This window comes from Lathyrus oleraceus, chromosome 4 (genome assembly GCF_024323335.1).
Source record: "Lathyrus oleraceus cultivar Zhongwan6 chromosome 4, CAAS_Psat_ZW6_1.0, whole genome shotgun sequence".
Lineage (NCBI taxonomy): Eukaryota > Viridiplantae > Streptophyta > Magnoliopsida > Fabales > Fabaceae > Lathyrus > Lathyrus oleraceus.
In genome coordinates this window covers 299074866-299219044 of record NC_066582.1, presented here as the reverse complement: position 1 = coordinate 299219044, position 144179 = coordinate 299074866, and the positions used below count along the sequence as shown (strand labels likewise).

General features: G+C 38.7%; 1 non-coding gene across 1 annotated transcript; it reads left to right on the top strand.

Moving 5' to 3' along the window:
- The first annotated feature begins 136191 nt into the window (after positions 1 to 136191).
- Positions 136192 to 136298, top strand: LOC127077959 (small nucleolar RNA R71). The gene has a single exon (XR_007787717.1). It is a non-coding gene; the product is annotated as a small nucleolar RNA R71 (small nucleolar RNA).
- The last annotated feature ends 7881 nt before the right edge of the window (positions 136299 to 144179 follow it).

The following is a 144179-nucleotide window of genomic DNA, read 5'->3' as shown; positions in this document are numbered from 1 at the left end:
GGGCAACTAGGGTTTATCACAAGGGTTTATGCAGCTGGGCATCGTGAACATCATCATCGTGCAATCATCCAACATAAAATTCAACAGCAACAAGCATACAGCATGGCCATGTAACAACATCATCATGCAACATTAATCAACAACAAAACACACATAAACATGGGAATTCTGGGCAGATTTAGAGGCATGAACAAACAGGGTATCACCACCTTCATCAAAATCAACCATGAACAATTTCTCCAGAAAACGATAATAAGCATACCAAAAGCTTCAGCAACACAAATACAAGCATAATATAACATCCATTTTCTCCAATTCAACATGACCAAACCAAATCGAGGGAAAATACATTTGTACACAAAAATGAAAATCGAGATTTATCACAACATAGTTCACCATTTAGCACGATTCAAATTGCAATGGAACAAGCATGGAAAGACCTTTCATAAACATAGCATAGCATGGAGAAAGAAGGTATTCGAAAATTTACTTGGTTTTGAAGCAATTCAAGATGCAGTGATGTTTGGTGCTGTTGTGCTGAAACAGATGCTCACAATGATGTATAATGATGAATGCTTGATGCCTTTTGCTCAGCTATGCATGAACATGTTCAAATCGTGCTTGGCCATTGTTGGAGCTTGGTAAAAACAGAGTGAGAAGAGAAGGTTCCAGCTGTGATTTGATGGTGAAAATGAGCTCAAAATGTTGTTTAGAGCATGAAGGAACCAAGGGTGATTGAGGTTTTGTGGAACTTTTGGGCAGAAATTCAACTCGAGCCAAGTTGCAAGAATGAGAGAGTGAGGAAATCTGGTCGTGGCTGCTTGTGTTTCTAGGGTTTAATTCAGCAGAAAAATGAGTTTATATGTGACTGTTTTTACTCCTTTAATCATGTGCTAACCTTGCTTAGTTAGATGAAACCAAATTGTCATTTGCTAAATGTGAACCAAATGAACATGGAGGGTGCAAATGGTACACGAATTGGGCTTTGGCAAGGCTGCAAATAACAATTGTTTATGCTGTTTTAAGACTGCACAATGAATGGTTAACTTGTTTTTACTCAATGAACCAAAATGCATTTTGCCAAGTTTGTGCATAAGTGGAAATGGAGGGGTATGCTGCCACGAATTGGGCCTTGAAACCAGCTGCAAATGACTTAAACAAATGCTGTTTTACATTGGTTCATGAATTGCTAACCAAATTTACTTATTTGAACCAATTTGCCATATTTGCACATTTTGCACTTTGGTCTAAAATGGTGGCATGATGATGAAATGAACATGAAATTATGCTTGGAGCAAGTTTCAAATACCATATAAAGTGAATCCCAATTGGCCAATTGTGTAAAAAGTCAATGAATCAAAAAGTCAAAGTTTGGTCAAACTTTGATTTTTAATGGAAAAAGTCAAAAAATGCCATTTTGATTGGCAAGGTTTTGGAGGGTGAAATTTATATTTTTGGAAAGAGGATGAAAAATGTGGTTTGTAGGAAAAAACCCCACCAAATTTGGCCTTATGGTTTGAGAGATATGCTCATTTGAAGTTCAAGATTTTGTGAAAATGATTTGATCATATCTTGACAACCATACATGGGATTTGAGAGTTCTTGGACTTTTTGAAAATGGGAGAACAAGATCTTCAACTTTCATGTTGGGCAAAAATTCATTTGAAGCTTGTATCATGATGCAAGTTGAGGATCAAGAAGTTTCCATTTTTGGCAGTTGAAATTACAGGTCCACTTTCTATTTTTGGAAATTTTCTGATTGGCTTCAAATTCTTCAATGAGGTTGATTGCCATGACACATGAGGTCTATTGGGACATGAATAAGCTCTCTCAAACCATTTCCATCCATCAAAACCATAGAATCAAACACAGTTGACCAACTTTGACTTTTCTAGGGTTTTGGACTTGACTGTGCACTTCTGAGGAATTCCAAACCCTAATTCCTTGAGACTTTGACTTCACATGATGACCCAAGTTGTGTGAACTCTTGATTATTGATCATGGTGCCCAAATTCCACAGGAATGGCCACCATCCACTGCTTTGACTGACTGTTGACTGTATAGGGTTTCTGCCTGGCTATGCATTGACTGATGACCTTTGAGCCTTCAACCCTTGACTTGAACACTTCAAATGGACCTCCAAGTCATGTGAACTTGTTGGATAAACCCTAGGGCTTTGATTCCTTGAGAAACACCCTTGCTTGATTGGTTGACTGATCTCCTGATCAGTTTGACCTAATTCTTGCTTGCTTGCTCTTGAGGCAACTGAGGACTATGCCAATGCTATGCAATGGACCATGATATGCTATGACCTAATATGAAATGGTATGTACAATGATAGGTGCAAATTTGAGGTGCTACACATATGACATTATATTGAGCCTATATGAGCTAAGGTTCATTTTTGAAGCAAATTCCCCAAGTGGCAAAGGCCCAAATTCATCAGCCATTTTCAGGTCATCTGAGGACCATACAGTCAACTATACAGTCAAGTGAAGGCTTTGAGGTTGGGGAATTGATCTTAACATCCTCATTCATGTTCAAACAAGGCCTATTCATCATATCATACATCTATCTTGAAGATTTTGAGGTCATATCAAAAGTTTCCCAAAATGGAAAGTGACCTATAATTTCAAGTTTCCAAAAATGGAAAGTTTTCAGTCCAATTTCAACTTGACTTATCAACATCAAAGAAGCTCCAAATGAATTTTTGTTGAACATGAAAGTTGAATATCTTTCTCTCCCATTTCCAAAAAGTCCAAGATCATGAGCATCTGATGAATGGTTGAAGAATTATGATCAAATGATTGCCAAGGGTGCATAGAAGTTCAACATGCCATCACTTTTGATCCAAAACTCCAAATTGAACCACTCTTTTTGCAATATGCTTATCATGACTAATATTTTCCAAATCAAACATTGCATTGTATGAAATTAACTCATATGATCATTTGCCCATGCATGTCCATTTTGGAGGGAAAATGGAGAATTTGAATTCTATTGATCATACATGAAAAATACCATTGCCATTGTGTTTATTGAATAATTTTGAGTAAGTTTTGGTCATGCATGTGCACTGTTCACGTGCAAAATCTCCATGCACCACACACTTTTCCATATTTGGTCATGCACATCATTTTCTCCTAATTTCAATTAACACAAGCTTAATCAAATTTTCAGAGTGATTAGGAGGTGGTATAAAGCCTAAACCATAACAGAATTTTCGGGGTTTTCACATTCTAGATCTAGAAATTTCACTTCCCTCCAAATTTTCTCTCAATTCAAAATAGAAAATTCTTCACATAAACACCAATTTTCTTGGTAGATTCATGATCCTGGTATAGTTTGGAGCAAGAATCAACCATCACTTTGTCCAATTCGTGCCAAAATCATGCATACTCAAAGCTTGAAGATGGAGATGGATCTTGAAGATTGAGCTCGATTGAGGTGGTTTCAGCTGTTGTCTTTCACATCAAGCTTCAATACACAAGTTGAGGAGAAGATCTGGACACTTTTGGAGTTTGAATCCACGAAATCAACTCACTGTTCTTCAAGAAGGTTGGGAATCGAATCTCACTATTTGCTATTTTATTACCATGAACATGTAGAGTTTTTCTCACTGATGATGCTGATGTAAATAGAATTTGATTTGGTGAAGTATTGGATGAGATATGTTGAGTTGAAATTTTGTTGTGCATTATGTTTTGGATCGATCCGTGCTTGTTAGTGAAAATTAGGCTTAATAAATGTTAGATTCGTGCTCCTGGTATCGAGACGGTTCGATAGATGTATACCATGCCAAATTCTGAAAAAAATTATGAAGTTCTTCATTGCTGTTGCCGGCGAATGATCGGAGAAGATGACCGGAAACACTGTTCCGGTCATCTGGTTCAGCGCTAGGGTTCTACTGTTTGAGCGCTATTAACCGCGCTATCCTCGGTTCGAATCCGTGCCAGGCTTCTTTTATTTTTCACTCTTGATTTCCAATTTACCAAAAGCTGCGTTTGATGCTAGCATGCTTTAACCTCCATGTCCTAAGTTCGATACTGTGGCCTTGCATATTTGTTTTAATTTTCCTGAGCGCGCTGGTAGTGACCTCATAGGCCTTGGTTCGATTCCTTCATGATGTTGTTTCCAATTTTCTTTCCAATATCATTTTCCATATGATTTGCAACATTAATTCATTTTATTTTCTTCAAATTGCAAAAATCATAAAAAATAGCATATCAATCCAAATTACTTCCAATTTTTTTTCACTTAATTGTATTGATGTCTTTTATTTTTAGATGTCATTTGTGTGATTTGATTGGTTCTGGATTTTTAATTGAGATTGTATGTTTGAACATGTATGCAAAATTACCATGCTTCATTCAATTGATTGTGAAATGCTCATTGGTTCTCCAATTGCCTTGAAATTTAACATGCTTGATCCTAACATGTTGCTTTATTTTTGAGAATTAGTTTGGCATTTTTACCATTTGTTGTCACTGTTTTGTGTACATGATCATATGTTGTGACATTTGGTGTAACATTTTGAACCATGCTTTTGTGCAATTTTATTCATGCATCAATTAAACTCCTTTGGACTTGATTTCTGGTATGATGCTTGTTCATAACATGTCAAATATGCATAAATATTTTCATGATCATTTGATTCTTTTCTGTTTTGTTTTGATTTTTCTCATGTGAATATCCAATTGTGTGCCTTTTGTTTGCCTCTACATGACTTGAATCATTTGATGTCTTTCCTTCATGAGTTGAACTTGGTCCTTTTTAGGACATCTTCTTGATGGTTTAAATGTGCATTATGCAAGAGATCAATTGCTGTTTTGACTATTCGACTTGCCTTTGACCCTAGTCTTTGTACTAGTGGTTTGTTCTCACCAATTGTGTTTGATGTTTCAGGTGTTTAGCAATAATGATTGGTTTGGCCTCATTACTTGAGATGCCAATTGCTTTGATCACTAACCCTTGCCGTTTTGTAGGTCATTTGATATGATGAAACAATTTGAGTTGCTTGCACTTTGTGCCTTGCTTTGTGTAACACTGTTGATTGGTTTTGTCTGTTTCTGTTTGTTTGTCTAAGGTACTAATTGACTAGCCTTTTGTACAGGTACTTTAGTCGCTTTTAGCTCTTGCTTGAGCTTTGCTTTGGTTTGTGGTTGGTATACCACCTAGGTAACCATTCTTTTCTCCATGTAGTCTGGAAGTCCTGCCATCCTTTTGGCAGGCACCTGTCTGAAGCCCTCCTTAAGAGGCCATGTTCTTGATTGTTTAATTTTGTGCTAAAGACCTCTAAATGAGGCATGGTTACATGTTAAGACCTCCTAAGTGAAGAGGAAATTGGCAGATAGAAGGGATTTGCAATCAATCCCCTGCTATTCAGTTGAGTCTTTCATTATGCTCGCACTACGTGCTGATGCTTTTGAATAAACACCCAAGATCTTGTATAGAGTCAGTCAGGTGGAATAGGGTCCCTCATTCTGGATCCCCACACCTTCTTTATCATAAGCTCACCCAGGCCAGGGTTAAGAGCATGAGGTCTAATCCTCATTTCCCATTTCATCAGCTTCACCCTAACTCTCAATGTTAGTGGTTAAGAGCTTCTGTTTACACCTATACAGCTGGCTTGTTTGTCGAGGTTGATATGACCCCTTGACTAAAGCCCACCCTTTGTGTGAAGCCTCTTGTTTGTGTATAGCGTGTGATTGTTTGTTCATCTGTGCATTGATGTTTTTGTGTGTGCCTCTGTGCATTTGTTTTCATTTTGAGCATTACTTGTATATCATTACCATGATCATTGCTCATACTTTGTGACAGTTACCTTGTCCTTTTGAGGAGTCAATTTAAGTCCAGCTATTGGCATTTGTTTCCTTTGTGTTGTTAGGAGTTGGATGTAAGACTATTGATTGGCATTCTATTTCCTTGGAGTCGAGTGTAAGACCATCTATTGGCATCTTGTTTCCCCTTGCTGTTGTTATCTCTGATACATGCTTTATTTCCTTTTTGCTTGACTATTCCAAAGGAACTTACTTGGATCATTTCTATGATCTTGAGAAAGCAACCCTGTTTGTGGCTTTGTCCCTTAACCCTCACCTTTTGCATGCTTAACTTTGAACTTTTCCATCCTTAACCCAAACCAGAAAACTTTTGTGCAAACATCTGAGTTGTTTTCAAAACTAGAAACCTAGGCCTTATGCCTTTGATTTTCAAACTTCATTTTCACTAATACTCATTGTAATTGAACTTTAATTCATACTTTGACTTCATTTTGTGAAATACTTCTAATTGGTTAATTCAACCCACTCAATTGCTTTTGTGGCCCTTGTCCACTTCTTAATCAAATTTTCATGCATTAGCTATAGATCTGAATTATCTTAGTGGTTGATGTAAATCTCACCGCATCCTTAGTGATCGAATCGTAAGTCTTCTATGCTGATAACAGGGTTAACCCCTCTAGTATGTCGAAGCTATTCTCACATGGTGGATTGTTGGTTCAGGTCGAGTTTTCTCCCTTTGATAATGAAAGACCTTAAGGCTTTTGGACCAATCAATCCACTCACTTTTTAGAAATCTTTTAGCCGAACTACGAGGTTTTGATCCTATCTTTTTTAAGATGCTACGTAGGCAATGGGTTCATCCATCCAAACACAAAATGTAAATAACTTGTATATTCTTCTCTCATCTCTTCAATCATGTTTGCACATAAATAATTTCATAAACAATAACCTTTGCAACAAGTTGTGAAAAGGGCTCCCTAGGAGTACCTAGGATGTTGTGGGTGCCTAACACCTTCCCATGACATAACCAACCCCCTTACCCAGATCTCTGACCCTTCTTTTACTAGTTTTGTTTGTAAAACTTTTAGGTTTTTGTTCGCTTTCTAACCTTTCCTTTGGATAAATAGAAGTGCGGTGGCGACTCGACTTTGTATGATTTACCTCAGATCTAGTTAATATTTCCGATGGTGACGAATACACCGCTACATTACCCTCATACCTTCTTCCTTCATTTATCTTTATATTTGATGTTTGTGGCCAAAAAGGTTTGGGCAAAGCCTTTGAGGAGAATTAATGATAATATTTTCCTTTTGATTATGATGTATGTGATATGTTATTGTTATTGTTGAGTATCGATGGTTGTGCCATAAGGAAAAAAAGTGAAATTTGGATAATTATGTTTGATTTGTTGATTGTGATTTGATAAACATGTTGATGCCTTGGTGTTGATAGATGAAATATGGTGACGCCCTAACGCAAAAATATAAATTTGTAATAGTTGACCCTATTTCTTATGGAGGTTGCCTATGAGTTGTAGATTTGTTCAATATGGTGAATATAATAGTAGTCGAAAATTAAATATGTTGTTGATAATCCTAATTTTTGTGTCCTATCAATGGTGCTTCTTATCTGTGTGTTTTTTAGGGCAGTTAGAAATCAAATAAGCGAAATAGGGGAGTTTCGAATCTTTTCAATAGGGAGAAAAACACAGGTAGACATAGGAGGGGATTGATAGTCTTATTTCAGGCTTAACTTGAGTTTCGTCAGTCTGTTTGAGGTTTTGTCACATGCGCTATAAATTTAATGCAATGATATTTCTTTTGAAGTGGGAAAATTGAGTCTAAGAGCGCAACAACAGTAGAAGTTTATTGGTTTTTATTCCAGAGCCGTTGTAAAATCCAGTCTTATGTTGGTCATCATGTGTCACACATAACTTGAGTTTCGTAAGACAGTTTGGGACGCTGCCAGTTGCATTATAAAGAGAGTTCAGATATATTTTAGAATCGTGAGTTTCATAAATTTATCATTGGTATATAAAATTTTATGCTATTTTGAAGTCAGACAAATTTTTTTGCCCGATGCCAGTACCTGTTCATGTCGTTTGATTAAACTGAACAGATTGGAGTATTAAGTCCAAAAATATAAATTATATTATTAAGATATACATTATAAGCTTTCCATAACATACTCATTTGCTTGATTTTAATTTTGTTTGATATTTTAAATAATTATTCGAATCTGAGGTATGATTAGCAGGAAACATGATTTCGATGCGATTTTGATGTTGTTGATGAGTATTGATGAGAAACTAATATATTTTGATTATTATGCTGAGTTTTGAGGAAAAGTGTTCAGTTATGCTGAGTTTTAGGTTCAGAGAGGAATCAGTGTTGTAGGACTCCGATCCATTGTTGTAGGACTTCGGTCTAGTGTTAAAGGACTTCAGTCTAGTGTTGTGATTGATAATTGATAATGGGAATAAGAGGTTCGGATGGAGATTGTTTGCATTTTTTGTAGCATCATGCATCATGTATATCGGAGATTATATTTGGAATATGGTCCAGTGTTGTAGGAATTCGGTCCAGTGTTGTAGGACTTCGGTCCAATGTTGAGGATCCCTCATTAACATAACTATAATATCCCGTGTTGTAAGATGGTACCACATGCATTGGAGTAGAGGAGATGAGTACATTGCATATATAAATTGAATTTGTGAATAATTGTTGTGGTGAATGTATTGAGTAATTGATTAGTTTTCCTAACTGTTCCATCCTTACTGTTTTTTTGCACCATTAACATATGTGAATGTATTCTCACCCCCTGTTTGTTTCATGTGTTATTTATTACGTCTATGGGGCAGATATTAAGGTAGATACCAATGAGAATTAGATGTTGCTCATGTTGGAGGATGGTGTAGTTGGCCTTCTTTGTTTATTATTTGATGATGTTTTGCGCCAACTGTTGAGTTTATTTAACTTATAATTTTAATAAAGTTGAGTACTATTTCATGATACAATTGAATACGTTTTTAATTATTTATTTCCACATTGATTATATTTTGAGAAAGATGTTATGTTGTGAAAATGTGACACACTTTTTGAGTGTTATTTCCGCATTATGTTTTAAAATCGTATGTTAGGGTTTATGATATTACACAGTATGCACTGATGAAAGAATTTTGAGTTAGCATCCATTTCCTTTAACCATTTATGCCGTGATTTTTGATATGAGATGCTACTATCTAATTTGGAAATATTAAAACAATTACGCAATAGCCACTATTTTACGGGTGACTTCAGGTTCTGAGAGTGATCTGGCTTCTCCCGACCTCTCTAGCTTGTTAAGTTCCTTTTTTAAATCTTCAATTCTTCCTACCAGATTTGAAGTATGCTCCTTATGCCATTCCTTTAGGTGGTGCTTGATCAGTTTTAATTTTTCTTTGAGAACAAAACCGCCCCAATCTTGAATATTGAAGCTTTTCCATTTTTCTTCAATGAACTTATGATATCCTTCCATCTTGTTCCAACATTTGAGAATTCTAAACAGATTTGGACCCTAATTTGCAATCTCATCTCTCAACAAAATAGGACAATGGCCAGAGAGACCCCTATGAAGGCCCCATTGTGAGCAAGCCAACCATTGGAAGCATCATCCTTATGATAATAGGAATCTGTTAATGCGGATCATTGAAGAAACTTCAAGGTTTGACCAAGTGAGCCCTCCTCTATTAGTGGAAGATCTATCAGTTCTAAATCTATGATAAAGGAGTCAAACTCAACCATTTATTATCTTTGTGTGAAAACTCCATGGCCTTTCCCTTTATTTTCCATTATGATAGAGTTAAAATCCCTAACTATACACCATTTCAACCCCTATCTTGAAAGCACTAGTTTGTATAAACTAGTCCAAAGTCAAGGTTTTCACACAGAATCACATGGAGCATGCACATTTACTATAGAGACTGGAGTTTATTCATGGTCCCACAAACCTTCTAGATAAAGGAAATGCTTGCCTCTCGTTTTAGCTTGCAAATTGATTTTTTTTCTGGTTCCAAATTGATAGTAGATCGCCTGACCTTCCTTCAGATGCCTTGTTGGCAAATTTGAAATCATCAGTTCCTCATATAACTTCACATAATCTTCTATCTAGGCCAGTTAATTTGGTTTCTTGAATACACAGGAAGTCAAGATTTATCATCCTTATCAATTGAGATCCTTTTTTCCTTTTAGCTACTCCGCCAAACCCTCTAACATTATAACTGATAATCTTCATTAAGTAATGATTCACCTGATAATCCTCCTCATACCAGACTGAGCCTAATGATCGTATGAACCTCCCCTTGTCATGGTGATGGTGCCATCCACTTTGTCTCTATTTTCATTTGAAATTAACTATTGGACCACTTCACCCTTTTCTTCTACATTTACCAACTCAATATCTTGACCAATGTCCCACACTCCTTGCTAAATTACTTTAACCTCATTATGCAGCAACACCCAGTGGTTCCATTCTATTAAATTTATAAAGTTTTTAGTGGATGTGGCCTTTGTTGCCTTATTGGTTCCTAATGTTGTTGATTTTTGCAGGTTGGTATTTCCTTTATCCCCTTGTTATATTTTAATCTTTGCTTTCCATTTTGATTTTAGGATATAACTTCTTCTCTTTCTTCTTTCTTTATACCCGAACTTTGACGAAACCATTAATAGATCACTTGATAGTTTGGATAAACTGACCGCCTAAAGTTATTGCTCTTGGGATCTTGACATATCAACTAACGTGAAGCCTTCATATCTAGAACCTTGATGTTTTTTGTTAATGCTTAAGTTTAAATTATCTACCTCGTTGACCATTAGATTTCCAATAATGGTTTCTTTGAATGGTATTGAAGAACTTGCATGTTCAGACTTTAAATCGTTGGACGCCCCTTCATTACTTTTCAATCAATCTGTTGGATTATCATTATGATATGGATTCATTATTCTTCCCACTTTTATGGACCCTCTTGGGTTGCTTGATAAGGACTTGTCAATGTTTATGTCCATTTTATTTGGAAATTTCTTTTCCCACCCATATAGGTTCTCCAAAATCCCTGGCGAAAAATAAAAAATGCCCCCAGTTTTCATAAATGCATCTATGAATTCACTGTTTCCTCATTTTTTCAAAATTTATTTCGGAGATGCATCTTCATATTTGGTTTAGGGGTTATCGCATAAGCATCTTCGAAATAACCCTTAATTTCAAATCCAAGGGGAAATTCAGAGATGCACCTCCGAACGTGTTTAATGTATATATATTGCACCAGAACCTCCCTTTTCTCGTTCGTCATTATCTGAACTCTCTCAAACTCAATTTCAAGTAACATTAGAACTCATAGCAACATACTTCCAGTCCATTTTTTAAGCTTCTTACATGATAAGCATTACCTCTACTTCAAGCATTTCAATCCAACTAACTCCACTTATTCATCCTTAAAACTATTTTGAGTAAGTTTCTCATTTAACTTATTTTGATTTTGGTTAATGTATTAGGTTAAATAGCTTGTTATAAATGCATTAGGTACTGGTCAAATTCATAATAGATAGCTGTTAGAGGCATGCACTATGATTTGATTAAATTTTGGATTCGTTAGGGCAAGACTGATATCAGTTTCTTCCATTGATGCAAAAACGAGCTTTTTCAAAAATACATCTTCGAATTTGTGTTTTACTGGTTTTCAGAGATGCATATCTGAAATTGTCCTGGATGCAAACTAATATATTTTCCTCGTATTATTTCAGGAGAAATGGCTGCAAACAACGACGATAGACTGAGACTCGACCGTGAAACCCAACATGTATTTGTTCGATGTGAGAGGGCTAGGCTTCAAAATGAGCAGGCCATAGTTAGGTAGGGAACTATCCCTAGGCCTCATGAGGGGGAAGCATTGACTTCTAGGAGTTGCCTGTCACAAGGGTCCTCATCCTAGGGGCACGCCTCCCCTGATCACGTATACCAAGAGGAAGCTCCTACTAATGCACATGATGGTGTTCCCCACTTGCATACCCTTTTACAGGAGTGCCCTCTAAGACCTCCTTACTTATATATTATAGAGGTCATGTTGCTGGACATGTCTAGGCTGGAGAGGTATTTTTTTAACGATTGTTATTTATATTTTTAAACACTTGCTCTGTGACTACTATTTTGTTTTTTTAACAGAAGCATGATTATTTGAAGTCTATTGACCATAATAGAAAAATTCTGAAGCTTTATCAACCTAAGGATCATTAGTTCAAGAGTGTCCTCTAGTACTCCGATTTTGCAGGCTTGTGTTGCTCTGGGTACAAGTCCATTAGCCATGGCATGCGAGGGGATTTTGCTGAGAGATGGAATAAGGAAACATCATCTTTCCACTTCCCCATTAACGAGAAGATGATCATCCTGTATGATGTTGCTTTCCTTTTACACATTTCCATCAGGTGGAGGTTACTTGATCATTATAGGATTGCACATGATAAAGCCTAGGAGATAATGATCATTTATTCAGAAGTTAACCCAATGGATGCCCTAATGCAGTGTGAGAGCACCAGAGGTGCACATGCCAATTTTCTTACTTGGAGACGCTATATCAAAACAACTTGGAGTTTTTCGAGAATGCCGGTGATGGTGATCTAAAGGTTACCTACCACAAGGAGTGTGCTTTGAGGTGTTTTCTTCTATTCTTGGTTGGCATGTCCATTTTTTTTGGACAAAAGTGCAACATATGTCGATGTGGCATGCCTTAAGAATTTTATCCATTTATCGGCCATTCATGAGTGGTACTAAGGGGCCATCTGTTTGGTATATGTATACTCCAAGCTAAGAGAAGGTTCTCTTTGAACGACAAAGCAAATGGTAAGCTTCTACACCATGATGACGGTAATTTCCATAGCCACTATTAATATTAAAACCGATTTTTTTACACGTGTTACTAATACTTTTTTCTTATTCATTTTCAAGGATGAATCCTCTCTCATTTTCACCGTATACACGGGTTTGATCATGTGCTAGATTACACTGAGGATTGGCCACATGCTTGAAGGAGAAGAGCGATCCAAAACGTAGCGGAATTAAAAAAAACTCCTTTAGTGATCCTTACGAATGGGTATAATCAGTGATAGAATCATCACCTCTTGTGGCGATTGAAACCTTTGATGCAGATCTACAGAGCGATCATGAACGTTGAATGGTGACAATGCCTCTCCTCAGTCCACACGAATGGATTCCTTCAATCTCAATGCTAACTGCTACGAATGAAGGCTTTGAGTGTGTGTGTGTGTGTGTGTGTGTGTGTGTGTGTGTGAGAGAGAGAGAGAGAGAGAGAGAGAGAGAGAGAGAAACGGAATTGCAACTACACAAATGCTTCTGCACAAGGGTTCTATTTATAGAACCACTTGTGTGGGCTGCAAGCTAAAAAGCCCACTTAAGTGTATGTGGCTCATATCTTATAATATGCCAAAATCACTTAAGCGCGTGGTACCTTACCATATTTCGTATTCTACTTAAGTACACCGTACCTTACGATGTTCTACAATTCACTTAAGTGCACCATACCTTACGGTGTTCCTTAGTTACTCTATCTCTCATCAAACCATCCTTTTGTGTGTGACCCTGTAGGTTTTCACGACATTGGCAATTATATTAAATCACGTATTTAACATAATAAACAGTGAGCGGTATCTAGCAACACATCACTGCTACCCAAGACACGAAAATGTCATGTGATCTGACAAATCCTTTTGTGATAATACTTATGTGTACAATTACCCTTTTGCTCTTATGTCTATATTGAACACAAGGCATAGACCGTGTCATCCTTGTCCAGTTCAATATTGGGCCCGTAGACATTTATCCTATTACGCAGGATGGGAAAATTCCATCTAGCTCACTCATGTCCCTCAGCATGCTTCGTGGATCACTCATCAATTGTCTTTATGGTAATCCAGTTACGGATAATGTTTGATCAGCAATAAGGCACTCGACTCTACATATAAGGTACATAGTGGTTTCAGGTCAAAGGGTGGTATACACCATTATCACCATGAGAATAACTTATGACACTTAATATAATATTCTATATAGTATTCTCATAGCGGGTTATTCCAGTATAAATATTACTCTCAATATTCATACTTATGTTTAAGACTTGATAACTCCTTATCCATGATTCATGAGATGTGATCATCAGTCTATATATATAATAGCCTTAATGCTTTAATGTTATCCCACTACACAACAAAGCTCGACTACAAATACTTTAAGAATAATGTCCTTATGTTTAATGGGATTTCATGATTAAGTCACACTTGATACATTAAACGGACTAGCTATTCTAGGGACTTTATTAAACAAACATAATAAAGAAAAAGCCTTTTATTATTAATAAATAATTCGATACAAGTACCAAAAGTATTGGCCTCTAGGGCTTACACCAACAATGCTTGCCTATATTACCCACGGAGAAGGAATGATGTTGTGAGGCCATTCTATGTGCATATTGATTGGACTCAGTATGATGAAATCATTTGGAAACCATACAACACTCACTGATACATTGTCTCCTCGACCCCATTTCATTTCACTCCGGATGGCTGTCATGTGGGACGAATATGATGTGCAGGTATCTACTAGAGCTATGCATGCGTCGGTTTGGATATGTGCAGATCATTTCGAGATCCCTCTTCATGGTTACTCCTAAAAGTAGAGTCTGCAAACATCTTGATGACATACTGGCGGATTATAAGAGTCATCTAGTACCATAGGAGTATTAGAGTATGACGGATGTAACACCCTAAACCATGAAACAATTAAATCATAGAATAAATCAAACATTGATCATAATGCACACGTTTAGGATATTACTCATCATAAAAGAACACATATCCCACAACACCTATCAATTAAGGAAAATATTCAAATACACATGTCATCACATGCTCACATTCACTTAGGGTATCATCGTAGCAGAAATCATCAAATAAGCATGATTCATAATAATTAAGTCGCATTAAAATACTTTATTTGAATTAAAACAATGTGGAAAAAGTCTCCATTATAACATAAGCTCAAACGTCAGACGACTCTTAATTATAAAAAAAATAACTAAATAAAAATAATCAAACATTCCCAACCCCGATGTTACAGGATCAGAGCAATACTTCTAAAATAACGATGAACTAAACGAAGTAACTCTGAGAGCTAACTTACACTTACAACAACAAAGTCTACCCCCGAGTATCTGCAAGATGTCAATGGTGGACAATGTCAAAGAAAAGGGGGTGAGAAATAATAAACTAATATAAACAATGTACCAAATGCTAAAGTAGATAATACACAACAGGCCCACATTCATTACACATCCGTCAACAACATATTCTCACACCCAAATCATGACAACATTTTTGCAATCACATCCAACCATCAACATCATGAACAATATATGCAATCCTATATGAAAATGTAGTCCACAACAGACTCAATATGCATGTCGTACCAGTCATGAACACTCAGGTTCATCTCACTCTCGATCCCCACCATAGGACCAGAGCACACTAATTCATCACCATCATCATAGGTAACGCTCACCAGTTCCCATATGTTCATACATCACCTCAAGAGGTTAAATAATCATATTGAACATCACCAAACAACAACCAATCGACCATGACATCGGAAAACAGACAGAAAAATTGATATGAAACATCAATTCAACATTGTCCCTCCTTGTTGAGCGAAGCCTTTGCTCGCTAAGCAACACATATCTCGCTAAGAGAAAGTCAGAGAAAACTAGAACCCTCATCCTGTCACATTCACTTCATCGAACACAACAGCTCACTGAATGAACTCTCGCTAAGCGAACTCGCCCCCACTAAGCGAACACGTCTAGACCTGTAAAAATGTAGAACACGATTGGCCTCTGTTTAACATGTTCATACTTCTCATGCATTGTTTAATGCTCCATTATTTGATTCTTTGATTTGATTATATACCTGTTTACTTATCTGATTTGATTAATAACTGTTGCCTACTTGTATGATGTATGAGGCATATATTCATATTGTTTGGTTTCCGTGAACCATCCCCATTCATAACAAATGTACCCCTCTCCCATGAAGTGTATAATGTTTATTCTTTCATTCTTCATTCATCTGTTAATATAACAATTAAAACGAACATCCGATAATCATTTCAAAACAAGATCAAAAGCTCGATCCAACGTCGAGTAATCATTTTCAAAACTTAACAGAACCAGCACGTATTCATCCATCCTCTTGTAAGTCGATTGCTTCATGCATCGCCATTCCTTTTGTAAGTCGATTGCTTCAGGCATCGCCATCTACCTGTAAGTCGATTCCCCTAGGCATCGCCATCTACCCTTATCCGTGGCTCCTCTCCTTGCTCCATCCGTCGACTCTTGTTCCGTTTAGGTAGCACCCATTAGGTAGAACCCTTTGTATGATAACATAGGTAGAATTCCCTTATTCTTTGCATGCTAACATTAGGTAGATGTTCCCCTTTGTAAATCCTAACACATAGGTCCACATTGCATGACAACTCTAGGGCAGAGCTTCCCGACTTTTAGACCTTCCGTGTGTCTCCGATCTTGTGGCATGTCAGTCCATTCTATTGCAAAGAGGTAACTGCCTAAGACTCAATTCAGCGAGCTGCGACACCTACTGCTAGGACGTTGAACACATTGCCCACTTTCCTTTGACACAGCTGGTGTCCTCTTTTGTAAGTCCATGTTCAGATGGCAATCCTTAACCCCTAGTTAGTCGAACTACGACAACTCTGATTCTCATATTCAGATGAGATACGTAGGCACGAGATGCGATGTCTTGCCGAGTTTTAACTGACGACTAACAACTAATCCTTGTTTGCTTTCGCCCTTGTCGCGATTCTTTTCTCTCGCCCTCGTTGCGATCGAGACCTTCCCTTTCTCTTGCCCTAGTTGCAATCGAGACCCTTTATTCTCGTAGTTAGCTAAACTACGTTCTGCTCTGATTCTCATTCCAGATGAGATACGTAGGCATAAGACGCGACGTCTTAGCGAGCACACTTCTCTTTCGCCCATAGGTAGCCGAGCTACGAAGACTCTGATTCTCATACTCAGATGAGATACGTAGGCAGTGGATGTGACATCTTTGTGAGTCATTTTCTGTTGACCTTCTTTTAGCAAATAGTACATTAGATATACCTACACCGTTTAGACTAGAACAACAAGAGTGGATCCCGTAGAGTACTACGGATGCGTAGGGGTGCTAATACCTTCCCTTCGCATAATCGACTCCCGAACCCAAGATTTGGTTGCGAGACCTTGTCTTTTCCTTTTTCCTCAGGTTTTCTTCGATCGTTTCCTTTCCCTCCTTTAGGATAAATAATGAACGATGGCGACTCTTCTGTTTCTTTTTTCGCCGGTTGTTTTTTCGCAGTTGCAACAGCTGGCGACTCTACTGGGGAGCCGGTTTCCCTATACGAGTCCCTCCTAGCTTTTGTGAGTTTCATTTACACTCAGGTTCATCTCACTCCCGATCCCCACCATAGGACCAGAGCACAATAATTCATCACCATCATCATAGGTAACACTCACCAGTTCCCATATGTTCATACATCACCTCAAGAGGTTAATTAATCATATTGAACATCACCAGACAACAACCAATCGACCATGACATCGGAAAACAGACAGAAAAATTGATAGAAACATCAATTCAACATTGTCCCTCCTTGTTGAGCGAAGCCTTTGCTCGCTAAGCAACACATATCTCGCTAAGCGAAAGTCAGAGAAAACTAGAACCCTCACAACATCATTCCTTCTCCGTGGGTAATATAGGCAAGCATTGTTGGTGTAAGCCCTAGAGGCTAATACTTTTGGTACTTGTATCGAATTATTTATTAATAATAAAAGGCTTTTTCTTTATTATCTTTGTTTAATAAAGTCCCTAGAATAGCTAGACCGTTTAATGTATCAAGTGTGACTTAATCATGAGATCCCATTAAACATAAGGACACTATTCTTAAAGTATCAGTAGTCGAGCTTTATTGTAAAGTGGGATAACATTAAAGCATTAAGACTATTATGTAGATAGACTGATGATCACATCTCATGGATCATGGATAAGGAGTTATCAAGTCTTAAACATAGGTATGAATATTAAGAGTAATATTTATACTGGATTGACCCACTATGTGAATACTATATAGAATGTTATGAAAAGTGTCATAAGTTATTCTCATGGTGATAGTGGTGTATACCACCCTTCGACCTGAAACCACTATGGACCCTATATGTAGAGTCGAGTGCCTTATTGTTGATCAAACATTGTCTGTAACTGGATGACCATAAAGACAGTTGATGGATACTCCACGAAGCATGCTGAGGGACATGAGTGACCTAGATGGAATTTCCCCATCCTGCATAATAGGATAAATGTATAAGGGCCCAATATTAAACTGGACAAGGATGACACGGTCTATGCCTTGTGTTTAATATAGACATAAGAGCAAAAGGGTAATTATACACATAAGTATTATCACAAAAGGATTGTCAGATCACATGACATTTTCGTGTCTTGGGTAGCAGTGATATGTTGCTAGATACATCTAAGTGTTTATGATGTTAAATACATGATTTAATATAATTGCTAATATCGCGAAAACCTACAGGGTCACACACAAAAGGATGAATTGATGAGAGATAGAGTAAATAAGGAACACCGTAAGGTACGGTGCACTTAAGTGAATTATAGAACATCATAAGGTACGGTGTACTTAAGTAGAATACGAAATATGGTAAGGTATCACACGCTTAAGTGATTTTGGCATATCATAAGATATGGGCCACATACACTTAAGTGGGCTTTTTAGCTTGCAGCCCACACAAGTGGTTCTATAAATAGAAACCTTGTGCAGAAGCATTTGTGCAGTTAAAATTTCGTTTCTCTCTCTCTCTCTCTCTCTCTCTCTCTCTCTCTCTCTCTCTCACTCAAAGCCTTCATTCGTAGCAGATAACACTGAGATTGAAGGAATCCGTTCGTGTGGACTGAGTAGAGGCGTTTTTACCATTCAACGTTCGTGAGCACTCCTTAGATCTGCATCAAAGGTTTCAATTGCCACAAGAGGTAACGATTCTATCACTGATCATGCCCATTCGTAAGGATCACTAAAGGAGAAATTTTTAATTTCTGTTGCGTTTTGGATTGTTATTCTCCTTCATTGGTATCAGAGCCACTTACGAAACCATGCATCTGATAGTTGTTTATTTTCTATATTAATACGATTAAAAGACAAAATGAATCAAAGAATAAACGAGTAAAATAAATTTGGCATCATCTGTGTATGATTTGGATGATTGATGTTGACTATGCTTCAGAATCTGACGTTAGTATGATGAAGCAGCGATACATCGATCGTCCATAGGTTACACAATTAAGATCGATCAAGTTATATATATGATATAAGTAATTCTGGTGCAAAATATGGTATATATGATATACTATTTCTCTTCCATTCTTTCAAACATTTAATGGTTATTTTCCTTTGAGCGGTCAATGGTCATTTGCTTCGGAATCTGAGGAAAGTATGGTGAAGCAATGACGTGTTGATCAATCATACTGAATTAACAATCGAGGTGTGTTTGACAGTATGAAATTGGTGCATTAGGGTTCATGATCGTGCAAGGGTTGTGCTGTCAAAGAGTTATGCGATTAGGGTTGTGATTGCGTAAGAGTTGTGCTTTAAAGTATCAAGTGTTGATGCGAACCCCCACCGTCCGCTGACCGGGCAGCGGAACCCCTGGCTAACTCTACGTAGTGTGATCAGTCGCCGAAATTTAATTTGGTTTATTTAACTAAAAAAATTTAAATTAATAATAATAATGTGTTTATTATTATTATCTTGTAGTGATCGGTTATGGCCTCAGTTTTCCTTTATTTTTTTTTTGGATTTTAAAATACGCCCTGTGTGTCGTGCCTCTCTTTTAATCTCTTAATGTAACTTCTTTTCTCATCTCACTCCCTCGTATGTAAAACGAGTTTCTTTTATGTAATGTAATGTTATGAACAAAGAGAAGAATACAATATCAAAGGAGGACAACCTTGAAGATCTTGCTTGGAGAAGCTTAGATCGTTATTAGGTTAGCTTAGGTTCTCTCATTGGCTTGGGAGAACAATTGTGCTAGGGGCCACAACTGTTTCATTTTGTATGTATGTTGATGCATGTGAATGTATGTTGATGCATGTGAGAGACGATTTATATGATAAATAAGCCAATGAGATTAGAATAATTACAAATTCCCTCAAATTAAATATTAAGTTTATGCTCTCCAAGTTTTAGCACTCATCAAGACTAGTATCAAATAATGTAGGTTTCGCCTACGCGAGGTGCATATTCTATATTAGTAAGGTGTAATGGGATGATTGTAATATCCAATTGCTAAAACAATGGGTCAAACTTAACTAAACAAATTATAATAAGATAAATATGTTTAGAAGTAAGAGTTAGAAATGATCCATGTGATGGATTGTAATAAGGAGTTATTCACCCAACTAAAATATTCGATAGTTGTATCAGATACAATTGGAAAGAGTTCTTACCTAAATAACCTAGTTTTGTACAATGCGCCTACGCAGACTTAAAACAAAGTGAAATGTGGATCTCGACCCACTAGAAAATCTTCCAAGGGGATTTTCCGAATCAAATGGTGAGGGTCATTTGTTTTGAGGGTCATTTTACTATTTATTTATTTTAATTCAAATAAAATACTACTTATTCTAATAATTAATTAAAATTCTAATAACTTCTAGACAACTAACCCAACTCTTACTCTCTATATACCTTTATTCCAAGGATACTTACCCCCACAATCACACAACAATAATTTAAAAAATACAAATTAATCAAATAAATTCTAAATAATTAAATTAAATTAATTAATCGAATTTGGGGTGTTATAACCGCCACAACTCAGTGGTCTTATGTGGAAGGTTACATGATTTGATTTTATACTATGTCACACCCTATCATGACACCAGATACTCATGGACGTCCACTTAGGCCTGCTAATAAGGAGATCCTGGAGAATGAGTAGGCCTGGGGTGACCATGTCATTGATGTGTTGTCGATATGTCAGAATATTATGCAGATTACATGTGAATGCATAAAGTCTGAGTTGTATGAGAGAGGCGGTGATGATGCGGTTGCTCTTCCATGTTCCATTTTTACAGAGGCAAGAAATGCCTTGGGTTAACAACGACAGAAGAGGAGACATGTGTTGTACCCCTAAATTTTCCCTCCCCTTTCTCACTTATGCATCCAATCACTTGATCAGGAGATGACTTGCATACATTCATAATTCATCCACATGCATCATTCCACATGAAACTTGGGCCCATAAAGCTAGGGTTTACATAGACATCAAAGTCCAAGGGCATGGTCTAATCACATCACCAACATAGGGGATGTGAAACCCTAATGATGGTGGTGAAGGTTTAATTTTAACAAAGGTGTGGCCAGACAGTCTAGGGCCTTCAAAGCCCTAATTCCTCAAGGCATGACTTTATGGAGCTTCCCCCAGGCCTTATCTTGGTCTCCAAAGCCCTAATCAGAAGATGGGAATCAGATGAACTTGGTGGCTTCATTGTGCATTCATGACCCTTCAACCTTTACTCTTTGCTTGGCCTAGCCTTTCTTGGAGCATTGGTCTTGGTCCCAAGTCAATGATTCTATCCATATGGTTGGGGATATGCCTTTGGTCCTTATCATCTGAATATCAAAATTCCTTGTGCTTCAAGCCATTTGTTGGTCATGCCATTGGTACTTGGACACTATGTCAAAACCCTAATCTTATGGTCTCACTTGACGACTTTATTCATGTACATTATCAGTCAAGTTATTTTTCAAAAGTCCAAGTCATAAAACAAAACAATTTAGAAACAAACTTCAAACCATTTGGTAATCCAATTCAATCCATTTCATGTCATTTTAAACCATCACATGTGATTCTACATGAGAAAATACAAAAATTGACATTTTTGACCAATTGTTGACTTTGGTCAACAGTTGACTTTTTGGTCAACTTTGACTAAAGTCAACCCAAGACCCTAATACCCCAAGTTTCATCATGATCATCAAGACATTGTCCATTTACAAAGAAAATACCCAAAAAATGAAGTTTTGACCTATTGTTTACTTTGGTCAACAGTTGACTTTTTGGTCAACTTTGACCAAAGTCAACCTCCCCATTTTTTACCACCAAAAACCTAACCTAACCTAATTTGCCTTGATCCTTCACCCAATTTCCATGGTGGGTTGTGTCTTCTTTTGGTTGCTTCACTTCTAAGCAAACGGTCTTGTTTCAACCTCATGCATACCATGCCTTGTTTGACATGTTGGCTCATCAAATCTTGGTATTGGTTTGCCCTGAACTAGGTCCTAATACAGCACAATGCAACACCAATGAATCCATCATTCAATGCTTAATTCAATGCAAGACACAATGGAGAGATTGGGCTCTACCTGCGTTGTTCTCCCTTTGCTTTGCTTGTTGTATCATCAACATCATGCTAAGACAACATACAATAGTCACGCAACATAATATCAAGGCATAACAACATCAAAGGAATTCAAGGGTGGAAAACACTTAACAGGGTTCAGTCATGACAGTCCCCTAACAACTCACAGAACTCCATGTGAGTGGCATCCAAAAGCAACTCAAGTTCATTCCTCTTGCTGCAACAACTACAACCAAGCCTGCAAAACCAGTTGGCAGCATAACTGGTACTTATCCAAGCCAGGAGGAAACTTGCTTGCAGCAGTCCATCAACTGAATCAGCATGCACAACCGAGTCCAACCTATATAAATCCTGTAGGAAAGCCAACTCGCAACCAAAAACTAGCCAAATGATGAAGCAAGTAAAACTATGATTTGCAAGGCAACAAAACCAGGAGTCTGCAGTGGTCCTGCTTGACCTATACCAATCAACAACTCCTAAGCATACTGCCACCTGAGTCATGCTAACTAAACCATAAGAACCTTGCACAAAATCTGCAAAACCATTGTTAAACACCATCCTGCAGCAATACTGCAGACCAAGGCAATGGAAATCATGACCAGCACCTGCAGGATAAAACACCAAAACCTGTCATCAAGTAATGCATAACAATCAACATGATCACAGCTAATTCATTAACCCAGTTTCAGAGCCAATGCTCATTTGTGAAGGTCCACATTTAATGTTTCCAAGCTAACATCAAAACATGAGCCCAAAATGGAGAAAGGCACACCATGATCCTAGATAGACATTACCAGCACTTATCAATACAAGAAGAGAGTTACCTACATGATAACATTCTCCAACATAGCAAGCACATTATATTCCAGTTGGTGGGTGGAAAATACATCTTGTTCCTTGGAAACAACAACTGTTAAGCCTCATGCTCATGATCCATATGACAAAAAGAATAAGCAATAATGCAGACATGACCTGCTACAACATATCTGCAACACGCTTGCTCTAATGCTATGAACCAAATGTAACACAAAACCTGCTACTACTTGAGTGATCCTGTTGGCAAGGCAACTGGAAACCAAGTTCAACCTACAGGCCACAAACAAGATTACCAAATGATCAAGCACCTTGAGGACAAATTCATGAGCACCACCCTGCACAACCAGAACACGACCATACAAAACTTGTTTCCAACTTAATCCTACATGTTTGTTACATTACACCTCAACAAAATAGTAGACATGATAGCTTACCTGGTAGGAGGATTCAACATGGTTCATGCAGGTGCACTCCGAACAACACCCATATGACCAAGTCTGAATCCAAAACAGAGGCATCTCAACAGCAGTGCATCCTCACAACAGTGGGCAACACCCTTGTAAGACCCTAATTTTGACCCAAAGATCCCTCATGGCATCGTGTTATTGCACAAGTGCATTGCCTCAAGGATCATAGCATGTTTGGCTCCTTAACCTTAGGGTTGGGACTTGTTTGAGTGATTTAAGATCACCAAGAATGCTTGTATTGTATGTTATTTATTTTCTTATTTGATTACTAACCAAAATCACAAAAATATGTCACTAACTCTTTTTGTTTTGAAGCTCAAGTAATCATGTGCTCTGCAATGCTCCTATGAGGCTCTTAAGCCCAATGCAATGGCTAGATGAAGATGAGAAAAATCATGACAATGGTCCACAAAGTTCCTAATCATCATATATGTCTCCCAATTATCTCAATTTTCCAATTTGATCAAGATAACCCAAAGGGCTTGAAGATTGTTTCCCAAGGAAACCCTAATTTCATTGTGCTTTGACTGTGCCTTGCCCAAGAAGCAATCTCAACCTCTGATCAAATTTAATCAAGGGAAGTTCTTTCATTTATCATTTTATGCATATATGAGCCTATTTGAGGCCCCTCAATCATTTATTCATCAAGATTGGAAGTTTGACTTTGAAAGGTTGACCAGTCAAGTCATCTGACTAAGCTGAGGTTCCATGAGCTATAACGTTTGATGTGTTTGTCCAATGAAGATGACCCCAAAGGCAACAATGTTCCTAAGAACCACGTGAACAACTTTCGTGTTCATAAAAAATCCATTTGAAGCTTGTAAGGTCATCATTCATTTCAAAATATTATAGGTCATTTTGACTGAAACCCTAATTTTGGGTCAACTTGCCAAGGGAATAACTTTCTCAATTTTTATGATTTTGAGGTGGGACTAAATTAATTGGAAAGCTTGAGATGTCTAATTCAAATTTTATGTTTGACAAAATTTCATAATCCTAAAGGAAATACATGTGCCATTGCAAAACATTATAGGTCATCTTTGACCTAATTCATTGAATTTGAAAAAGTACCCAACTCCAAATGCCCATAACTTTGTCATAGAAAATCCAAATGATGCAAACGTTTAGTCTAAATTGACTATCTTGAAAATATATACAACTTTGTTGTTGGAGATTTATTAATTTGAATCTTGTGTCATGAGGACAGAGGGGCTTAACCAAGCTTACTTTTGGTTGATTTTTTCAAAGTGATTTGAACATGTTTTACACTTGAACTTTCCAAGCCAGTTTTGATCAATTTGCACATGTCAAAAGGTTTTTTTCCCAACATCAATTTTATTCCTTATTTCAAGAACTTTCCAACCATTACTCACAATAGCCATTTGGATCTACCATTTGAGAGATTCAAATTTTTCTTCATTTATGAGCATTTTTGATATTTTATGTTAAAACTTGAGATGCAAGCCTTTTCCATTCCAATGTGCACGACCACATTGTTTCCATATGAAAGCAGCAAGCCCCTTCAGCCATTCATGGGCCTCTCACACGTCCACAAAAGCCCATGTATTCAAAATTGCAATTCCCATGCACATGAGCAAAGTGTGATGATCAGATGCATTTACCTATAAATAAGGGCTTCCTCTCCTTCATTTGATAACCTTTTGGGAGATCCCACATGCTGTTGAACTGAAACCATAACCCTAACCAAAGGAATCACTCACCATTTTCAATATTTTCGAGCTTGAAATTCAGCAACATTAGTTGAGTTTCAAAGCTAGATTCCTTAGCCAATCATCTTCCCTATATTCAGAGATAAAAAAGGAGCAAAAAGCTTGAAGAATTTATGGCCAGAAACTCATCATTTTGAAGGTATAAGCTCAAACTGTTTGGATCTGAAACTCACAATTCAATGTAGTATTCTTGTGTTTTTATGGTTCTCTAAAGTCCTCATACTTGAGGCAAGCTTTTGGTGCATTTAATTTTCCATTTCAAGATCAATTCGTGTGGACACCATGATTTTCTCCTTCATTTTCCTCTCAATATAGGAAGAATGAGAGGAATCTAATGGTACAGTGATGATCTACATCACATGAGCTTCATTTCCATGCCCTAGTTTTTCATTTTTGTTGAGAATCGTTTTCCTGTAATTCTGGCCGGATTCTGTTTGGCTGACCGGAGAAGAGGGTGGTTTCCACCACCACTACCACATGTGCTGATCATAGCCCTTGAATCTCTCCCTCACGATCTAATCCCGTGCATCTATTCTAATTACTTTTTTTAATTCATTATGTTGCGCTGCTGACTTGAGTACATCATGCACCCTCAGATCCAGGCCGTGTAACATGCCACGTCAATTAATGAAATGGATCTGGTGGCTCAATTTTTTTCGCTTTATTTCATTTTCTCTTTATTTTCTTTTAATTCATTCCATTTTCAATAATTCATAAAAAATTCATATGAGGTCAGAAAAACATGAGACCAACTTTAAAATTTTTCTTGAAAAATCTAGTTTCATCATATGATTTTTAGTTATTTTTGTGACCTCATTTGATGTTTTTCATGAATTATTTGGTTTTTAATGATTTTAATTCATTTTAAAATACTTTCTGACTTTATAAAAATACAAAAATATTTTCATAGCATCTATGGATCATGATAAGTCAATGAAAAATAGCCTCAACAATTTCTTGTTTGTTTTGAGATTATTTGAGATTTTATTTCATATTATGCTATTTTTGTTGTTTTTTAATTGATTTTAATTGCTTTCTGGCTTTAAAATTTTGTGAGAAAATTAGTCAAAGTTTGTTTGACTATGTTGAACCTATGAAAATTTGATTGGACTTCTTGAAGTTGTTTTGAATTGAATTTAAGGTTCAACTTTGTTTGTTTATTTTTTATTTGTATTTTCTTTTAATTCAAAAATTACCAAAAAAAATATTATTGACTTCTTGACTTGTTATATTCATTCCTCTTCTGTTTGGTGTTGATCAAAGTCGAATTGATTCAACTTTGATCAAATTCGTTGGATCTTGTGGTTTGAGAGTCCTTAAGGATCATCACCTAGAAAGATGAATGAATTGATCAAGGATGAGTTATCCCTTGATCAATTGGGATTGGTTACTGTCTCCTAACCCCCCTCCCTTTCATCTTCATCCTTTTATTTTCCCTTAATGGCCAATGAGTTTAAGTCTTGAGGTTGGTCTTGACAAATAGAAGCCTAATCTTCTTTGATCCAAACCAAACTCAACTTGATCCATGATCAAGTGAGTTATTTTGTGTCAAAGATAGGTTACTTTTTGGTCAAGCAAATAACCAAAAGTCAATACAATGCCTTTCCCCTCTTGTTTGGCATGGCAAGTTTATGGAGTTTGGGTTACTAGTCATGACCTCTAACTTGTGTTCTATGCCTATATTCTTATTAACCGGCCTCAGATAGGTGTGGCTACTACATTAGTCCACTTACGATTGCTTAACATAGCACTACATTGTCTTATGACAAGCTAACATAACTCTACTAACTACTAAGTTTAATTTGAGCTTTTAAATTCTTGTCATTTACTTTTAATGTCATTTATTTCTTGCTCATTATTCATCTTGATTTTCATTTTTCTCACTTGAGCACATATTTTATGTTCCTGTCATTCTTCTTTTCCTCATCTGAGCCCATTATTGTATATAAATATATTGCTATTTTGTGTTGTTTTGTGTTTGTTTTGACGTGAACCAAAATACAAAAGGAAAAAGGACTTAGAATTAGGATTCACCCATGCTTAAAGGAGTTCAAGAGCAACTAGGCCTCATGCTTTTAGAATGCAAAATATGTTGAAGAGAAACTAGGCCTCATGCCTTCAGAATGCTAAAATTCAAAGTTGACCTCAAAAGACTTCTCCTCAAACTTATTCTTTATCCATTCTCTTTATTATGTTGTGAGCTTTTTAATGTGTGCTTTGGTGTGATAGGAATCTCATCTTAAGGTTGGGAAAAGAGGACCATTGCCATGAGTAACCAAGTTAAGAGCCAAGCCAAATGGATATCCTAGGAGCTTGAATTCAAATTATTGATTGCTTACTTTATGTGCTAAATCCAAAGGAAAAGAGCATCTTGAGTCATCTCTATGACTCCAAGAAAAGGAACTCCAAGAGTTATCTCCCCCCTCTTATCTTTGTATGCTTTAGGAATAGCCCTTCTCTCATCTTCCCCCCTCTAACCAAGCCAAAAATCATTTTCCAAAACTTTGACTTTATTTCAAATTAGAAACCTAGGCCTTAGGCCTTTGACTTTTCAAAACCATTTTCATAAATACTCATTGTAAATAAACTTTAATCAAACTTTGACCTCATTTTGTAAATAGATTCCACTTGTAAATATAACCCATTTCAAGTTGTTTTGTGGTTCCAATGGCCACTTGTTAAACTCTTTTCAAAAACATTAGCCATAGGCTTGAGTTATCATAGTGGTTGATGTAAATCTCATCTCATCCTTAGGGTTGGATTATAAGCCTTCCATGCTTATTATAGGGTTAACCCCTCACTAGCATGTTGAAGCCTTCCTCACATGGTGGATTGTTGGTTTAGATTGAGTTTTCTCCCTTTGATAACAAAAGACCTTAAGGCTTTTGATTAAAATCAATTCACCAATCTTTGAAATTTTTACCACGAACTACGAGGTTTTGATCCTCCTTTGTGATGGTACGTAGGCAATGGGTTCATCCATTCAAACAATAAAATTTGTAAATATAATCTATTCTCTTCTCATCCCTCCAATCTTTTGCACAAACCCTTTCAGAAATACCAACCTACAAACACATATTTGCAAAAAGGGTTCCCTTAGAGTACTAAGGATGTTTTGGGTGCGTAAAACCTTCCCACTTCATAACCAACCCCCTTACCTAGATCTCTGACATTTTTATTAGTTTTTGATTTGAAAAAATTCTTACTTGGCTTTTGTTCGCTTTTTAGCCTTTCCTTTGGATAAATAAAAGTGCGGTGGCAACTCGAATTGTATGTAGACTTTTGGTTTAGTCAATAAACCTAAAGGTAACGAAAACCCCGCTACAGAAAAGTGGCGACTTCACTGGGGACCCAAGCCCCGCGGGTTTAGCCTACTTTTTGCTTGTATGAGTTGTATGTTTATATTTATTTGTGGCATATTTTTGTGCAAATTTGGGATGAATGTGTTGTTTGTAATGTATGAATTGCTTTATATATTAATAGCTTGTATGCTTGGTGGTTTCTTGTGAGATGAGTTCTATACCCGAACTCGAGTGCACTTATGATAAGAGAATGGCATAGTCTTGTTGACTTGTGCGGAGTTAGTCCTTAACAAGTTAACTTGCAAGTCCATTCACTTGGTGGAGGTCTTATTGGGATCACTAATGTCACACGAGTAGTCGTGGTTAGGCATTACTCTTTCCAATATGAACCCTAGAAGCCAAGGACCTTAGATACCTAGCCCATCTTGGCCTATTTTAGGACGTAGTACGAAGGTCGTTCAAGTGTAAGACTTGATGCGATTGTTACGCGATACTACACTCATAAGAGTCCCTCTTGAGAATATTTTTGGAGGACGAGTAGTCGTTTTGTTCGATAATATCCGAAAGATGGGATGATGACTATGGGAACCTTTTAGAACATGACTGTCAGGTTTAACCGTAGTACACTCCCGTTGGGTGGTTCTTAACCGAGACTCCATGCTCGTGACTCACAACAAACCCGTGATTCGCGATCGATCTGTTCTCGTATATCCTCAAAATCAATGGAACTTGAGTGTTGATAAGGTGTAAACCATAATCCACCAAAATGGATGATTGATATTGATGATGACTTGAGCCATCCCGTGACCTTTGTGTGGTGTGACTTGCTTGATCCTTGAGTGTGTTTGTTGCATCCATGCATCCATGCATTCATCCGTATTCCTATCATCGACAATAAGATTTTTGCAAGGAACTTAATAGGTCTATTTGCAAATTTTCAGACATGGATAAGAAAAGAAGGAATACAAAGAAGTACAGTTTCAGATAACCCGACTTGAGAAAGTTAAGGCGTCTGACATCTTATGTATTAGAGCCCTTGGAGTTCAAAGCTCGCCATGGGAAGCTTCTAGCTATTCTCTCTACCAAGGTGGATGAGGGTCTGATGAGTGTGTTGGTGCAGTTCTACGATCCTCTGTATCGGTGCTTCACTTTTCCGGATTTCCAGCTTTTGCCTACATTGGAGGAGTACGCTTATCATGTGGGTATACCTATTCTTGACCGATTGCCGTTCATTGGTTTGGAGAAGATTCCTTCTTCTCAAGAGATTGCTGACATGCTTCACGTGGAGGTATCCGACATTGTTGCCAATATGACTACCAAGGGTGGAATTCAAGGTCTCCCGTCTGATTTTCTGATTGCCAAAGCTACCTTGTTCGGGAAGGCCATGAGTATGGAAGCTTTTGAAGCCATATTTGTACTCCTCATCTATGGGCTAGTGTTATTTCCCAACATCGACAACTTCGTGGATGTGAACGCTATTAGGATTTTCTCTTCTCTTAATCCCGTTCCGACTCTGTTGGGTGACACTTATTTCTCTTTGCATATGATGAATGAAAAGGGTGGTGGTTCCATTGTATGTTGTCTGCCTCTGTTGTAAAAGTGGTTTATTTCGCACTTGCCTCAGACGCTTGCCTTCAAGGAGAACAAGGGATGTCTATGGTGGTCCGTGAGACTTATGTCTCTCACTAATGATGATATCTCTTGGTATAATCATGTTTATGATGGCATTAAGATTATTGATTCTTGTGGTGAGTTCTCCAATGTACCTCTTCTTGGTACATGTGGTGGAATTAACTACAACCCTGCTTTGGCTCGCCGTCAGCTTGGGTTCCCCTTAAAGGATAAACCTGAAGGCTTATTCTTTCAAGAGGGTAAGGATCCCCAAAACCTGAAGGATAGGATGGTCCGCGCCTGGCGCAAGGTTCATAGGAAAGGGAGGAATGAGCTTGGTCCAAGGAACTGTGTTGCTTTGGAGCCTTACACCTCTTGGGTAAGGAAAAGAGCCCTTGAGTACCGCATTTCGTATGAGTATCCGAGACCTACCCCTATGGTTATGGTTGGGCCTTCATCCCTCCCTAACCAAGGAGTAGAGGAGTTGAGAGACGAAGACCGTTCGCGCGCTTGGGTTCGTGAGCGTGAAGAGCTTCTTTAGCAACTCAAGGATAAGGACGCATTGATCGAGTTTCTAGAGCATCAGGTTGTTGATGAGCCTGATGATGTGGTTACTTCTCTCCTGCCTCACTCGTCTAGGTTTTGGAAGAAGAGATATGATCAGCTCGCCAAGGAGAAGGCCGACATGGAAACAGCTTATGAGAGAGAGGTGAAGAAGCTTCGTGCGAATTATCTTCCGATCTCGAAGGCTTTAGACGACTGCTTCTAGGGCTCCATAGGATGCTTATTATCCTTTTCTCTTGTATTGTATTTAGTTACCGAAACTGTACTACTTCTTTGGTGTAAAAAGTTTCCAAATATTATATTGCTATGAGTATTCCACATATGTCTTAAAAAGTTCAATATTTTAAAAATATTTGCAAATAGATCCTTATAAAGTTCCTCCAATAAAAAACAAAAGCATATGCACAAGCATTGCATGCATCATATGCATAAGCAGGTTTTGGTTTCGAGCTCCTGGTACAGTGGTCTAACTCTTTGCTCTTTATTTATTTTGAAGACAAGCTGACGCATCCATACCGCACTCGCGCAAACGTCAAAGCAATGGCCGAACAACTAGAGAACGAGAACAGAGAACTCAAAGAAGAAGTCAGTCGGTTATCTGCTCTAGTGGAGTCTTGCTCCAAGCTCAAAAGAAAGCTATAAATGTGCAAGCGTCTACGTCCAATCAAGCACCTGAAGTAGCTCCTACCTCTATACTAGCCCCTGCTATGGGATCAGTCAATGGTATGCCTTCCGGTTACCCCTGGGGGATGCCCCATAATTTCATGCCCGAAGGATATCATCTGCAAGTGCAAGCTCATCCGACATCTAGCCCGGTCCCTGTAGTTGCATCAAATGGATGTAAAAATAGCCTTTCTTAATGGTGATTTAGAGGAGGAGGTTTGTATGAAACAACCTGAAGGTTTCTCTTCTAATAGTGGCAAGCATTTGGTTTGCAAGCTTAAGAGATCCATATATGGTTTAAAACAAGCCTCTCGTCAATTGTATCTTAAATTCCATGAAACGATATCTTCATTTGGGTTTATTGAAAACCCCATGGATTAATGTATATACCAGAAGGTCAGTGGGAGTAAAATTTGTTTTCTCATTTTGTATGTGGATGACATACTACTTGCAACCAATGATAAAGGTTTTCTACATGAGGTGAAATAATTCCTCTCTAAAAACTTTGATATGAAGGATATGGGTAAGGCATCTTATGTCATTGGCATTAAGATCCACAGAGATAGACTTCGAGGAATTTTTGGTCTATCATAAGTAACCTACATCAATAAAGTTTTAGAGAGATTTAGAATGAAAGATTGTTCACCAAGTGTTGCACCCATTGTCAAGGGCGATAAATTTAATTTGAATCAATGCCCTAAGAATGATTTTGAGCGGGAACAAATGAAGAACATTCCATATGCTTCTGTTGTTGGAAGTCTTATGTAGGCTCAAGTATGCACAAGGCCCGACATTGCATTTGCTGTTGGAATCTTAGGAAGATATCAGAGTAATCCAGGTATGGATCATTGGAAAGCTGCAAAGAAGGTGTTGAGATATCTTAAAGGAACAAAAGATTACATACTAATGTATAAACAGACAAACAATCTTGATGTGATCGGCTATTTAGACTCCGACTTTGTTGGTTACGTTGATTCTCGCAAATTAACATTAGGATATAATTTTATGATGGCTGGTGGAGCTATTTCATGGAAAAGTACTAAGCAAACCTTGGTTGCTACTTCTACTATGGAAGCCGAGTTTGTTCCCTGTTTTGAGGCTACTTCTCATGGTGTATGGCTTAAGAGTTTTATTTCTGGGCTTAGAATCATGGATTCTATTTCTAAACCTCTGAAGATTTTTTGTGATAATTCAACAACTGTCTTTATGGCTAAGAACAATAAAAGTGGAAGTCGAAGCAAGCACATCGACATAAAGTATTTAGCCATTAGAGAAAGAGTTAAAGATAAAATAGTAGTTATTAATCACATTAGTACTGATTTAATGATCACTGATCCTTTGACTAAGGGCATGCCACCAATAAAATTTAAGGATCATGTAGAGAACATGGGACTTGGGTCCTCCTTATGATTGTATACATACAGTTTATTAATAAAACTCTTATATTGTGATGTTTTCTCATTTTCATGCGCACATCAGTTTGAGAAAATATGTTACATCTGGACCAAGAGTAAATATTGGTTTATTCATCAAGCTAGTTATCACATTACAGATATATACTTGAAAATAGACATGTTATAATACATAGATGAGACTACTCGCTTTAAGAGGGACTATCTCTATGATTCACATATTTATTTCTTGAGTAAGTTTTCCACGACTCATTTATGCCAATAATCAGTTCTATGGACCAAGTGGGAGAATGTAACGGTTTCTTATTTTTATTATAATAATTATTAATAATAAAAAACCAATTTTAATGTGGTCCATAATTTTGAGATTTTGGTTCTGAAAATGGTATGATTTATTTTGGTTTTAATGTAAATTGATATGACCATTTAATTGGGTGGTAATGAGTTTTAATGGCTTTAAATTCTTGATGGTAGAATCAAGCCTATAAATAGTCTTTGGTCCCAAAAGCTTTCTCTTATCAGAAAAGAAAAACACCATCTATATTGAGAGAATAAGAGCTTGGAAGAATCAAAAGCAGTGCACTCACAACACTGCAACAATGGCTAGAGGTAAAACCTCTAATTTTATTTCCGCATTTTATTTTATTAATCTTGTTCTTTTGTTATCAGGAATATATATATATATATATATAATATATATATATATATATATATATATATATATATATATATATATATATATATATATAAAACAGCGGATACCTAAGGTTTGGTACAAGTTTATTTGCGCAAGGCTTTTGCCCAAAACGCATTTTAAAAATGTTGATAGAGATAGATTGTTGTTGCTGCATTGTATTCTTGAAGGGCGTAGTATCAATGTGGGGGAGATTATATATGATGAGATTATTGATTGTGCTTTTAAGATCAAGAAAAATGATATATTGTTTTTTGCTTCTCTTATCAATGAGTTGTGTACTAAAAATGGGGTTCACGCTGAGGATGATGATGAAGTATTGATCAATCCAGAAGGCGTAGACTTAGGTTCTGTAAAAGGATTTTTCAAAGAGGAAGCGGATAAAAGAGAACGGTTGGAGGAGGAGAAGTCTGTTAGAAGTTTGAATCCTCCTGAATTTCTGTTAGAAATTTCGGAAATATTAAAGGGATCCAGGCTTGAATCGTGAACGCAACACTTTCCTTATAGTATTTCAAGCACTCTCGATTGTCTTAGAGTTCTGATGCAGGAATACACAGGATAATTCAGCCTTATCGAGTTTGTGCAAGACCGGCGAAAACCCGAATGCAGCGAAGAGCGTCTGGAATTATTTAGAGGATTTTCGAATTTTGTGTGTTGTATTCTGAATCCGGATTTATGCTTTTATAGGCCATGTTGATATTGTTTCACAAGGTAGCGACCCTTGGTGAAGCAATGTCCTTTTCCAATAATCATAATGGTTTACCTGCAACATGTTTCACCAACAGTTGCATGGTTTCGCCTTTGCAACATCTCATGAAGAGTTACAATCTCCGAATTCAAAATTCAAAATTCAATTCAAAATTCAAAATTCAAAATTCAAAATTCAAAATTCAAAATTCAAAATTCATGAAGAGTTATCTCATGCATTTATTAGCATTAACTTACTTCCACCATTTGTCATTTTGGAACACACTTGTATTTAATAAATTACAACAATCCCCCACTTGTTCTAATAATGACAAATCCAATTCCAGAATATAGAAAGCAAAAAGTGTTAATACAGTTAGGTATCTTTCGATTTGAACTTAACCTTAGTAAAGACAACGCAAAGCCTAATCGGAACGTTAGGTAGTTATGCTTTGAACCATTATCCCATGTGATCAGACCGGCGTTGCTATACACACACTTTTAGATGTTCTTCGCCTATATATCTCGCCTAGCACTATTTATGGCCATGTGCTTTTCCTGTTTTCATGAATTTTTCATGAGAGAAACTCCAACTCTCACCTTAAGACGGCACCATCTTGAAGTTCATATAGGTGAAGTTCAATTCATATCTATTTCTTGAGATACGTATCCTCCTTGATATAGAACTTCATTAAGAGTTTCTTTGAAAACTCAACCCTCAGTTTGTAATCGTCAACATTATCGCGGAATGTTGCAAAACCTTCCGAATCAATGACTTGTTGTTACCCATTGAATCTTAGGTTAAGATGTGTTAACTTCAGATTGGGTTGCTATCATTGTCGGAACCCTTATTCAAGGAGTTTTAATCCCATACCTTTCGAGGTAGTCTTTACTAAATATCTGGCCAGTGGTTTAGTAAATGGATCAGCCAAATTATAGCTTGTTTGTATATATATTAGTGAAATGATCCCATCCTTTATCATTTTTCTCACGAGAGAGTGTCTAAGACCTATGTGTCTAGACTTTCCATTATACACTTCACTGAACGATCTAGCCATGGGGGCTTGACTATCACAATGTATCAATACTTTTGAAACATTGTCTTTAGCTAACGGAACCTCCAATAAGAGGTACCTCAACCATTTTGCTTCTTGTCCAACAGGCGCAAGAGCCACAAATTCTGATTCCATGGTTGAGAGAGTAATGCATGTTGGTTTCTTGCTTTTCCAAGAAATCGCACTTCCAGCTAATGTGAATATCCACCCAGTTGTAGATTTATAATCTCCAACACTTGATATCCAACTTGCGTCGGTATATCCTTCTAGTACGGCAGGAAACTTACCATAATGAAGGCCAAGATTTTTGGTCTTTAACAAATATTCGAAAATCCTAGTTATGGCCTTCCAATGTTCATCATTTGGATTGCTAGTAAATCTACTCATCTTACTAACTGCAAAACCTATGTCAGGTCTGGTGCATTGCATTAAGTACATTAGACATCCAATTGCACTTGCATATTCTAGTTGTGCCACGGTTCTCCCATTGTTCTTTTGAAGTTTGATACTAGGATCGAATGGAGTGTTTACTTCCTTAAAGTTTAGGTGTTTGAACTTTTCCAACATTTTCTCAATATAATGTGTTTGATTAAGTTCATAACCCCCACTATTTCGTTTTACTTTGATCCCTAGTATAGTGTCAACTAGTCCAAGATCTTTCATCTTGAATGTGGAAGTCAAAAATTTCTTTGTTTATGATATTCCATTTATTTCATTGCTGATAATCAACATGTCATCAACATATAGACATAGAAATATCACAACACTTCCGCGCACCTTTGTGTACAAGCATTTGTCACAAGAGTTTGGAACAAACCCATTTGAAATTATGGCGGTGTCAAATTTTTGATGCCATTGTTTTGGTGCCTGTTTTAAACCGTATAGAGACTTAACAAGTTTGCATACCTTTTGTTCATTTCCAGGAAGCATGAAGCCTTCTGGTTGCTCCATGTAGATCTCCTCATCGAGATCTCCGTTTAGGAATGCTGTTTTAACATCCATTTGATGAACAATAAGGTTATTCAAGGAAGCTAGTGCAAACAGGATTCTAATTGTCGTAGTTTTTGCTACCGGTGCATATGTGTCAAAATAATCGACACCTTCCTTTTGTCTAACTCCTTTTGCTACTAGTCTAGCCTTGTAGGTGTTTAATGTACCGTTACTATGAAACCTTTTTCTAAACACTCACTTGCATCCAATGGGTCTTGATCCCTTCGGAAGATCAACTAGTTCCCAAGTATGATTTGACATAATTGAATCCATTTCATCTTGGATAGCATCTTTCCAAAAAGAAGCGTCCCTAGAAGCCACTGCTTCCTTATATGTTTTAGGATCATCTTCTACTTGAAGAATAATAGGAATTTTATCAAAACATCATTCTTGATATTTTCTTCAACTAAATAAAGAGAAATGAGTTGGGAATTGATTTCATCTGGTCCTAGATCCTTAGTTTTTTGTGCCCTTTTGCTTCTCCTTGGTTCTAATTGTGTTTCAACAATTCGCGTCGAATCTTTGTCACGAGATTCTTCAATTGTGGAATTTTTAGGTCCCTTATCCTTTGTGATGAGATTTTCAAAGAATTCCACATCTCTGGATTCAACAATTACATTAGACTCTAGATTTAGAAGTCTGTATGCTTTGCTATTTGATGCATATCCTATGAAGGCACATCTGATTCCTCGAGGACCCAATTTTGTCCTTTTGGGATCCATGTTCTTGTAATAAGCTACACACCCCCACACTCTGAAATAACCAATACTTGGTGGTCTTCCTTTCCATTTCTCATATGGAGAAATACCAGTTATTTTTAAAGGAATCATGTTCATTATGTGACATGCGGACAATAGTGTTTCACCCCATAAATTAAATGGTAATTCTGAATGCATTAACATAGCATTTATCATCTCTTGATATGTTCTATTTTTTCTTTCGGCCATGCCATTTTGTTGTGGTTTGCGGGGCGCAGAACATTCATGTATGATGCCATATTCTTCACAATATGCATCAAATTCTGTTGAGAAATATTCTCCGCCTCTATCGCTCCTAAGTACTTTTATAGTTGTACTTAATTGATTTTCTACTTCTGCTTTATATGTCTTAAAGGCATTAAAAGCATCATCTTTATGCTTTAAGAGATATACATGTGTGAACCTAGAGCAATCATCGATAAACATTATAAAATAACGGTTTCCCCCACGGGTCAACATACCATTAAATTCACACAAATCAGAGTGCACAAGATCTAGCACGTTTGTTTTTCTTTCAACACTTTTGAAAGGTTTCTTTATCATTTTTGATTTAACACATATTTCACATTTTCCGAAATCATGAATGTTGCATGATATCAAACCGGATTTAATTAGTCTATTCATAATACTAATACCAATATGTGCCAATCTAGAGTGCCATAAGGAAATAGATTCAAGCATATAAGCAGAATTAGAAATTTCATTAATAATATTGTCGGTAGTACAAAGTTTGATCATTCCTTCAGCGGAATATCCTTTTCCTACAAATATACCATTACGGGTCAATATTAATTTGCCCGATTCATATACAGATTTAATACCCGGTTTTCCCAATAAGTCCCCACTAACAAGGTTTCTATTCATATCAGTAACATGAAGCACATTAACAAGAGTGACTTTCTTTCCGGAAGTGAAGTTGAGTTCGACGGATCCTGTTCCAACGACTTTAGATCGCACTTCATTTCCCATTTGCACTTCTTGTCCATCATTGACTTCGGTATAGATTTTGAATGTTGTTTTATCATAAGATACATGCACAGTTGCACATGTGTCATACCGCCATCCTTGCACTTTGTCTTTGATTGCCATAATTTCTCTTACCGTAGCGATTATGTCGTCATCGGCATGAACAACATTGACCTTATTTTTGGACTTATTATGCCTGCAATCTCGAGCATAATGTTCGGGTTTGCCACATACATAACAACCATTTTTAGTACCTTTTGGTCCGCCAGAATTTTTTAACTTGTTGTGTTCTTTCCTTGGGCCGAGATGGTTTTTCATGCCATCATATTTTTTCTTTCCTTTAGCGGCAATAACATTTGCTTTAGCAAATCCAGCAGACTCAGTTTTTTCTCGATCCTTCGTTTCCTCCTCGATACGAAGGTGTTTCTGAAGTTTCTCCAAATAAAAGTCCTCAGAACTATGTAGCAATTTCTTTCTGTATCCTTTCCACGAAGGTGGCAATTTTGCTATTATTGCACCGACTTGGAATGCTTCAGGAATGTCAATTTTCACGACTTTTATTTTATTCACGAGAACCTGTAACTCGTGTACTTGTGCAAGAATCGGCTTGGAATCCAACATCTTAAAATCAAAGTATTTAGATTTTAAAAACTTTTTCGTACCTTCTTCTTCGGCCTTGAATTTGAATTCGAGTGCATTCCAGATTTCCTTTGCGGATGCAGTATTGGTGTAGAGATCATAGAGACGATCAGATAATGTGTTCAAGATGTGTCCACGACAAAGCAGTTCATCTTCTTTTCGTTTCCTTCTCTCCTTTTTTACTTCATCAGTGTCATTCTCAGTTGGTTCTGGAATTGCCTCCAGATTAGGATCCAAGACATATTGAATTTTCAGGGCGGTCAGGAGAAATGTCATTTTGTCTTGCCAGCGGGTATAGTTTGTTCCATCGAAACGATCTAACTTAACAAGGTCCTGATTCATCAGTTTGATGCTTAAAACAGAAGCGTCGGTGGCCATGATTTGAGATACTATAAGACTGTTAGAAATTTCGGAAAGATTAAAGGGATTCAAGCTTGAATCGTGAACGCAACACTTTCCTTATAGTATTTCAAGCACTCTCGATTGTCTTAGAGTTTTGATGCAGGAATACTCAGGATAATTCAGCCTTATCGAGTTTGCGCAAGACCGGCGAAAACCCGAATGAAGCGAAGAGCGTCTGGAATTATTTAGAGGATTTTCGGATTTTGTGTGTTGTATTCTGAATCTGGATTTATGCTTTTATAGGCCATGTTGATATTGTTTCACAAGGTAGCGACCCTTGGTGAAGCAATGTCCTTTTCCAATAATCATAATGGTTGACCTGCAGCATGTTTCACCAACAGTTGCATGATTTCGCATTTGCAACATCTCATGAAGAGTTACAATCTCCGAATTTAAAATTTAAAATTTAAAATTCAAAATTCAAAATTCATGAAGAGTTATCTCATGCATTTATTAGCATTAACTTACTTCCACCATTTTTCATTTTGGAACACACTTGTATTTAATAAATTACAACAATTTCCAGGTGAGATTCTACATCCCTTCATGACAGATGATCCTATTATGCATGGACAGGAAAAAGGAAAAGATCCGGCTACAGGTGAAGCGGAAGATGAAACCTTTGTGTATGATAATGGCGATGATCTAAAGGAAGCAGGGGGTAGAGAGAAAGAAACGAATGGTTTGAGTGCAGCTCCATCTTCACAATCATCTACTAGAAGATTCGAAATTAGAGTAAAAACTTGTCCGACTGCATCGCTAATGGCAAACAAAAAGAAGAGGTGTTATGTGGATCTAAGTTCTGACAAGGAAGGAAATGAAGAAGAGGAGGTGGTGGAGATCAAACAAGTCCATCCAGTTGTGAAATATAATAAAAAGAGGTTCAAAACTACAGCTTGTAGAAGGAGGACCTGCTCCAAGTTAAATGTACTCTTTTAATCTAACAATGCCTTTTTGTTATGCAACAGTTTTCTCAGGTTCTGATTTCGTGTATTTGGTAATGTCTAGTGTCCTATTATGCAAGATCAAACTGCTAATATTTTAAAGTTAATTTATAATGATTTTATTGAACTTTAATGAATTTGTTGTTGTTGAAATTGAACTAACGCCATTTGGCACAAGTGCACAATTAACTAAAATGGTCCCCCAAGCAAGCAATCATTTGATGTCTTTTTTAAAATATATTTTTTAAGAAGATGTAAAAACAATTTTGATATGTGGTTGTTTATGGAAAAAATAAAAGAAAAATCAAAATAAATGCATTTTATCTTTAATTTTATGTTGAAAAAGATGAACTTTTTAGAATAAAATAGTTAAATAAAATAAAGTTATATTTTTTTTGTTTATAATTTATATCAAGAAAAATAAATATTTTTTTACTTGTAAATTGATACGGAGTAAAACAAAACACCCAAAGCAAAATACTGTGCTATGTATCAATGTTAAAAATTATATACAGAAATTTTATGTGTACTTGACAATTTTTATTTATGAGCAGCAAAGGTTGCTGTGCCAGTTAGTACATTTTAAGAATTATTTTACATTCATTCAAACTAGAGTTTATACTAAAAAAGTTTAGATATTTTCCATCAAAGTTCTCTACTATGTTTCTCAACATGTAAAAAAAAGCATAACATATGTGATAAGTTAATGTTGGAAGCAACGTTCCATAGCGATTGCATAGTTCCACTATACATATAGTATTGCTTAAATTTTTTTTTATTATATAATTATAAAATATCTATTTATCATGGTATCACATAGCTCCCCATTTTGGAACTCATTTCTACATAAATCCTAGCCGTTGTCGTCTAGAATTACTTTTTCTTTTTATAACCTTTTATAAATTGTCACCATTTGACAATTGATTATTTGTTTACAATATCCTTCACTCCCGTTTATCCAATAATAAAAGTTGTTAATGAAGGTACTTCACCGCCTTCAAAATATCCACCTACTTCATTCAATATTAAGGATTTTGTCATTTAAAAAGTTTATTAACTCATTGAAAAAATTATTCTAATGGTCTCTGTTGATCAGTCGGACGTTGAAAAGTTGTGATATACTTGACCATCTTGAAGGAAACTTTCCTTTGGCAATTGCTCCTAATTTTTCCTTTTGGGATAAAGATCACTTTATTATTATTACATTGATTTGGAACTCCATCTCTCTAAAAATTAGCAGAAATTGCATGTTCCTCTTTACCACTGGAGCAATTTGGGATCACCTTGGTCGTAGTTATTTCATGACACAAGACATTGTTGTTTGTTATGACTTAAAATGAAAAATCTTCAACACCAAACATATATAGAGGTCTTTCAGTTGGTGACTAGTTTGAGGTTCTTAGTGGTATTTGGTTGCTATTGTCGTTGATAGGGATCATATCTTTGATTTCTTGGCTAGATTGAACAATGAAGGTAACAATGAGGAGCACGATATGAAGGCAAGAAATACAAAGAAAATCAAGGGTGGAGAACATAGCTTTTTAGCACATTCTTCGCTACCCAATGACTACATTGATATTGTGGGGGTGGTGGAATGGAAGAATCAAATGGGTCTCTGCACACATAGGAGTAAAATCCTTCAAAGATATGGTGGTAGGGATAGAGAACCAGAAGTTAGAAGATAGAGATATGGAGGATGAAATGATATATCTGGATGGTATAATGGTAGAAGAGCACACTAACGAAAAATATGAGTATTCAGAGTTTGTTCTTTCCAAACTTGAAGAGAAAATGATATTTAAAACATGGATGATAGGAGTTATTATGAAACTGCTATGGAGAATAATTGGATACAAACCCTTGGAGACATTTAAAATAAATGTGGGTGAGGAAATGAGTGATTAATATCATTGATCTGGGCAATGATTATTATCTCGTCATATTCTCACATGATGATGATCATAACGTTGGACTCGTGGATGAACCATAGTTTATCTATGATCACTATTTGACAATTAAGGAGTGGATTCCCAATTTCCATACGACGAGTGACACGATAGAGAAAGTTCATGTGTGGGTGGGAATGACCGGATTACCAATAGAATATTATGACTATCGAGTTTTAACATTCATTGGAAATCAGATTGGCAAAACTATCAACGTGGATAAGAATACCTTGATGCATGAGCGGGGGAAATACGCTTGATTATGAGTTGAAATTGATCTGAAGAAAGCCCTATGAGTGGGGGAAATACGCTCGACTATGCGTTGATATTGATTCGAATAATCTTCGCCACTGTTTGAATCATCTTCATCACTATAAATTTAGGGTGGCAACTACTGGTATCCCGTTCCATTTGAACCTTGTTGGGTGGTGCATGCATTTGCGGTTACATGATCATAGATTATGTTAGAAAACCAGCCACATAAATCTTTGGCAAAGTAAATACACTCTCTTCAATCACATATTAAATAAACCTTTTTTTTTGTTCTTGTAATCTATCGCAATGATACTTTTATTTTGTAAAATCCCATGGTGCCCTGATTAAACGTAGAGGGTTTTACAACATCGTTTGAGTTTCACAATAATGTTTGGGTTTCACAACGTAACGCCTTATATATACATGGGTTGTGTTCACGTACGAATTAGGCATAGAGGGTTTCTTGTGGATTCACTACTATCAAATTTTATTATTCAGAATGCTTTTATAATGAGGATTTTAGGTTTTACGCGGATCACTAATGATAGTGTGTTGAGTGTTGATACTCATTAAATAGACGAAAAAATTTATTTAAGGGTGGTGAAGAAACACGCTTATATTTTACCTCGGTTGTTACACAAAATCAAGATAAAATATGTTTTTTTTAGATAAAAAATATAATAAAATATGTTCTAATAAAATATTTTACCTAGGTTATTAGTCAAAACCGAGGTAAAATGTGTTTCCTTTTAGATAAAAAATACAATAAAGTATATTCCATCCCAAACCACGTACCTCAATTTTTTAAAAATCGAGGGAAAAAACTTTTTTTTTAAAAGTTATATTGTTTACACAAAATATTAAAATAAATTGTTTTAAACAAATCCAGATTTTGACAATGGATTTTTGAAGAGCAACAAATATTTTCAAAATTCTGATAAGTTATGTGTTCCTACCAAGAGAATTTTTTTTCCGCAGTTGCAACCCATCCCAAAGAGATTTCACTATCTTGAGCAAATATTTTCTTTGATTGACAACATAGGAAGGACATTGAAGATGTTTTCTATCTTGCAATCCATACCAAATAATGAAGTGTACAAGTTTTGAGCGGTTACATATAAGTTAGGTTTAGGACAAAATCCGATTAACGAGTATTTTTATAGTAAAATCTGATAATATAATCCCTCGGTTATTAAATATAACCGAAAGAATATATCACTAATTAAAAAAAGAAAGGCGTCAATTTTTAAGAAATAAAAACATAAATTGTTGTTGCTAGTATTCGAAGCATGTCTTGAATTTTTTTCCCTTGGTTATATTTAGAAACCGAGGGAATATGTGGTATTTATGAAAAATACATAAAACATGACGTACCTTGACATTTTACCTCAGATTTTGGTTGGGTGAGGTGAAAACTTTGTCATAAAATGTATTATTTTTAGTAGTGCTACCAAACGACCTTTAAAACGATCGATCTGACCATCTGGTCCAACTTTTACTATATAAACTCATCGACATTCCACTGTAGTTTTGTTTGGAGGTAAAGTAACAATGTCTTGAATACAATGCATCCATTTCTTCATCCATCACCTGACATCAATTAGGATCAGTCATAACTTCACCTGTAGACTTAGGAATAGACACATAATCCAAATATGAAACAAAAGAGACATAGGAAGTAGAGAGACAAGTATAATTTAAAACATAAGCATATTTAAGATTATATGATGAGACCGAATACCTCTTCGTAATCCTTTTGGAAGGTCAAGTTCAGGTGACGTAACTGGAGTAGTAGTTGAAGTAAGAGATGGTGTTGGTGGATCAATATCATATCTAACCTCCGATGGAAGGGGTGTCAGTCGCTGGTAGACCTATCATATCTTACCTATAATGGACGGGGTGTCAGCCGCTATCATACACAGACAATTACTAACCACTATCCATCTACTATAACCACCATCCCTACATTCAAAATCTCCTTCCATCGTGCTGCCCAGCACGCGGCACGCGACTCCAATCGCGCCTCCTCAACCACACCCAGATCGGGAAATGCCGCCTCCTCCCCTTTCAAATGCAACAGGTTTTTTCTTCTGTTTTAACTTCATTATTTCATTTTTTTTAATTCTATTTTATTTATTATTATTATTATTATTAATTTTTTTCTTTTAGAAATATATTGTAACTTAATTTAAGCCTATTAAATGTACTCTTTTAATCTAACAATGCCTTTTTGTTATGCAACAGTTTTCTCAGGTTCTGATTTCGTGTGTTTGGTAATGTCTAGTGTCCTATTATGCAAGATCAAACTGCTCATATTTTAAAGTTCGTTTATAATGATGTTATTGAACTTTAATGAATTTGTTATTAGATGCAAATTTTTATTGTTGTTGTTGAAATTGAACTAACAGAACATTGCCATTTGGCACAAGTGAACAATTAACTAAAATGGCCCACCAAGCAAACAAGCTAAACCAAAACACCCAAAGCAAAATTCTCATAATATTGTGCTATATGTATCAATGTTAAAGATTATATATGTAGTAGCAAAGGTTGCAGTGCCAGTTAGCACATCTTAAGAATTATTTGACATTCAAAACTATTATTTATGCCAAGAAAGTATAGATATTTTCTATCAAAGTACTCTACTATGTTTCTCAACATGTAAAAAAATAACAGAAGTAATCATTTAGAAATGTTGGAAGCGACATTCCATTGCGATTGTTCCATGATACTCATTGTATAGTTTCATGATACACTAAACATTAGTGTAAACAGCGAATCATAATATTAGTATGAGACATATATTAAAAAAATATATTTACATTTTTTTTTCTTTCTAAGATTATTTGTAATTATAATTTATTATTTATGAAATATCTTATTTATCAACATAGTATCACACAACTCTCGGTATTTGAGACTTACTCTTACATAAATCCTAACGTATCGTCAGAAATTATTTTCCGCCTTTATAACGGATTTTTGTTACAGTTTCTATAATATTTTTTGAATTGTTACTATTTGACTATATTGTTTGTTTAATGACAAACTTTTAATAAATGTACATTGCCGTTTCTTCCACCATTTCCAAAGCCACCAAAATTTCCACCTTGGTCTCAGTTGACTCGTCAGACGTTTGACCATGTTGAAGGCAATCCTTTTCACTGCTCATAATTTTATTTTAAGATAAGGTTATTATGTTATTATTATTTGGCTTTGAAACTTAATCTCTAGCAGAAATTGCATGTTCCTTCCTACCTTATGAGCAACTGGGGATCACCTTTGTCGTATAAAAAGAAAATTCTTTAGATAGGTGAATTTCATTAAAAATAATACTTAATCATAGACAATAATATCACATCACAAAATATCAATTAATCAGGTGAGTAACACGCGGTAAAAACATATGTGACAACTCAAACGTCACCTAAAAATTATGTCACAAATTTATTATGTGATAATCACCTCAAACACTTTTCACGTGTAAATTATGTCACAGTTTCGTAACTTTGACTGATTAGGGACGTGAGAAGCACGACACAAAAATATTATTTTAAATATAAAAAAAATTATTTAAACTAAAAATTATGTTCTTTATATTATAAAAAAATATGTTTTATATTATACTATTCAGATTTTAATATAAATTAAAATTATATATATATATATATATATATATATATATATATATATATATATATATAATATATATATATATATATATATATATATATATATATATATATATATATATATATATATATATATATATATATATATATATATATATATATATGAAAACAATTATTTAAACAAATATATATATGAAAAACTATTAAATATGGAAAACATATTAACAAAAATTACCACTAAACAACCACACCCCAACGTATGTCAAGAAGAATAAACTTGAAACATATATTTTATAATGGATATGAAAAACTAAATTGAGAAAAAGTTGATTTTTTATGATTAAAAATATAGTAGAGCACCTTGTGAGGAGGAAGGAGAAAGGAGGAAGAGAAAAGAAAAAAAAATGCAGCGAGTGAGAGGAAGGACTTATGTTATTTTAATTTTGAGTAATAAAACAGTGGTAATCGAGAGAGTGGCTCATGTGTGTTTAAGTAACTCACATAGTCATGTAAATTTCACGCCATTAATTATAGTAGCATGTTTTTCATGCCACTTATTTTTAAAATAAATTAGCGACGTAGTACATATTTCTCGGCTGTCAAAAATTTTCACCTAATTTTTTACTTTTTAAAGTAAATTAGCCATGTGTTTTCACGCCATTACTTTTCAAAATAAATTAGCGACGTGTTTTTTAAGGCACTACATATTTTTCACAAATTTTAAAATTCGCCTATGTGAAAATTTGATTTTCAATTTTTATTTTTCTTAATGGTTTTCGACGTGATGTTCACGTGGCAACATCCCTTTTCAACGACTTGATTTTCACGTGGCAATATCACGCTGCTGCTGGAGACCTTTTATCTTGTAGTGTATTTTGGGGCTCTTATTGGTCTTGACTTGAAACTGAATCAATATTAGAATTTAAATTCGACGTTTTTCCTTAATAGGGCGACCAATTCTTCTTATTTTTCGTTTAGATATATAGAGGTATCCAATTTGATGACTTAAAAGTCTTGTGGTCAAATATGGACCTCCTTTAGATCTTTTATGGGAGTTAACCTTTCCTTCTCAGGCTCTATCCTGGGATATAAAATCTCAAAATTCATTCTTTGCATACCTAGTTATAAAATAGTTTATGCAAATATCCATACTCTTCTTATTTTGAGGTTGCTCTAGTAACATTCTTGTGCGGTTTCTCGATCCTTTGGGACTACCCCAACTCGCCTGTTAGGTATGATATATTTCATGCTTAAATGCAATGCTGATAGGATAACCCAAAACACTTTGAGGACGGACCTGCCTATGATGATGTTGTGTGGCGAATGGGTGTTAACTACAAAATACCTGACCTTTATATTCTTCGCGTTCTCGTCTAGTTCAGACGTTGTTTTGAGAGCTATGTGGTCCTTCACTTGTATGAGATCACCAGAGAGACCAACCAGAAAACCTCAAAATGCTTGGATGTCATCTAGATCTAGCCAAAGTCTCTCAAATGTGTCTCAAAATAGGAAATTTCCTAAGCTTTTAGGGTTAATAAACACTCATTTTATATCCCAATCATCAACTATGCCGTTATGACCATGTGATCACCATTTTGAGGGTGGATGTTGAAAACGTCTCAAATAGAAAATATGATTTCAAGTTCGGGCTCCTTTTCAAAGTTTGGTTTAGAGTTAGAGGGTATGTCATCCGCCACAAAAACCGTCCGAACATACTTCCGGCGAGAAGAGCTAGATTCTCCAACTCCAACAAACCCTCATGTTATGGTCTAAACGGGTAGATATGCATTAGTAGGTGTTGTGGTGCCTCGCTCTGCTACCATGTTGAAGAGGGTGATTGAGGGGCATGGTGAATAAAATGTGAGTGTGGTCAAAGTCAATTTTAGAGAGGTCATGCATGACATTAATTATACTCGCTAAAAAAGTATAATGAGAAGTTGTCCTTTTTGTGTAGGATTGTTTGAGTATGTAGGGTGTTTGAGTGTATTACGAGTTCACCCTTGTAAGGATTGTGGAGCTCCTATGTGTGTTTCTGAGGGAACTTCATGATCCATTTCCCATTCTCAAATAAGAGTATATATAACAATTCTTTAGGCATTATATTAAAATCTAAGAACATTTTCCTTAACCCTCAATATTTGGAACAGGGGGACAAATTCTCCTTCCATCGTGGAAGAAGTAGTTATTCCGATTTGATTGATACTTAAGACCTTTATTTCTCATCCACCTTGTAGAAATGTGTGATAAGTGGTGTGATTCGTGTGTTTCGATGCAGTCCCTATCAAACAGTTCACCATTGGCGACCCAACCCAATTAGACAACCCATAGGTCTATTTCGGGCATCTACGACCCATATGCAGGAGCTCACTTGACGTTAATATACTGACTTCTTTATCGTTTCTTATGGTATACCTATATCCCATAAAAAATTATCCTTGTTCACAATGATATAGTGTTGGGATTATGTTACAATTAGTATGATTATATGTATATAAATGATCTATTATACATATTTTAGTCATCAATCCTTATTATTACTTATTCCTCAACATTGATATTTATGTCCAAAATATCAACGGAGCTTGGAGTCGAACATTATATTTGTTGATAAATCATTAACCGATAATAGAAATCAACAATAAAGTTTAATTGAAATACACTGACAGTGTAAAAGAATTTTACACCGTCAGTTAATCATAGACGTCGGATATTAAAAGAAGTTTGACTTTTATTTTAAAAATCTATAAAGTAATACAAACGGATGATGGTGATGAATCGACGGTGTAAATTTTTTTTATAATTAATCTTATCAACAATAACAATCCTAAAATTATATACAAGATAAATGTTTGTTATTGATGCATAAAACAATATAGTTGCATATCATCGTACCAATTGACTTTACCTAATGACATAACACTTGTGAAACTGATTGTGAGTTTATGAAAACATCTTAGCGCACAAGCTATTGATAGAAAATAGTAGATAAAAATAATTGATTTAAATTGATACATTATATAAAATTAGTAATTGAACTAGTCGATAAATAAAAATACGATAAAAATATATTTTTAGTTAATATTTAACTATCTATTCAAATAATGGCTATAAAAATGACCTAAAATTTTGTAAGTTGATACATTAATTTAAGTAATATGGATAGTTTGATATATATAGTTGAAAAAGATGGTTACTTTAGAAATAAAATTGAAAAAATAGTTGTTTTAAAAAAAAACTATATGAGATCTATTATACAATTTGAATGTGGGTGGCATCGACATTAATGAGAGAGAGAGAGAGAGAAAACTATATCAAACGTGAAGATTTGATTTATGTTGAAGAAAGGTTAGGATAAGAAGAGTTTACTTGTAGGCCACGCCTCATCGGGATCCTATATATATTTCCAAACACCGAAACAAAACCATTCACATTCTTACCTACAAAGCAAACTAGTACTACTTTCTTCATCTATTCAATTTCAACCAACTCCGCTTGCAAAGATGCGCTTGAAATCCGGTGTTAACAAACACAACATGCCTCCTCAAGGCTATACTTTTCCAAGATTCATAACAAAAGAAACCCAAAAAAAATTCAGCAAAATAATCAAACACAGAAAGTTTCATCAAGAAACTGGCTTCCCTATTATCCATGATCAACCCTACTATGGTCTTCCAAAACACTTGGCTCAAACCATCCACAAACACAACTGGAAAACATTCGTCAAACACTCAGCCAATAATAATATATATGCATCAATAGTTCAAGAGTTTTACTCCTGCATTCTTGATCCCTCACAAAAGTATGTCTTGGTAAGAGGGTTTCGTGTGTATTTTACCCCAAAATACATCAACTTTCACTATCGACTCATCAAGGATCTTGTATTTGATGATGATATAGTAGATGAGTATCAAGATTTAAAGAATACTGCCACTGAGGAGAATCTTAGTTCTATAATGAAAACCCTAACGGTAGAGGGCACTGATTGGATAAAAGAGAAAGGGAAAGAGATTTGGAAGGTCTCATGGGAAGCTTTGAAGCCGATACCTAAAGTTTGGTTCAAAATAATTTGCGCTAGGCTTTTGCCGAATTCGGATTTTGAAAATGTTGATAGAGATAGACTATTGTTGCTGCATTGTATTCTTGAAGGGCGCAGTATCAACGTGGGAAAGATTATATATGATGAGATTATTGATTGTGCTTTTAAGAAGAAGGAGACAGATAAATTGTTGTTTGCTTCTCTTATCAGTGACTTGTGTATTAGAATTGGGGTGTATGCTGAGGATGATGATGATATTTTGATGAATCCAGAAGCCATAGACTTAGGTTCTGTTAAAGGATTTTTCAAAGAGGAAGCGGATAAAAGAGAACGGTTGGAGGAGGAGAAGTCTGTTAGAAGTTTGAATCCTCCTGAATTTCTAGATGAGATTCTACATCCCTTCATGACAGATGATCCCACTATGCATGGACAGGAAAAAGGAAAAGATCCGGCTAGAGGTGAAGCGGAAGATGAAACCTTTGTGCATGATAATGGCAATGATTTAAAGGAAGCAGGGGGTAGAGAGAAAGAAACGAATGGTTTGAGTGCAGCTCCATCTTCACAATCATGTACTAGAAGATTCGAAATTAGAGTAAAAACTTGTCCGACTGCATCGCTAATGGCAAACAAAAAGAAGAGGTGTTATGTGGATCTAAGTTCTGACAAGGAAGGAAATGAAGAAGAGGAGGTGGTGGAGATCAAACAAGTCCATCCAGTTGTGAAATATAATAAAAAGAGGCTCAAAACTACAGCTTGTAGAAGAAGGAGCTGCTCCAAGTTAAAGTTAGACATAGTACCAGTATGAAATTTGTAAGCAGTATCAGTATGCACATTTTAAGAGTTAGTAATCAATTAGGAATGTTTGAAGCATTTTCAATCGTTTTTTTAATCTTTTTAGTTTTAAAATATCAAACATCAGATCTGGTTTTGATCGTGATGTGAGTGATTGTTCTCTTGTTTTTATTTGTTCTCATTCATGTAATCCCGGATGGTTATTTGAACATATCTATGACTCAAGATTTTTTTTTTTTTGTCTTAACACTCCTTTTCTCTAAAAAAAAAAAAGAGAATCTTGGTAATCTAGGGTTTGGTTAAAAGAAATTAATTAGAATTTAATTTCGAGATTTTTTAAAGGATTCTCTCTTAACATGAATTTTTTAACAACTTGATTCAAAGAAATGGTCCAATATGATTACAAGCTAAAATAAAGACTCAAATCATATAACTTCATTGAATTTATTACATGACCCAGTGGTCCAATATGTGGCAAGTGAACGTGTTTTGGTGTAGAGAAATCAGTTTCACCTTCACTAACGTTCTCTTCATTTAAAGCAAGAGTAAGAATTTTTGTTTTATGTAAAGGTCATAACATATGAATAGATAGACAAATGAACTGATATGGATAATAAGATCGGATGGAAATAAAATTTCTTAGGTTTTTAGAGAGGTGTTGGGATAACTGATGAGGAATAACTAAGTCAAAGTTGATGAATGAGTGAAAAAAGCGGATGCGCTTATGGGCTTTACAATTGTTGTTTCTTATACAAGGAAATTTAGAGAGTTACAAGGACTTGTTTTTTCAGGTTTATTAGTCACACTGTTAAAGGCTAACCTACTAAGCTAGGATTCAACAAACCACTACGCCAAAAACTGGAATAGACAGCGCACCTTAGAGGGCGCTTTCTTAAAGAAGCGCACTCTAAAGTGAAGAGAAAAATAAGGAGGAATAGACAGCGCACTTTAGAGGGCGCTTTTGAAACAAAGCGCCCTCTAAAGTGAAGCAAAAAAATAATGAGGAAATGGAGGGACACCAATAGAGGGCGCGTTTATGAAAGCGCCCTCTAAGGGTACCCTTAGAGGGCGCTTTTAAAAAAGCGCTCTCTAAGTCCATGTACAACAGCGCACTTTAGAGAGCGCTTGTGTAACAAAGCGCCCTCTAAAGTGAAGCGAAAAAATAATGAGGAAATGGAGGGACAACAATAGAGGGCGCGTTTATGAAAGCGCCCTCTAAGGATACCCTTAGAGGGCGCTTTTAAAAAAGCGCTCTCTAAGTCCATGTACAACAGCGCACTTTAGAGAGCGCTTGTGTAACAAAGCGCCCTCTAAAGTGAAGCGAAAAAATAATGAGGAAATGGAGGGACAACAATAGAGGGCGTGTTTATGCAAGCGCCCTCTAAGGATACCCTTAGAGGGCGCTTCTAAGGAAGCGCTCTCTAAGTCCATGTACAACAACGCACTTTAGAGGGCGCTTTATTACAAAAGCGCTGTCTAAAGTGAAGCGAAAAAATAAGGAGCAATAGACAGCGCACCTTAGAGGGCGCTTTTTTTCCACAAGCGCCCTCTAAGGTCCCGTTTAGTAAACATTAAAATTATAACATACTGCGCGTTTTGTTATTTCACTCTCTGTTATTTTCGTTCTTTTTCACGTTAGGGTTCTAAGGCGTTCTCCTTCCACCTCTGTTAGATCTACGACGTTTCCTCCTTCTGGCACCAAAGGTACGTTTGTTTCGTTTTAGCTTTGCCCTATTTCTTGCTTTGTTTTAGCTTTGCCCCATTTCAGTTTTTTGTTATTGTTGTCTATGCGTTGTCTATGCTACGTTTGTTTCAACCTGTAAAGTTTCAATATTCATAGTCATTTTAAATTTGATAGCGCATGCGTTAAATTTCAAGCCCTACGTTTGTTTGGGTTTATTAGGCAATTTCAAGCCCTATGAATATCTGATTTTGTGTCAACACCAATATCATTAGAAACCTAGGTCCGAATGTGTTTGAACTCTTCTGAAATTGTTTTTTGTTTATTCTAATTAGTAATGGATAATACATGGATGTCTTCCAATCGATTGTCGAGAGAGTACGAGAATGGGGTATTAGAATTCGTTAAGTTTGCCGTTGCGAACGCCGAAGACCCCAGTAGAATGATATGTCCTTGCTTGGGTTGTTGTTATGGGAAACGGGTTGACGCAGTTCAGTTGACATCGCATCTAATGAGGCATGGAATTGATCGAAGTTATACATGTTGGAATTTGCATGGTGAGAAAAGTAACGAAAATGTTGAACCGGGGGATAGTACGACCTATGCCTCAAACTATAGTGGCGCAGATACATACGATTGTGATCGAGTTGAAGAGATTGCAGAAGCACTTGAAGGAGATCTTAAGGATTGTCCCGAAATGTTTGAGAGGTTGGTAAGTGATGCAGAGAAACCTTTGTATGATGGTTGCACTAAATTCACAAGATTGTCTGCGGTATTAAAGTTGTACAACTTAAAGGCGGGCAATGGGTGGTCGGATAAAAGTTTCACAGAGTTATTAGCCCTTTTGAAAGATATGCTTCCTGAGGATAATGTTCTTCCCAATCGAACATATGAGACCAAAAAGATGTTGTGCTCTATTGGCATGAGCTATGATAAGATACATGCATGTCCAAACGATTGCGTTTTGTTTCGAAATGAGTATGCATCGTTAAATGAGTGTCCTAAATGCGGTGTCTCGCGATATAAGAACAAGTTGTCTATTATGAAGTCAATCATTTGTGCAAGGGGCAAGGGATGCTCGAAAGTATCAATTGATATTTGTTTAGATGATGATGCTGGATATTTGAAAGTATCCCTCTACGACATTGGTTTCCTTGTTCGACAACATATTCCGATTACATGTGATAATTGGAGAAGTCCGGACTTGAAGGTTGGCAAAGAAAAAATATGGTCGGAGATACAGGCTTGTGTCTCAATAGAGGATGGGTATCTACTTAAAGTTACTTTTGTAGTGGTCCAAAAGAGACATCACACCCGTCTCTTTCCTGTCAACCCCAAAGAGACCGATAGAAGTGGAAAAATTATGCCAGGTTTTTTCAATATATTTCTCAATGCAGCTGGTATATATTATCATTTGAATTTATCACTTTTTGCTGATTTTGTTGTTCTAAATTGTCAAAGGAACCGTGGTAGACACCGGCATTTGTCACCCTAGGGAATTTGATTTTTACCTTAACAGCCATGCAGGAATTCAGGTAATATTAGCTATGTCATTTAACTTTATGCCATTGTTTACTATTTGTTGCTCAATCGCCTTTTGACAGTTCTGTGTTATTTGCATTTGGACGTGTTCTTTTTGTAGGGGACTACTTATGCTGCCATCTGTTGTTTTGGTTGAGCCTTATTTTGTATGGATGTGCGATAGAACTACTAGACAGCTTTTGGATATACAGAACATGTTTGCCACCATGGGTGGATGGGCGTTTTTGTTTAGTATTGGTTAGAACTACTAGACAACTTTTGGATACAGTGGTCACTGGGTGTTGGTTGCTATGTTTTATTCTCTTAATTGTAGTACTTTGAGAATATGTTGTTGTATATTGTTGATCAAAGAATCATATATTGATGTTGTATATATGGAGGATTAATGTTGTATATAAATGGATTCATGTTGTATATATCAATGGATTAATGGTGTATAACATTGGATTAAAGGATGAAATCAATATGAATTTTACACTTTTGCAGCATGCGAACAGGTTACCAAATAAATATATATCCACTGTTTTTCAAACAAATTTTTTTAAAATAACTAACACATTAGAGAGCGCTTTGTCCAGAAAGCGCCCTTTAAACACTTTACAATGACAACTTTAGAGGGCGCTTTTTCCTGAAAGCGCCCTCTAAACACTTTACATTGATAACTTTAGAGGGCGCTTTTTCCTGAAAGCGCCCTCTAAACACTTTACAATGACAACTTTAGAGGGCGCTTTTTCCTGAAAGCACCCTCTAAACACTTTACACTGACAACTTTAGAGGGCGCTTTTACCAGAAAGCGCCCTCTAAGGTGTCCCTCTATGGACCACTCCAGAGGGCGCTTTTTTCTTAAAGCGCACTATAATGTGGCCACTTTAGACAGCGCTTTCTCCAGGAGAACAAAGCGCTGTCTTTACCTATGCCAGCGCCAAATTAGAGAGCGCTTAAAAGCGTTGTTATAGGCCAAAATAAGCGCCCTCTTTTCCCTTATTTGGCGTAGTGAACTTAACTATTTCCTAACTAACTTGACTTGCAAGTTAGTTATTTGCTACATAAGTAATTCTTACAAATGATGAATTACAATCTCATCCATATCCTAATTCATATTTTCTAATACTTCCGTATTCCCATAGATTCCTTTAAGTAATCGAATCTTGCTTTCTTTGAAGTTTTGTGAGTGTATATAAGTTATATTTTTGACTTGCAATATTCAATTTCTAATTTATCCTTATTCACTTGATCTCTCAAAAAATTGTATTTTGAATCAATATACTCGCTTATACCATGACTCATGGGACGATTAGCTAAGTCAATTATAGATTTTGAAATTCTAGTTAACAAACTTTCGATGTCACACTGGATGTTATGACATCCAATTCTGCGCAGACAAGAAATATGCAGAACTTAAAAGTAAAGTGCAGTAAATAACACAAGGAATTGTTTACCCAGTTCGGTGACACACACACCTACGTCTGGGGGCTACCAAGCCAGGGAGGAAATCCACTATTAGCAGTATTAATTCAGGCCTTAAACCACCTGTTTAATTCTATCACTTAATACCTACCCAATGCAATTTCAATCTTAAACTAAGACCAGAGTTCCTACTCACTCCCCCTCAATCACCTCAGTGATTACAACCTTTAATTTGTTTAAAGTTAAATGGTGAAGTTATACTTCAAACAACTCTTGATTGTGCTTAACAGCTTTAATCAAGAAACACAGCACTCACGCTTAAAAGTTTAGAGTGACACAACACTTACAACTCAATGAACACCCTAGTCCAATGCAATCATCTAGGTGATAATTGCTTGACTCACAAATACAACCTAATACAAAACACAATTAAAATACAGCTATGAAATACAATGATGTATTCAATGCTTCACACTTCGAAATCCCTGAGTTGCTGAAAGTAGGATTGCCATCCTTTTATAATGCAGCACTTGGGCCTTGTACTTGAATTTCTTAAAATTAAGGTTAAGCAAGTTAACATAATTTCCACATATTAGGGTGCTAACAAATAGGCTATTTGTTAGGGCTCTTGAATATAGCTCTTCTGTTAGTTTCCTGGATTTTAGCACAGCTGTTAGATTCTTGAAAAATAGCCTGAGAAAAATACTGAAACAGAAAAACTAACTAACCTACACTTTAGCATATGCTGTCAGGAATGAATGTCATAACATTCAGTTTGACGTCCAGAACATAGGCCATATGCTAGCTCTGTTATTCTCCTGAAAACCAGTCTGAAAGAAATACTGAGCTGTAATAAATACTGAACTATACCAGAAAAACTAACTGGCCTATAAGTCAGTATCTGCTGTCAGGAATGAATGTCATAACATTCAGTTTGACATCCAGACAATAGGCTATGTGCTAGGTGTGTTATTCTCCTGAAAAACAGCCTGAGATAAATACTGAACTATAACAGAAAAACCAACTAGCCTATAGTTCAGTATCTGCTGTCAGGAATGAATGTCATAACATTTATTTTGACATCCAGACAATAGGTTGTGTGCTAGGTCTGTTATTCTCCTGAAAAATAGCCTGAGATAAATACTGAACCATAACAGAAAAACCAACTAGCCTATAGTTCAGTATCTGCTGTCAGGGATGAATGTCATAACATCCAGTTTGACATTCAGTAAGTCCTGTATTGAATGACTGTCATAACAGAACAGAAAATCAGTCTGTTGTTAGTTTTCTGAAAATCAGCCTGAGATAAATAATAGAAAAACTAATTGGCCTATCAGGATTGAATGTCATAACATTCAGTTTGACATTCAGAGAATGCTGTCACGAATGATTGTCCTAACAGAACAGAAAATCAGCCTGAAATAAATACTGAACTATAACAGAAAAACTGATTAGTCTTTAATTCAATATCTGCTGTTAGAGATGAATGTCATAACATTCAGTTTGACATTCAGTAAATCCTGTATTAGCTAATCATGCAGCATACTACTTAAGCATGTCATGACATCAGTCAAGACATCTAAGTACAGTAAGTGTTTTAACACAAAATGCAGCCAATCAAAAACATCTACAAACTCCCCCTTTGGCAAATTTTTGGCTAAAACAACTTGGCATCACAACAGAGTTCACAGCAGCGGAAAACACACATCCAAGCAGAGAATTAAATTGGCTAATACACTCAGCACTCATAGAAGTTAAACTTCAAACAGCAGCAACACAAGTAGAATGCACACAGCACCATAACCTCTTGTTTAGAGGACCTTCAAACAGCAGCAGCACAAGTAGAATGCACACAGCACCATAACCTCTTGTTTAGAGGACCTTCAATGAAATCTGTTGTCCTGGGGTACATTTGTTACTCCCCCTTTTGTCAAAAATGTTGCCAAAGCAACACTTAATATTACAGACCAACAAAAATAAACTTACAAGCAAATTTCAGAAACACACACTTGATTTTACTTCACAATTTCAATCAAGAATAGACACTCTTGATCTTGCTTTACAGCTTTGATCAAGACTACACCCACTTGATCTTGCTTCACAGCTTTGATCAAGTAGACACACACTCTTGCTTCACAGCTTTAGAGTGACGAATTTCAGCCACAAATCAGATCTTCAATCAAACACAGATTGCCATTAAGTGTGCAATCACAAAACACCAGACATTCACACTGAATTTTCTGTGTACAGGGTGTCATGACATCGGGTCTGACATCCTGGAAAGTTCCTGCATAATTCCATAATTCCTTTTATAACTTCCAGCAGGTACAATCATATCAGATGCCATGACTTTGTGTATGACTTCTTGAAACACTTCTGCATGAACATGTTCTTGAACTCCAGCAGGTACATATCATATCAAATGCCATGACCTTGTGTATGACATTCTGAAACAAATACTGCAAGAACATGTTTTTGAACTCCAGCAGGTACATAGGATATCTTATGTTAAGACATCACACATAACATCTTATGAACACTCTTTGTTTTACCAAAATTGCTCCCCCTTTGGAAAATTTTGGCTAAAACATATATCTTAACTTTTTGTTCACAAGGTAAACTATCAGCAGTTAAACAACATAACAGTAGTTTAAACAGCAGCAGAAGCAACACAATTACTAGCTTTATAGTTACTAGTAATACACACATGCACAATGGTACTTCTCCTCCCCCTAAATCTGTGCAACAAAAACAGAATTACTAGTTAAGGATGCAACTAGTAAGACACACAAATGCACAAGGGTACTCCTTCTCCCCTTAAATCTGTGCATACATCAAATAACAGTAACTCCGGCACCTGTACCAGCCAGAATGTCATTATGACATCTGCTTCAACATCAGCACTTGTGCATCATATCAGACATCCTCTTTGACATCTGTAAACAGAACAACATTCTTGTTTTAACACGTGTGCACTTCCTTCAATAATAGTTGTCCTTCAGTTCAGCTACATACACAACTGCTTCCACATTCCACATCAAATACTGCATGAACACTTCTCCCCCTTTTTAGTAAAAATTGACCAAAGGTGACCAATTAGACAAAATAAATGTCAATTAGTCTATCAGAGAATGTTAGGACAGATGTTATAACATTAAACATGTTAAAACATAATAGTTAAGCAGTACAAACCATCATCATACACAGCTGTGATAGCTGAGATAATGAACAACTCCAAGGAACTCATTAAGAGCCCAAAAAATTACAAACAGACATCAATGAGGACTGCCAGCATCCAACCATCAGCACCACATCTTTTGCCACAGCACATTCTTCACACAAATTAACAATAAATTCCTTTGCCAACATCTCATAACACTTGTTGCAAGTGAAATAACTAGTATCTGTTGACCAATCAGAGCACACTTTCAATTGTTTAATAATCTGAGATATTAAACAGTAAATTCCTGACATCATTAGTTGCTATAATTCCTCAGAAAGGCATATTCCAAATTTGCCCCTTAAATTCTCAAACTGAGTAGCATCCAATGTCATGACATTCTGAGTGACATTGTACTCAGTCAGCATACCAGTTGGGAACAACGGCTACCAGATGCTATGTACTCAGCTTCTGCAGTGGGTAATGATACACAGTTCTGTTTCTTCCTTTCAACTACACCATTTTGTTGAGTAATAATAGGTGAGGACCACTCATGACTTTCAATCTGCATAGGTCCCATTAAGTCCATGTGCAACAGTTCCATAGTTTTGGATGTTGTAGGATGTCCAAGCTTAGGATGTGACATCTTGGTTAGCTTGCCAACCTGACATTCTCCACAGACTTTTCCTTCATCCATAAGCAGCTTTGGGGTTCCTCTAACTGCTTCCTTGGATACGATCTTCTTCATTCCTCTTAAATGAAGATGTCCAAGTGTTCTATGCCACAACTTCACTTCCTTTTCTTCCTTGGCTAAGACGCACATTGAGGAGTAGTTTGAGACTTCAGGTTCCCATAGATAGCAGTTATCTTTGGATCTGGATCCTCTCATAACTTCCTTATTTTCTCCATTCTTCACAACACATTCTTCCTTAGTGAACTGTACATTGAAGCCTTGATCACATAGCTGGCTTATGCTGATGAGGTTAGTAGTTAGACCTTTTACTAACAGCACATTATTCAGTTCTGGAACTCCAGGACTGTTCAGCTTACCAACACCTTTGATTCTTCCTTTAGCTCCATCACCAAAGGTCACATAACTGGTAGTATGAGGTTGTCTATCTACCAATAAGTTCTCCATCCCAGTCATATGTCTTGAGCAACCACTATCAAAATACCAGTCTTCTCTGGTAGATGCCCTTAGAGATGTGTGAGCTAATCTAGCAACCCATTGTTGTTTCTTGATGGGGGGCATTATGCTTAGATGCCTTCTGCTTAGGTCTGACTTGAGGGGTCTGGTTAGGATAACCATGCAACCTGTAACAGAAGGGTTTTATGTGACCAAATCTACCACAGTAGTGGCATCTCCATCTTTGAAATCTCTTCTTTTGATGGTTAATCCTCCTGTTTCCCTGATGTTGTGACATTGGTTGTGACTCCTGCTTGATTTTCTAAACTTCAGCCTTTGAGCTTTTGAGTCCAGTTGAGGATTCCTTGACAAAGCCTAAACTAGACATAGTTCCTGATTTCTGTCCCACCTTTAGAATCTCTTCCAAAGTGTCAGTTCCTTTATTCAGCATCCTGATGGATTTTGTTATTTGATCTAGCTTAGAGGTCAGCAAGGTTATCTCACCATTTAGACCATATATGACTATCAGATGCTTCTTCTTCTCAGCTTCCAGCTCCTTGATGAGTTTCTTCTGCTTTTCTCCTTGGATACACACTTCTGCACTTTTGACACATAACTCTTTATATGAAGCAGCAAGTTCATCAAATGTAAGTTCATCTCCACTTGAGTCATCATCAGAGGCACATACACTAGTTAGTGCATTGACATGTTTTGCAGATTCTCCTTCTGATTCACTCTCAGAGTCTCTATCAGCCCAGGTGACAGATAGTCCCTTCTTTTGCATCTTGAGGAAGGTATGACATTCATCTCTAATGTGTCCAAAACCTTCACATCCATGACACTGGATTCCCTTGCCTTGGTCGAACTTTTCTTCAGATCTTGATCTTCTGCTGATGTCATATGAAAAGTTCTTGACATTTGGTCTACCTTTTTGATCAACCTTCTTTATGAACTTGTTGAACTGTCTTCCAAGCATGGCTATAACTTCTGATATGCTTTCATCACCACAAATATCTCCTTCTTCTGAATCCTCTTCAGTATTTGATACAAAAGCTATGCTCTTGTTTTTCTTTTCAACATTTTGACACAAGCCCATTTCAAAAGTTTGGAGAGACCCAATAAGCTCATCAACCTTCATATTGTAGATATCTTGAGCCTCTTCTATAGCAGTGACCTTCATGGCAAATCTCTTGGGCAATAATCTGAGAATCTTTCTTACAAGTTTTTCTTCAGACATTTTCTCTCCTAAGCCACCAGAAGTGTTTGCAATTTCAAGAATATTCATGTGGAAGTCATGAATAGTCTCATCCTCTTTCATCCTCAAATTTTCAAACTTGGTAGTTGTAACACCCCAAAATTTGCCCTCCTCATTCATGCATTCACTTTTTAGGTCATTTAGCATTTCATACCACATTGCATCATGTCAATCGGAATTAGCTCCAAGAAGCTCGGACATCATCCAAGACACTTTGTGGGTTCCACTTAGACGATCAGTCAACACAAGGAAAAGACTTGAGGTACTACCAACAGGGCCAGATAGGGCCTATTCACCGTGCAAATCGCCAGGCTGGAAGAAGCAAGAATCTGTTGCTGAGCTGTCATGCTCGCTAGGCGAGCAAATGCTTCGCCTAGCGAAAAGTACTGTCATGCTCGCTAGGCGAGCAGGTCCTTCGCTAGGCGAATGGCGCGCACTTCAGAAAATATCAGAAAGATTTTGGGCCTGAGTTGCCCTCATTTGAGCCCACAAGCTACGAAATTTGGTCTATAAATACCAGAGTGGTCAATGAAATAAACCCTGAACACTGGCTGAACAGAAAAGACCAGAGATTTGAGAGAAGGAGACCTAGGAACTACTCTGCAGCAATCTTCAGGCAGCTCTGAGAAGTTCACGCCGCCTCACACAAACCCTAGTATTACTTTACAGATCCAGCCGTACCATTCAATCTTAATCAGTCTCCCTCATCAGGTATGCCTTTGTTCCTATTACTTTATGCCTTGAATTTGAATGCTATGAATGTATGAGGTAACATCAGGTTTTGCCCACGGGTTTATATTTGTGTATGAATATGTGAATAATGCTTTGAATGTTTGATAATTTCGTTCCTGAGATGAATGCCATAGGGTCTGGAATCCTTAACATCGGACTGTTATCAATGAGAAACCCGAAATCCACAGGCGCTCGCTAGCCGCTTCGCTAGGCGAGCACGCAGCGAAGCTTCGCTAAGCTTTCGCTAGGCGATGCAGTCGCGAATATGACAACATTCACTCTTTTTGTTCTGTTTTGTTCTAACCTGTCTTGTGTTGCCATGGCATTGTTTTCCTTAGATTTCATTTGTTTGTCTAACCTTTTGTCGAGTTTTTGTGAGGACTCACATACTCTTGCAGGGATACCATTCGGAGGTTTATTCTGATTACTCGTATTGATTGATTTTCTTTGATGGTCTAGCTGGAGAGATCTCGGGGTTGCTAATCCTTTAATTGCTGTAACTTCGGATCTTTATCCGTGTGGTAATTTTTTCCCTTTCTCGTACTTTACCACTTTCTTAGCTGGAAGACCTCGATAGGAGGCAATGTTTGAGCCCCTTGGTGGCATTTTACTTTGAGATACATGTTTTGTGTTTTGTATTCATATCCCCACAAGTAACGTGGTTCCTTCGTCAAGGACTGCCTGTTTGCCCTCGAGCATCCCAAACCCTAAAACCCAAAGCAACACGTTAACTCCTTCTACTACAGGTGAGTAAGTCTCCAAAGGTCGAGCATCCGGTAGATTGCGTAGTGACGTCGTTCGTCCAAAACCCAATTCATAACCCCGTAGTTAGCCGAACTACGGCTTGCTCTGATTCTCATTCCAGATGAGATACGTAGGCATAAGACGCGATGTCTTAGCGAGCACACATCCCCCCAACCCATAGGTCAGCCGAGCTACGAAGACTCTGATTCTCATATTTAGATGAGATACGTATGCAGTGGATGCGACATCCGCGCGAGTCATTTCTCTTAACCTTTTTAGTAAATAAACACATTAGGTAAACTCACACCCTTTAGACAAAAACCACAAAAGTGGATCCCGTAGAGTACTACGGATGCGTAGGGGTGCTAATACCTTCCCTTCGCATAACCGACTCCCGAACCCAAGATTTGGTTGCGAGACCCCGTCTTGTCCTTTCCTTTTTCAGGTTTAATTCGAGCGTTTCCTTTCCCTCCTTTGGGATAAATAACGCACGGTGGCGACTCTTCTGTCATTTTTCTTTCGCCGGTTGTTTTTTCGCGCACTGTATTTTTCAGGTTGCGACAGCTGGCGACTCTGCTGGGGAGTTAAGAAGTTGACCTCTTGCTGGTCCATCTTCCCTAAGCGAGTCCCTCCTAGCTTTTTTGATTTCTGGTTCACTGGGTGTTCATGCTTTTGTATATTTATTTACTTACTTGCTTGCATTCATCTGCTGTATCTGTTGGATCTGTTGTTTGTTTGTTGGGATGGGATGTTCTACGAGAGATAAGCCCATTACCCAGGCTTGAGTGTACACACAGGTTTTAGAGTGGATGATCATGAGGCTTGCGTGGCATGTTGCTACGTTAAGTCGTTCGTGAAGAACCACACCCAGACGAGGTTTCTTTTGGATATATTATGTCCTACGGATGTTCCATAACGACATGATGTTCCTTTAGAAATCGTCGACTCTGGTGACCATTTCCCGAGAACTCAGTCGAGGCCTCTCCTCCGAGACGTGATTATGCTAGCTCTGGTGGGCGCATTCTCGCTGATCAGTCTGAGGACCCCGAGACTGGGAACTTGCTTTAGGATGTCCTGTTGAGGGGAGTCAATGGAGGTCTTTTATCCCGTAATAATGCCAAACCTTCAGTGGTAAACGTATTATTCGCGACTGAAGGGCTGAAGTTGACGAACTTCTGTTCTTAGAACCTACCAGTGAGGGGCGGGCTAAATTCAGGAAACCTTAACCTCCAACCAACCCGGTTTTCTGGAGCAGAGCTTTGATCTTGTATGGTTTTCTCTTCAGACAGTGTAACCCGACAGATGTTCAAGCAGATACAGCAATCCTGATTGACATGCCACTGCATTGCATTCACATCATCACATCATTTGCATTCATATCATTTAACACATGTTTATCCATTTCAAGGGGGTTTACATCTTCTTCTTGATTCCAGTCGGAGTTTTTCTGGTTCTCTTAAGATGGATATTGGCAGAAAGAGACTTGTCGCCTACAAGTTTCCGGTGGTCTGTCTGGAGCCCATCCAACGGTTGATGCAGTTAATGGATTCTGGTTCTCTAGAAGGATTCCGAGAGGATTACGGTCTGATTCTAAGTTTCGTCACGGTTCTTTCCAAAGATCAACATGACGCCCTATTCACACTGCTACAATTCTATGACCCTCCACTGAGATGTTTCACTTTCCCGGATTATATTTTGGTCCCTACTCTGGAGGAGATTGCCAGTTTTCTCAGAGTTCCTATCAGGTCACAGTTATTGTTCTACAGTTCTGAGTTTCCGCCCGATCTCAGCATGGTTGCTTCAGCCACATATTTGGAGGAATCAGTATGGAAGGCTAATATGTGTCAGAAGGGAGAAGTTAGTGGTTTTCATCTGAGTTTCTTACTGGGAGAAGCAAAGAAGAAGCTGGAAGACGGTAACCAGAGGGGTTTCAATGCTGTGTTGGCTCTTTGTGTGTATGGGATTGTCTTGTTCCCTAATGTTGCCAAATTTGTGGACATGGACGCAATACGCCTCTTCGTGTTGAGAAATCCAGTATCGACCTTGCTAGGAGATTTCTTTCATTCTGTGCACCACAGAAATAAGAATAGAAAAGGGGGATTGTTGAATTGTTGTGTGCCTTTGTTTTATAAGTGGTTCAGTTCTCACCTACCCAAATCAGGAGTGTTCGTTAATGTCAAGGACTCGTTGAGTTGGTCGAAGAGATTGATGGGGTTGAGAGCTGAAGATATTTCTTGGTGGTCCGACCGGAGCTTGCTTCGGGCAGATATTATTCATAGTTGTGGGAACTTCCCAAATGTTCCGTTGGTAGGAAGAAGAGGAGGAATCAACTATAATCCTTCTCTAGCGGTTAGACAGTTTGGATATGCTTTAAGAACTCCGCCTTTGGAAAAGGATGTGGAAGAATCTCTGTTTTTCCATTCTTTGCCTGATTTGACGGTATCCCGTAAAGCAGTTGAGGCCTGGCTCAAGGTGATCAAGAGAGGAAGAACCGTCCTTGGAAAAGGAGATTGTAGAACTTATCCTCGGTATGAAGAATGGCTTCAAGGAAGAGTCGAAGAGTTTGGGCTGCCGTTCCCTATTGAAGAACCTTTGTATCCACCTACTCCTGAGCAGTCAACAATGATGAGCCGAGAGGAGTATGACAAGTTGAAGAATGCCATGGAGGGACTTCAAACCGAGAACTCGGAGTTAAGGGAGAAGTTGCAAGACTATATGCATCAATTCCATGAGGCAGAATATCAGAAGGGGGAAGCCGTCAGAGCGCAAAAGGAAGCAGAGAGGAGATTTGCTGTGGAGGCGGACTTCTTCAGAAAGACAGACGAAGCCTTGAGATCATCCAGTTTTGAGTTGAGGCGAGTCAAGCAGCAGTTAGTAGATGCTCATGGTAAATTAGCTGGGTGGCAAGAGCAATGGGATGCATTTTCAACTTCTCGGAAGGCAAAGAAGGAGGAGAAAGTAGCCGAACTGACTGGTCAGATAGAGAAATTGACGAGTTTGCTGAAGGGGAAGAACAATGAGCTTCTGTGCGCCCGTTCTACTAATGGCTACATCACAGATCAACTCAATGAGGCTCGAGGACAGATTGAAGAACTCAAGGTGTTGGCAGGTTTGAAGAAATCCAGACTTGAAGAGGTATTCGGAGAAGATGATGGGAATTACTACAGAGAGCACATCAACGAATTGGATGGGATCATTCACAAGAGGAATCTGCTTATCCGGCATTTGACAGAATCTCCAGATCATCCTGACACGGTGGCATTACTGGATGAAGTGAGGAGCAGTCCTTATGGGTTGTATACAAGAGGCTGATTCCTAGTTTATGTTCCTCCTTTTACTTTTTATTTTGTTGCTGTGTAGTGATAATCCACAGGCTTGTTGTGGGGATCCTCTTTTGATGTACTTTTGGCTAAGGCCCTTTTCCTGGAACTCATTTGTATGTTGGTTTCCCTTTGTTGCATCTTGATCTCAGAAGTTTATCCATGACTCAGTCTTCTTGCACCATTCGCCTGATGTGAGACTGGAATCAAGGGGGTAGAATACCTTTTGGATTTGATAAACATGGCATTGCATTTACATATTCATTGTCATATCTTGCATAACAGGTACCGCTGCAGTGTTCTCATATTGTTTGGTGTCCCACTAGCAGGATAGCTGACTCAGGCATTCACCGATACGGTACCCGAAGGAATCAACAGAGAGCGATGGAGAGCCTACAAGCAGAGCTCGCCGAGATGAAGACTCGTATGAATCAATTCATGGATTTGGTTCAAGGGGTGGCTCAAGGACAGCAAGAGCTTAGATTGTTGGTGCAGAGGGATCCCCCTATTACTCAACCAGAGACGTTGGCTGATCCTCCAGCTGGAGAGGCTAATGGTCCCAATGGACCGGGGCCTATCCCGATCCCGCGTGTCAACCTAGATCAACAACCCATTCAGGATGGTCAGGATGATCAGTTCCCCTTGCTTCAGGAAGACTTTGGTATGGGTCACGGTGTAGACCCCATGTTTAGAAGATTGGAAGAGAGGTTGAAGGCAGTGGAAGGACAGAATCCTCTGGGAGTAGATGTTGCTGACTTGGGGCTGGTCCCAGGTGTGAGGGTGCCACCAAAATTCAAGGTCCCGATATTTGACAAATACAATGGCAGCTCTTGCCCCAAAACTCACGTGCAAGCCTATTTCCGTAAAATGGTTGCATACTCTGATGACGAGAAGCTACTTATGTACTTATTCCAGGATAGCCTGGCTGGGGCATCCTTGGAATGGTATATGAGGCTAGACAGAGCCCACATGTGTTGCTGGAGGGATTTGGCAGAGGCTTTCGTGAAGCAGTATCAGTATAATGCAGACATGGCTCCAGACAGAACTCAACTTCAGAATCTGTCTCTTAAAAGCAATGAGTGCTTCAGGGAATACGCTCAACGCTGGAGGGAGACAGCTTCCCGTGTTCAGCCTCCGATGTTGGAAAAGGAAATGGCCAACATGTTCATGAACACTCTGCCCGGACCTTACTTGGAGCGTCTGGTAGGTTGCAATGCTTCCAACTTTGCTGATGTAGTCTCTACTGGAGAAAGGGTGGAGAATTACCTAAAGACCTATAAAAGCCAGAGTGGAGGTGGATCCTCATCAGGGGTGAAGAAGCCGTTCATTCAGGGACAGAAGAGGAGAGAAGGGGATGCAAATGCCATATCTTCTTATCAGAACAGGGATAACCGGAGGAATAACTTTCAGAATTATCATCAGCAACCGTATGTTGCGGCTGTGACCATTCCAGCTGCAGCACCACTACAACAACAACAACCACAACGTCAACCAGCTTAGTATCAATAGCAGCAGTAACCGGGTAACAGACCCGCTTATCAACAGAGGCAAAGGATGATGGACCGGCATTTCGAAACCCTTCCAATGTCGTACGCTTAGTTGCTTTCTAGTCTTCAACAACTACAACTTGTGCAACTGCACACTCTGGCTCCTCCTATTGGTAGACTTCCGGTGGGTTACGACGCCAGCGCTAGGTGTAGCTTCCACTCTGGGGCACCTGGCCACAATATTGAGAACTACAAAGCTTTTAAGCACGTAGTTCAGGACCTCATAGATTCAAAGGCCATCGACCTTGCACCGGCTCCTAATGTCGTCAACAACCCCATGACCCAGCATGGTGGTGCGAACGTTAACATGATAGAGGGAAAAGCCAAGTCCATTAAGGATGTGTTGAAGTTGAAGACTCCATTGTTGGATATCAAAGGATGCTTGCTGAAGGCCGATGTTCTCCCCGGTTGTGGGAAGGGTTGTTTGGATTGTGCCACTCAGAGTGGAGGTTGTTTGAAGCTACAGCAGGGAATCCAGGCCTTGCTCGACAAAGGTATCCTTCAGGTTGAAGATTTGTCTGTCCAAGAGTTTGTGGAAGGGGTTGTGGAAGAAGGGTTTGAAGATGCTACTGATAAATTCGCAGATGTTGTTCCTACTGATTCTGTAATCCATGATGATGTATTTATTCTTTCCAATGTGGATGATCCTGATGTAATTGAACTTGATCCCGATGTTTCGGATGCTTGCATTTCAATGAATGAGATTTCCGAGTACGACTGTGATATTGCTACTATCACTATTTTCTACCCAACTAATCAGATCAGTGTGCCAGAAGCGCAACCCGCGCCACCAGTGCGACGATCTACTATGACCATCACAACCCCTGGTCCTTTACCTTTCACCAGTGAAAGGGCCATTCCGTGGCATTATGGGGGGAGCGTGTACACGCACGATCATAGGGTGGAACGGCCACTGAAAGTAGAAGAGGGTCAGAAGCCTGAACTTGACGGTCCCGTAGTGGATAATGTCGGTGGAATCGGCCGATTCACCAGGAGTGGTAGATTGTTCTCACCACCGGTTACCCAAGCTGATAATGCTGATGCTGTGGCGAAAACCAAAGGCAAGCAAGTCGTGAATGAGGGTACCTCTGCACCCCAAGATGGTTCTGAGACCACTTTTGCAAAAGATGTGGACGAGCTTCTGAGAATCATAAAGAAAAGCGACTACAAGGTAGTCGATCAGTTGATTCAGACTCCGTCCAAGATATCCATTCTCTCACTCCTGTTGTGTTCGGAGGCACACAGGGAGGCACTTCTGAAGGTTCTTAATGCTGCATATGTACCTCAAGAAATCTCGGTAAACCAACTAGAAGGGATCGTCGCCAATGTGCATGCAAGCAACGGGTTGGGTTTTACCGATTCTGACTTGACACCAGCCGGACGCAATCATAACAAGGCTCTGCACATCTCGATGGAATGCAGAGACACCGTGCTATCGCATGTTCTGGTGGATACAGGCTCCTCTCTCAATGTGCTACCCAAGAGAGCCCTGTCGAGGATAGAAGTAGAGGGTTTGGTCTTGAAACCTTCAGATCTTATTGTGAGAGCCTTCGATGGTTCTAAGAGATCAGTGTTTGGAGAGGTAGAATTGCCAATTCTGATTGGATCACAAACCTTCAACACTGTCTTCTACGTGATGGATATCAGTCCTTCCTACAGTTGCCTGCTGGGTCGTCCTTGGATCCATAATGCTGGGGCAGTCTCTTCAACTCTACATCAGAAGATTAAGTTTCCGGTCAATGGACGAATTATCACCGTCTGTGGTGAGGAGGACATCCTGGTCAATAACCTGTCTACATTCAAGTATGTAGAAGTAGAAGGTGAAATTCACGAGACTCTGTGTCAGGCCTTTAAGTCAGTGCAAGTCAAGGATGCAGCTCCGGTGGAAGAGGTTAAGGCGGGTGCCTCTATCTCATCCTTTAAGCAGGCACGGGCCGTGGTGGATTCAGGTGTTGCTCCCGGTTGGGGGCGTCTGTTGAAATTACAAATGAAAGAAGATAAGTTCGGGATTGGATATCAGCCAGTTCTGACTTCTACAACTTCAACACTTCAGACTCATCAGGGGCCGATTACTTTCTCCAGCGCTGGCATCATTCAGTATGGCCAAGTCTCTGCGGTCAACGAAGAAGATGGGGATAGTGATTGCGACATTGACAACTGGGTGCGTCTGAGGATCCCGGGTGAAGTCATCAACAATTGGTCTTCTGAAGAGATTATCCAAGTCACTCTTCTTGAAGAGTAATTTTCTTTGTTTATTCATACATATCCAAGTCTTACGTTCCGCCCAGGGCGTAATGACTCATTGTAGGGCCCATCTATGTGACACTTGCATTTTTATCATAAATAAAGGACGTATTTTTGCATTCAAATATTTCGTTCCCTGTCTTTCTATTTTTGCAGTTTTTCAAAATAAAAAATGGCAATGTTTTGTTTAGTTTTCACTTCTTGTTCACACTCATAAGCACATACCATCACTCATGCAGATGCACATCACCGGATCCTATTGATAACGTTTCTGCTACGGCTCGTTTCGACTTTGAAAATCCAATCTTTCAAGCTGAAGAAGAGGGTGATGAAGACTGTGAACTCCCTGAAGATCTTACCAGGTTATTAAAACAAGAGGAAAGGGTTATTCAACCGCATCAAGAGTCTGTTGAAGTGATTAACCTCGGCACCGAGGACGCCAAGAGAGAAATCAAGATAGGGGCTGCTTTAGAAGACAATGTGAAGAATGGGTTGATTGAATTGCTGCAAGAATACGTTGACATCTTCGCCTAGTCTTATCAGGACATGCCTGGGCTGGACACATACATCGTGGTACACCGCTTGCCTCTCAAAGAAGGTTGCCCTCCGGTCAAGCAGAAGCTCAGAAGAACAAGACCAGAGATGGCTGTCAAGATAAAGGAAGAAGTGCAAAAGCAGTTGGATGCAGGGTTTCTAGCAGTCACCAATTATCCGCCATGGGTTGCAAACATCGTCCTAGTACCTAAGAAGGATGGAAAGGTATGGATGTGTGTCGACTACCGGGATCTGAACAGAGCTAGCCCTAAAGATGATTTCCCATTACCTCACATCGACGTTTTGGTGGATAATACAGCTCAGTTCTCGGTATTCTCCTTCATGGATGGCTTTTCTGGCTATAACCAAATCAAGATGGCACCAGAAGACATGGAAAAGACAACTTTCATAACCCCATGGGGCACCTTCTGCTACAAGGTGATGCCGTTTGGTCTGAAAAATGCTGGAGCAACATATCAACGAGCTATGGTGACTCTGTTCCATGATATGATTCATCATGAAATCGAGGTTTATGTGGATGATATGATTGCCAAATCTCAGACAGAAGAAGAACATTTGGTGAATTTGCATAAACTGTTTGAGCGTTTGAGGAAATTCAAACTGAGACTTAATCCGAACAAGTGCACTTTCGGGGTGAGATCGGGAAAATTGTTGGGTTTTATTGTTAGCAGAAAAGGGATTGAGGTGGATCCTGACAAAGTGAAAGCAATACAGGAAATGCCTGAGCCAAGAACAGAGAAGCAAGTCCGTAGTTTCTTAGGCAGGTTGAACTACATTGCAAGGTTCATCTCTCACCTAACAATCACGTGTGAGCCAATTTTCAAATTGCTGAGGAAAGATCAGGCTATCAGGTGGAATGAAGATTGTCAAAGGGCTTTCGAGAAGATAAAAGAGTATCTACAGAAACCTCCAATCCTTATACCTCCAGTTCCTGGGAGACCTCTGATAATGTACCTGTCAGTGACTGAGAACTCGATGGGGTGTGTATTGGGACAGCATGACGAGTCTGGTCGAAAAGAGCATGCCATATACTACCTTAGCAAAAAGTTTACCGACTGTGAAATCAAATATTCGCAGCTTGAGAAAACTTGCTGTGCTTTGGCCTGGGCTGCTCGCCGACTGAGGCAGTATATGTTGAACCATACTACCTTGTTGATTTCTAAGATGGATCCAGTCAAATACATATTCGAGAAGCCAGCTCTCACCGGAAGGGTGGCTCGTTGGCAAATGATACTGACAGAGTACGATATCCAGTATACATCCCCGAAAGCCATCAAAGGGAGTATTCTGTCAGACTATCTTGCTCAGCAGCCGATTGATGATTATGAGCCGATGAAGTTTGATTTTCCAGATGAAGACATCATGTTCCTCAAGATGAAAGAATGTGAAGAGCCAGTTGTTGAGGAGGGACCTGATCCAAACGAAAAGTGGACTTTGTTGTTTGATGGGGTTGTCAACGCCAGAGGAAGTGGAATTGGTGCTGTCATTACAACTCCAAAAGGTGCCCACATACCTTTCACCGCTCGTTTGACTTTTGAGTGCACAAATAATGAAGCTGAGTACGAGGCCTGTATTTTGGGTATTGAGAAAGCCATTGATCTGAGAATCAAGACTCTGGACATCTTCGGAGATTCAGCTCTAGTGATCAATCAAGTGAACGGTGATTGGAATACTCTCCAGCCCACTCTGGTCCCCTAAAGAGATTACACGAGAAGACTATTGACTTTCTTCACAACAGTAAAATTGTATCATATACCTCGTGACGAGAACCAGATGGCAGACGCACTTGCTACTCTATCCTCCATGATCAAGTTAATTCGTTGGAACCATGCTCCCAGGATCGATGTGATGCGCCTTGACAGGGCCGCATATGTGTTTGCTACTGAACTGGTAGTCGATGACAAGCCCTGGTATCACGATATCAAGTGCTTTCTGAAGAATCAAGAGTACCCTGCAGGGGAATCCAACAATGACAGAAAGACTTTGAGAAGATTGGCAGGCAGTTTCTTCTTGAACAAAGACAATATGCTTTATAAGAGGAACTTCGACATGGTTTTGCTCAGATGCGTGGACAGACACGAGGCGGACATGTTAATGCAGGAAGTTCATGAAGGTTCCTTCGGTACTCATGCCGGCGGACATGCAATGGCTAAGAAATTGTTGAGAGCGGGATATTACTGGATGACCATGGAATCTGATTATTTCAAATATGCTCGGAAGTGTCATAAATGCCAGATTTATGCTGATAAGGTGCATGTGCTGCCAAATCCTCTGAATGTGATGACTTCGCCGTGGCCGTTTGCTATGTGGGGCATTGACATGATTGGAAAGATTGAGCCGACTGCCTCCAATGGGCATCGCTTGATCCTTGTTGCCATCGACTATTTCACCAAGTGGGTCGAAGCAGCGTCATTTGCGAATGTCACCAGACATGTGGTTGCCCGATTCATCAAGAAAGAAATCATTTGTCGTTATGGGGTTCCCGAAAGGATCATTACTGATAATGGTTCCAATCTCAATAACAAAATGATGAAGGAGTTGTGTCAGAGCTTCAACATTCAACACCACAATTCTTCCCCTTATCGTCCTAAGATGAACGGTGTTGTTGAGGCAGCAAATAAGAACATAAAGAAGATTGTGCAGAAGATGGTCGTTACGTACAGAGATTGGCATGAGATGCTACCCTTCGCCTTGCATGGGTATCGTACTTCAGTACGTACATCGACCGGGGCAACCCCTTACTCCCTTGTGTATGGTATGGAAGCAGTTCTACCTGTTGAAGTGGAGATTCCTTCTCTAAGGGTCCTGTTGGATGTCAAGTTAGACGAAGCTGAATGGATTCGGACAAGGTTCGATGAGTTGAGTCTTATCGAAGAGAAGCGAATGGCAGCCATTTGTCATGGGTAGTTGTATCAGAGTCGGATGAAGAGAGCCTTTGATCAGAAAGTGCGTCCTCGTTGTTTCCAAGTCGGAGATTTAGTGTTGAAAAGGATCCTTCCTCCTCAGACAGATCACAGGGGCAAGTGGACTCCTAACTATGATGGACCGTATATTGTCACCAAGGTTTTTGACGGTGGGGCCTTAATGCTTGCAACTATGGATGGTGAAAACTTCACTTCCCCTGTGAACTCAGACGCAGTTAAAAAATACTTCGCATAAAATAGACCCGCTGGACAGTAAAAAGAATAGTCCAGGCAAAAATGGGCATCCCGACGAACCAAGAAAATGAAAAAGTTCGGGCAAAAATTAGGGATTAAAAATGAAAAGATCGTACACCCGGTAAGTTGAAAACCTGAAAAGGCAACTTAGGCAAAAATGGGTATCCCGGTGGATTGAAAACCCGAAAAGGGCGATCCAGGCAAAAGTTAGGGATTAAGCGAATGATTGCGTTCTGAGTTAGTTCTGAATCTCATCTCATGTCGATAACTGGAAACTTTCAAAAGGTAGGAAACAGTCCAATCACCTTTTCAGAAGGCTGATCATCTGGAGGATCTTGAAGACGGGCAAGTCATAGCAGAATTGGAACCCAATAGAAATCCATTTCACATTGCCATTAGATTAATTTCTATTTTGCGATTACCTCTTTCCAGGGATTGCTTCCTGATGTAAAAGCCTATTCAGAGGCCATTCAATCAATAAAATCATATTATTCAGTATATCTCTGTTTTCATTTTCATTGTACTGTTTTGTTTGCAAAAATGACGTCCGAATTTTTGATAAACATTGCATCATGACACACAAGGGCTTTACAGGTACATGCTCAATAAACATTTAAAATTTCTGTAAATTTTAAGTGCTTTGGATCGTCTATTCAGAACAGGTACCCTCGGGGCATTTCCTTAAAATCCCCTGCAGATGATCGTGGATATCTTCCCCAGTGAAGTCGCCAACAGACGAATTCGGTGTCTTATCCCCGCAGAGCTGATCAGAGTGTTGGATTCTTCAATCCCCAGCAGGTTCTCACCACTGTACTTCCCCAAGCGTTTGTTTCAGGACATACACTCCCCAGTAGAGTTGACAGTGCCATACTATATATCCCCGGCGGAGCTGACAGTGCCAGACTGTATCTTCCCAGCAAAAGTGGCTGCTCCTTAGAGTTCGAGGCCAGATCGATAGTCCCAATGCCAGATCCATGGTTTCTTTCCTTGAAGCAGAACCTCGGTACCGTATCAGTGTTTGCTTCCCCTGCTGAGTCATCTCGGGTTGCCAGAACCACTATCGCTTTCCCCAACAGCAGGTTTTCAGTGTCGTTCTTTCCCCAGTCTGAATCTCGGCATTTCGTCATTGCTAAAACACCGTGTGGTGGGTCATTTCCCCAAAGAGTTCTTTGCGCTGTGCATCTCCAGCAGCCTTGCTAGAGCCCAAGGGATGGTGATCATTTCCCCAGCAGATCCCTTTGCCTCAGCTTGGCAATCTACCCAGCATTTCGCATCCCTGCATGTAGAATGATATTGCATTGCATTCTCCCAAATCGCGTAGCATTTCCATTTTCATGGAGCATTACGCCGTTGAAAAATTCAAACATACGCATGTAAGCATAAAACATTCTCGGTATCCCAAGTGATAAGCTAGAAGTTGTTTCCAGTACTCAGACTGAAGATTGTTCATGACCCACCTTGGTTATCCCCAGCAAGTGTCATTGGCCCATGCGCCGCCTCTATTATTCTTCCCTATTTCTGCCGATGCTGACGGACATGAAATTTCCTGTATCCAGACCGAAGTGGCATTCAGGCCAGTTTTCCGGTATCCAGACCGAAGTGGCGTTCAGGCCAGTTTTCCGGTATCCAGACCGAAGTGGCGTTCAGGCCAGTTATCTGGTATCCAAACCGAAGTGGCGTTCAGGCCAGTTTTCCGGTATCCAGACCGAAGTGGCGTTCAGGCCAATTTCCGATGTTCAGATCGAAGAAGTTTCCGACGTTCAGGTCGATGCAACTTGTGGCATTCAGGCCAGTTTTCCGATGTTCAGATCGAAGAAGTTTCCGACGTTCAGGTCGACGCAACTTGTGGCATTCAGGCCAGCCTCTCGGTGTTCAGACCGATATTAATAATCTCATATCTCCCGATGTTCAGATCGAAGTCATTTCCAGTATTCAGACTGATGAGCGGCATTCAGGCCATGGTTATTTCTGTGTTACCATTTATTTTGGTATCCAGTTTAACATTCCTTGTCGGTATTCAGACGGACTTTCACCGTACCAGACGGATTCTTCTTTCAAGACCACCTCTTTGCCGATTCTGACAGGCATTGTTACTTCACTTCACTTCAGTGCAAATTTTTTGGGCTTTTATTGTATTCAATCCCTTGATACCTCGAAAGTACGAAAGCCGCTGTCATCTTCTTTCCGGATCTCCAGTTGATTGAATAGGGGCAGCTGTAACACCCCAAAATTTGCCCTCCTCATTCATGCATTCACTTTTTAGGTCATTTAGCATTTCATACCACATTGCATCATGTCAATCAGAATTAGCTCCAAGAAGCTCGGACATCATCCAGGACACTTTGTGGGTTCCACTTAGACGATCAGTCAACACAAGGAAAAGACTTGAGGTACTACCAACAGGGCCAGATAGGGCCTATTCACCGTGCAAATCGCCAGGCTGGAAGAAGAAAGAATCTGCTGCTGAGCTGTCATGCTCGCTAGGCGAGCAGATGCTTCGCCTAGCGAAAAGTACTGTCATGCTCGCTAGGCGAGCAGGTCCTTCGCTAGGCGAAGGGCGCGCACTTCAGAAAATATCAGAAAGATTTTGGGCCTGAGTTGCCCTCATTTGAGCCCACAAGCTACGAAATTTGGTCTATAAATACCAAAGTGGTCAATGAAATAAACCCTGAACATTGGCTGAACAGAAAAGACCAGAGATTTGGGAGAAAGAGACCTAGGAACTACTCTGCAGCAATCTTCAGGCAGCTCTGAGAAGTTCACGCCGCCTCACACAAACCCTAGTATTACTTTGCAGATCCAGCCGTACCATTCAATCTTAATCAGTCTCCCTCATCAGGTATGCCTTTGTTCCTATTACTTTATGCCTTGAATTTGAATGCTATGAATGTATGAGGTAACATCAGGTTTTGCCCACGGGTTTATATTTGTGTATGAATATGTGAATAATGCCTTGAATGTTTGATAATTTCGTTCCTGAGATGAATGCCATAGGGTCTGGAATCCTTAACATCGGGCTGTTATCAATGAGAAACCCGTAATCCGCAGACGCTCGCTAGCTGCTTCGCTGGGCGAGCACGCAGCGAAGCTTCGCTAAGCTTTCGCTAGGCGATGCAGTCGCGAATATGACAGCATTCGCTCTTTTTGTTCTGTTTTGTTCTAACCTGTCTTGTGTTGCCATGGCATTGTTTTCCTTAGATTTCATTTGTTTGTCTAACCTTTTGTCGAGTTTTTGTGAGGACTCACATACTCTTGCAGGGATATCATTCAGAGGTTTATTCTGATTACTCGTATTGATTGATTTTCTTTGATGGTCTAGCTGGAGAGATCTCGGGGTTGCTAATCCTTTAATTGCTGTAACTTCGGATCTTTATCCGTGTGGTAATTTTTTCCCTTTCTCGTACTTTACCGCTTTCTTAGCTGGAAGACCTCGATAGGAGGCAATGTTTGAGCCCCTTGGTGGCATTTTACTTTGAGATACATGTTTTGTGTTTTGTATTCATATCCCCACAGGTAGCGTGGTTCCTTCGTCAAGGACTGCCTGTTTGCCCTCGAGCATCCCAAACCCTAAAACCCAAAGCAACACGTTAACTCCTTCTACTACAGGTGAGTAAGTCTCCAAAGGTCGAGCATCCGGTAGATTGCGTAGTGACGTCGTTCGTCCAAAACCCAATTCATAACCCCGTAGTTAGCCGAACTACGGCTTGCTCTGATTCTCATTCCAGATGAGATACGTAGGCATAAGACGCGATGTCTTAGCGAGCACACATCCCCCCAACCCATAGGTCAGCCGAGCTACGAAGACTCTGATTCTCATATTCAGATGAGATACGTATGCAGTGGATGCGACATCCGCGCGAGTCATTTCTCTTAACCTTTTTAGTAAATAAACACATTAGGTAAACTCACACCCTTTAGACAAAAACCACAAAAGTGGATCCCGTAGAGTACTACGGATGCATAGGGGTGCTAATACCTTCCCTTCGCATAACCGACTCCCGAACCCAAGATTTGGTTGCGAGACCCCGTCTTATCCTTTCCTTTTTCAGGTTTACTTCGAGCGTTTCCTTTCCCTCCTTTGGGATGAATAACGCACGGTGGCGACTCTTCTGTCATTTTTCTTTCGCCGGTTGTTTTTTCGCGCACTGTATTTTTCAGGTTGCGACAGTAGTCAGCATCTGAAGTTTAGACATCCTCACCTTGGAGGTACCTTCATGAGTTGTTTTGAGAGTGTCCCAAACTTCTTTAGCCAGCTCACAGTGATGCACCAGTCTGAAGATGTTCTTATTTATCCCATTGAACAGTGCATTCAAGGCCTTAGAGTTTCCAAGGGCTAATGCATCTTGCTCTTTGTCCCACTCTTCTTCAGGAATTTGCATAATGATTCCATCTTTACCTGTCTTCGTTGGATGTTCCCATCCTTTGTTGACAGCTCTCCATACCTTGCTATCCAGAGACCTCAAGAAGGCTATCATACGAGGTTTCCAGTCATCAAGTTAGAGCCATCCAGCATGGGTGGTCTATTTGAGAATCCTACATCCTTGTGCATGGTACTAGAAAGTAACGTCCCTAGATCTCACCCAGAAATTAGCAGGCAGGGTGCCTACTCTGATGCCAATTGAAATTCTAGTTAATAGACTTTCGATGTCACACTGGATGTTATGACATCCAATTCGACGCAGACAAGAAATATGCAGAACTTAAAAGTAAAGTGCAGTAAATAACATAAGGAATTGTTTACCCAGTTCGGTGACACACACACCTACGTCTGGGGGCTACCAAGCCAGGGAGGAAATCCACTATTAGCAGTATTAATTCAGGCCTTAAACCACATGTTTAATCCTATCACTTAATACCTACCCAATTTAATTTCAATCTTAAACTAAGACCAGAGTTCCTACTCACTCCCCCTCAATCACCTCAGTGATTACAACCTTTAATTCGTTTAAAGTTAAATGGTGAAGTTATACTTCAAACAACTATTGATTGTGCTTAACAGCTTTAATCAAGAAACACAACACTCACGCTTAAAAGCTTAGAGTGACACAACACTTACAACTCAATGAACACCCTAGTCCAATGCAATCATCTAGGTGATAATTGCTTGGCTCACAAATACAACCTAATACAAAACACAATTAAAATACAGCTATGAAATACAATGATGTATTCAATGCTTCACACTTCGAAATCCCTGAGTTGCTGAAAGTAGGATTGCCATCCTTTTATAATGCAGCACTTGGGCCTTGTACTTGAATTTCCTAAAATTAAGGTTAAGCAAGTTAACCTAATTTCCACATATTAGGGTGCTAACAAATAGGCTATTTGTTAGGGCTCTTGAATATAGCTCTTCTGTTAGTTTCCTGGATTTTAGCACAGCTGTTAGATTCCTGAAAAACAGCCTGAGAAAAATACTGAAACAGAAAAACTAACTAGCCTACACTTTAGCATATGCTTTCAGGAATGAATGTCACAACATTCAGTTTGACGTCCAGAACATAGGCCATATGCTAGCTCTGTTATTCTCCTGAAAACCAATCTGAAAGAAATACTGAGCTGTAATAAATATTGAACTATACCAGAAAAACTAACTGGCCTATAAGTCAGTATCTGCTGTCAGGAATGAATGTCATAACATTCAGTTTGACATCCAGACAATAGGCTATGTGCTAGGTATGTTATTCTCCTGAAAAACAGCTTGAGATAAATACTGAACTATAACAGAAAAACCAACTAGCCTATAGTTCAGTATCTGCTGTCAGGAATGAATGTCATAACATTCATTTTGACATCCAGACAATAGGCTGTGTGCTAGGTCTGTTATTCTCCTGAAAAACAGCCTGAGATAAATACTGAACCATAACAGAAAAATCAACTAGCCTATAGTTCAGTATCTGCTGTCAGGGATGAATCTCATAACATCCAGTTTGACATTCAGTAAGTCCTGTATTGAATGACTGTCATAACAGAACAGAAAATCAGCCTGCTGTTAGTTTCCTGAAAATCAGCCTGAGATAAATAATAGAAAAACTAACTGGCCTGTCAGACATTCAGTTTGACATTCAGAGAATGCTGTCATGAATGATTGTCCTAACAGAACAGATAATCAGCCTGAAATAAATACTTAACTATAACAGAAAAACTGATTAGTCTATAATTCAGTATCTGTTGTCAGAGATGAATGTCATAACATCCAGTTTGACATTCAGTAAATCCTGTATTAGCTAATCCTGCAGCATACTACTTAAGCATGTCATGACATCAGTCAAGACATCTAAGTACAGTAAGTGTTTTAACATAAAATGCAGCCAATCAAAAACATCTACAGATTTGTTATCAACAAACATCTTGATCTTTAATGTTTCAATGATCTTTAGTTCTTCTAACAACATTTTCCATTAATAGTGCTTGTCATACTACATATGATGATGCTACATACTCAACTTCATAAGATGATAGAGTCAACATCCCTAACTTCTTTGATATCCATGAGATTAGAGCTCTTCCAATTATGAATAGATCGCCTGCAATATTTTTCTTGTAATCATTGTCGCTTTCGGTCTTGATGAATTTTTACGAGTCTCTCACAGCGAGACTGCAAAAGAAATGTGAGACATCCTCCAAACTACCCATGAAGGAACTAACGAGGTAAAAAGGACAAGGTTTGACACATTATCCATGAGTTATAACTCTTCAGAATGAAACCTGAAAAGAACATTAATCAACTGGAAACATGATTTACCCTTAACGTGAGTCATATGAGAACTTCGGGGAAAATATTTTCAAATGAAGAACTAGTTGTCAAAACTGTAGCTGGCTACCAAAGTAAATTCGATTTATGAATCTAAGGATTTAGCGACAATGGACACACATACTCTGTTTTGCAAATTGCAGGAACATAAGATGGAGCTGAAGAGACTTGTTGATGATGAAAAAAGGTGGTAAGAAGAAAAAGAAAAGTATTGCACTAAAATATACTAATATGAAAGATATGGAATCAAAAAATGAAAACTGTCAAAGAAAGATTGATAAATACACGAAGCTCATGTTTTAGAAATTCAAGGAGTACTTAAGGCTGTTGGAACAAGATTTGTTCTAATACTTTGGATTTTGATGATAACAAAGTATTTAAAGAACAAGTGGATATACTAATATATATTCAAGTGTGCAGGATCACAAGCTTAGTATTCAACTATGAATAGAACCTGTTAAAAACATATGTGGAGAAGCAAAGTATCTCAGTTTCTGGAAGATCAAAATCTGATGACTCTGAAGGATCAGACTCTGAACGAGGTAGTTCTATCTCTGAAGGTTTAGACTATGATTAAAGAGTTCCAGCCTCTGGTGACAGCTCATACTTTGAAGGTTAAAGGTATCTTTGATCCGTATTCAGAATGAAAACATAACAGTCTTGTCGAAGAGCCATATTTCTGGAAAGAGACAACTATGATTTTGTTTTGCAAGGCTCAAGGAGTGGTGATTTGACCTCTTAAGTTTGTTATACCTTTTGGTGATACCTAGTACTTTGAAAGATGCTCTGAACAATGCCTTTATTCAATGGACAATGCTTCTAACTAGATACATTCTCTAATGACTCTCTTGGCATGCTTCTTCACGAAGTTAGACCTTGTGCTCAACCCTCCAACGACTCTTTCTCTACCTCCATAAAAGGAAGTTGAATATTTGAAGGAAGGATACAATAACACAGTATCAGAACATCCTTGAGCATAACTTTGAGCTATCATTTATAACTTTTATTGCATAAGATCTTAATATTTCTTATTTTGTGTATATTAGAAATCTTAAAAGTTAAGAACCTATGTGGTTGTTGTATATCTACCATACTTCTGATTGTGTATCAAAGTATAGTTGTTACCTTTTTTACTAAATTGTTTGTTTAAAGTAGAAGAAGTCTCTTGCTAGTTTGCTTGAGCAAAGGAAGTCTCTTGCTTGTGTGCTTGGGTAGTGAAGTCTCTTTCAGGTGTAATTTTGCAGAAGTCTATTGCAGGTGTGCTTAAGCAGAAGTCTCTTTTAGGTTTGGCTGAGAGAGTTGAAGTCTCTTGCTATTGTGCTTGAGCAAATTGTAATCAGTCTAATTATTGTGAAAATTTCTTGTTGAACAAGGAAACTGGATTACTCTCAGTTGAGGAGAGGAACCAGAATAAATCTTTGTGTGTTGATTTACTTGCTTCTAAACTTTATTATTCTACTGCTTATTATTCTATGTTCAGATTCTAAACTTGTTCAGAATCTAAATATGTTCATCACAAGCGAAAATTAAAAAAGCTTACACAATTCAAACCCCCATTTCTTGTGTGTTTTTCTCACCTTCAGTTGGTATCAGAGCACGGGATGTGATGAACACTTCATTGTGGTACATGTAGTGGTAAATTCATGATCATCAAGCTATGAATAAGCTAGACATCAAATAACAAGAGTCGCCACCGCGCTTTTATTATTTCCAAGGGAAAAGGGAAAAGTACGAACAAAACCCACAAATAAGAAGTTTTCAAATCAAAACTAATAAAATGCCAGAGATTACAGGTAAGGGGGTTGGTTACACAGAGGGAAGGTGCTAGCACCCAAAGTGTCTTAGGTACTCCTAGGGAGCCCTTTTTTATGTGCATAAGTGTTTTTGTACAAATGATGTTTGCAAACAAATAGAATGGAGGGATGAGAAAAGAATTCATTGATTATATTTTTGTGTTTGATAAGACCTTAGGACTTGTGCCTACGTACCAACATAAAAATGAGGGATCAAAACCTCGTAGTTCGTGGTATAAATTTCAAAGTGGATGCATTGCATTTTAACAAAAATTTAAGTTTGAAAGGCACAAAGGCCTAAAAATGGTTTGAATGAGTTAGTTCTTTTCGGCTTTTGAAAATTTTAAGTCAAGTATGGTTAATTATATTTATAAGTTTGATTAAGAAAAGAAATTTGAAAATGCAATGGCATAAGGCCAAAGTTTCTAGTTTACAAAAGTGGTCAAAGTTTGAAAATCTACAAACACAAGCAAAGAATATCTTTGAAAGGAGGGAGAGATTTTGAAATTAAAGAAATGGGGAGGAGATGAAGAGACTAATCCTAAGCAAAAATTTAAAAGTTGAGAGATGAAAATATCTGACCAATGGGCTGCAATCCAATACACAAGAATGTCACATAGAAACCCAAATTCCCTTGGACATTAGAATCAAACAATAAACAATGCACAAAATATCAACTTGAAGAGCAAGACATCAAATAAAGATAGCCACATCCAAGCTTAGAAACTCCATGATCTTCTTCAATTTTTCCCATTTTGCAGATGAATTTTAAAATAACAGCTTCATAATGATCATGTTGTAGATGAACTCAAATGGATCTTCAATGATGTATCAGATGAAGTTTTAAGCTACAAACACTTGGTTACATGAAAGTTGGCATTGGCCAAGTCCTTTGCATAGGGAGTGTTGCCTAAATTCTAACTCCAATTGTCTAAGATCAAACCAACAGTCAACACAAGATATTTTTTAAGGTTTTTGTTCTTATTATGTATATTAATGGTCAAAGACCACACAAACAAACACAATATACACAAACAAAATATATCACAAAATATGGTCCAAGTGGACAAAGTGAAAATGACATTAACATAAACAATTAGAATGATATGAATAATGGAAAATGAATAAGGCTTAAAAATAAAGTGCATCAAAAATAAATGACTAGGAATTAAATGTTAGTTGTTAATGAGTTAGAAGTTAGTATTGCTTTTAAATTTGTTTTAAGTCATTATTTGGAGAACACTCAACCCACTTATCACAAGCATGGATCCTTGAACCAAGACATCTTCCAAAGGAAGGAAAAAAGGCCAAGTTTCCACACAATACCATGAAAGAGGGGAGACTTACAATCTCACTAACTAGAATGTTATGCCTTTTGTGTCAAAATTTAGCGCTATGTTAAGCAATCGTAATTGGACTTATGTAGAATGCACAACTATTTGAAGTCGGGCAATAGAACTTTGGTGTTAATGCATGTTAGAGACATAGTATAATAAACTATGCTCATGAAACATACCACCAAAAAAAAAGAATATGCAAAGTGGGGGATCTAATCTCATCCATACTTATGTTGATTTTGCAATCAACTAGCCTTAGGATATTCAGATATCATAGGTCCATGACATGAATGCATAAAGAAGGGGAATGAGATGAAGAGGGAGGGGAAATTGATCACACTCAAATTGGACAAAGGAGGACTTTTACCAAATTAAGATCATTCATTCATTTTGGGAGATGGAATGTACATTCCATCAATCCCCAAAATTCAATGATCTTAACTTAACAAAGTCAAGTCAACCTTGACCAAGACCAAACAACACAAGTCAAACTTCCAAAGTCAATCAAAATGGCTCTACACAATTTATTTGGCATTTATTCAATTAAAAATACTAAAAATAATACATTAAATTAAATATGGTTGGTCAATTTCTTAAAACCTCATCAAAACACCAAAGAAATGGCCATGAGATTTATCATAGGTCAAACAAGGTCAAAGGACCTTGGAGAAAAAAATTCATAATTTTTAGAGACTTAAAAGTATTTTTAAATAATTAAAAATATTCACAAAATCAATTAAATTATGAAAAATATTAATAATGATCCAAGAAATAATTTTAATTCAAAAAATGAAAGAGGATTTTATTCAAATAAATTTGGTGAAACTCTCATATTTTTTGGATCAATATTAAAATTAATTTGAATTAATGAAAATCAAAGGAATAAAAATTAAAATCAGAAAATCAAAAATACGTGGACCACTTGATTTGCCTCATTAATTGAGGTGGCAGATCAAGTGGTTAAGCGTGCGCGTTCCATGATGCGCCTGGGTCAAACATTCACACGCTTGGTAATCAATATGTATGCTCGTGATTAAAACATTTTGAGTCCATCTAATGGCTCTGGACCGTGCCACATCATTGCCGGAGCAAAGCGCCAGTCGTCTTCTCAGGCGACCTTCGCCGGACTGGTCCATTCATCACCACATCATAAATGAAAAAGGAGGACATGATCTGAAAGATAAAATGGCGTAGATCACGAATATCACCTTAATTTTAATTAACTCCAAATATATAGAGAGATATGTGGAGTTGAATTTTGAGGTGTGTCAACTGAGTTGCTTCGATTTGACCTCAAAGTAACTCAATCTTCTTGCCTACATTGGTAGGACTTCAGACAACCAAGGATCCAAGAGAATCGATGAGTATTAAGAGAGAATCGAAGAGATGAAAAATCTGGAAAATTACCTTCAATGTTGTGCATAAATGGATCTCTCTTGCTTCAATTTGTACTTGATCTTGCTTATGGAGCTTGTGGAAGTGGCTTAAGAACAATGCAAAGCTTTGGATCTTGGAGTTTTTGAATCTCCAAACAGTGAGATTCAAACTCAATTTTCAAAATGAAAATTCTCAGGTTTTCCTTTCAAATGTGAGGGTTTGAAGTGTGGAGGCAAAGTTGGCGCCTAAGGTTCCTTTGAAATGAGCACAGAGGGTCTCTATTTATAGCAAAATGAAGTGTTATTTGCACACTTGAAAATTTGTCCAAATTTGGCAATGCAATGTTCATGCTTGCATGGGTGTGTAAAGGCCCATGAAGCAATCCAATTAAGTCCATAATCAACTGAAATGAGATCTTCATGAAGCTTGAGTGGCAAGGCAAAGTTATTTGATCACTTGAAGCTTGAATCTTGCCAACTGATACATGCCTGTTCACAACATGCGCAGACCCATCAAACTTAGTCCAAAATGAATGAATTAGGACTCTTTGGAAAGCTTCAAGAGTAACAACTCTTATGTTGAACACTTTTCCATTTTTAACTTGTATCATGGTGAATTTTGAGGTTGAAGTTTGGAAATTTCAACATGTTGAAAAAAATTCTAAGTGTCAAGTCTCATATTCAATTATTCCACCTTCCTTAACTTTTTATGTGAGCTCCAAATGAGAAAAGTGTCTTCATAAAAGTTGTATCTATTTCAAAGACCTTAAAAATTGTCACCAATTTCATGTCATTTGGATTTATAATGATAGAGTTATGCATTTTTGAAGTTGAGGAAAATCACTTGTTCAATGGTATAGGGCAAAAATGACCTATAATGTATCCTCATATCACATGCTCAGAAAAGTTGATTTAGATCTCACTCTAAACATCAAAGTTGAAGTAGACATCTTGAATTCGATTTTGCAACTTGGAAATCTTTCATCTCATAAAAATTGAGCAAGTTAGGGTCTTGGGAAGTTAACTTTCAAATTAGGGTTTAGATAAAATGACCTATAATGTTTCAACATGTAAAATGACTTTCAAAGCAAAATTAGCTCTATACTTAAACATGAAAGTTGTTTGTAATTACATTTATAGTAATTTGTTCTTGGAATAATTTTCATATGGTGAAAATTGTAGGAGATAGGGTCTAGGGAGACCGAGTTTTGATCAGATGAATTCATCTGGCCAACCACCATTAATCAACTTGCTAACTTACAATTATCTTGACTTTATAGGCTCATGGTAGATCATATATGCATAAGATGATGAATTTTGAAATTCCCCTTGATAAATTTGATCAATTGGTGAGATAGCTTGTTAGAGAAGTTACTTAAGATACCCAGTCAAACTAGGGTTTCCAAGGCAAATCACCTCCAAATTCTTGAAGAATGCTTGACCAATATAAAATGTAGAGATCACTGGGACTCATATATGATGCTTTGAGACATTGTGAATCAATCATTGGTTGTGCTCTTAGTTATGAGGGTCTTAAACCCTAGATATGAACTTGATAGATCAATGATGATCATGCCCTACCTACAAAAGAGTTAGGCAAATGCAAAGACATAGTTTTGGTATTTTGGTTATTAAAATGATGATATACAAGTATGATACAATCACATAGTGCTTGGTGATCTCTCCCAAAGTAAACCCAATGAAATAGGGGTAAGGAGGATGCCAAGGTATGATCCCAATGCCAATGCATATGATGAGATAGCATGAGGGATCTTAGGGTCAAAATTGGGGTCTTACAGTTTCCCCTATTTAAGGACATTCTAATTGAGGTGGTGAAGGTTAAAGTCTTAGTATCGAATCAGTAGAATGGACTTAATTAACAACATATAGAAACAAATTTTGGTCCCTAAGAGACCTCATGATGCATATGTTATGAATGTAAAAGCAAATTCTCTGTGGGGAAATGTTTCCACAAAGGAAAAGAAATCAGAGATACCGAAGATCCGCAGGAGCATAACACATTTCGTAAGGAAAACTCACTGGGGAGACAGAGACTCTGAGGGGATAAAAGAGGTTATGTGTAGGCCAGGCTACGACTTAAAAACTTCTGGGAGACTAGAGGAATTCCATAAAAAATGGAAAGACTCAGTCAGGGAAATAAAACATCTGCAGGGGAAACAAGTAGATCAGGATAAAACTGACGTACTTGGATCATGCAGGAAAAGTGATTTCAATAAGGAAATACACACTCAACTCAACTGGGGAAGAAATAAACTTCAACACAGGAGGAGCAGAAATCTATTATCCACTACCGGTTACTGAGGTAAGGAGATAATAAAGATCTGATAGAGAGGACACTCGTCATCGGTTAAGATGAACATATCAAGGATGACCCACTGAAAGCCGCCATGAAGGTGTATTCATTACCGGTTACTGGGTAAGAATATCCTTGCTGGAGAAAACTGTAGAAATAGGATTTACAACTACTGGTTACTGGGCAGAAGACCAAAGAGAGAGAATATCCATGACTGATAAAAGTGAACATATCAAGGATAAACTCAAAGGAAAGAAAATCCGTCATCAGTCAAGATGAACATATCAAGGATAGACTTGCCTGGGGACGTTAAGGAGGATACCCGTCATCAGTTAAGATGAACATATCAAGGATAAACCACTTGAACAAAAAGTAGGAATTACATCTATCGAATGCTGGATAGAATACCACCAAAGAGAATATCCGTCATCGGTTAGGATGAACATATCAAGGATAGACTCTAGGGGAGAAGAAAATAAGCAGGATTTACAACTACCGGTTACTGGGCAGAAGACCGCAAAGAGAAGAAAACCCGTCATCGGTTAGGATGAACATATCAAGGATTAACTCTCTAGGGAGCAAAATAGGGATTACAACTACCTTTTTACTGGGTAGAATACCAAAGATAAGAATATCCATCCTCGGTTAGGATGAACATATCAAGGATAAACTCAAAGCCGGGGAAGAAAATATCCATCATCAGTTAGGATGATCATATCAAGGATATACCTCCTGGGGAAACATGAAAATGAATCCGCTGGGGAGAAAAGGGTTGCTTTTTGCTGGGTATTGGGCAAGAAGTAACGAATTGCAAACTAAGAAGAATATTACCAGTTACTGGGTAATAAACTCTTAGAGGACCCAAAGCATCTATCTAGGTAAGATCTAGAAAGAAACGGTCAATCAAGACTCAACCTAATGAGGATATAACTCAAGGGGAGTGATTCCATCTAGATAATCAACTAGGGAGGAAACTGAAATAATAATCGTCCACGAGGAAGTAACTCAGTGGGAAAAGGAGAAAGGTTAAAGTCTTTCTACTTAAGGGGACTGACATTCTACAATTGAAGGAGAACGGACACCAAAGTCGCATGGGTATAAAGTACCGTGATAATAGGAATTCAAAATTATAAGAATGATGATGCAATAATGAAATTATGTGAGTGTGTATGTATATGTATATGTATATGTATATGTATATGTATATGTATATATGATGATTATGCTGACAAAACGATCACAAAGGATACAAGGGTGCCGTAAATTTGGATCGTCAATGCAATTCTCGGCCAATCCACAAAAGAGGGAGACAACTGCTGGAGAAAAGAGGGATAAACATCCCAAAGGCTCAACCCTAGCCGGGAAAGGAGGAGATCTGCTGAGAAACCGTTATCGAGTCTGCGGGGAATTTTAGGTCCACACCATATCAAATGGGAGACAACCATGCAGGGGATAAACACAAATAGCGGCTCAGAAGCCAGGAGGAAACTCTGACTGGGAGAGAATCTGATGACGATGGGTAGGGAAACCTAAGTTCTGTTGCAACCACGCGAACTACTGAGGAAGCTGTTCTTACTCCACCTGAAACCAAATATGAACTCGGTTGGGGAACCAAGTCAGCTGACTACTTCATCGAGGAAAGGTGAACAACACCGAGCACTAAAAAATGTTGTCGGGGATGAAAGAGAAATGCGCCTACTACTTGGGGAGAACCAATAATGTTCCATACTTAGGGCTTACTGCTTTCGAACCACCATTGATATTCTTTTTAAATGAAATCGATTACTTATAAAATGATAGCCTGTTTAAAATGATTTTATATGTTTAAAATGATTTTGATTTAAAAATTTTAATTTCAAAAATGATCATAATAAAATTTAAATCTATTTGACTGAAGTAAATAAAAGCTCAACTTTATTTAATAGAATGGTAGCCTGTAGATGACAAGACTCCATAGATCCTTATAAAAATTGAAAATGATAATTTACATGGAAAAAGGGTACATTGAATACAATGACCACTAATCCTTCTACCAACTCTTGATATCCATTGTACTCTTGGCTGTCGCTGAGGATAATGAATCATCGTCGATCATTGTGCTTAAGAATGTTTTCAACATTGAAGATCAGCAGGATGCAGTTACTTGCCAAAATCCCTAATTTTTGCATAAATTTCCCCAAGATGGGGTACTCAATTTATCGGGATAATCATTTTCTATTTTATGTCTCTAACTTTTGCCTGGACCGCCCTTTCGGGTTTTCAATCCACCGAGACGCTCATTTTTACCTAAGTCGCCCTTTCAGGTTTTCAACTTAGTGAGTTGTTCTTTTCTTTTTAGGCGAAGTATTTCTTGACTGCATCTGTGTTCACATGACTAGTGAACTCTTCACCATCCATAGTTGTAAGAATCAAAGCACCGCCTAAAAAGGCTCTCTTAACAACATATGGGCCTTCATAATTAGGAGTCCATTTGCCCCTATAATATGGTTTGAAAGATAGGATCTTCTTGAGCACAAGGTCACCTTCTCTGAAAACACGAGGTCTGACCTTCTTATCAAATGCCTTCTTCATTCTTTGCTGGTACAACTGACCATGACACATGGCAGTCAACCTCTTCTCTTCAATCAAATTCAACTGATCATACCTAGTTTGACACCATTCAACCTCAGTCAACTTGGCTTCCATGAGCATACGCAATGAAGGGATCTCAACCTCTATGAGGAGCACTGCTTCCATACCATATACAAGAGAGAAAGGGGTTGCCCCTGTTGAAGTGTGGATGGATGTACGATACCCGTGCAAAGCAAATGGGAGCATCTCATGCCAATCCTTATATGTCACAACCATCTTCTAAATAATCTTCTTGATGTTCTTATTTGCAGCTTCAACAGCCCCATTCATCTTGGGTCTGTAAGGAGACGAATTATGATGCGCTATCTTGAAGTCTTTGCAAAGAGCTTCCACCATATTATTATTCAATTGATCCATTATTAGTAATGATCTTACTCGGCACACCATAGCGGCATATAATCTGTTTCTTAATAAACCACACAACAACTTACTTGGTTACATTCATATGTGATGCCACTTCAACCCATTTTGTGAAGTAATCAATTGCCACCAAAATGAAACGATGTCCATTTGAAGCTTTGGGCTAAATCATGCCAATCATATCAATTCCCCACATGGAGAAGGGCCATGGGGAGGAAATGATGTTCAACAATGTCGGAGGAACATGAATTTTATCCGCATAAATTTGACACTTGTGGCATTTCTTTACAAACTTGCAACAGTCAAATTCCATTGTCAACCAACAGTAACCTACTAGCAACATCTTTTTCTCCATTGCATGTCCATTGGAATGAGTACCAAAGGAACCTTCATGGACTTCAGTCATCAACAGGTCTGCTTCGTGTCTATCAACGCATCTGAGCAGAACCATATCGAAGTTTCTCTTGTAAAGTACATCACCATTCAGGTAGAAATTGCCGGATAATCTTCTCAAAGTCTTCTTATCTTTCAAAGATGGCCCAGATGGCTAAATCCTACTTTGGAGGAAACGCTTGATGTTGTAATACTACGACTTCTCGTCTCTGATCTCTTCAACAGTAAACACATGAGCTGGCCTATCAAGACGCATCACAATTAAGTTGGGAACTTTATTCCAATATTTCACCATAATCATTGATGTCAATGTTGCAAGAGCATCTGCCATCCGGTTTTCATCTCAAGGGATATGATGAAACTCAACCTTTGTAAAGAAAGTTGAAATCCTCCTCGCATAATATCTATATGGTATCAAATCGGGTTGATTCGTCTCCCATTCACCTTTGATCTGATTCACGAACAAAGCTGAATCCCCAAAGACATCTAAATGCTTGATTCTGAGATCAATGGCCTCTTCAAGCCCCATAATGCAAGCTTCATATTCTGCCATATTGTTTGTACAGTTGAAAGTCAATCTAGCTGTAAATGGAAAATGTGTACCTTGAGGAGTAGTGATTACCGCCCAATGCCATTACCATATTGATTAACAACTCCATCAAATACCATGCCCCAACGGGAACCAAGTTCTAGCCCTTCTTCAAGCAATGGTTCATCATAATATTTCATTTTCAAGTACAAGATCTCTTCGTCAGGAAAATCATACTGCACTGACTGGTAATCTTCAATTGGTTGGTGAGCCAAATGATCATCCAAGATACTCCCTTTGATTGCTTTTTGAGATCGGTATTCTATATCATATTCTGACAACAACATCTGCCAACGGGAAATTCTCCTAGTTAAAGCAGGCTTCTCGAATATATACTTGATTGGATCCATTTTGGATATCAACCAAGTGGTATGATTCAACATATACTGACGCAGACGCTTAGCAGCCCAAGCCAATGCGCAACAAGTCTTCTCTAGCATAGAATACCGAGTCTCACAGTCGGTGAACTTCTTACTGAGGTAATAAATTGAAAATTCTTTCTTTCCAGTCTCATCTTACTGACCAAGAACACAACCCATACTATCTTCAAGCACAATCAAATATACGATCAACGGTCTTCCTTCAACGGGTGGAGACAAAATTGGAGGTTCAAGAAAATATTCTTTGATATTGTCGAAAGCTTTCTGGAAATCTTCGGTCCAATCACAAGACTGATCTTTCCGAAGAAGCTTGAATATAGGCGCACATGTGGCAGTCATGTGTGAGATGAATATGGAGATATAATTCAAGCGAATAAGAAAACTTCTGACTTGCTTCTCAGTTTTTGGCGCAGGCATCTCTTGTATTGCTTTGACTTTGGCAGGATCAACTTCAATACCCTTCTCAATAAAGCCCAACAACTTACTAGAACGAACACTAAATGTATACTTATTGGGATTCAAGTGGAGTTTATACTTCCTCAAAAGCTGGAATAGCTTCAACAAATGCTCAATACGTTCCTCTTCATCAATTGATTTAGCAATCATATCATCGATATAGACTTCGATCTCCTTATGCATCGTATCATGAAAAAGAGTAGTCATTGCTCTCTGGTAAGTTGCATCAGCATTCTTCAAACCGAAAGGCATCACTCTATAACAGAATGTTCCCCCAAGGTGTAATGAATATGGTCTTCTCCATATCTTCGGGTGCCATCTTGATCTGATTATATCCGTAAAATCCGTCCATAAACGAAAAGACTTTGAATTTAGTTGTATTGTCTACCAACATATCAATGTGTGGTAGAGGGAAATCATCTTTCAGACTGGCTTTATTGAAATCTCTATAATCAACACACATGTGGACTTTTCCATCCTTCTTCGAAACAGGCACAATATTGGCCACCCACTGCGGATACTCAGCGGTCACAAGGAAACCGACATCAATCTGCTTATGTACTTCTTCTTTGATCTTTACTGCCATATCAGGATGCATTCTTCTCAACTTCTGCTTGACTGGCGGGCACTCTGGCTTCAACGGCAATCTATGCTCCACTATCTCAGAATCCAAACCAGGCATGTCTTGATAGGACCAAGCAAATACATCTGAATACTCTCGGAGAAGATCGATCAACCCCTTCTTCACATCTGGACACAGTCGAGACCCAATATTCACCTCCTTCACATCATCCTTGGAGCCTAAGTTGACTAACTCAATTTTCTCTTCGAATGGCTGAATGGCTTTTCCTTCATGCTCAAGAAGACGAGATAATTCATCACTCACTTCTTCATCACTTTCCTCCTCAACCTCAAACACAGGGAATTCAAAATTTGGAGAAGGGGAAGGATCATTGTATTCAATGGGGTTAGAAACCAACCTGCATAATGATTTGATATTTTGATTTTAGAGAAGTGAATTTGTGACCAAATATTATGCAGATGGACAATTATATTGTTTATTTATGTTTTTTGTGATTACCATTTTCAGAATAAAGCAAAAAGTAAAAATAAAACATCATAGATGTGGATGAATAGAATTATACTTTATAAATGATCAAATTGAAAATGACCAACAATGATCACTTCTCCCTTAGGCATAGGAGAAGGATTTTTTTAAAAACAAATAAAGGCAATTACTTAGATCGATGCATAATAACAGGAATATCAACAGCAGTCCAATTGTAGCAAGCCTTTCTATGCGTCACAAAATTGGTGCAGTCTTCCTCTTCATCATCCTCCAGCACAGTAGTTAAGTGTTGTTCATTGCCATGAATGAACCCTCCGCTACGGAAATTGAGTTGCATATCCTCTGATCTAGCGACTGACGAACCTTGCTAAAAACCCATATCGGTTTTGTTCTTATTATCGGAGACCTCTACCATTCGCCCTCACTGATCAACATTCCCTTCTTCAACAATCTTCCTTGCATCTTTCAATGAGGACATGGGTGCCCCAACTCTCTTTTCAATAGCAATAGATAAGGCTTGGAACGGAGTCCCAACCTCATCCTCAGCTTCAACATAAGAGAAAGATGACAGATGGCTAACCAATAGTGCCTTCTCCCCGCCAGCAATGACTAACTTGCCATTCCTGACAAACTTGAGCTTCTGATGCAATGTGGAGGTAACAACTTCTTCCTCGTGGATCCATGGCCTTCCTAACAGACAACTATAGGCCGGGTGGATATCCATTACTTGAAAAGTAATCTGGAAGTCAGTCGGACCTATTTTCACCGGAAGGTCCACTTCACCAATCACCGTCTTGCGTGAACCGTCAAAAGCTTTGACCATTACACCACTATATCTCATAGGCGCTCCTTGGTATGACAATTTTGACAATGTTGACTTCGGCAGCACATTCAAAGAAGATACGGTATCAACTAGTACATTGGACAAAGCATCATCTTTGCAGTTCATGGAGATATGCAGAGCCAAGTTATGATTCCTACCCTCCTCAGGGAGTTCTTCATCACAGAAATTGAGATTATTACAGGAAGTGATGTTAGCTACAATATGATCAAAATGATCCACCGTAACATCATGTTCCACAAAAGCTTGCTCTAGAACTCTTTGCAGTGCTTCTTTGTGCGCTTCGGAATTCATTAACAGAGACAGTACTGAAATCTTTGAGGGGGTTTGGAGCAACTGCTCCACCATATTGAACTCACTTTTCTTTATCAGTCTAAGTACCTCATCATCATCGTTAGCCTTCAAACTGATGGATTCACCAGACTGATGCTTTGGAGCGCTAACTGGATCTACTGCAGACACTTCCACCTTCTTACTAACAGATACATCCTCCATATTCTTTGGGAACACCGGCCCAAACACTCGACCACTGCGGGTTACCTTAGTAACATCAACAATGCTTACAACAGAACTGGTCATAGGTAACGGAACCTCTTGACCATCTTTCACCATAGTTGCATTATACTGATAAGGAACAACTTTATCGGATGCATACGGGACTAGACCCGCCAACCGTATAACCAACGGCGATATCGATCTCTTGATGATACTATTACTACTGCTGCTATCAAATGAAATCACCACTTTCTCTGGTGTTTTGAATACTGGCACTATTACATTGACATCATCGTCTATGTGACGGGATTGAACAATCTGGATCAAACCTTCATCCATCAACCGCTGGATGGCCCTCTTCACAATCATACAACCTTTAGGATTGACACTGTAGATAGCACAACCGTCATGGTCATGCTCACAATCGCTCACTAAGCAAATATCCTTGTGCGTCGTCACCAAGGACCTTCTAATGAAGCGTACATCGAATACCTTGAACTTCCCTGGACAACCGTCCATCATATTAACAGATGAATTTCCATGGGTAGGCAGTGGGTTTTCTTTAACATTTGGTGCACGCTCCTCAAAGGACACCATTCCACTATTTACCAGCTTCTAAACTTCATACTTGAGGGGGTAACAATTCTCAATACAGGGGCTCCTTGATGAAAAGCACAATGGAGTTCCGGTTTGTACCACCATGGAAGTGGTTCGGGAATTTGCGGAGGATTTCTTGGTTGTAGCAGGTTCTTGAGAACCAAAGATAGATATAGCTATGCATATGTCATAGGAATAGGGTCAAAAGAGACCTTCTTCCTCTCAAAACTTTGATGCTGATGATTGTTGGTATTGTTGTTGTTGTAAGTGTTTGTACGTTGTTGTGGTTATTGTTGTTGACGTTGTTGTTGTTGTTGAATTGGTGTCAATTGATTTGCTGAAAATACGCGAATAACTGAAGATACTTGATGATGATGTTGACGGGGTGGTTGACTTCTTCTAATCTGAGGCCTCATTTGCCTTCCACTGGAAACTACATTAGTCTCTGCTTCCTTCTTCTTACCAAAATTGTTGTCGTACCTCTTGTTGAACGACACCTCCTCTCTAGACAACTGTCCTTCTCGGACACCGTCTTCTAGCCTCATCCCTATGTTTACCATTTCGGTAAAATCACTGGGGGCACTGGAAATCATTCGCTCATAGTAAAATGAGCTCAGGGTCTTCAAGAAAATCTTGTCCATCTCCTCTTTTTCTAAAGGAGGGGTGATCTGAGCAGCAAGTTCTCTTCATCTCTGCGCATACTCCTTAAATGTCTCATTGTCCTTCTGAGACAACGGTCTCAACTGATCCCTATTGGGAGCCATATCAACATTATATTTATACTGCTTCACAAATGCTTTTCCCAAGTCGTTGAATGTGCGGACGCTCGCACCATTCAATCCCATGTACCATCCAAATGCAACACCTGCCAGACTGTCTTGAAAGTAATTGATCAACAACTAATCATTATCTGTTTGCGTAGACATCTTATAGGCATACATCACCAAATGACTGAGTGGACATGTGTTTCCTTTGTATTTTTCAAAGTTAGGAACTTTGAACTTCACTGGAATCTTCACATTCGGCACTAAACACACTTCAGCAACACTCTTCCCAAATAGGTCCTTACCTCTCAAAGTTTTCAACTCCTTGCGCAACTCAAGAAATTGATCTTTCATTTTATCCATTTTCTCATACACATCCGGGCCCTTAGACGGCTCAGAATGATAGATGGTGTCTTCCACACGAGATAAGGTATGCACAACAGGCGGTGGCACTGGCATGACCGGGCTAGATGCCTGCATAGAAGCAAATGTAGGCGCAAAGCCTTCGGGCACAAAGTTTAGCGGCATTCCCCACGGGAATCTGGCAGACATGTTGGGTGCAAAATGAGCAGCAGTTGCAGGAACAGTAGAGGTAGACACCTCTGAAATAATAGTCCTCTGAGGAGGAGGAGTTGCGGGTGTTGGAGAAGATTGGCTCTGCGCAGCTAAAACTGACCCCATTATGGCAGTCAGGCGGGCGATCTCCTCTTTCAATTCTCTATTCTCTTCCTCAAGATGTTCCATGATTCTAGAGTGATTGGCATGAATATTGTATCAATGAGTCAGCTTGGTTGAAGCACAGAGGAAACACCAATAAGACATCTGACGAAAGAGAAACCTGCTTATGCAAATGATGCATGAAATGCAATGCTTGATTGTTTTTATTTTCAAGGAACTTACTATATTATTTGAAAATTTACATATATATATATATATATATATATATATATATATATATATATATATATATATATATATATATATATATACATATATATATATATATATATATATATATATATATATATATATATATATATACATATATATATATATATATATATATATATTTAACAATAATTGCAACAACTTGATATGACCATAAAATCTCTTTTATTTGTATAATTGGAAGGATTACACTGAGTACAATTTCAGAAACCAAATGAAAAATACAAGAGAAAAGGAGACTAGTCATCCTAAGGATCCCTAACAACAACATCAGAAGATCTGGCTGTAGGCGCATACTTCCTTCGAATGTGTCGGGTCTCGGTCTCAAAAGAAGCCTTCATCCGAGTCTTCTCGAGGACAAGTCGATCAACAATATTCTTCCAAGCAACGGAAGGCTGAGGCTAGCTAGAGGAAGATGAAACCTCCGGCTCTCTCTGTCTCTTTGTCACCCGGTCTTCAAGTAGCTCAATAAGTGCATCTTTGTCCTTAGACTCAAGCTGCAACTCCTCATGCTTTTTTCTCAAAGCATGGAAACGCTCTTCCCGCAAATCCTTCTCTTGTTTCATCTTGGTGAGTGCGTCTTCCAACTCCTCTATATCTTGGTTAGGGAGAGTTAATAGCTCAACCACAACCATAGACATAGGTCTTTCACAAGGCATCTTCAATTCCAAAGCTCTCTTCTTCACCCAAAGAGTGTAAGCCTACAAAGTTACACAATAGCATGGACCAAGCTCGAATCTTCCTTTCCTATGCACATTATGCCAAGCATGCACAATCTTCTGCTTCAAATGTTGGGAATCTTTACCCTCTTAATAGAAAAGACCTTCTAACAAAGTGTTATTAGGTTTGTCTTTCAATGGGAACCCAATTTGACGTCGAGCCAAAGTAGGGTTGTAGTTGATTCCTCCTTGTGTACCAATGATAGGCACATTAGAGAATTCATCACAACAATCAATAATCCCTAAAATTATCAAAGAAGAATCATACCAAACTATATCATCATTAGTGAGAGACATAAGTCTCTGAGACCACCGTAGACATTGTTTGTTCTCCACAAAAGCAGACGTTTGAGGCAAGTGCGAAATAAACCACTTGTACAGAAGAGGAATGCAACAGACAATAGTTCCACCACCCTTAGAATTCCTCAGGTGAAAAGATAAGTACATATCACCCAACAAAGTAGTCACAGGATTCCCAATCAAGAAAATTCTAATGGCGTTAACATCAACGAAATCGTCAATGTTAGGGAACAAATCTAATCCATAAATGAGCAACACGAAGATAGCTTCAAAAGCGTCCATACTACCGGCTTAAGCAAAAGCAGTAGCTTCCTTGATGAGGAAATCAGATGGAAACCCAAACAACCCTCATTTCTTCACCCAATGAGCCTTTATCTCAAACTTCTTCAAGTGAAGAGCTTCAGCAATAAGATGAGATCTGGGAATCTCTTCCAATCCACTAAATGGCACTTTGTTAGAAATAGGTATCCCCAAGAGATGGGCATACTCCTCCAACATAGGCACTAGCTGATAATCGGGAAAAGTGAAGCAACGATATAAAGGATCATAAAACTGCACTAGCACACACAAGAGTCCTTCAACCACATTAGCAGACAAGATAGACAGAAGCTTCCCATGGCATTGTTTGAAGTCCAATGGATCTAATACAAAAGATGCTAGATTCCTTAACTCTTTCAAAACGGGACATTTGAAACTGTACTTCTTAGTGTTCCTTCGTCCATAATCCATGGTCTGAAAGTATTTGCAAATAACACCTCAGTTCCTTGAAATTTTCGTGTGATGAATGCTATGATGCGCATGAATGCATGAATGCAACAATCACAAATAAGGGATCACACACAAGGAAAACAGACAAAGGTCAAGGGATGAATCAAGTCATTGTCAAGATCAATCATCCATTTTGGTGGATTATGGTTTTCACCTTATCAACACCCAAGTTCCATTGATATTGACAAGACTTGATTGGATCAACCAAGAATCAAGGGTTTGTTGCGAGTCACGAGCATGGAGTCTGGGTAAGAACCATCCCAAAGGAGTGAACTAAGGATAAAAACCTGTAGATCATGTTCTAAAAAGTTCCCAGAGTCTTAATTCCATCTATCGGATATTACAGGTTAGGATGACTAACTCATCAACCCATAATATTCTCAAGAGAAACTCGTATGAGTGTAGTATCGTGTAACAACTGTTATCAAGTCTACACTTGAACAGTCTCCACACTACGTCCTAAATAGGCCAAGAGGGGTTAAATTTTCTACGGTCCTCAGCTTCTCGGACCCCAAATCAGAGATAGTAATGCCTAACCACAAATACTTATGTGACATTTCCAAATCCAAAAGGGTATCCACTAAGTAGATGGATCTCAGGCCAACTTGTTAAGGACTGCTCCACACAAGTCGAACATGACTATACCATCCTCCTATCTTAATTTCACTCAAGTTCGTGTTAGAACTTATCTCACAACTCAGAGATTACCAAGCACAACAAGCAAATTATATCACACAGGCAAATGTACATACATCAAATATACAGTTATATACACACACAAAAAAGTAGGCTAAACCCACTGGAGACTACTCCCCAACAGAGTCGCCATTTAATTTTTGTAGCTGTAAATTCATGATCGCCAAGCTATGGATAAGCCAGACATCAAATAACAAGAGTCGCCACCGCGCTTTTATTGTTTCCAAGGGAAAGGGGAAAAGTACGAACAAAACCCACAAATAATAAGTTTTCAAATCAAAACTAATAAAATGCCTGAGATTACAGGTAAGGGGGTTGGTTACACAGAGGGAAGGTGTTAGCACCCAAAGTGTTCTAGGTACTCCTAGGGAGCCCTTTTTTTGTGCATACGTGTTTTTGTACAAATGATGTTTGCAAACAAGTATAATGTGGGGATGAGAAAAGAATTCATTAATTATATTTTTGTGTTTGACAAGACCTTCGGACTTGTGCCTACGTACCACCATAAAAATGAGGGATCAAAACCTCGTAGTTTGTGGTATAAATTTCAAAGTGGATGCATTGCATTTTAACAAAAATTTAAGTTTGAGAGGCACAAAGGCCTAAAAATGGTTTGAATGAGTTAATTCTTTTTGGCTTTTGAAAATTTTAAGTCAATTATAGTTAATTATATTTATTAGTTTGATTAAGAAAAGAAATTTGAAAATGCAATGGCATAAGGCCAAAGTTTCTAGTTTACAAAAGTGGTCAAAGTTTGAAAATCTACAAACACAAGCAAACAATATTTTTGAAAGGAGGGAGAGATTTTGAAATTAAAGAAATGGGGAGGAGATGAAGAGACTAATCTTAAGAAAAAATATAAAAGTTGAGAGTTGAAAATATCTGACCAATGGGCTGCAATCCAATAGACAAAAATGTCATATAGAAACCCAAATTCCCTTGTGTCGCAACCTGAAAAATACAGTGCGCAAAAAAAACAACCGGCGAAAGAAAAAGACAGAAGAGTCGCCACCGTGCGTTATTCATCCCAAAGGAGGGAAAGGAAACGCTCGAAGTAAACCTGAAAAAGGAAAGGATAAGACGGGGTCTCGCAACCAAATCTTGGGTTCGGGAGTCGGTTATGCGAAGGGAAGGTATTAGCACCCCTACGCATCCGTAGTACTCTACGGGATCCACTTTTGTAGTTTTCGTCTAAAGGGTGTGAGTTTATCTTGTGCTGTTTACCAAAAAAAAAGGGTTAAATGAAAATGACTCGCGCGGATGTCGCATCCACTGCATACGTATCTCATCTGAATATAAGAATCAGAGTCTTCGTAGCTCGGCTGACCTATGGGTTGGGGGATGTGTGCTCGCTAAGACATCGCGTCTTATGCCTACGTATCTCATCTGGAATGAGAATCAGAGCAAGCCATAGTTCGGCTAACTACGGGGTTGTGGATTGGGTTTTGGACGAACGACGTCACTACGCAATCTACCGGATACTCGACCTTTGGAGACTTACTCGCCTGTAGTAGAAGGAGTAAACGTGTGTTATGGAGAAGAAAAATAAATGAAGGGTTTGTTTGCATTGTAGGAACGCGCATGCAAAAGGGTAATGAGGATAAGACCTCATAGCTCTTAACCCTGGACAAAGGAACCTGCATAAAGTAAACACAAAAACATTGCCTCCTATCGAGGTCTTCCAGCTAGGAAAGCAGTAAAATGCGGGAAAAATGTAAAAGTACCACGCGGATAAAGATCCGAAGTAACATCAATTAGAGGAATGGGAAACCCTGAGATCCTTCCAAGCTAACATCATCAAAGAAAGTGGGTCAGTACAGGTAATCGGAATGAACCTCCAGGGGTTATCCCACAAATAAAGTGGGAAACCACGCAAGTTATCCCTGCAAAAGTCATGTGAGCCCTCACAAAAACTCAACAAAAGGGTTAGTGAAACACCATAAGCATTTTTTTCATGAATAACAGTATGGTTTCAGAAACCTCAAACCCTGTGGCATACACTCAAAAATTAAACGGTTAAACATTCAAGGCATTGTTTATACATTCATATACATATTAAACCCATGGGCGAAAAACCTAATGAAATTCATCCATCATACCTCATACATTCAGAGTATTCAACTTCAAAGCAAAAGGTAATGGGAATAAAGGCAAACCTGATTGGAGAGCTTGATTGAAATTGAGTTGCACCCGCGAGGTTTACAAAACAATCTTCAGGGTTTATGTGAGGCAGAGGTGATTCTGTGTAGTTGAGTTCCCTTCGGGGTTTGGAGGCTGCTCTGAACTCCGTTAGGTCTTCTCTCACTATCTTTTTCCTCAGGGTTTTGTTCCAAGGAAACCTCAGAGTGTTTTGCTTCTCTTCCTTTTTCTCAAGTGAAGCCTTGGTATTTATAGACTGAATTTCATGGTTTTGTGGGCTCAAATGAGAGAGACCCAAGTCCAAAATTTTTTATTATATTTTATTTATTTTTTTATTATTATTTTTATTTATTTATTTTTTTTGTAAATTTTTTTTTTTATTTTTTTTATTTTTTTTTTCGTTTTTTTTTCCATTTTTTTTTCCGGATCTAATTCTGATTGACATGATGAAATGCAATATGAAATGCTAAATGAATGCATGAATGAGGAGGGAAAATTTTGGGGTGTTACAGCTGCCCCTATTCAATCATCAGCTAAACTGAGTATGATGAAAGCGAACAACTTATCAGACAAACGGGGTGAGCTATGATTGAATACCAAAGACAGACCGAAAATTTGCGCTCCGAGAACACCACAAAAACGCGGAAATACACCGTGCTGTTTATTTTTCTTCCGATCCTCTGGCTTAATCTGGAGTTTCGATCCTCTGCCTGAACCTATACTCAATTTAGTCCTCTGGTTGGATATTAATTTTGATCCTCGGGCTGGATACGATTTTGATCTTCTGGCTAGATCTTCTTCGATCTTCTGGCTAGATCTCCTCCGTTTCGATTCTCTGGCTGAATCTATTTCCTTTGATTCTCTGGCTGAATCTACTTCGATCTTCTGGCTAGATCTGAATTGTTGCGATTTTCGATCTTCTGGCTAGATCTTCTTTGTTTCGATTCTCTGGCTGAATCTACTTCGATCTTCTGGCTAGATCTGGATTGTTTTGATGATAAATTCCCGTCATTAGGATCCCGCATCTGAGGCATGCGCTGGTTGACCCTCTTTTGAAATCTACACCCAACCTTCATATTAGATATGCAGCTTCGAGAATATTCCACTTTTGGGCTTCGTACATATTCTTCGGGCTAGAACATGTTGTAACGACTCCTTAATTAGACTTGGGCTTGCTGGGGAAATAAAGCTTGTAGGCGACTTCACTGGGGAATCTTCAAATTGAGCCTTAGGCTGGCTTACTGGAACACGATTCTCAGGCTGAATCTTCGAAATGACCCTCAGGCTGGATCACTGGAACACGATTCTCAGGCCGAATCTTCAAAATGAACCTCAGGCCGGAACACTAGAACACGATTCTCAGGCTGAATCTTCGAAATGACCCTCAGGCTGGATTACTGGAACACGATTCTCAGGCTGAATCTTCAAAATGAACCTCAGGCCGGATCACTGGAACACGATTCTCAGGCTGAATCTTCAAAATGACCCTCAGGCTGGATCACTGGAAAACGATTCTCAGGCTGAATCTTCAAAATGACCCTCAGGCTGGATCACTGGAAAATGATTCTCAGGCTGAATCTTCAAAACGACCCTCAGGCTGGATCACTCACGCTTGATCCTCTGGCTGGATCTCATGACCTTGGTTGTAAAGTAATTCTTCAGTCTGCTTGGAAGAACCTGTTTATCAGCTTATGTGTATGCTTGATATGATATGCATGCAAATGTAAATGTTATGCATGGTGTAAAAAGAAATCTGCTTGGGGAAGCAAACTCCGGTAGGGAACAGATCGCTGTATCAATCCTTGAATGCTCTGTGGGGAATGATCCGTCTGCCGGGACCAATGAGCCACCAAAAATAAATTGGCTGCTTGAAAAGTTGACCTTGCGGGGGGAGTATCAACTATGGAAACTTTGTTCGGCGAGGCTCTGTGAGGAGAGTCTGTGGGGAAAACACTTCTTGGGGAAATGTCGTAGGAAACGGCCTTTGCTGGGGATATGAACTTGCTAATCGCCCTCAAGCTGGGGATTAACAAATCTGTTAAAAATAATCTACTGGGGAATGAGATGAACACTGGGAACGCCACCCTCTCATCTGTTGGTTATGCAACCACTCCGCTGTTGCTAGGAAGATACAGTCTGACACTGTCAACTCCACTGGGGATATATAGTCTGGATACTGTCAACTCTACTGGGGATAGACAGTCTGGATACTGTCAACTCTGTTGGGGAACATGCTCTGCTGAGGAGAGACTTTGTCAACCGCTTGGGGATGAGGATTCATGACTTGGCATCCGGTTCCTATGACCTGCAACCAAAAATACACGTATGCCTCGGGGGAACTACTCGGTTTGAATTCACCGTTCGGGATTAAGCACATTCAAAGCAATTTTAAATGTTTTCCTGTGCAAATCATCTGCAAAAGCCACCATTATGTTCATATCCAATATGTTTTATCAAAAATTCGGACATTTTTGCAAACAAACTGATAAATGAAAAATAAAGAGGCTCTTTAACTGAATTATTCGACTCTTAATGGGGAGAAAATTTGTGCCAGGAATAGGCGAGGGTATCAGGAAGTTGATCCCTGAAAAGAGGTGATCGCTATAAAAAGAGAACTATCCTAATGACAACGGGGATACGGGGTCCCACTGAGTTTCGACTCTGCTATGACTCCTATGTCCTCAAGACGCTCTGCTCATCTTGCTTTTTGAAGTGGATGATTAGTCGATCTATAACCTACGAAGATTGCCGGATTGAATGAAACGGTGATATAACACTGATGAACTCAGATCACAGTCATTCGCTTATTCCCTAACTTTTGCCTGGATCGCCCCCTTTTCGGGTTTTCAATCCATCGTGATACCCATTTTTGCCTGAGCCGCCCTTTTGGGTTTTCGACTCACCGGGTGTACTCTTTTTTATATCCCTAATTTTTGCCCGAACCTCTTTATTCTCTTTTTTTTTTTTTTTTTTTGGTTCGTCGGGATGCCTTTTTTTTTCCCGGACTATTCTTTTTATCGTCCAGCGGGTCTATTTTATGCGAAGTATTTTTTTTTTAACTGCGTCTGAGTTAATAGGGGACGGGAATCCTTCGCCATTCATGGTTGTTAGCATCAAAACTCCGCCATAGAAAATCCTTTTAACCACGTACGGACCCTCATAGTTCGGTGTCCATTTGCCCCTGTGATCTGTGTTGGGAAGAAGAAATATTTTGAGTACTAATTCACCGACTTGATACCCCCGAGGGCGCACTTTCTGACCAAATGCTTTCTTCATTCGTCTCTGACCGAGATACGTCAATTCTGGGTACGTAGTTCCAGCATAGCACCTTAATCATCGAAGACAAGGTAAACAAAGCATCAGCAAATTGCTTTTCTTTAAAAGAAAATTAACAATCTTCTCGTGTAGTCTCTGTAAGGAACCAGATGAGGCTGAGGTGTATACCATTTCCCGTTGGTTTGATTGATGACCAAAGCTGAATCCCCGTATACATCCAGGGTTTTAATCTGTATATTGACGGCTTCCTCAAGTCTTAGGATACAAGCTTCGTATTCGGCTTCATTGTTGGTGCAGGGAAAAGTTATTATGGCACCAAATGGCATATGAACCCCCTTCCGGTGTGATCAACACTATACCAACTCCGTGACCATTGACGTGGACCGCCCCATCAAACATCATAACCCATTTGGATTCAGGGTCAGGCCCCTCCTCCGGGAGTGGTTCCTCTCAATCTTTCGATTTGAGAAACATGATGTCCTCATCAGGAAAGTCAAACCTCATAGGTTGGTAATCATCAATCGGTTGCTCTGCAAGATAGTCTGACAAGACACTTCCCTTGATGGCTTTTTGTGAAGTGTATTGGATGTCATACTCTGTCAGTATCATTTGTCACCTAGTAACCTTTCCGGTAAGTGATGGCTTTTCAAAAATATACTTGACTGGATCCATTTTTGATATCAATAGAGTCGTGTGAGTCAACATATACTGTCTTAGTCGGCGAGCAGCCCATGCCAAAGCGCGGCAAGTTTTCTCGAGCAATGAGTATCTTTGTTCACAGTCGGTAAACTTTTGCTAAGGTAGTATATTGCATGCTCTTTTCGACCTGACTCGTCATGCTGACCGAGCACACAACCCATTGACCTTTCTAACACAGTCAAGTACATGATCAACGGTCTTTCCTCTCGGCCTGTAGACTGGCCCCGATCTTGATCTCTTTCTTGTCGTCTTCGGTACCAACGTTGATGGTCTCAACCACCTCCTGATAAGGTGTAATAGCTCGGTCCTCCTGTTTCAACAATCTGGCTAACCCTTCAGGCAATTCACAATCTTCCTCAGCCCCTTCTTCGGCTTGATAGATAGGATTGTCGAAGTCATACTTGGCCATAGTAGTGTCGTTAGCAGTGAGATCCGAGTGGTCGACTCTGCATGATGGAGGATCATGCTTTACCTTAGAATGAGAGATTCTTTTTTTTTGAAAGAAAGGAAAAACGAAAAAAGAAACATTGCCATTTTTTTTTGTAAAAGTAAAAAAAACTGAAAGAAAGAGAACACAAAATTGTTTGCAAAAGCCGTCCTTTATTGATGATAAAAATAATTGCGAAACGTAACTAAATGGATGGCCCTACAAATGAGCCGTTACACCTTGGGCAAAGTGTAAGACTTTATAATGCTTGTAATAAAGGAAAACAATAAAAATCACTCTTTCAGCAGAGTAACCCGGACGGTTTTTTCAGACGACCAATTGTCGAGCTTTTCTCCCGGGACACACGGGCGAATCCAGCTATCTAAGTCACAGTCGCTGTCAGCCTTGTCTTCATCTGCAGCATTGACGATGTGGGGGGAAACCAAACCCCCACTGGAGAGAGTACCGGTTTCATTCTTCTGAGATCCCGGAGCATACCCCAATCCAAACTTGTCTTCTTTGATGACTGGCTCCACAAATTTGCCCCAGCCTTGGGAATTACCAGCTTTAACCACTTCGACAGCTTGCTTGTGTGAAGAGATAGAAGTCCTGACCTTCTCAAACTCAGGTGAAAAGACAGCTTCGGGCGCGGCCTCATTGATGTTTGTAGTTTCGAAGCCCTGACACAGCATCTCATGCATCTCGCCATCCATCTCTACATACTTAAATGTAGACAGGTGGCTAACAAAAATATCCTCTTCACCACATACAGTGACGATCTGACCTTCTAGTTCATATTTGAGCTTTTGGTGGAGGGTAGAAGTAACAGCACCGGAAGCATGAATCCAAGGCCGACCTAGCAGACAGCTGTAGGCAGGCTGGATATCCATCACATAAAAGGTGCTCTTGAACACCTGCGGTCCAATCTTAACTGGCAACTCAACTTCGCCAAAAACAGCTCTCTTAGAGCCATCAAAAGCCCTCACAACTAAGTTACTTGGCCTCAGGATGATGCCATCACAATCCAACTTCATTAAGGCTTTCTTTGGAAGAACATTCAGAGAAGAGCCTGTATCAACCAAAATATGGGAAAGCACCACCCCTTTGCACTCCATTGTGATATGCAAGGCTTTGTTGTGATTCCTGCCCTCAGGTGTTAGGTCATTATCGGTGAAACCTAGCCCTCGGCTAGCGTTTACATTGGAAACTACCGACTCCAGCTGGTTAACAGTTATCTCCGGTGGAACATAGGCCATATTCAGTACTTTCAACAAGGCTGCTCTGTGCGCCTCAGAGCACAGCAATAGTGAGAGAATGAAGATCTTTGAGGGTGTCTGATTTAGCTGGTCGACTACCTTGTAGTCACTTTTCTTGATAATCCTCATAAACTCATCCACTTCCTTCTCGAATGCGGTCTTAGGAGGATCTTCCTCAGTAGTAACCTCTTCGGTGGATACCTGTTTCCCTTTAGCCTTGGCAGCTGCCTCGGCTTCAGTATTCGCGCGTAATGTTGATGGTGCAAATAGGCGTCCACTGCGAGTGAAGCCACCAACCCCTCCAACATTGTCTACAACGGAGCTACCAATGTCAATGTCTTCTTCGTTAACTTTCTGCCCCTGGCAGTAGATATCAGCCCCATAGTGCCACGAGATAGCACTGTCTTTCTCATACGGAACAGGTCCTGGTACCGTGATGGTGATTGGACCAACCAAAGTCGGTTGAGGGCTGTCAGAGTAAATTGCGACTAGTGCTGAACTTTCGATGTTCACCGCTGCTGGTTCTGTACTTTCTGGGAAATATATTGTTGTCGGAGCGAGTCTCTCGGGAACATATATTTCTTCAGGAGTGAAATAAAACGTCACCGTCGATACATCATTCTTCACCGGACGGGCCTGATCGAACTGAAGACAACCTTCATCTATCAGCTGCTGAATACCCCTTCTCAAACTGTCACATCCGTTTTCGGCAGCTTGACAATTTCTGCATTCTTCCCCACAGCCCGGGAAAATCTGTCCTTTCAGAAGTCGGTCTTTAACCACCGATAGCGAAGTCTTCACCTTAGTCACATCAGAAACCAAATTCAAAGTTTCCCCACTATCAACAACATTAATCCTCTGCCCGCCGTGAGCCGGCATCGGGTTCTGGATAATATTAGGCACCGGAGCAAAATTGATAGCCTAGGCATCTCTCAAATCTTGTACCTTTAACTGGAGAGCCTTGCAATTATCTGTAGTATGGCCAAGTGCGTTGGAGTGAAAAGCGCATCTGGCGTTGACATCATAACCTCTAGGCAAATTATTGGGATCGATTGGTGGGGCCAGAGTTCTCAATGTAACCAGATTCATGTCAATCAGCTTGGGAAGTAATACTGAATAAGGCATTGGGATTGGCTCAATGACCCGGTCCGTCTGCCTTGGACGTTGTTGATAGTGTCTCTGCTGACCCGGATTACCTCCTTGTTGTTGATTGTTGTACCTGGGTTGTTGTTGCGGATGATATTGCGGTTGAGGAACAGGTGTTGGAATAGTGACTGCGGCCACTTGATCTTGATAATAATTAGGGCGTCCTTTACTCCTGCCTCTGCCGGCATACAGAACGCTTGCCTCGCCTTCTTTTCTTCGCTGACCGTTACCAGCAAACGGTCTCTTGGGACCTGATGGGTTGGAAACACTATTGTCTTGAATTCGGCCCATCTTCAACAGACTCTCGATTCTTTCTCCAGCAATTACTATCTCTGCAAAGCTGATTGACGGGCAAGCAGCCAATCTCTCAATATAATTGCCTTGAAGAGTGTTCATGAACATGTTCGCCATCTCCCTTTCAGACATAGGGGGTTGGACGGACGCAGCAATCTGTCTCCAACGCTGAGCATATTCTCTAAAGGTCTCCTTGGCAGTCTGGGACATACCTTGCAACAAGGTCCGACTTGGAGCCATGTCCAAGTTGTATTGATATTGCTTGACAAAAGCCTCTGCCAAGTCTTTCCAGCTCTTGATGGTAGTACGAGACAAATGAGAATACCATTCACGAGATGCTCCAGTTAGACTGTCTTCAAAATAGTACATCCATAGCTTTTCATCTTCCGTGTGAGCTCCCAACCTTCCCAGATAAGATTGGAGATGAGTGCGTGGGCAAGAAGCCCCGTTGTATTTCTCAAAAGTAGGGGGTTTGAACTTGTGAGGAATCCTTACTCCCTGAACCAGACCAAGATTTGTGACATCAAAGCCTAAGGAATTTTGAGACTCCAAAGATTTGAGCTTCTCAGCAAGCTCATCCATACGGCGAGTGGTCTCGAGGGCCTCGTCATGCAAAGAAAATTGATCATACTGATAATCTTCAGTAACGGGGTGCCCGTTAATCCGAATTCCTTGATTCAAATTGTACCTTCCGCCAATACCATTTCCAACATTCCCTGTGTTGCCAACATTACCCGGGTTTCCATCAGCATTTGCGTTACCCGCGTTACCAGTGTTCACAGGGTTATCAGCGTTCCCAGGGTTACCAGGGTTTCCCTCAGCATTTAGTATCTCCACCTCAGGCCTCGGTTGCCCAACCAATTCCCTCAGCTTTTCTTGACCTGCTGCCATACCAGTCATCAATGTCATGAACTGATCCATCCTTTCACGCATATCAGCCAGCTCTTTCTGTACTTGGTCCATCGCTAGTCGTGGACGGTTTTCCTTTGTCGGGTATCTGTGAACTCGCCTGGGACCAATAACTGCCTGATACAGGAAACAAACATTAGACACTGCGGTGACACCTGCAAAACAGACAAGGGTTAATATGCATGGTATGCGATGCACTGCTTGTTCAGTTTTAAGGCACCCCCGTTTTGAAAGGGAATACCCTGCAAATGAATAAGCATGAGATGTTGGATGCAAATATGCAGATGATGTTATGCAATGCAAAGGCATGTCAATCAGAATTGATGGATCCGCTTGAACATCTGTCAGGTTGCACTTCCTGGAGAGAAATTCACTGAGGAATATAATACAAGACCAAAACTCTGCTCCAGAAAACCGGGTTGGTTGGAGGTTAAGGTTTCCTGAATTTAGCCCACCCCTCACTGGTAGGATCTAAGAACAGAAGTTCGTCAGCTTCAGCCCTTCAGTCGCGAATAATACGTTTACCACTGAAGGTTTGGCATTATTACGGGATAAAAGACCTCCACTGACTCCCCTCAACAGGACATCCTAAAGCAAGTTCCCAGTCTCGGGGTCCTCGGATTGATCAGCGAGAATGCGCCCACCAGAGCTAACATAATCACGTCTCGGAGGAGAGGCCTCGACTGAGTTCTCGGGAAATGGTCACCAGAGTCGACGATTTCTAAAGGAACACCATGTCGTTACGGAACATCCGTAGGACATAATATATCCAAAAGAAACCTCGTCTGGGTGTGGTTCTTCACGAACGACTTAACGTAGCAACATGCCACGCAAGCTTCATGATCATCCACTCTAAAACCTATGTGTACACTCAAGCCTGGGTAATGGGCTTATCTCTCATAGAACATCCCATCCGAACAAACAAACAAACAGATCCAATAGATACAATAGATGCATGCAAGCAGGTAAGCAAATAAATGTACAAAAGCATGAACACCCAATAAACAAGAAATCACACAAGCTAGGAGGGACTCGCTTAGGGAAGATGGATCAGCAAGAGGTCAACTTCTTAGTCCCCAGCAGAGTCGCCAGCTGTCGCAACCTGAAAAATATAGTGCGCAAAAAAAACAACCGGCGAAAGAAAAAGACAGAAGAGTCGCCACCGTGCGTTATTCATCCCAAAGGAGGGAAAGGAAACGCTCGAAGTAAACCTGAAAAAGGAAAGGACAAGACGGGGTCTCGCAACCAAATCTTGGGTTCGGGAGTCGGTTATGCGAAGGGAAGGTATTAGCACCCCTACGCATCCGTAGTACTCTACGGGATCCACTTTTGTAGTTTTCGTCTAAAGGGTGTGAGTTTATCTTGTGCTGTTTACAAAAAAAAAATGGTTAAATGAAAATGACTCGCGCGGATGTCGCATCCACTGCATACGTATCTCATCTGAATATGAGAATCAGAGTCTTCGTAGCTCGGCTGACCTATGGGTTGGGGGATGTGTGCTCGCTAAGACATCGCGTCTTATGCCTACGTATCTCATCTGGAATGAGAATCAGAGCAAGCCGTAGTTCGGCTAACTACGGGGTTGTGGATTGGGTTTTGGACGAACGACGTCACTACGCAATCTACCGGATGCTCGACCTTCGGAGAATTACTCGCCTGTAGTAGAAGGAGTAAACGTGTGTTATGGAGAAGAAAAATCAATGAAGGGTTTGTTTGCATTGTAGGAACGCGCATGCAAAAGGGTAATGAGGATAAGACCTCATAGCTCTTAACCCTGGACAAAGGAACCTGCATAAAGTAAACACAAAAACATTGCCTCCTATCGAGGTCTTCCGGCTAGGAAAGCAGTAAAATGCGGGAAAAATGTAAAAGTACCACGCGGATAAAGATCCGAAGTAACAACAATTAGAGGAATGGGAAACCCTGAGATCCTTCCAAGCTAACATCATCAAAGAAAGTGGGTCAGTACAGGTAATCGGAATGAACCTCCAGGGGTTATCCCACAAATAAAGTGGGAAACCACGCAAGTTATCCCTGCAAAAGTCATGTGAGCCCTCACAAAAACTCAACAAAAGGGTTAGTGAAACACCATAAGCATTTTTTTCATGAATAACAGTATGGTTTCAGAAACCTCAAACCCTGTGGCATACACTCAAAAATTAAACGGTTAAACATTCAAGGCATTGTTTATACATTCATATACATATTAAACCCATGGGCGAAAAACCTAATGAAATTCATCCATCATACCTCATACATTCAGAGTATTCAACTTCAAAGAAAAATGTAATGGGAATAAAGGCAAACCTGATTGGAGAGCTTGATTGAAATTGAGTTGCACCCGCGAGGTTTACAAAACAATCTTCAGGGTTTATGTGAGGCAGAGGTGATTCTGTGTAGTTGAGTTCCCTCCGGGGTTTGGAGGCTGCTATGAACTCCGTTAGGTCTTCTCTCACTATCTTTTTCCTCAGGGTTTTGTTCCAAGGAAACCTCAGAGTGTTTTCCTTCTCTTCCTTTTTCTCAAGTGAAGCTTTGGTATTTATAGACTGAATTTCATGGTTTTGTGGGCTCAAATGAAAGAGACCCAAGTCCAAAAAATTTTATTATTATATTTTATTTATTTTTTTATTATTATTTTTATTTATTTATTTATTTTGTAAATTTTTTTTTTTTTGTCGTTTTTTTTCCATTTTTTTTTTCGTTTTTTTCTTTTTTTTTTCTTTTTTTTTTTGGATCTAATTCTGATTGACATGATGAAATGCAATATGAAATGCTAAATGAATGCATGAATGAGGAGGGCAAATTTTGGGGTGTTACACCTTGAACATTAGAATCAAGCAATAAACAATGCACAAAATATCAACTTGAAGAGCAAGGCATCAAATAAAGATAGCCACATCAAATCTTAGCAACTCCATGATCTTCTTCAAATTTGCCCATTTAGCAGATGAATTTTAAAATAACAGCTTCACAATGGATCTTCAATGATGTATCAGATGAAGTTTCAAACTACAAGCACTTAGTTACATTAAAGTTAGCATTGGCCAAGTCCTTTGCATAGGGAGTGTTGCCTAAGTTCTAAGTCCAACTGTCTCAGATCAAACCAACAGTCCACATAAGATATTTTTTAGGGTTTTTGTTCTTATTATGTATGTTGGTTCTAAGTGTTGGCAGCAATTTTGGTAAAACAAAGAATGTTCACAAGATGTTGTTTGTGATGTCTTAACACAAAATACATGTGTACCTGCTGGAGTTTAAAAACATAATTGTAGGTGCTTAATTGGCTGCATTATATGGTAAAACACTAGCTGGTTACTAATGTCTTGACTGATGTCATGACATGGTATGTATATGTGACTACATTGTAGGTTAGAATATCTAACTGTACTCTGATGTCTTGACTAATGTCATGACACACTTGAGTAGTTACTGCAGGATTAGCTAACACAGGATTTATGGAATGTCAAACTGGATGCTGTGACATTCATACCTGTCAGCAGATACTAAGGAATAAAACAGCTGGTGTTCTGTTAGAACTTAGTATTTATTTCCAGTCTGGTTATCAAGGGAAGACCAGACCTGGCATAAGGCCTACTGACTGAATGTCAAACTGGATGTTATGACATTCATCATTGACAGCAGCTACTGAACATTAGACAGAGTGGTGTTCTGCTATACTTCAGCATGTTACTTAGTCTGTTCTTCAAGAGAATAACAGAACTAACTTAAGGCCAAATGTGTAAATGTTAAATTGGACACTTTGACATTTATTAATGTAAGCTGTTACTGTAGTATGGTCATTTTGATCATGTACAGGTCAGCAAAATTGTACACTCTGTTTTCTGGAAAAACAGACTCAGCATATGGACCTTGATGTCAAGCTGAATGTCGTGAGATTCATTCCTAACAGCATATGCTATATTGTAGGTTGTTCAGTTTTCTGTTTCAGCTTTTTCTTAGGCTATTCTTCAGGAAGTCAACAGCTTAGAGAAAAACCAGGAAATCAACAACCAAGTTACATTTAATGAACCTAACAAATAGCCTATTTGTTAGTAACCTAGATATTGAATTTATGGGAACTCGCGTGACCTTAAATTCAGGAGAATACAAGTGCAAAAGCCCAGGTACTGCAATATAAAAGGAAGGCGTTCCTTCATTCAGTTTCGGGGATTTTGAGGCGTGAAGATTTTGTGTGTCCATCATACTTCACTGCTGTATTTTTGTGAGTCTTGTATTAGACGTATCTTGTAAGCCAAGTCATTATCAAGTAGATGATTGCTGTGGCATAGGGTGTTCATTGAGTTGTAAGTGTTGTGTCGCTCAAAGCTTTTAAGCGTGAGTGTTGTGTATCTTGATTAAAGCTGTGAAGCACAATCAAGAGTTGTTTGAAGTGTGACTTCAAATTGTCTTTAATATTGATTAAAGGTAGTAATCACTGAGGTGATTGAGGGGGAGTGAGTAGGAACTCTGATCTTAGTGTAAGATTGAAATTGCATTGGGTAGGGATTAAGTGATAAGTTGTAAACGGGTGAGTTTAGCTTTGAATTGATACTACTAATAGTGGATTTCCTCCCTGGCTTGGTAGCCCCCAGATGTAGGTCATGTTGGACTGAACTGGGTAAACAATTACTTGTGTTATTTACTTCACTTACGTTTAAGTTCTGCATAATTCCTGTCTGTGCAGAATTGGATGTCATAACAACCCGTGTGACATCTAAAGTCTGATAACTAGAATTTCAATTGGCATCAGAGCAGGCACCCTGCCTGTGAATTTCTGGGTGAGATCTAGGGAAGTTACTTTCTAGTACCATGGACAAGGATATAGGACACTCAAATAGACCACCCATGTTGGATGGCTCTAATTATGATGACTGGAAGCCTCGTATGATAGCCTTCTTAAGGTCTCTAGATAGCAAAGTCTGGAGAGCTGTCAACAAAGGATGGGAACATCCAACAAAGACAGGCGAGGATGGAGGCAGTGTGCAGATTCCTGAAGAAGAGTGGGACAAGGAGCAAGAGGCACTAGCTCTTGGAAATTCCAAGGCCTTGAATGCATTGTTCAATGGAATCAGTAAGAACATCTTCAGGCTGGTGCACCACTGTGAACTAGCTAAGGAAGTTTGGGATACCCTCAAGGTAACTCATGAAGGTACTTCCAAGGTGAAGATGTCCAAACTTCAGATGTTGACCACCAAGTTTGAAAACCTGAGGATGAAAGAGGATGAGACTATTCATGACTTTCACATGAATATTCTTGAAATTGCAAACACCTCTGGTGCACTAGGTGAGAAAATGGCTGAAGAGAAACTTGTAAGAAAGATTCTCAGGTCCTTGCCTAAAAGGTTTGCTATGAAGGTCACAGCCATAGAGGAGGCACAGGACATCTGCAATATGAAGGTAGATGAGCTCATTGGTTCTCTCCAAACCTTTGAAATGGGCTTGTGTGAGAATACTGAAAAGAAGAACAAAAGCGTAGCTTTTGTATCTAATGCTGAAGAAGAGTCAGAAGCATGATATACTGAAGGTGATGACAGTATATCAGAAGCCTTAGCCATGCTTGGGAGGCAGTTCAACAAGTTCGTGAAGAAGATTGATCAAAGAGGGAGACCTAATGTCAAGAACATCCCGTCTGACATCAGGAAAAGATCAACTTCTGATGAAAAGTTCAACCAAGGCAAGGGAATCCAGTGTCATGGTTGTGAAGGGTATGGACACGTCAGAGCTGAATGTCCTACTTATCTCAAGATGCAAAAGAAGGGGCTAACTATCACATGGTCTGAAGGAGATTCTGAAAGTGAATCTGAAGGAGAATCTGCCAAACATGTCACTGCACTAACCAGTGTTTGTGCCTCTGATGATGACTCAAGTGCAGATGAACTGACCTTTGATGAACTTGCTGCAGCCTATAAGAAGCTGTGTACCACCAGTGCAGAAGTGCGTGCACAAGGAGAAAAGCAGAAGAAACTCATTAAGGAACTGGAAGATGAGAGACAGAAGCAACTGTCTGTCATAGAGGGTCTAAATGGTGAGATAGCCCTGCTGACCTCCAAGCTGAATCAGATGACTAAATCCATCAGCATGATGAATAAGGGAACTGACACCTTGGAAGAGATTCTAAAGGTGGGACAGCAGTCTGGAACCAAATCTGGCCTAGGATTTGGGAAAAGATCCTCAGCTGAACACAAACGCCCAAAGGCTAAAGTTCAGAAGTTCAAGCGGAAGTCAAAGCCAATGTCTCAACATCGAGGGACTAGGATGAATGATCATCAGAAGAGGAAATACCAGGAGTGGAGGTGTCACCACTATGGTAGACTTGGTCATATAAAAGCCTTCTGCTACTGGATTCATGGTTTCCCTAACCAAGCCTCGCATGTCAGGCCTAAGCATAAACCATATAAGCGCTATGTTCCCATCAAGAAGCAACAATGGTATGCTAGGATAGCACACACTGCTCTAAGGGCTTCTACCAGAGAAGACTGGTACTTTGACAGTGGATGCTCAAGACATATGACTGGTATGGAAAATCTACTTGTAGATATTCAACCTCACACTACCAGCTATGTGACCTTTGGTGATGGTGCCAAAGGAAAAATAAAAGGTGTGGGTAAGCTGGACTGCTCTGGAGTTCCAAAACTGAATAATGTGCTGTTAGTAAGAGGACTAACTGCAAACCTCATCAGCATAAGTCAGCTGTGTGATCAAGGGTTTCATGTTCAGTTTACTAAGGAGCTATGCATTGTGACTAATGGTGACAATCAGGAAGTTATGAGAGGAACCAGGTCCAAAGATAACTGTTATCTGTGGGAACCTAAAGTCTCTAACTTTTCAACAATATGCTCCTCAACCAAGGAAGAACAGGAGGTGAAGCTGTGGCATAGACGTCTTGGACATCTCCACTTACGGGGAATGAAGAAGATTATATCCAAGGAAGCAGTCAGAGGAATTCCAAAGCTTCTTATTGATGAAAGAAGAGTCTGTGGAGAATGCCAGGTGGGCAAGCAAACCAAGATGTCACATCCGAAGCTGGGACATCCCACAACCTCCAGAGTTCTGGAACTGCTGCACATGGATTTAATGGGACCCATGCAGGTTGAAAGCCTTGGTGGGAAGAAATATGCTTACGTGGTGGTTGATGACCATTCCAGATACACGTGGATAAGCTTCATCAGAGAGAAGTCAGATACATTTGATGTCTTCAAAGACCTGTGCATAAGACTTCAAAGGGAAAAGGACAGTTGTGTGGTCCGGATTAGAAGTGATCATGGTACGGAGTTCAAGAATTCCAAGTTTGATGAGTTTTGCTCTTCTGAAGGAATAAGTCATGAGTTCTCCTCCCCTATAACCCCTCAGCAGAATGGAATAGTTGAAAGAAAAAATAGAACTATTCAAGAATCTACCAGGGCAATCATTCATGCAAAGAAGCTCCCCATGCACTTTTGGGCTGAAGCAATGAATACCGCGTGCTATGTTCACAACAGAGTCACCTTGAGAAAAGGAACCTCCTCCACTCTGTATGAAATATGGAAAGGCAGAAAACCCACTGTGAAGTACTTTCATATCTTTGGAAGTAAATGCTACATTCTCACAGATCGTGAACAGAGAAGGAAGCTAGATCCCAAAAGTGATGAGGGTATATTTCTGGGATACTCCACTAACAGCAGAGCCTACAGAGTGTTCAACTACAGGACCAATGTCCTGATGGAATCCATAAATGTTATTGTGGACGATAAAGAGGAAGGAACAGATGTCATGGAGGATGTTGAAACATTCCTTGACAGTTCAATTGACATTCCAGTCAAGTCTGAAGAAGTAGAGGAACCTCCTCCTGAATGTGAAGCAGATGCAACCACCAAAGTGCCATCTATCAGAATTCAGAAAGACCACCCTCAGGATCTTATCATAGGGGATCCCAATAGTGGTGTGACTACCAGGTCACGGGGAATAAGCTCAAATTCCTGCTTTGTATCCAAGGTTGAACCAAAGAATGTGAAAGAAGCCCTGACTGACGAATACTGGATCATTGCCATGCAAGAGGAACTTGAGCAATTCAAAAGGAATGAAGTATGGGAGCTAGTTCCAAGACCTGAAGGGACCAACATCATTGGTACCAAGTGGATCTACAAAAACAAATCTGATGAGAAAGGAGTAATTACTAGGAATAAAGCAAGACTAGTAGCTCAAGGATACACTCAAGTTGAAGGGGTAGATTTTGATGAGACATTTGCTCATGTGGCTAGGCTTGAGTCCGTCAGATTGCTGTTAGGGGTAGCATGCATCCTGAAGTTTAAACTATTCCAAATGGATGTGAAGAGTGCATTCTTGAATGGCTACTTGAATGAAGAAGTCTTTGTGGAACAACCTAAAGGGTTCTGTGATCCTAACCAACCTAAGCATGTATACAAGTTGAGGAAAGCCTTGTATGGGTTGAAACAAGCACCTAGAGCATGGTATGAAAGGTTGACCGAATTTCTGACCTCAAATGGATACAGAAAAGGTGGAATAGATAAAACCTTATTTGTGAAGGATGAAGACGGCAAAATCATGATTGCTCAAATCTATGTGGATGATATAGTCTTTGGTGGAATGTCAGAACAAATGGTTCAACAATTTGTTCACCAGATGCAATCCGAGTTTGAAATGAGTCTAGTTGGAGAACTGACCTATTTCCTTGGAATGCAAGTAAACCAAATGGAGGACTCTATGTTTCTCTCCCAAAGCAAGTATGCCAAGAACATAGTTAAGAAGTTTGGTATGGATAATGCTAGGCACAAGAGGACTCCTGGGCCTACTCATCTGAAGTTAACCAAAGATGAAGGAGGGTCTGGTGTTGATCAATGCTTGTATAGAAGCATGATAGGAAGCCTACTTTACCTAACTGCAAGTAGACCTGACATTTCTTATGCAGTTGGAGTATGTGCTAGATACCAAGCAAAGCCTAAGGTGAGCCACTTGAATCAAGTCAAAAGGATTCTCAAGTACATCAATGGGACTTGTGACTATGGGATGCTGTATTCACATGGGTCTGAGCCTGTCCTATCTGGGTACTGTGATGCTGACTGGGCTGGGAGTGCTGATGACAGAAAAAGCACATCAGGTGGATGTTTCTTCTTAGGAGACAATCTCATATCTTGGTTCAGCAAGAAGCAGAATTGTGTTTCTCTGTCCACTGCAGAGGCTGAATACATAGCTGCTGGAAGCAGTTGTTCCCAACTGGTTTGGATGAAACAGATGCTCACTGAGTACAATGTCACTCAAAATGTCATGACATTGTTCTGTGATAATCTCAGTGCCATCAATATCTCCAAGAATCCCATCCAACACAGCAGGACCAAACATATTGACATTTGGCACCACTTCATCAGAGATCTGGTGGAAGACAAGGTGATCACTTTGGAACATGTAGCCACGGACCTTCAACTGGCTGACATATTTACAAAGGCTCTGGATGCTACTCAGTTTGAAAACTTAAGGAGCAAACTGGGAATATGTCTCTCTGAGACCTTATAGCAACCACTGATGTTTGAGATGTATTGTTTAATATCTCTGCCTATTAAACAATTGGTACTATGCTCTGATTGGTCAACAGATCATAGCTATGCTACTTGCAACGAGTGTGGCTACAAGAGGGTAAGGAGACACCCTACCGTGAGAAGGCCAATGTACCTGCAGGAGTTCAAGGATGTTGTTCATGCAGGAGTGGTTCTGGATGTCAGAAACAAAATCATGGCATCTGATATGGTGGTACCTACTGTAAAGCAAAAGTGGGTGATTACTTGATCAAAGCTGTGAAGCAAGATCAAGTGGATGCTAACTTGGTTGAAACCGTGAAGTAAAACCAAGTCTGTAACTCTGTCATTGTTCTCTGGTTATGTTGTTGACTTTGGCAACATTTTTGACAAAAAGGGGGAGTAATAACCACCCCTGACAAACAGAGTGGGTCTCTACAACAGACTCTCATGACAGATTCCCTCCCCTGCAGCTGATGTGTGTTGAAGTTTTGTATTTAACTTCTGCTCCTCTGTATGTGTGCTGCTTTGTGAAGTTTTTATTTAACTTCCATGTGTGTGAGTGTGCTACCACTCTGAGTGTATTAGCTAGGCTTATTTCCTGCTAGGTGTGTGATTCCGCTGCTATGAACTCTGTTATGGGGATCAAAGTGTTTTAGCCAAAAATTTGCCAAAGGGGGAGTTTGTAGGTGCTTAATTGGCTGCATTATATGGTAAAACACTAGCTGGTTACTAATGTCTTGACTGATGTCATGACATGGTATGTATATGTGACTACATTGTAGGTTAGAATATCTAACTGTACTCTGATGTCTTGACTGATGTCATGACACACTTGAGTAGTTACTGCAGGATTAGCTAACACAGGATTTATGGAATGTCAAACTGGATGCTGTGACATTCATACCTGTCAGTAGATACTAAGGAATAGAACAGCTGGTGTTCTGTTAGAACTTAGTATTTATTTTCAGTCTGGTTATCAAGGGAAGACCAGACCTGGCATAAGGCCTACTGCCTGAATGTCAAACTGGATGTTATGACATTCATCATTGACAGCAGCTACTGAACATTAGACAGAGTGGTGTTCTGCTATACTTCAGCATGTTACTTAGTCTGTTCTTCAAGAGAATAACAGAACTAACTTAAGGCCAAATGTGTAAATGTTAAATTGGACACTTTGACATTTATTAATGTAAGCTGTTACTGTAGTATGGTCATTTTGATCATGTACAGGTCAGCAAAATTGTACAGTCTGTTTTCTGGAAAAACAGACTCAGCATATGGACCTTGATGTCAAGCTGAATGTCGTGACATTCATTCCTGACAGCATATGCTATATTGTAGGTTGTTCAGTTTTCTGTTTCAGCTTTTTCTTAGGCTATTCTTCAGGAAGTCAACAGCTTAGAGAAAAACCAGGAAATCAACAACCAAGTTACATTTAATGAACCTAACAAATAGCCTATTCGTTAGTAACCTAGATATTGAATTTATGGGAACTCGCGTGATCTTAAATTCAGGAGAATACAAGTGCAAAAGCCCAGGTACTGCAATATAAAAGGAAGGCGTTCCTTCATTCAGTTTCGGGGATTTTGAGGCGTGAAGATTTTGTGTGTCCATCATACTTCACTGCTGTATTTTTGTGAGTCTTGTATTAGACGTATCTTGTAAGCCAAGCCATTATCAAGTAGATGATTGTTGTGGCATAGGGTGTTCATTGAGTTGTAAGTGTTGTGTCGCTCAAAGCTTTTAAGCGTGAGTGTTGTGTATCTTGATTAAAGATGTGAAGCACAATCAAGAGTTGTTTGAAGTGTGACTTCAAATTGTCTTTAATATTGATTAAAGGTAGTAATCACTGAGGTGATTGAGGGGGAGTGAGTAGGAACTCTGATCTTAGTGTAAGATTGAAATTGCATTGGGTAGGGATTAAGTGATAAGTTGTAAATGGGTGAGTTTAGCTTTGAATTGATACTACTAATAGTGGATTTCCTCCCTGGCTTGGTAGCCCCTAGATGTAGGTCATGTTGGACTGAACTGGGTAAACAATTACTTGTGTTATTTACTGCACTTACGTTTAAGTTCTGCATAATTCCTGTCTGTGCAGAATTGGATGTCATAACAACCCGTGTGACATCTAAAGTCTGATAACTAAAATTTCAATAATTATGCAGGATTGTTTCAGAATGACATACACCATGTCATGGCATCTGATAATGTGTACCTGTTGGAGTTTAAATGGAAAACATAATTATGCAGGATTGTTTCAGGATGTTATACACAATGTCATGGCATCTGATATGATTGTACCTGCTGGAAATTATAAATGGAATTATGGAATTATGCAGGATTATTCCATGATGTCAGACCCGATGTCATGACATCCTGTACACAGAACATTCAGGGAGAATGTTATGTATTATGTGATTGCGCATTTAATGGAAATCTATGTATGATTGAAGATATGATTTGCAGGCGCATTGAATCATTGATTACAACCTGATTTACTTATTTTCCAAGGAGATCTAACCAGCTGTCATGAGAAGATTTAATTGGAAAATAGTTTAGGGTTTTCAAGTTGTCCAAGCCCAACTGAAAGCTTCTATAAAAAGGGACTTAGAAAACCTGATTGAATACACAACAAATACTGAGCGAAATACTGAGAGAGAGCTAGGGTTTGTGCCTTGTTTAGTCGTGAGACTTGTAATCAATTCAAGTCATCCATAGATGATTGAATTGGTCTAATTTGTGGTTGTAATTTGTCACTCAAAGCTTGTAAGCAAGAGTGTGTGTCTACTTGATCAAAGTTGTTAAGCAAGATCAAATGTGTGTCTACTTGATCAAAGGTGTTAAGCAAGATCAAGTGTGTGTCTACTTGATCAAAGTTGTTAAGCAAGACCAAGTGTGTGTCTACTTGATTGAAACTGTGAAGTAAAATCAAGTGTGTGTTATTGAAAAGTGTTTTCTTTTCACAAGGAATTGTTGTTTAAAATCACAGGTGTGATTGAAGGGAAGTGAGTGTGTTCTCATATCTAAGAGTGCTTAGGTAGAAATTGCACGGGTAGAGATTAGGTGAGAAAGACTGTAACTTGTTGAAGTGTACGGAGAGTCTTTGAACTGATTCTATTATAGTGGATTTCCTTCCTGGCTTGGTAGCCCCCAGACGTAGGTGAGTTGCACCGAATTGGGTTAACAATTGCTTGTGTCTTTTGCATTACCATTCTTTATCTTTATCCTGTTTCTGTTACTCAGATATTAGTGTTGTGACATTACCTTCGACATCTCATATCTGATACCAGAATTTCAATTGGTATCAGAGTAGGCACCCTGCTCTGGTTCTGGGTGAGATCTAGGGACAACACTTTCTGGTACAATGGAGAGAGATGGAGGATCTATTCATAGGCCACCAATTTTGGATGGATCTAACTATGACTACTGGAAACCTAGAATGGTAGCCTTCCTAAAAACTCTTGATAATAAGGCTTGGAAGACTGTGTTAATAGGCAGGGAACATCCAGTAATTACTAAGGAAGGAGAAGCCACTGTTGATAAGAAGCCTGAAGAACAATGGTCAAAGGAGGAGGATGACCTAGCCCTTGGAAATTCTAAAGCATTGAATGCCATCTTCAATGGAGTAGACAAGAACATCTTCAGATTAGTAAACAACTGTGAAGTGGCTAAAGATGCTTGGGACATTCTCAAAACCACTCATGAAGGCACCTCTAGAGTGAAAATGTCTAGACTACAGCTGCTCACCACCAAGTTTGAAAACTTAAGGATGAAAGAAGATGAAAATATTCATGAATTTCACATGAGTATCCTTGAAATTGCCAATGCCTCTGGAGCTTTGGGAGAGAAGATGTCAGATGAAAAGTTAGTGAGGAAAATACTCAGATCACTACCTAAGAGATTTGCTATGAAAGTAACAGCCATAGAAGAATCTCAAGACATTTCAAATATGAGATTTGATGAGCTAATTGGATCCCTCCAAACATTTGAGATGGGAATATGTGATGGATCTGAAAAGAAAGCCAAGAGCGCAGCCTTCATGTCAAACACTGAAGAGGAAGATGAGGAAGGTGGTCAAGATATTGATGAAGATCTGGAAAAAGAGGTAGCAATGTTGGGAAGACAGTTCAACAGACTTATGAAAAAGATTGATGTGAGATCTATTGTCAAGAACATCGCATCTGACATCAGTAAATCCAACAGTTTTGGTAGAAGAACAAGGTATGAAGAAAAGCCCAAAGAAGTTCAGTGCTATGAGTGTAATGGATATGGTCATATTAAAACTGAATGTGAGACCTACCTCAAGAAACAAAAGAGGAGTCTTGCTGCCTCTTGGTCTGATAGAAGTGAAATAGAAGAAGCTGCAAATCATGTGATTCCATTGACAGGAAGATGGGGTTCTGATGAAGAGTCAAGTGATTATGAAGTAACCTTTGAAGAGCTGGCCACTACCTACAAAGAGTTGTGCCACAAAAGTGCAGGAGTGTGCAGACAAGTTGAAAGCCAGAAGAAAGTGATAGCTCAGCTGGAAAATGAAAAGGAAGAATATATGGAAACTATCTCCAATTTGAAGACTGAAGCAGTACTCTTAAATTCCAAACTAGATGAGATGACCAAGTATGTAAGAATTCTTAACAATAGATCTAACATCTTAGACAAGATTCTCCAGACTGGTCAAATAACAGGGGACAAATTTGACATTGGATTCAATGAATCTAAGGCTGAGTGCAGTTACACTGGTTGCAAACCAAAATCCAAACCTAAGTGCAGCCATGCTAAAAACAAACCTGAGATGTCATATCATATGTCACAACATCAGAAGGGAAGACAGCAGAAAGGGAAGCATCAAAGATGGATATGCCATTATTGTGGAAAATTTGGCCACCTGAAGCCCTTCTGCTATAAGCTATATGGTTATCCTAGCCCTGATCAGACTCAATATCAATCAAGACTCAAACCTCACAGGCATGTCAACAAAAAGCAATGGGTTCCTAAGACAAATGTTACAAGTCTAATAGCTCACACTTCCTTCAGAGTTTCAGCCAAAGAAGATTGGTATTTTGACAGTGGTTGTTCCAGACACATGACTGGAAACAAAAACCTGCTAATTGACCTTCATCCTCATGCCATGAGTTATATTACCTTTGGTGATGGAGCAAAGGGTGAAATCAAGGGAATGGGTAAGCTGGATTGCCCTGGAGTTCCTGACCTTGACAATGTCCTACTTGTTAAGGGATTAACTGCTAATCTAATAAGCATCAGTCAACTGTGTGATCAAGGTCTGAATGTAAACTTCACTAGAACTGAATGTCTGATTACTAACAAGGAAAATGAAGTGATCATGAAAGGAGTTAGGTCCAAAGACAACTGCTACATGTGGAGTTCTCAAGAAACTAGCTACTCTTCAATGTGTACCTTAGCCAAAGAGGAAGAAGTGAAGATATGGCATCAAAGATTGGGCCACCTGCATCTTAAATGTATGAAGAGGATCATATCTGTTGAAGTTGTTAGAGGAATTCCCAACTTAAAGATTAATGAAGGAAAAATCTATGGAGAATGTCAGATTGGAAAACAGACAAGGATGTCACACCAGAAGCTCAGACATGATACCACTACCAAAGTTTTGGAACTCCTTCATATGGACTTGATGGGACCCATGCAAGTAGAAAGCCTTGGTGGGAAGAAGTATGCATATGTGGTGGTGGATCATTTATCCAGATACACCTGGATCAATTTCATAAGAGAAAAATCTGATGTGTTTGAAGTCTTCAAGGAGCTTTGTCTAAAACTACAAAGAGAAAAGGAAAGCCCTGTCATCAAAATTAGAAGTGATCATGGGAAGGAATTTGAGAACAGCAAATTTGCTGAATTCTGCTCTTCAGAAGGAATTCATCATGAGTTCTCATCTCCCATTACTCCCCAGCAAAATGGTGTGGTGGAAAGAAAAAATAGAACTCTTCAAGAATCAGCCAAAGTTATGATTCATGCTAAGAATTTGCCCTACCATTTTTGGGCTGAAGCCATGAACACAACCTGCTATGTTCACAATAGAGTGACATTGAAGAAAGGGACTCCCACAACCCTATATGAAGTCTGGAAAGGAAGAAAACCTACAGTCAAATACTTCCATGTATTTGGTAGTAAATGTTATATCTTGGCTGATCGTGAGCAAAGAAGGAAGATGGATCCCAAAAGTGATGAGGGAATATTTTTGGGCTATTCTACAAATAGCAGAGCTTACAGGGTCTTTAATTCCAGAACTAATGTATTGATGGAATCCATTAATGTTGTGGTTGATGACCAACAGACTGATGTCACAGACGATGTCGAGACATCTCTGAATGATTCCCCAGCTGACCTCTCAGACAAAAATAAGGAAAGTGAACCTCCTCAAGCTGAACCTGAAGATGACAAAATCAACAAGGGACCCTCTATCAGAATTCAGAAGGACCATCCCAAAGATCTTATTATAGGAGATCCAAATAAAGAGGTCACTACTAGATCAAGGGAAGTGATCTCACATGGATGCTTTGTGTCAAAGATTGAACCTAGGAATGTCAAGGAAGCCTTGACTGATGAGTTCTAGATTAATGCCATGCAGGAGGAGTTAGGTCAATTCAAGAGGAATGAAGTATGGAAACTGGTTCCTAGACTTGAAGGATTAAATGTCATAGGTATAAAGTGGGTGTATAAGAATAAATCTGATGAACAAGGGGTTGTTACTAAAAACAAAGCAAGATTAGTAGCTCAAGGATATACTCAAGTTGAAGGAGTGGACTTTGATGAAACATTTTCTCCTGTAGCTCGCCTTGAGTCCATTAGATTATTGCTTGGAGTGGCATGTATTCTGAAATTCAAACTGTTCCAAATGGATGTAAAGAGTGCCTTCTTGAATGGCTACTTAAATGAGGAAGTATATGTTGAACATCCTAAAGGATTTACAGATCCAAATCTTCCACAGCATGTATACAGATTGAAGAAAGCCCTCTATGGGTTGAAGCAAGCTCCCAGGGCTTGGTATGAGAGACTCACAGTGTTCCTCACTAACAATGGATACAGGAAAGAAGGTATTGACAAAACTTTATTTGTGAAGAATGAAGGAGGGAAGCTCATGGTGGCACAAATATATGTAGATGACATTGTGTTTGGTGGGATGTCGGAGCAGATGGTTGAGCACTTTGTTAGACAAATGCAGTCTGAGTTTGAGATGAGCCTTGTTGGAGAACTGACCTACTTTCTTGGGCTACAAGTCAAGCAGATGGAAGACTCTATCTTTCTATCTCAAAGCAAGTATGCCAAGAACATTGTTAAGAAGTTTGGCATGGAGAATGCAAGCCATAAAAGGACACCTTCTCCTACACATGTGAAAATCCCCAAAGATGAAAATGGTGTCAGTGTAGATCAAAGTCTATACAGAAGAATGATAGGTAGTCTGCTATATCTCACAGCAAGCAGGCCTGACATTGCATTTGTTGTTGGTGTTTGCGCTAGATATCAAGCTGAACCAAAAGTCAGTCACATAAACCAAGTAAAGAGAATACTGAAATACGTCAATGGCACCAGTGACTATGGGATGTTATATACTCATGGATCTGGATCTATGCTGACTGGTTACTGTGATGCTGAATGGGCTGGAAGTGCTGATGATAGGAAGAGAACATCAGGAGGATGTTTCTTCTTGGGGAACAATCTGATATCATGGTTTAGCAAGAAACAGAATTGTGTATCTCTATCCACTACTGAAGTTGAATACATAGCAGCTGGGAGTAGTTGTTCTCAACTGGTCTGGATGAAACAAATGTTGTCTGAATATAATGTCACACAAGAAGTCATGACATTATACTGTGACAACCTGAGTGCTATAAATATCTCCAAAAATCCTATTCAGCACAGCAGGACAAAGCACATTGATATTCGTCATCACTTCATTAGAGAACTTGTGGAAGAGAAGATCATAGCACTGGAGCATGTTACTACTGAAAAGCAATTAGCTGACATATTCACAAAAGCTTTGGATGTCAATCAATTTGAATGTTTAAGAGGGAAATTGGGAATTTGTGTTCATGAGAATCTATAGCAATCAAAGGAGTTTGTGGTCAATATCCCAGAGGATAGTTCTTACAAAAATAGCAAGGAGTTTTTGATCGCGACTTTATGAGTCTATTGGGGTATTAACTCCAAGTGCACAGTCTAATCGCGTAGTAATAAAAGATATCGATCCCACAGGGACTTATGAATCGATATACCGTTTTCTAAGGTTACTTCGTAAAGCTAAGGCGGATGATACTTTGATGATTAGGGGGAAAAGTAAAACTAAAATAAGATCTAGATTAAATATCGAATAACGCGGATATCGGTATGTAGTTCGTCGTAATTAGGGAATCAAATCTTCGTTGGTTTCTTAGTTTTAAAATAAGTCCTTTCATTAGACACTATTGATTAAAAATCTTTTCTTAAACTCTCGCTCTGTTGAATAGACTATGATTTTACCTTAACGTACGCTCTCACTATTTAGTTAAAACTAAAATCACTTTTTGAAAACAATAGAATCTATAGAAACTCTTTTTAAGAAAATGCTAACCATCTAAACACCCTCGTCTCAAACTCTCGCTCTGTTGACTTAGATTATATGATTAAACTTAAATGCTTAACTCTCGTCCTCACATTTAACCTTTAAAAATAATTTTTGAAAATGATTAGGATTTAATTAACTCTAAAAATTTCTTTCGCCCTGATTTAAAATTAATGTCCAATTTACACTGTCCAGTTAAAAGCTCAAACTGTCGTTCTATTGATTTTAACTTCTTTATGTCTTTTACTCTCGTACAAAAACTTTGGTATTAACCCTGTAAATTGAGACCATAAAAAGAGTGACTATATCTTTAAATAAATTTAAACCAACTTAGTTTTGATTCCTTTATTCCACTTACTTTACATACCGATACCTAAGTTTATTTAGCCGGACATGCTAAACAAGCCTAAACAATAATTATGCTTAAATACAGCCATGTCAGACAAACAGTATAGATAAACAGCAGTACAGAGCATATATAAATTAAAACAATAAAATTAAAGAACCTGTAAAATTAATAGAGATCTTGATTATTCCTAGCTTCGATGCTTGAACACTCCACCACAGACCGGTTGGATTTGTTCTTCACAATCTTCGATCAGACAGTAAAATAAAGGCGAAGAAATAAAATACTATGATCCAACGTAAGGTTAGATCCAGTAAAAGTTACACAATAGTTTCCGGTGTAGAAACTATTGTGAGAAAATTAATTGAATGCTTTGAAAATTGACTGGAAAAGAAAAGGAAATAAAAATTGCTAGGAAAGTAGAGTGCTGGAAAATTAAAAAGTAGTAAAAATAATGCACGGTGCCGAAAACTGGAAAATTGAGAGAGAGCTGCAGGGTTCCACCATTGGTCCTATTTATACCAATCCATCAAGTGACCGTTTCTTCCAAAGTCCTTCAGTAGGTTTTCGTCACACGTCAACTGGTCAAGCGAAGAAAAGGGTGAACGTCCTTCTGTTACGCGTCAAAGCCAAAAATATAGGAATGGGGGTGTGATGCTCGTCACACCTTGTGTGGCGATCGTAACACTTAGCAGGAGGGCGTGACGCTCGTCACACCTTGTGTGGCGATCGTCACACCTTGTGTGGCGATCGTCACAGCATCACAGCGCCTCTCCTTGTAGTTGTGGGTTGGGCTTTAGTGGATTGCTTTTTATCCTCTTTTTGCACCTCCTTTTCTTTCTTTTTCACGTATGTTTCAAATAGTGTCACCTGTAATAAATAGAAGGAAAATACCAAGTAATATCGAATAATATGAAATAAATCGAAACAAATAATAATATAATTTAATTAAATCGAGTCCAAAAATGTGATATTATTTCATGTTATCAAACTCCCCCATACTTAGACTTTTGCTTGTCCTCAAGCAAGATACAATGTATAAATCGATTTGTAATATTAGCCATATGAAATTTCAAAACACACATCAATTCGTACCAGGTTGCAAGTAAATCTTGTTTAGGAATAACCTGAGTTTAGTCTTAACATCAACAACTACCGTTACAACCTCAGATAACCCCACCTTATGCAAACCAGTTCGAGTTACGCTATTATAGCTATCCTAGTTCTTTTACTCTTATATCACCCGTTTTCATTCTAGCGAAATCATATTAAGCCATTTATCTTTTCGCGCACATAGTGGAGTAACCGGTTAGCGATTCTGATTCCCTTTTTAGATGGAAGTTCTGGTACATAAGTTGGATAACTTCGTTATTTAGTCCATTGTAAATTGCGGGGGATCGAACCGTAGTCCTCCCTACCAAGTTCAGCACCAGAAACCTGCTGAACCAACTCATTATGGATCTTTTATATCGTGCTTTTGTAGGGTCCGCAACCTTTGGATTAAATGATCTGGTAAGGATCACCTAACTTAATAAGTGCATTTCCTTATATATATATATATATATATATATATATATATATATATATATATATATATATATATATATATATATATTATATATATTTTATGTTGTTTTGGGAATCATTCACTTATATTCATCGGCTCTCCACGTAGTTTGCTATTAAGATGGTGCCGACTTCTCGTATAAACTACTCGGGGTTACTATAAAACTAAAAGTTCAAGGGATTGGTATAATAGGTACTTTTCCCGATCTAACATGTTGAGGTTTTTAGAGCGTTGGGGCGGTAATAATTTTCGTCTTAATTTTACTCAAGTTTGATAAAATAAGCAACCTTTATACTTATTGAGTGTGTTAAGTGTTAAATTTATTTATTTATTTATTTTTGGCTCAAGAAAATTTGGGGAAAAGATAATACAAAATTTTCACACTAGGGACTCGACTTAAAATAAATATATTATATTTAGATAAGGAAATAACAATGAAAGGGAAGATAACATACTTGAAAGAGGAATGTTGGAAAAGAAATAATCATAATGGAAACAAAGTTTTTCCCCCCCATACTTAAGTGAAACATTGTCCCCAATGTTTTAAAGAAAAGCGAAAAGAAAGGAAAATAAAATAAATATGCTCAATTTTGCCTGCGTCTTCTTGTTCGCGGGCCCGGTGAGTGTTGACGTACTTCCAAGTCATCAAACCTGTTGAGCAAATCAGTGAACCGCTGGTCGGTTATTGCATTCCTTGCTTCCTGTTGATGCTGCATCTGGCGCATCAGTTGCATCACTTCGTTATTCTGCGCATGCATGGCATCAATAGCATTCATGATGTCATCATTAGTTGCTGGCCTTCTTCTTCGACGATGTCGGGAGGATGGACTGGTTGCATTATCGGAAGGGTTAAGCGGGGCTGACTGTTGTTCCAGACCTTGATCACCTTGCTCCATTTCTTCAAACTCGTCCGGGGCCGGGTTTGCTTGTGTAGGCTCGGTAGCTTCGGGAGCATTAAGGTCGTAGATGAATCGGTCGGGGTTGGTGACATCTGTGAGGGCAATGTTGGGTAAAACAACGCTTGGGACTTCTTGGTTATTCACCAGAAGATAATATCTTCCGCCTACCCTATTTTTGATTAAGCGGCTGGAGTGACAATAGCTTATATCCATAAATAGGGGTGGCAGAGATTGTAAATTCTGAAGTCGGTCCCCTAGATTCAAACCAAGTGCTATGGAGGTTATTAATCCTCCAATCACGAAAGGTTGGCGGCCTCTAGCACATAGGGTGTGGATATGGTGAAATAAGAAAGAAGTGGCGTTTACCTTTGTATCCATTACAAAGACGCAGTGGAGGAAGAATAATTCCTTGGCATTGACTTTGTTGTTGTTGGGTCGACCAAAAATGGTGTTTTGCAGAATGCGGATAAAATACCGGATGGTTGGGTTATGTATGTGTGAAGCAAGTAGTGCATCCCAATTATCGGTTTCCACACCGGATATTTTTCTAAAGAGGTCGAAGGCGTTTATGGGCCACTGTGAGTTCGGAGGGATTCTTGGGTGGACTTGGTCTTCTACAAGGAACTGTAGCATGGCACTCAACTGATCCTGGGATAGTGAGTACTAGGTGTTGAACATGCGGAAAGTTGCGGTACCGGTTAAGTACTCGTCTTCACCGGTTGGAGTGGTGTACGAATAAGAACTTAAGAATTCTAAGGTGAGTGATGGGTAGGTAGGTTGATTGTGTGTGCAAAGAAAAGTTAAATCAGCAAGCCGAAGCATCCATTGCACACCTTGAAGTAATCCTAATTCTTGTAAACAATTTAAATCAGGATACCTGGTAGAGATGACACCTCGTTGTTGAAACCGATCGAATTGCTCTCGTTGATAGTTATCATCTTCGGATCGGAAGATGATATTTCCGAATTGTTGGTTTTCCGCCATATTGATAGGTGGGTTGAAAGAAGGAAAGAGGATGCAAATGTATTTGTATAGAGTGGTTTGTTGGAATGATGTGGTTTAGGGAGAAATGGAGTGTAGGTATTTATAGGAAAAGTTTTTGGAAGTTAGAAGAGGAGTGGGTGAGAGAAAAATAAATGTGGAGGAATGTGAGTGGGATGGAGTAAAGAGGTGAATGAATGGGGAAAATAAAAAGGTGGGGGGATAACGGTCGTGTCCCCAACGGTCACCAATGTTCACCTATTCTGGAGCTGTCACGCTCGTGACAGAAGGTGTTACGGGCGTCACATGCACTTGCGTGACGACCGTGATGGCTTGTGTGACGCTCGTCACACCAGTCAGCTTGCAACGGTCACTTACGTGGGTGTTTCATAATATGTTTTTATTATTTTATTGTTTTTATTTTGTTTTGTTTATGTTTATTATATTTTGCTATTGTTATATTTTTGAACTGCCATGCATGCTACTCTACTACACACCATAGTGTATATATATTTTTCTCCAATAGGCTATGTAAGTAGCATACAGTAAATATCATTATTGATAATTGTAGGTACTGCATAAATAAAATTGAACCAATAATGCAATAGCTTCATAAAATTAACATAATGTAACATTTGAAGGTAAAAGAAAACATGGAAAAACAAATACTAAGATTAAAACAATGTTAAATGAAACTATAGATTCCCTAAAACTAAAACTAATTAACTAAAAACTTCTAGCCACTTGCAGGATCTCTGGCCGGAGGAGCAAAGGAATTGACACGGCGGTCCAACTCGAGAAAATGATTTGTCATAGTGCTCATGTATTGCAAAATTTCATGTCCCATCATATTTAACTCCTCTAGCATGGCAGCTTGTTCTAACATCAAAGCTTGAATAGCGGTATTATAATCATTTTCGGGCAGATGATGTCTAAGATCAGGTATTGCTGATTCTGCGGACGGAATAGGATGAGGTGGAGAGGTTGCATCGTGGTAACCAGTTGGTGTCTGTGGATCAGACTCGGCATAAGGAATCTGGTCGTCACAAATCTCATAGTCTTGGATGGATTCAACAGATCTGATAGGAGAAGGTATTCCATCCAGGTTGTAAAGCCAATTGTTTCGGTCATGAACACTAGTCATCGGACTAGGCATTGTGAATATGTAAACAACTTGGTTATTAATTATTAATTCAAACTCTTCAGGTCCCAGATTTCTGATAAACAAAGTGTTGAAAAGGAAATGTATGTTCATAGACTCGATGCCACAGAAAGGGTTCGAGTCAAGCATGGGTTGGCGCAATCCAATAGCACTGGCAATCATGGTTATCAATCCTCCTATTTGAGTCGGTGCACGGTCAGCTTGAATAAGGCGGTCGAAACTCGCCAACATATAGGTGGCACCATTCACTGGACGGTTCTGGGAAGCACAGAATATTATGAAGAGTTCGTCACGTGATACTGTGGTAATGTTTGATCTCTTTCCAAAAAGAGTGTGTGCTAGGATTTTGTGGAAATAGCGAAAAGCCGGGTTATGTATGTTTCCAGAGAGAAACTCATGTTCCTCAGGGTCGTCATTACCCGTCAAACTTCCCCAAAAATTTTCAAGCTCTCTATATTCAAAAAGCTCTTCTTGGCTCACGGTGAATGTATCAAAAGAGGTAGGGAACCCTAAAAGGTTAGTAAACTCTTGAATGTTAAACTAATACTCCATATTGAACATCCTGAATTGAACGAAACCTCGGTTTATTCCTTTTCCATGGTTTGGTAAATAGATCAGGGAGCTAAGGAATTCTAGAGTTAGCCTTCGGTAAGTAACAAATTGTCTGCGAATAGGAGTGGTTTCCCACCCTATTTGATTCAGCGGATACAAGACACTATCTCTTAGCCCAAGTACGATCATTGCATCTTCATCAGCATAGAAGGTTGGGTGCATCTCTCTCTCAGAAAGTTCTTCAAATTTTTGTCTCTGAGCTCTCCCTCTGAATTTGATACCCATACGATCAATTTGTCCCATCAGGTTAGTGTTAACTAAAGAAAAGAAAAATCAAGAATTTAGTCAGGGATTGGCCAGATGCCGAAAGAAGAAAAGAAGAAAAGTTTTATAAAATAAAATAAATGAAGAATGAATACTAAATAAAATCAAAAGAATAATCAAAGAAAAGATAGTAAAAATTTGTGGGTTGTCTCCCACGAAGCGCTTTGTTTAATGTCGCAAGCTCGACATAAAACTAGTAAATGTTAATCTATAGATTTAGGAGACAATACGTCTAATTTCAGGACTTGCGAGTCTTCATTGTTTTCATCATAGTGATAATGTTTCAGACGCTGCCCGTTTACGATAAATGTTTCCATAGATTTTCCTTTAATTTCCACTGCTCCACTAGGGAAAACATTAGTGACTTGGAAAGGGCCTGACCATCTAGAGCGTAGTTTTCCTGGGAATAACTTAAGTCTAGAGTTAAACAAAAGGACTACATCGCCTTGTTTGAAAGTTTTCCTTGATATGCGCTTATCATGCCATTTTTTCGTTCTTTCCTTGTAGATTCTGGCATTTTCGTATGCGTCTTGTCTAAGTTCTTCTAATTCGTTTATATCAAGGATTCGCTTTTCACCGGCGGCCTTATAGTTTAAATTTTAATTTTTAATAGCCCAATAGGCCTTATGTTCTAATTCTACCGGGAGGTGGCAAGATTTTCCGTAAATAAGCCTAAATGGGGTTGTTCCTATGGGAGTTTTGTAAGCAGTTCGATATGCCCATAAAGCTTCGGGTAATTTTGATGACCAGTCTTTTCTTGACGTGGCGACTGTTTTTTCCAATTAAGTACTAGGTTTACTTTTACACATCGTTCTAGAACTCTTTCTAGGTTTTCAAGGCATTCTTCAAAACTTTGTCCGCATACGGAAAATCATCCATAAAGACTTCCATGATGTTTTCAAGAAAATCGGCGAATATTGCCATCATGCACCTTTGGAAGGTTGCAGGAGCATTGCACAAGCCAAACGGCATTCGTCGATAAGCGAAGGTACCAAAAGGACATGTGAATGTTGTCTTTTCTTGGTCATCAGGATGAATTGGTATTTGAAAGAAGCCTGAGTAACCGTCCAAATAGCAGAAATGAGAATGTTTGGCTAATCGTTCTAACATCTGGTCTATGAATGGTAAAGGAAAATGATCTTTTTGGGTTGCTTTGTTTAGCTTTCTATAATCAATGCATATTCTCCATCCTGATTCGATTCGTTTGGTTATAGTTTCTCCTTTTTCATTTTCGATAACTGTTATACCTCCTTACTTTGGTACTACATGTACAGGACTAACCCATTTGCTATCGGATATAGGATATATGATACCTGCCTCTAATAACTTCGTTACTTCCTTCTTCACTACCTCACTCAGGATCGGGTTTAGTCTCCTCTAATGTTCCCTAGAAGTTTTACAGTCTTCTTCTAGCATGATGCGGTGCATACAAATAGAAGGACTTATCCCTTTAAGACCGGTGATGTTGTATCCTAGTGCGGTCGGATATTTTCTTAAGATATGTAGGAGTTTTTTGGTTTCGAGTTTTCCTAGGTCTCCATTGACTATCACGGGTCGTTCAAGTTCTGAGTCTAGGAATTCATATCTCAGATTTTTGGGAAGTGTTTTCAGGTCGAGGGTAGGTTTCTTAAGGCATTGCGTAGGATCCGATGTTACTGCTAAACATTAGTTCATTCTGTTTTCTACACGACAGTCAGTTAATTCATCATTTTCTAATTCTGTTTCTTTTATGCATTCATCGATGATATCCATGAAGTAACATGTGTCTTCTATTGCAGGTGCTTTAAAAAATTTGGAAAGAATGAATTCAATTTTCTCTTCTCCTACTTCGAAAGTGAGTCGTCCTCGTTTTACGTCTATGATAGCACCGGCGGTTGTTAAGAAAGGTCTTCCCAATATAATGGTGGTAACTTCATCTTCTCTTATGTCCATAATTATAAAATCGGTTGGAATGTAGAATTGACCTATGCGCACGGGAACGTTTTCAAGAATTCCTACGGGATATCTAACGGAACGATCTGCTAATTGCACAGACATTTTAGTTGGTCTTAATTCTCCCATTTCAAGTCTCTTGCATATGGACAAGGGCATAACACTGATACCGGCTCCTAAATCGCATAAAGCTTTGTCTATGACAAATTTTCATATGTGACAGGGTATAGAGAAACTACCAGGATCTTTAAGTTTAGGAGGCATATTCTGGATTATAGCGCTACATTCAGCAGTGAGTGTAACGGTTTCGCTATCTTCAAGTTTCCTTTTATTAGAAAGAATTTCTTTTAAGAACTTAGCATATGAAGGCATCTGTGTAATAGCTTCTGTGAAAGGAATGATGACGTTTAATTGTTTTTGTAGGTCAACAAATTTTTTAAATTGGCCCGCGTCTTTGGTTTTAATTAGCCTCTGAGGATAAGGGATAGGTGGTTTGTAAGGCGGTGGAGGTACATAAGGTTCTTTCTTTTCTACGGTTTCCTTATTACTCTCTTCATTTTCCTTAGGTTTATCTTCTTCCTCAGTTGACTTTTTAGAGTTTTGGTTTTCAATTCTTGGATCAGATGGTCCTTCTACCTCTGTTCCACTTCTCAATATAATTGCATGAGCGTGGCTTTTCGGGTTAGGTTGGGGTTGTCCAGGAAATGTACTAGTTGGGGCAGCAGTAGGCGCTTGTTGTTGAGCTACTTGTGAGATTTGTGTTTCCAGCATTTTGTTATGGGTAGCCAGGGCATCTACTTTACTTGCTAGTTGTTTAATTTGTTCGTTAGTGTGTACATTCTGGTTTAAGAAATCTTTATTGGTTTGCTGTTGAGAAGCTATGAAGTTCTCCATCATGATTTCCAAGTTGGATTTCCTAGGAACGTTATTGTTCGGTGTAAATGGGGTCGGCTTTTGATATCCAGGAGGTATAGTTGGGGCTTGATTGGGAGCTTGTCCTGGTGCGTATAAAGCATTGTTACTCTTATATGAAAAATTAGGATGGTTCTTCCAGTTTGAGTTATAGGTATGCGAGTAAGGATTTCCTTGAGCATAGTTCACCTGCTCTGCTTGGATTCCTGTTAGGAGTTGACAATCTGTAGGAGTGTGACCTTGGATTCCACAGACTTCGCAATTTTGAGTCACGACAACCACGGTGGCTGGAGGTGATACATTTAAACTTTCAATTTTCTGGGCAAGAGCATCCACTTTTGCATTAACATGATCAAGGCTACTTATCTCGTACATGCCACTTTTCGTTTGAGGTTTTTCTACCATTGTTCTGTCGCTTCCCCATTAATAATGGTTTTGGGCCATGCTTTCGATAAGTTGATACGCGTCAGCGTAAGGTTTATCCATAAGCACACCACCTGCGGCGGCGTCTATTGTTAATCTTGTGTTGTATAAGAGACCATTATAGAAGGTATGAATTACTAACCAGTCCTCTAAACCATGGTGTGGACAAAGTCTCATCATGTCTTTGTATCTTTCCCATGCTTCGAAAAGAGACTCGTTATCTTTCTGTTTAAATCCATTTATCTGGGCTCTTAACATAGCTGTTTTGCTTGGAGGAAAATATCGGGCAAGAAAGACTTTCTTCAACTCATTCCATGTGGTGACTGAGTTGGAAGGAAGAGACTGAAGCCATCTTCTAGCTTTATCTCTTAACGAGAAAGGAAAGAGACGAAGTCGAATTTCCTCTGAAGTGACACCATTAGCTTTAACAGTATCAACGTATTGAACAAATACGGATAAATGAAGGTTTGGATCCTTGGTAGGATTTCCAGAGAATTGATTCTGTTGCACTGCCTGTAACAGCGAAGGTTTAAGTTCGAAGTTGTTTGCTTCGATTGCGGGTGGAGCAATACTCGAATGCGGCTCATCTTGCGATGGAGCAGTGTAATCTCGAAGAGCACGAGCTGGTTCTGCCATCTCGGGTATCGGCGAAGGAAGAAGATTTTTGAGATCAGGAATTTCGATTAGAGGAAGATTGTTTGCAGCACGATACTCCCGAATTCGTCGTAAGACTCGGAGATATCGTTCAACGTCGTTGATTTGTAAGTAATACGGTTCGCCTTGTGAGCGAGTGTGTGGCATACAAATCAACGAAAAACAAGAAGAAAAACAAAATTGCCTTAGTCTCTACAGCGTAACAGAAGAGTTACGATATCGACTAAATAAAAGTCCCCGGCAACGGCGCCAAAAACCTGATCGCGACTTTATGAGTCTATTGGGGTATTAACTGCAAGTGCACAGTCTAATCGCGTAGTAATAAAAGATATCGATCCCACAGGGACTTATGAATCGATATACCGTTTTCTAAGGTTACTTCGTAAAGCTAAGGCGGATGATACTTTGATGATTAGGGGGAAAAGTAAAACTAAAATAAGATCTAGATTAAATATCGAATAACGCGGATATCGGTATGTAGTTCGTCGTAATTAGGGAATCAAATCTTCGTTGGTTTCTTAGTTTTAAAATAAGTCCTTTCATTAGACACTATTGATTAAAAATCTTTTCTCAAACTCTCGCTCTGTTGAATAGACTATGATTTTACCTTAACATACGCTCTCACTATTTAGTTAAAACTAAAATCACTTTTTGAAAACAATAGAATCTATAGAAATTCTTTTTAAGAAAATGCTAACCATCTAAACACCCTCGTCTCAAACTCTCGCTCTGTTGACTTAGATTATATGATTAAACTTAAATGCTTAACTCTCGTCCTCACATTTAACCTTTAAAAATACTTTTTGAAAATGATTAGGATTTAATTAACTCTAAAAATTGCTTTCGCCCTAATTTAAAATTAATGTTCAATTTACACTGTCCAGTTAAAAGCTCAAACTGTCGTTCTATTGATTTTAACTTCTTTATGTCTTTTACTCTCGTACAAAAACTTTGGTATTAACCCTGTAAATTGAGACCATAAAAAGAGTGACTATATCTTTAAATAAATTTAAACCAACTTAGTTTTGATTCCTTTATTCCGCTTACTTTACATACCGATACCTAAGTTTATTTAGCCGGACATGCTAAACAAGCCTAAACAATAATTATGCTTAAATACAGCCATGTCAGACAAACAGTATAGATAAACAGCAGTACAGAGCATATATAAATTAAAACAATAAAATTAAAGAACCTGTAAAATTAATAGAGATCTTGATTATTCCTAGCTTCGATGCTTGAACACTCCACCACAGACCTGTTGGATTTGTTCTTCACAATCTTCGATCAGACAGTAAAATAAAGGCGAAGGAATAAAATATTATGATCCAACGTAAGGTTAGACCCAGTAAAAGTTACACAATAGTTTCCGGTGTAGAAACTATTGTGATAAAATTAATTGAATGCTTTGAAAATTGACTGGAAAAGAAAAGGAAATAAAAGTTGCTAGGAAAGTAGAGTGCTGGAAAATTAAAAAGCAGTAAAAATAATGCACGGTGCCGAAAACTGGAAAATTGAGAGAGAGCTGCAGGGTTCCACCATTGGTCCTATTTATACCAATCCATCAAGTGACCGTTTCTTCCAAAGTCCTTCAGTAGGTTTACGTCACACGTCAACTGGTCAAGCGAAGAAAAGGGTGAACGTCCTTCTGTTACGCGTCAAAGCCAAAAATATAGGAATGGGGGTGTGACGCTCGTCACACCTTGTGTGGCGATCGTAACACTTAGCAGGAGGGCGTGACACTCGTCACACCTTGTGTGGCGATCGTCACAGCATCACAACGCCTCTTCTTGTAGTTGTGGGCTGGGCTTTAATGGATTGCTTTTTATCCTCTTTTTGCACCTCCTTTTCTTTCTTTTTCACGTATGCTTCAAATAGTGTCACCTGTAATAAATAGAAGGAAAATACCAAGTAATATCGAATAATATAAAATAAATTGAAACAAATAATAATATAATTTAATTAAATCGAGTCCAAAAATGTGATATTATTTCATGTTATCAGTTTTGCAAGGTGGTTATGAAAAGAAGATGTTACTTCCTCGGACTGAGTAGTGAAGTTCCCCCTGTTATGATGACATGTGTGCTGTTCTGGATGCTGTTATGACTGGTTTGGAAGCTTGGATGTTTTGTTTCTGTTGAAATGTTTGTATTTTATGGCAGTCCTTACTGATACCTTGATGTAATATTTGGGCTCTTAATGAGTTCCATGGATTTCTAATTATCTTAGCTATTACAGCTGTGTATAATTATGGTTTGTATCTCCTAGCATTTATGTTTTAAGTCACCTTTGGTCAATTTTGACTGAAAAAAGGGAGAAGTGATTATGTGGAGAGCTGCAGTTAAATATGTGGTTGTGGAGATCTGCAGTGCTGATGTAGCTAGCTAGGCTAAACAGATGACATCTGATGATGTTGAATAGAATGATGTTCTATGATGTTCTGTTCTATGACGTTGGAGGAGATGTTTGATGTAAGACAGAATGGTGTTATGTTCTGAGATGTTGAAGGAGATGTCTGATGTTCTGTGCAAGCTCTGTGTTGTACAGGTGATGTTTAAGCAGATGTCAGAATGATATTCTGATTGTTACAGGTGTTGTGGTTACAGGTGCTGTTATTATTAAAGGAGATGTTTGTGTTGCACAGATTTAGGGGGAGAAGTAGTACCCTTGTGCATTTGTGTGTCTTACTAGTTGCATCTATAACTAGTAATTTTGTTTTTGTTGCACAGATTTAGGGGGAGAAGAAATACCCTTGTGCATGTGTGTATTACTAGTAGCTATAGCTAGTAATTGTGTTTGCTTCTGCTGCTGCTTAAACTGCTGTTATGCTGTTTAACTACTGATGTGTTTTTTTTCTTGTGAACAAAATGGACAGATATATGTTTTAGCCAAAATTTGCCAAAAGGGGGTTTGTTGGTTCTAAGTGTTGGGAGCAATTTTGGTAAAACAAAGAATGTTTACAAGATGTTGTTTGTGATGTCTTAACACAAGATATCTGTGTACCTGCTAGAGTTTGAAAACATAATTATGCAGGATTGTTTCAGAATGACATACACCATGTCATGGCATCTGATAATGTGTACCTGCTGGAGTTTAAATGGAAAACATAATTATGCAGGATTGTTTCAGGATGTCATACACAATGTCATGGCATCTGATATGATTGTACCTGTTGGAAATTATAAATGGAATTATGGAATTATGCAGGACTGTTCCAGGATGTCAGACCCGATGTCATGACATCCTGTGCACAGAACATTCAGGGAGAATGTTATGTGTTATGTGATTGTGCATTTAATGGCAATCTATGTATGATTGAAGATCTGATTTGCGGGCGCATTCAATCATTGATTATAACCTGATTTACTTATTTTCCAAGGAGATCTAACCAGCTGTCATGAGAAGATTTAATTGGAAAATAGTTTAGGGTTTTCAAGTTGTCCAAGCCCAGCTGAAAGCTTCTATAAAAAGGGACTTGGAAAACCTGATTGAATACACAACCAATACTGAGCGAAATATTGAGAGAGAGCTAGGGTTTGTGTTTTGTTTAGTCGTGAGACTTGTAAGCCGTTCAAGTCATCCATAGATGATTGAATTGGTCTGATTTGTGGTTGTAATTTGTCACTCAAATATTGTAAGCAAGAGTGTGTATCTACTTGATCAAAGTTGTTAAGCAAGATCAAGTGCGTGTGTACTTGATCAAAGTTGTTAAGCAAGATCAAGTGTGTGTCTACTTGATCAAAGCTGTTAAGCAAGATCAAGTGTGTGCCTACTTGATTGAAACTGTGAAGTAAAATCAAGTGTGTGTTATTGAAAAGTATTTTCCTTTCGCAAGGAATTGTTGTTTAAAATCACAGGTGTGATTGAAGGGAAGTGAGTGGGTTCTCATATCTACGAGTGCTTAGGTAGAAATTGCACGGGTAGAGATTAGGTGAGAAAGACTGTAACTTTTTGAAGTGTACGGATAGTCTTTGAACTGAATCTATTATAGTGGATTTCCTTCCTGGCTTGGTAGCCCCCAGACGTAGGTGAGTTGCACCGAACTGGGTTAACAATTGCTTGTGTCTTTTGCATTACCATTCTTTATCTTTATCCTGTTTGTGTTACTCAGATATTAGTGTCGTGACATTACCTTCGACATCTCATATCTGATACCAGAATTTCAATGTACATTAATGGTCAAAGACCATACAAACAAATACAATATACACAAACAAAATATATCACAAAATATGGTCCAAGTGGACAAAGTGAAAATGTCATTAACATAAACAATTAGAATGGTATGAATAATGGCAAATGAATAAGGCTGAAAAATAAAGTGCATCAAAAATAAATGACTTGGAATTAAATGTTAGTTGTTAATGAGTTAGAAGTTAGTATTCCTTTTCCTTTTGTTTTAAGTCATTCTTTGGAGAACACTCAACCCACTTATCACAAGCATGGATCCTTGAACCAAGACATCTTCCAAAGGAAGGAAAAAAGGCCATGTTTCCATACAATACCATGAAAGAGGGGAGACTTACAATCTCACTAAATAGAATGTTATGCCTTTTGTATCAAAATTTAGCGTTATGTTAAGTAATCGTAATTGGACTTATGTAGAAGTCACAACTATTTGAGGTCGGGCAATCGAATTTTGGTGTTAATGCATGTAAGAGACATAGTATAATGAACTATACTCATGAAACATACTGTAACACCTCAAAATTTGCCCTCCTCTCTTGGGACTAGCTTAGCATATTGCATTTCATCTTTTAGGACATTAGTCATTGCATCTTTGCATATCATGTGGCAACATTGAGCAAGTCATCCTCCTAGGTCTTTCTCAGAAGATAAAGAGGTTAAAAGATTTAAGCTTGAGGGTCTCATGAATTGATCACTAGCCATCTGAGGGTTTGTGCTTCAATTAGGGTTTCTTGGTTCCTCAAGGAGATTGATCTTTATCTTGGTTGAAATGGTACATCACCATCATCATGGTCTTATCATCACCAAGAAGTTCATTGTGCCTGATCATGTTCCTTGGGATTAGGGTTTTGACCTCTGGTCAACCCTAATCAGTTGTATTGTGCCAATCAGGGTTTCTTCAAGGAGATGAGGTCTTCATTGAGATGGGGATCATCACATGGTTTTATTGAGCTTGTATAAGCTAGGGTTTCATTATGGAGTCATTCCATCAGGAGATTGAGGCTCAAATTCATCTATGCATGATCCAGTCATCTATCAATTGAAAAAGTCAACCACTAGTCAAATGATGGATTTGGAGGTGGGAGACGGTTAGAGAGGCTTCATTCATGTCCATACAAGTCTCATTTGACATTTCAAACATCAACAATGGAGAATTTGAGGTCAGATGAAAAGTTTCCAAAAATAGTGAGTGACCTGTAATTCAAAACTGCCAAAAATGGAAAGGTTTTCTCCTCAAGATTACATCCCCAAAAATGCTTCAAATGAAATTTTTCCCAACATGAAAGTTGAAGATCTTGCTCTCACCTTTCCAAAAAGCCCAAGAACATGAATTTCTCATGTATGGTTGAGAAAATATGGATCAATCATGGTCAAGATAATTTGAACTTCACAAGTGCATAACTTTTGAACCATAAGGCCAATTGAAGTGGTCCTTTTTGCAACATTCCTCTCTTGTCATGTGCTATCCAAAAAATGCATCACATATCATGCATTTCCATTACAAAAATTTTGACATTTTCATTTGAATTTTGGAGGGAAAATCCAAATTCAAAAATGGTGCATTGCTTTCACTTCCAATCATGTGCATTTGGTTCAAAACAGGTTTTGCAGGTGAATTAACACATAAATCGTGCACTATTCCATCCATTCCATGCATAGAGGTGAATTGGACAATTTGGCATAACACTTGGTTTTTACTTAATTCACTTGCATTTGCTTAATTGTGATTAGCAACATCATTAGGAAACCATATATAAACATAATCATAACAGAAAATTGGATTGACACTTCATTTTGCTCAGATCTAGATCTAGTTTCACAATTCTCTTCACTTGGTGCTCTCACTTTTTCATCAAATTTCTCCATAAACCTTGCATTGTTCTTGATTAATCCTTCATCCATAAGCATAATTGGACACTTTGGAAGCAAGATCTTTCCATTTTCGAGCTGATTTGAAGACTGTTGCAAGCTACCTCCATCAATGGCAGTTGGATTTTCCAGCAATATCAAGCACGATTAACACTCAAGCATTCATCCAAATCACATTCAAGAGCTGAGGAGCAACTGTTTGGACTTCTAAGGGCCTGAATCACTTTGTTCCAGTTCTGCACTTCAATTAAGGTCAGAAATCGAATGTCATGATTCTTGAAATTGATGTATGCATGTTGGAGATCGTTCATTGGTGGTTATGATGCGCTTTGTTTCATCAAAGTTGTTAAGCAAGATCAAGTGCGTGTGTACTTGATCAAAGTTGTTAAGCAAGATCAAGTGTGTGTCTACTTGATCAAAGCTGTTAAGCAAGATCAAGTGTGTGCCTACTTGATTGAAACTGTGAAGTAAAATCAAGTGTGTGTTATTGAAAAGTATTTTCCTTTCGCAAGGAATTGTTGTTTAAAATCACAGGTGTGATTGAAGGGAAGTGAGTGGGTTCTCATATCTACGAGTGCTTAGGTAGAAATTGCACGGGTAGAGATTAGGTGAGAAAGACTGTAACTTTTTGAAGTGTACGGATAGTCTTTGAACTGAATCTATTATAGTGGATTTCCTTCCTGGCTTGGTAGCCCCCAGACGTAGGTGAGTTGCACCGAACTGGGTTAACAATTGCTTGTGTCTTTTGCATTACCATTCTTTATCTTTATCCTGTTTGTGTTACTCAGATATTAGTGTCGTGACATTACCTTCGACATCTCATATCTGATACCAGAATTTCAATGTACATTAATGGTCAAAGACCATACAAACAAATACAATATACACAAACAAAATATATCACAAAATATGGTCCAAGTGGACAAAGTGAAAATGTCATTAACATAAACAATTAGAATGGTATGAATAATGGCAAATGAATAAGGCTGAAAAATAAAGTGCATCAAAAATAAATGACTTGGAATTAAATGTTAGTTGTTAATGAGTTAGAAGTTAGTATTCCTTTTCCTTTTGTTTTAAGTCATTCTTTGGAGAACACTCAACCCACTTATCACAAGCATGGATCCTTGAACCAAGACATCTTCCAAAGGAAGGAAAAAAGGCCATGTTTCCATACAATACCATGAAAGAGGGGAGACTTACAATCTCACTAAATAGAATGTTATGCCTTTTGTATCAAAATTTAGCGTTATGTTAAGTAATCGTAATTGGACTTATGTAGAAGTCACAACTATTTGAGGTCGGGCAATCGAATTTTGGTGTTAATGCATGTAAGAGACATAGTATAATGAACTATACTCATGAAACATACTGTAACACCTCAAAATTTGCCCTCCTCTCTTGGGACTAGCTTAGCATATTGCATTT